Source organism: Gymnodraco acuticeps, unplaced genomic scaffold (assembly GCF_902827175.1).
Source record: "Gymnodraco acuticeps unplaced genomic scaffold, fGymAcu1.1, whole genome shotgun sequence".
Classification (NCBI taxonomy): domain Eukaryota; kingdom Metazoa; phylum Chordata; class Actinopteri; order Perciformes; family Bathydraconidae; genus Gymnodraco; species Gymnodraco acuticeps.
Window position 1 is genome coordinate 1,930,606 of NW_022991286.1, and position 144,179 is coordinate 2,074,784.

General features: G+C 42.2%; 3 protein-coding genes across 5 annotated transcripts; 1 reads left to right on the forward strand and 2 right to left on the reverse strand.

Annotated features, from left to right (window-relative positions):
* Window positions 1-24,994: 24,994 nt before the first annotated feature.
* On the reverse strand, window positions 24,995-50,559 carry zbtb44 (zinc finger and BTB domain containing 44). Of its 3 annotated transcripts, none has more exons than XM_034239980.1 (6): window positions 50,265-50,559; window positions 47,039-48,142; window positions 41,714-41,798; window positions 33,982-34,133; window positions 32,743-33,043; window positions 24,995-28,753 (listed from the first exon to the last, which is right to left on the reverse strand). In XM_034239980.1, exons 2-6 carry the CDS (start codon window positions 48,102-48,104, stop codon window positions 28,354-28,356), a joined length of 2,004 nt encoding a protein of 667 aa, XP_034095871.1. In that variant the 5' UTR covers window positions 48,105-48,142; window positions 50,265-50,559; the 3' UTR covers window positions 24,995-28,353. The 3 variants fall into 3 exon arrangements, with proteins under 3 accessions (XP_034095871.1, XP_034095870.1, XP_034095872.1); XM_034239979.1 differs by having other exon boundaries at window positions 41,684-41,798; XM_034239981.1 differs by having other exon boundaries at window positions 28,555-28,753; window positions 32,960-33,043; window positions 41,684-41,798.
* Window positions 50,560-51,822: 1,263 nt separating this feature from the next.
* On the reverse strand, window positions 51,823-70,351 carry LOC117562157 (A disintegrin and metalloproteinase with thrombospondin motifs 8-like). Its single transcript, XM_034239978.1, has 9 exons — window positions 69,547-70,351; window positions 67,736-67,975; window positions 63,198-63,330; window positions 62,914-63,081; window positions 61,872-62,164; window positions 59,992-60,178; window positions 58,683-58,855; window positions 57,325-57,500; window positions 51,823-54,321 (listed from the first exon to the last, which is right to left on the reverse strand). The coding sequence occupies exons 1-9, from the start codon at window positions 70,243-70,245 to the stop codon at window positions 53,577-53,579; spliced, it is 2,814 nt and encodes a 937-aa protein (XP_034095869.1). The 5' UTR covers window positions 70,246-70,351; the 3' UTR covers window positions 51,823-53,576.
* Window positions 70,352-72,097: 1,746 nt separating this feature from the next.
* Window positions 72,098-95,624, forward strand: LOC117562155 (A disintegrin and metalloproteinase with thrombospondin motifs 15-like). Its single transcript, XM_034239975.1, has 8 exons — window positions 72,098-73,331; window positions 76,510-76,642; window positions 80,390-80,557; window positions 88,032-88,315; window positions 88,406-88,583; window positions 89,872-90,047; window positions 90,899-91,074; window positions 92,324-95,624. Exons 1-8 carry the CDS (start codon window positions 72,372-72,374, stop codon window positions 93,102-93,104), a joined length of 2,856 nt encoding a protein of 951 aa, XP_034095866.1. The 5' UTR covers window positions 72,098-72,371; the 3' UTR covers window positions 93,105-95,624.
* The last annotated feature ends 48,555 nt before the right edge of the window (window positions 95,625-144,179 follow it).

A 144,179-nucleotide genomic window follows, 5' to 3' on the forward strand; every position in this document is an offset into this window, starting at 1 on the left:
TTAACCTCACTGAGCTAATAACAACAGATCGCCACTGTGCTTTCAACTAAAGACACAGCCACGCAAACACTGCGGCATGTGTACGGCTCCTTATGGGTACTGCAATATTTGAAGAGCTGGAGTGGCGTTCCGGTGCTCTCCGTCAGCACTCCTTTCAGACATATACCCATATACAGTCTATGCCAGTGGTTCCCAACCTTTTTTCCCAAGAGCCCCCCCAAATGACTCCTGTTGGAAGTTGCGCCTCATCTAGTTTGTGACAGTAGTTGTAGCATTGTTGAGAGTTTTCACCTTTAATTACCGCTGTTGCGGCCCCCCCCCCCCCCCACACACACACACACACACACACACACACACACACACACACACACACACACACACACACACACACACACACACACACACACACACACACACACACACAAAGGGGTGTAAACTGAAACTGGAAACATTGGCAGCTATTTACAGTTCATAGCTTGGCAAGTCTGTACTGTTTACTGATGAGCAGAAACCAAAAAAAGGACAAAAAGACAAAAAAGGAAATGGAAAAACAAGTATGCATGGTATCCAGAAAAGGCTGTTGTTCAATCACAGGAGACAAAAGTAATCATCTAACGACACAAATATTCTGCTGGGACTCGTCACTGCAGGGTTAATGCTGAAGACTAACGGCCCGTCCACACAGCGGCGTGCGTTGACGCTTGCCGGCGGGCGTGTCTGACACTCGACCAACAACCAATCACATGAATCTCCCGCCCCTGACACCCAAGCAGCGGTTTGATTGGCTAGAGCTTGTACTGGCATATGATTCGATTGGCTGACGCTTCTGCCGAGGCGTCAAAAGTTGAACATTGCTCAACTTTTGAAGCGAGCAACGCCAGCGACGCTCCGCGTCGCTTCCCAAAATGCAGTTCGGCTAAAAGTGACGTCACCCCATTCAAAGTGAATGGGCAGAAGCGTTGGAAGCTTCAACGCACGCCGCTGTGTGGACGGGCCGTAATTGCTCCTGTCTGCCATTACTTTTGTCAAAACACTGAAACACATGGAACTATTTTCCTAAAAAAAACATTCAAACCCTGAAAGCCACAAAAAGACTTGCAGCCTGACCGTATGGGTCAATTACAACAACAGGTCCAGGCAGGGCAGCTTCAAAATGATTCTTTTAAAATACAAGTTCTATGTGTTGGACCTGCAGGCAGCTGCCACTGAATCACTCAGCAGGAGCTCTGCTTTGACAGCACTAGCTTCTATTGTACATGCGAGACAGTTCTCCTTTCAAATAAATCAAATGAGTCCAAGGGCAGGAAGCCACAGGATAAGCAAAAAAGGTTGATATTGGTATGTAACTGAATGGGATGGCTTGCTGATTTCGTTGAAAAAGATCCCTATGATGTAAGGAGCTGTTGTATAAAGTTTGAAAATTGCTTTCGCATTGACTGTTGCAAATGCAAATAGCCTTTCCTTGCATGAGGACGTTTTTTGGCATTGGCCTACACTACAGAAAGATTTGTTTTTGATAAACGGAGGAGAAACGGGTAGTTAGGGTAAACATTATTGATAGCTTACAGAGAGATACTGCTGCTTACAAGCGGCAACAAATCCCAGCAACCCTAACACCAAACACTTGGCCCAGTAAGGATGCTTACTGTGATTTTAATATCAGCATGCTACTGTGACGCACACAAAATGTTTGGTCAACTTTAAGGGTATATTTGATCAAATGTAAATATGTTTTTGAAGGGAATGTTACTTATGTGAGAGGAATACTGTCACATGAGCCACAGTGGTCAATTACTTGGATTGCCACCAGGAGGCAGTCTGGCAATTTGCTTTTTCTGTGAACTTTCTTTGCAAGGTTACTTGGTGTTTTCTCGTTCTACTGAGCAAAGATGCAATGAAAAAAAGCACCTTTCGCCTTTGATTTTTTTAATGTTTTTACAGGTTTGGGAAGTTTTTAACTTAAGTACAACATTATATTCACGTTGGGTTAGCATGTTAGCAGTCTAGCATTAGCTAATTATTGCTTATCACAAGGTCAAACTAAGGATGATGACTGAGAATGCCATGGTTTTAGCAGACTGAACACAGTTTTAATCTGATGATGGCTCATGTGCACATTTTAAAAGGGTAACTACTGTATTTTTCAACCTGGACCCTATTTTATGTTTCTGTGTCTAAAAGACAAATGGGGATGATTGTTTTATTTGACAAATAGGATTCAGGCCAAACAACTCTTTAAAGGGGACCTATCATGCAAAATGCACTTTGTGATGTCTTTTATACATAAATATGTGTCCCCGGTGCGTCGGGGCACTCACGCAGCGTCAGAAAATAAAACCCTCTCTCTTTTCCTCCGTACCCACATCTTTTAAAAACGGGTGTACAACGAGCGGATACAGATTCCATCCGAGCTGACGTCAACCCGGAATAATGGGCTAGTTGCACAAGATGGCGTCTATCAACTTCCGGCGGCTGGGTGTGCGGTTGTAAACTTCCGGTCTACAGTAGAGCGGTAGAGGGAAGAGCGGTAGAGGGAAGAGCGATAGATCGCGAGAGAGATAGCGTATAGATATTATATAGGCACTATTTTACACTCGATGTCTCCAAGACCTACCGAAGGTTAACATCAGTAATGTACATCGGCTGGTACAAGCGGCAGGCTCAGCCCCGAGGAGCAAAAGAGAAAAGGGGTTCAAGATGTAGCTACATATCCAGCTACGTCGACAATTATGAAGGTAAGTGACAAACAAAGCTGTAGTTACTGGCTAACTTTGACAAATTGACAGTCTTGATACAGTGTAAAGCGTTTTAATGATGTACTATTACGTTTTTTTGGATAACATGAATGATATCCAATTCCCCACAGTTTCAAACAAAGATCTACCTTCAGGGAGAGTGAGCATCAGGGCTAGCTGTTACAGGTCCATGAGAAAGCATGAAAAGCCTCACGATCTCAGAGTAGGGAGGAAAATTAAAAAGTGTTAATCGGTTCAAAGCCTCAATCAGGTTCATGTTCTGCAGGTTTTGATATGGCTAGAGTAGGTAACCTGTGATTTAGGATTAAAATAAGCCCAGCTAGCTGACGTGTTGCAACAGATTACATAGTGACAATACATTTGCTCACATCAACTGGTAGCTAGCTACACTGAACAAAAAAATAAACGCAACACTTTTGTTTTTGCTCCCATTTTTCATGAGATGAACTCAAAGATCTAAAACATTTTCTATATACACAAAATAACCATTTCTCTCAAATATTGTTCACAAATCTGAAAAAATCTGTGATAGTGAGCACTTCTCCTTTGCCGAGATAATCCATCCCACCTCACAGGTGTGGCATATCAAGATGCTGATTAGACAGCATGATTATTGCACAGGTGTGCCTTAGGCTGGCCACAATAAAAGGCCACTCTGAAACGTGCATTTTTGCTTTATTGGGGGGGTCTGGGGGGGTCCGAAAACCAGTCAGTATCTGGTGTGAGGGGTAGGGGTAGGGTTAGGGTAATGTTGTGAATCGAGTGGCCTGCGTTCGTTGTCCATAACATACGCCTGCCCATACCATAACCCCACCACCACCATGGGCCACTCGATTCACAACATTACCTTAACCCTAACAAGAACCATGGTAAGTACAGTATGTGTTCAAAACCAATCCACGGTTTAATGAGTATTTCCTTTGTGCCAAGAGCTGATTTAGTATGTTGCATCAACAACCTTTTCAATTAATTTGACAATTCTTTTGTGTAATTAATAGGGTGTGAAACCAGGCAGAGTGAGTGACATGGTGTTAATTTCCACTAAGCCAAAGCAGTTTACAGTTGCTGACGGTGTAAGGTAATATATATATTGTCCTAAGTAATTGTATGTAGCCTGCTACAACTTTGTGATTGTTGTCTGAGTGTAAAATTGTTCTTAAAGTCCTAATTATCATATAAACATGTTCAAAGGAGTACACGTTACAAGGCCGTGCGGGGGGAGCTGCCAGAACCAGATGTCCTCAAAGTCAGCGAGGCATACAAGGACTTCTCAGCAGACATCGCACCACGAAAAAAAAACATCCATAATCATATTGTGGATTTATTAAATTATGTATTTTCCTTTGTTATTTATGTGTGCGTTTGTTTTGAGGATATAATTCATTAGTACCTAAACATAGTATGGTATAACTGCTTTTTGTAATGAAATACACAATTGGTTTGAGTGCAAGAAATCTTTTAATCGTTGTTGCCCAGGCTTGCCGAAATGAATGAAAACTTATCTCCCGATTATAACATTGTGTAACTTGCTGCTGTTAAATACCGTCAAACTATGTGCAATATGTGCTTTATGTGCAATATATACTTTATATACACATGCCATCTTTAATAACTGTAATATATATACCGGGCTGCTAAATCCTAAGAACTGCTACAGGATTTGATTTGTAGATTTGATTTGTTTTTTATCTGTATTTTTGAAAATTATTTAACTTTTTATCTTTTTTTTTAGCATATTGTTTATTATATTATAACTTAGTACTTTTTAACGCATGTAAGATATTCAACACTAAGCTGTCTGTGGCTCTTTCCTGCTGTAACGCTGCAAATGTCCCCTCTGTGGGACTAATAAAGGTATTCTGATTCTGATAACGGGACGAATTTGTACAAAGGGGCACACAGCAATGTAGTGCCGACTTTCTTACACGCTGGAAGGCCAATCGCTTTTCTTTACCCCGAAATCCGCTCATTCTTGCTCTCGGTGTGACATAACAAACTGTCAAGCTGTCAAAACTCTGTACTCAAACCGGAAGTACTCAGCCGCACACCCAGCCGCCGGAAGTTGATAGACGCCATCTTGTGCACAGAGCCTATTGGTGGCGGACCATGGATGTATAATAAGAACTGGATAGAGCGTGGGAGGCGGGGCCTCATTCATTCCTATGAGAGTTGCTCATTAGCGCATGACAATTGTCACTACCCGATCTGCAGCTCTGCCCGATCTGCAGTGCACATGTGCGAGATGGTCCGCCATATTGGACAACTCCGGACGGCAACCCAAGTAGGACAACATTGACACAGTGGCTTTTGGCAAAGCTCAAAAAGGAAAACTCGAGAGAGATGAGTTATTGTTATTACAACGTGACTTCACTATTATTTAACAACTCTTTTTATTGGCTTCTTTTATTTGGGGTTAAGTACATTGTCAGAATAAGTGAGAAATGGATTTAACTTCTGTTAGACAGCTATCATACTGAATACATATTTACTGTGAATGTGTGCAAAAATGTATGGCATATGGCTGTCTAACAGAAGTTAAATCAATTTCTCACTTATTCTGACAATGTACTTAACCCCAAATAAAAGAACCCAATAAAAAGAGTTGTTAAATAATAGTGAAGTCACGTCGTAATAATGTTACGGTGTGCAGGAATCGGGACCCAAATGCAGATATAACGAAAATAACTCCTTTATTTCAAGGCTACAAATCTACAACAAACAGAGACAGAACGGAAGACTCACCGATGAACTGGTCATTACACAAGACAACCCGACAAAGAGAGACAGAAAACCCAGAACTTAAATACACCCAGGACTAATCACATAAACACGAGACAGGTGAGGAGGGAGGAGAAAACACAGAGGCACCAGGTGAACACAATCGGGTAATCAGGGAGGGAAACAGACAGAAAGCAAACAGGCAGGAAACGGGGGTGAACACTTTACAAAATAAAACAGGAAACCCAAAGATAGAAAAAGACAAGAAAAACACCAACACAGACAGATCCTAACAGTACCCCCCCCCTCAAGGGACGGATCCCAGACGTCCCAAAACAACAAAAAAAGTCCAAAACCTCAAGCAGGGTGGATGGAGGGGGTCCGGAGGAGGGACGCATCACTAAGCCACCAGGGTGGGGGGAGGGGGTCAGGAGGACGGGACTGAACTGACGGGGTCTCGGGCGGACGGCCCGGGGGCAAGGCAGAGTCCAAAAAGGGGGACTCGGGCGGACAGCCCGGGGGCAAGACAGAGTCCAAGGTGGGGACCATGGAGGGGCGAAGGCAGCGGCAGGAAGAGTCAGGGGGCCGGGCCCGAGGGCGAAGGCAACGGCAGGAAGAGTCAGGGGACCGGGCCCGAGGGCGAGGACCGCGGCACTCAGGGGGCCCGGCTCGAGGGCCAAGACCGGACAGCTCCGGAGGCCGGGTAGGAGCCGGTGTCGACCGGACAGGATCCGGAGCCGGTGGGACAGGTGTCGGCAAGATTCCCCACGGAAGAGGACCAGGAGTTGGCGGGACCCCCAACGGGACAGGACACAGGATTGGCAGGACCCCCGGCAGGAGCGCAGTCGGCGGAACCTCGGGCAGAGCTGCAGATCCGTCCCCCTGCCCGATCGGTACTGCGCATGTGCGAGATGGTCCGCCATATTGGACAACTCCGGACGGCAAACCAAGATGGACACTTGACACAGTGGCTTTTAGCAAAGCTCAAAAAGAAAACTCGAGAGAGATGAGTTATTGTTATTACAACGTGACTTCACTATTATTTAACAACTCTTTTTATTGGGTTCTTTTATTTGGGGTTAAGTACATTGTCAGAATAAGTGAGAAATGGATTTAACTTCTGTTAGACAGCTATCATACTGAATACATATTTACTGTGAATGTGTGCAAAAATGTATGGCATATGGCTGTCTAACAGAAGTTAAATTAATTCCTCACTTATTCTGACAATGTACTTAACCCCAAATAAAAGAACCCAGTAAAAAGAGTTGTTAAATAATAGTGAAGTCACGTTGTAATAACAATAACTCATCTCTCTCGAGTTTTCTTTTTGAGCTTTGCTAAAAGCCACTGTGTCAAGTGTCCATCTTGGGTTGCCGTCCGGAGTTGTCCAATATGGCGGACCATCTCGCACATGCGCAGTACCGATCGGGCAGGGGGACGGATCGGTTAGTGACAGTGACAATGATAAAATGGCCCAACTTTTGAGAGAGCGAAACGTCACAGATTACCCGGCATGCCTGAGAAGTACCCGTATGTGCGCTCATAGCGCATGTGCAACTTTAACCAAAATGCTCGTTCACACCAAGCACGTCAATTTGCGTACACGTAACAGCACCGCGCGTTCATGACAGCATGGTAATGATTTGTTATTATGATGGATTTGATATTAGCGAGGCGGCAGTTAGCAGCTACTGGCTAGCTAGTAATTATGCTAATGTACACATCAATCGTTATGTACTTATATTACGCTGTAACAGGATCTAGTGATATCCAAGCAACAGAGCTTCATTTAGCATGAAAGAATGATTGCACTGTATATATATATATATATATATATATATATATTAGGGCCGGGACTTTAACGCGTTAATTAAGATTAATTAATTACACAAAAATTAACGCGTTAAAAAAATTAACGCATTTTAATCGCACTTATTTTTGCACCGCGGAACGTTTCTCACTGGATGAGTTTCAGGCGTACCGATTATACTGGAGCACCAACGAACGTTCATGACTTCAGACAACAACAAACCACTGTGAACAACAGTGGGAAATGTTGTTTTAAAAAACGGACGGATGGAAGCGTCGATAAGAGCACGGTTGTGTGCAAATTATGCAAAAAGGAATTCGCATATCACCGCAGCACATCAAGCCTCAAGTATCACCTCAATGCAAAACATATAGCAGCTAACGTGGAAGCTAGCGTGGACGTTAGCCTCTTTTATCGCGTTCACACCAAAAAGAGCTGGTACTAAAATTAGTTCATGAGAACCTTTTTACCCCCACGAAAGTCCCTGCTAGAGAGCAGAGAGCTGCTAGAGAGCAGGGACTTTCGTACGGCTCTCTTGTGAGAAAAGAGCTATATGTCTGATTAGCTGGGCGGATTGCAAACCACGCCCCGTAAAACTCCCAAAAAGTTTTGTGAAGCCGCCATTTTATTATCCTCGCATTAGCATTATTAGCATTAGCCCAGCGCAGAAACGCAGAGAGACTAACTTATGGCGACACAAAATAAAACATGGGAGCGGTGGAGATGAGGAGGTGTCGGCGTTCTGGCGATTTACTCGGAAGGCTTCAGTAGAAGCTGCTGGGACTCCCAGCAGCTTCTACTGAAGCCAGTAGAGATGGGCGAGTCATGATTCATCCGGATCATTAACCCGGATCCTAGTAATGAGCCGGTCGTGACGAGTCTCCCTCTCGATTAACCCGAGTCCTTTGAGTCCTACACCTGATGTGACGTAACAATTAAAACTATAAATTGCGTCACTCTTTACTCTCTTTATAACGTGTACAATCACATTACAACGTTGTTGTATCCAGAGATCCAGCAGACTCGTCGCCATGCACGAATCAACAGCAAATTCAGCCCCTCCTCCGGCTCCCGCGAGAGTCCCGTGAGCCGTGAGTCGTTGGACTCGCGGGAGCCGTGAGTGAGCCGTGAGTGAGCCGTGAGCCGTGAGTCCGCAAATCTCTGAGTCTGCTGCGACTCGTCGAGGGAGCCGTGGGACTCGCGGGAGCCGTGGGACTCGCGGGAGCCGTGCGAGCCGGAGGAGGGGCTGAGTCTGCTGTAGATTCGTGCATGGGGACGAGTCTGCTGGATCTCTGGATCTGCTGCCTGCTATAAGTTACGGCTCTGAGTCCTCGTAGGCTACTGGTCTCTCTCGATCATTGACCTGGATTCACGGATCCCGCGATTTTTCCGGCTCTAAATTAAGTTTCAGTGTAGACTTCTAACAAAATGGTCATGTTGTGCAACAGTCTCCTGTAATAATATCTGCATTTCCAATAAGGATCTTACTTGGAAACTCGTTTATTTTGAACATGGCACACAAAAAGAAACAAATGATAGAAAATTGCAAAACAGTTAGAATATATAAAATGTAATTATACAATTATTATTATTATTATTATTATTATTATTATTATTAAATGAAAACACAATTGTGCAAAATTAGCTTAAGTACAGGAACATATTAAAATAACTATATACATATAATGCAAAACACTTATTTTTTAAAATGCACACACACACACATGTTTTATTAAAGCAAAAGACACTGTGTAGCGGAGGTTAATGTAACGTTAGTTTAATATGCTGGTTAAATGCAACAACTTTTCGGTTTCACCGGTAGGATTTCTACGGTCTTGGTCATGCTGACTCATATGACTCAAATGACTCGTATGATCCGGATCTCTTCAATGATTGACTCAGAAGACTCCGAGTCCATAAAATGATCCGGATTTGCCATCTCTAGAAGCCAGTCCCCAACTCCGGGGACTTCCGGCCGGGGACTTTGGGCGGCAGTATACGCCGTTTGCGGCCTGCCAGTAAACCCAAAGCAGAAGAAGAAGAAGTGACGTCAGCGGCTTCATTTGCCTAATCCACCCACAGGTTCAAAGAGTTCTCATGAACTAAGTTCTCATGAACCTTTGTGGGAAAAGTACTGCGGTGTGAATGCGCCTAATGGTATACTAAAATCCATGTGAAAAAAATTGCTTCTCACTGTTCTCAGGTCAAATATTTATATGTGATTAAAAATGCGATTAATTTTGATTAATTAATTACAAAGCTTCTAATTAATTAGATTAATTTTTTTAATCGAGTCCCGGCCCTAATATATATATATATATATATATATATATATATAATATATATACTTATAATAATAAGTAATATTAACTTTATTTAATACAACATTTACGGTACAAGATTCATACAGCCCATGTAGTATGATAATGAATTACAGCAAACATGTGCAATATATCCATTATTACAGCTCCGTGGGATGGCAGTAAGACGATATGGATCCGTTCTTATCCATGGGTAAAGATAAACGCAACTCACATTGGTTTCTCATACAACATCTCTGTAAACTACGTGTATTCACTGAATTTCACTCTCTGCCTTTAACGGCTCGTTGTAGCTCCAATAGCTGCAGCCGCCACCCTCCCTGTGAGCACAGTGTGCTCTGATTGGTCGGGACACGTAACATGAACGTGACGGGCGGCGCGGTCCTGTGGGTTAGATGCGCGTTCATAATGCAGAGGGAAATAACTCTCAGAATAACGTTATTAACACATTATTACAACTTGAGGAACGAATGTTTTTAATAAGGGCTATACAAGTGTTCATACTGGGTTGTTTATTTAGTTTTTAAAAAAATTATCCAACGACTTACAGACCACTCTTTCCCCATGTAAGTCAATGGGAAAAAGTGTTTCCGGGCCTGGCAACCAAACGGTGTAGTACCACCGTTTGGCCAGCATGAATATTTTCATCTGAGTCCGGCGCACTTCCTGGGGGCTTGTGGCGGACCCACAGAAAGTTGCCATCAGAAACAATGTCTGACGTGTTTTGGACGTAATCTCGTTTTTGTTTACATTAGCAAGCCTCGCTAACATTCAGAGCTAACCTGTACTGAAGAGCACATGTGTTTAAAAAGCAGGAAATAAAAAAAGAACTCAGCTTGTGATAAACCTGCAAGAGAAAAAGCATTTGAGCTCCATACTATTTCAGCAATAATCCTTGACGTGGTTTAAACAGGATGGCGTTTTATCACAACCGAATTTAACTTTATTTCCGGTACAATTCTGATCAGGCATTAGCTCCGCCTCCTCTTCTTCTTTTTTCAAGCTAAGGACCTAAAATCTTTCTTTCTCTAACAGGGCTTCAAAACAGGAGTTTGAGCAGAATGAGGGATGGCTACAATGGGTGATCTGTTTGGCTTCTTTTTTTTTTTTTAAAACTTCACAGACATGTTTTGTATAGGTATGGCCCTACAATATATTTGTCAAATATAGCATGATAGGTCCACTTTAAGGGAAAAGAAACAAGAAGTTATATAATTCAACCTAAGGGTGTCATGACCATTACTACCGAATGTCATGACAACTGATTCAATGTTTCGAACCATTTTACCCAAAGACTCATTATGTCTACTAGATGAGGGCTCATCAGAAACATAATAGGCTATCAAATAGGTCATTAAAATACACATGCTGGGAAACATTAGTCTGTTTGATATTGTGTGCCAATCAAAAGTAGACGCCATGATATGTTACTGCAGAAGTAACAACTTTGACGTTGATACACCACAGGACCACTTAAGTCAACAAGATTCATCATTTTTGTCAGTGTGAATATCTGTACCCAATTTGAAAGTAATCCTTACAGCAGCTGTCAAGACATTTCACTTGGAGCCAAAAATGACAGCAATCTGGTGTTGCTAGAGGTAAAAGTCAGGGCATCAACAAAATCAGCAAAACGACTTATAGGTGTATAACCATGACATCTTGCAGAGACACACAATGTCATGGCAATACATCCAAAAGTTATTTAATTCTGGACCAAACCAATCAAACACTCGTATCAGTTGGCATGGCTACGAAACCAAAGAGTAATTCTAAGTACGTCCAAGGACGCATAATCAAGACCTGAAAGTGTGCTTACTTTTCATCTTGGCACACTTGTACCTGTATTGTCAATGACGGTTAAACGTGAGTTGCAGACTTATTAAATAGGGTCATCATTCCTCTGTCTATTCTGCCACAAATAGGCATCACAGAACTGACACACTGCTTGATTGATGGGTATGCGGATATAAAAAACATTGGAGTAATGACCTAATTGCAAACACATTGGCAGTAAAACTGAATTATTTTAAATGGCATAGGGAAGAGTCTGGAACATCATGATCTGACAGATAACACAGATGAAGAGCAATACGAGGTGTTCTGCAGGGAAAGCCACTGAGAATAAATTGTTTGGCATTTTAATGTCCTTTTGACGTTTGAGGTACAGGCACTTTGGTTTGGCTGATCTAATGTTAATTTGGGCTAGGGGACAATTTAAAAAATCAAATAGCTCTCCTAACAGTGATCATATGGGCTTACAGTGCTGTTCTGTGCTTTTAACAGCATATTGTACAGACTCTGATGTAGGGAGACAAGCTCAGGGACATGCAGGTAATATTTGTATCCAGATGTTCTAACCAGCAGGCCACATATTTTTAAGACTAAGAATGAGCAAGCATGGGGAGCCTCCAGGGGACTGTACAATCTAACCTTATGAACATTAGCAACATGAAGGAACTGATTGTGGACTTACGTAAGACTGAACTTCCTCTGACCGCTGTATCTATCCAGGGTGTGGGCGCTGAGATGGTCCACTCCTATAAATATCTCAGAGTGTACTAGGTAGGTGTGTGCTGGACACAGGGGGCCCTCTACTAATAGGGCCAGACCCAACTCTTTATTTAATGCTGTTATGTGCTGGGGACTAAGCGTGAGATGCTAACAAGTTCAACAAATCAGTTAGATGATGGGTAGAGGAGTTGTAAGTAATTCTAGAACCCTGAAGGCAGGAGAGACTGAAAAGAGTCAAGGGAAGCTTATAAAAGTTAACAGCATTTAATTACACAAAAGATGCGGTGGTGTACAAAATGAAATTGCAAGCGGAGACCCTCTCCCCATCTCCCGTCAGCCCAGGTCAGCAGGTAGAAGGTCGATTCCTGGCTTGCCCTTCCTGTTGTCATCTGAGGTCTTCTCCTATTGGCCGGCGTCGTCGGGGGCGGGTCTAATGCAATTCTTGCCTTTTTCTGTTGCTAAATTACACCATTCTGGTGTCTGTGGTTATTTAAACATTCCCTGATAAACGTTATTCAGCTTCAATAAATGAGTGCTAATCCCAGTGTGTTCAGTGTACAACATCACATGTCATTTCACCTTCGATTCACGGTTTGAAAACCTAGCATTTTGCCACATGCTAATACTAACCAGAAGTAAAACACTTTCAGATTAAAAGTGTTAAATTAATAGTTAGTGTGAACTTCCGGTTTTTCAGAATAAAACTGATTTAAATTAAATAGTGTATTTAATTCAAATCACGCCATATCAACATTGATTTTAATTTCTAACAGAGTTCAGCTGGACTCCATAGAACAAAAGATGCTGTCCAATAGGTGGACATTCAGAACAACATCTCACCTCAAGGACATGTTCTGCCTTGTCCCGTAAAAATTGCAATCCAATTCAATGAAATCAGTTATGAATTAAATGTTGATTGAAACATATTTTCTCCTTTATTACGTTTGGTTTTGATATAAGACATTAAAGTTTTAAATGAAAGTCTGTGCACATCCACAAGTGGAGGAGGTCAGGTCACTCTAATCCTAAATCTAATTTACATCTGTGGTTTAATCAACATTACAAACATACTTAACCCTAACCCTAAACCAAGAAGATTTATTTTTGTTTCGTTCCCATGTACTTAGTTTAAAACTTCCATAATCCAGGAGGATATAGGCTCCCCCCAAAACATTATTGAAAATGCAGTTCAATTGTATGGGAACGTAATTTTGAGGGAGACAGGGCGGCACTCCATTATAATTACACACATTTTGCATACTTTTCTGCATTTTCACTTAAATGGGAAAAGCTTATAAGTTTTATGTTAGTAATTTAGTTTTTACAATTGTGTTTGTGCTAGTCCCTTTGCCTGTCTTCTGCCGTTGTGACGTATTACCCCTTGGATGAAGTGGCGTCAAAATAATTGGATGTTGAAAATGGCAAAGTGTGTGTTTATCAATCCTTACAAGCATTAAATGCAAGGTGGAGCAGCAGAGCAAGGTGATAGTTGTTGCCTAATTGCTGCAGGCGATCTGGAAAGCCTTCTCACATGTTGAACTCCTCTTCCTTCCTCCATCCACACACTATGAGACATCACGTGATTCAAAGGAATTTACACTGGAATGAAAGCTGAATGTTCCATGTCTGGCTAAAACGATTATTTTCCAAAACTAGAGAGCGGATTAAAATCTGAGCAGTAGTGGAAAGAATCAAACAGCGAAAGCAAAGTTCTGAAAAGCTCATTAAAATGAATGGAAATTGACATAATGCTGGAGCTGGACGAAGTGATTTTATTATGTTTCTATTAGCAGGTATTTGCTACTGGTGGACCGCCTTGAGCTGGGCTGTGGAAAATGGAGAAATCAGCATGGTCAGTACTTTCAGACATCTGTCATCGCTGTCCCTGATTTTTTGGAAAATAACAAAATAAATGTATTCACTTTTAACATAACTGCGTGACTTCAGCCTCATAACATTACCCCGGTCCTGGGGTCACTCAGTAGGCTACAGAGTTAAAATATCTAACTATTATTTTCTGTGAATACAAAACCCTAATGAATCTGGCATGGATTGGATTTGTGGAATATTCCATTGAGTCCAACCCCTCCATTGATTGGGAATGTATGACATGTGTATGAGTCATGCAGTGTGTTTTATTTTTCCTGGCAGCCACGCGCACCACAGCATTATCACTCTCCTCACAAACTGCTGTTTGTCTAAAATCCCCCTCCGGCCCGCACTTCCAACAGATAAGCCCGAAATGTAAACAAGTCATAAATGCATCAGCAAACACATTTTTGGCTCTGCAGTAAAGGTTTACAAGGAACAAAGTAAGAGGCCAGCGTCACGCAATGGGGTTGTAATGGAGGCGATGCATGTAGGGTGAATGATGCGTTCCATCACCCAATAATGCAGAACCTGTCCACTATCCACCTGTCTTTTCCCAACAGATAAACTGTGGCTTTGTTTAAGCCTTTATAATGAATGATAAGCCTGCAGCTGTTGAAAACATTCTGAAAACATTATTCTATCAACAATATGGACACGTAGAAGACTCTTCTTAATTACTTATAAGAAAAAAATACATTTGTTGTTGTGTGTGTTGTGTGCCAATGTTGAGCAATTGGCTTCATATTTGAAAACAAAAGTCGTGGTGGATAATTTTCTCTGATGGGTCTACATTCTAGAGGCCCAAATCATCAAAAGTTGGCTCTGTAAAATTGAATAAATCAGGTTCATCTTACCCATGGTCAATCCATAAACAGTCATCCACCAATTTCTCTCTTCTTTGGAGTAAATATGTCACGATCACAGGTACAGATCAGAACCCAATAGCACGACTCAGATACAACCAGTGTATAGCAATGTTCAGTTTATTCAGGTCAGGGACAGGCAGGGTCAAAACCAGTAAATCCGTCAGACAGGCAACCAAAACCAGACAGGGAGCAGGCAGGAACTCGAGATCCGTAAATAGGCAGGCAGGGATCAAAAACCGGGCAGGACAAAAATCTAGGCTAGAATACAACACTCACTGGAGAGCTTGGCGGAAACGACAAGACAATCTGGCAAAGGACAAGTGATAGTGAGGTGGTATAAATACTGTGCAGTGATGAGGGAATGAGTAACAGGTGAGGGGAAGGGCTGGGGAGACCAGGTGAGGGAAGTGAGCTGAGTACAAGGGCTTGGAGGAAGGCGGGATCTGAAATGACAGGAGAGTTTAGTGGAGCCACCAAACAAACAATAATAGAAGGTTCTAACTTGTGACAGAACCCCCCCCTCTATGGACGGCTCGTGACGTCCCACGTGGTTGATCGGGATGAGCCTGGTGAAAGTCAGTAATGAGAGATGGGTCAAAGATACTGCGAGCAGGCACCCATGAACGCTCTTCAGGGCCATAACCCTCCCAGTGTACCAGGTACTGCAACCCTCTACCACGTCGCCGGGACTTGATGAGGCGACGGACAGTGTAAACAGTCTCCCCGTCGATAGTCCGGGGTGGTGGTGGGGGTCTAGAGGGGGGCTGAAGAGGGCTCACATTAACTGGTTTGATCTTGGACACATGGAAGGTAGGATGAATCCTCATAGAAGGGGGCAAACTTAGGCGGACAGCTGCAGGATTGATGACCCTAGCTATGGGAAATGGGCCTACAAAACGGGGAGACAACTTCTTTGACTCAACTCTGAGAGGGAGATCCCGTGTGGAGAGCCAGACACGTTGCCCTGGGGAGTACTGTGGAGCTGGCTTGCGACGGCGATTGGCGGTCCGTTGATAACGGTCGGAAGAGCGCAGGAGCGCGGAGCGGGCCTTTAACCACATGCGTCGACATCGGCTTACAAACGCCTGTGCAGATGGGACGCTGGCCTCACGTTCCTGTGCCGGGAAAAGGGGTGGCTGGTATCCGCGGGAGCATTGGAATGGAGAAAGACCAGTAGCAGAACTAGGAAGGGTATTGTGGGCATACTCAACCCATAGAAGCTGCCTCGACCAGGAGGAGGGAGTGGAGGAGGCTAGACAGCGTAAGGCAGTCTCCATCTCCTGGTTCATTCGCTCTGCTTGACCATTGGACTGGGGATGAAATCCGGACGAGAGACTGACACTGGCTCCCAGCAGCCTGCAAAACTCGGACCAAAAACGAGAAGTAAATTGTGGTCCCCGATCAGAGACAACGTCACTGGGGAGACCATGCAGCCTGAACACATGTTGTAGTATGATTTCAGCCGTTTCCTTGGCAGTAGGTAATTTGGTTAATGGAATAAGCAGAGCAGACTTGGAAAACCGGTCTATGACTGTGAGTATGACTGTTACCGTCTGAGGGTGGTAGTCCAGTGACAAAATCCAAGGAGATGTGGGACCAGGGACGATGAGGGATAGGCAAGGGATGAAGAAGACCGGAGGGAGCTTGGCGTGAAGTCTTATTTTGGGAGCAGACTAGGCAAGCAGCAATGAATTCCTTGGTATCCTTCTCCATGGAAGACCACTAAAATCGCTGTCGAATCAGGGCTAGGGACCGTCTCACTCCTGAGTGACAAGCCAGGCGAGAGTTATGACCCCACTGGAGAACCTGGGTACGGAGAGTATCAGGAACAAACAGACGGTTAACAGGACAGGCACTTGGGGCTGGGTGTTCAGCATGAGAGCGCTTGACCTTATCCTCTACCTCCCAGGTCACCAGACCAATGACACATGTAGAAGCGATGATATTCTCAGTATGAGATGGAGAGCTCTCTGGCTGGAACTGGCGAGACAGGGCGTCAGGTTTGATGTTCTTAGAACCAGGTCTGTATGAAAGAGAAAAATCAAAGCGTGTGAAAAACAGAGCCCACCTGGCTTGACGAGAGTTCAGCCGCTTAGCTGAACGGATGTACTCCAAATTGTTGTGGTCAGTCCAGACCACAAAAGGCTGCTCTGCTCCCTCCAACCAGTGTCTCCATTCTTCCAGGCAGTTTCACTGCCAACAGTTCTCGATTTCCAATGTCATAATTCCTTTCCGCTGGGGACAGCTTTCGAGAGAAGAAGGCACACGGGTGCATCTTCTGATCCTCGGCCGACCGTTGAGAAAGAACTGCCCCAACTCCAGTGTCCGACGCATCTACCTCTACAGTAAACTGCCGAGTAGAATCTGGAAAAATCAAAATAGGAGCAGAGGTGAAGCGTGACTTTAACTCACCAAAAGCCCCTTCGGCCACCGAGGACCACCGGAAGGGAATGTTCTGAGAGGTGAGAGCTGTGAGAGGAGCGGCCACCAAACTGTAGTTTCGGATAAACCTCCGGTAGAAGTTGGCAAAACCCAGAAAGCGTTGGAGCTCCTTGCGTGTTGAAGGGCGTGGCTAGTCAGTCACTGCCTTGGTCTTTTCAGGATCCATCTTGATGTTTCCGGTGGAGACCACAAATCCCAGGAACGGGACTTCTGTGGTGTGGAACACACACTTCTCGGCCTTGACAAAGAGGTGGTTCTCCAAGAGCCTCTGGAGGACTAGGCGAACATGGACCACATGCTCCTGTTTTGACTTGGAAAAAATCAAAATGTCATCCAGGTATACAAAAACACAGATATTGAGAAGATCCCACAGAACATCATTCACCAACCCCTGGAAGACTGCAGGTGCATTGGTGAGTCCAAAAGGCATGACTAAATACTCATAATGTCCACTAGGAATGTTAAATCCCGTCTTCCACTCGTCCCCCTCCCTGATTCTCACCAAATGGTACGCGTTACGTAGGTCCAGCTTGGTAAAAATAGTAGCGCCTTGTAACAGTTCAAATGCAGAGGAAACAAGTGGAAGGGGGTACCTGTTCTTGACAGTGATGTTATTGAGTCCTCTGTAGTCAATGCATGGGCGCAGAGTCTTATCCTTCTTACCCACGAAGAAAAAACCTGCACCAGTAGGAGATGATGAAGGCCGGATAAGCCCTGCATCCAAAGAGTCATTGATATACTTCTCCATTGACTTAGTTTCAGGAGCCGATAAAGAAAAAAGTCGACCTCTGGGAGGAGAAGTACCAGGTAACAGGTCAATAGGACAGTCATTAGCACGATGAGGCGGGAGTGAGGTGGCCCAAACCTTGTTAAAGGCCTCTTTAAGGTCCCAGTAATCCTTGGGAACACCGGAAAGGTCTTGACACTCAGAGATAATCGGCTGACTGGAATCAATTGAGGAACTAGATCTTAAGCAGACAGCATGACAATGAGCACTCCACTCTCTAATAGTCCCTGAAGCCCAATCTATATGAGGATTATGCCTCCTTAACCAAGGAAACCCCAAAATGACAGGCTGATGTGGTGCATGGATAAGGTGAAAAGAGAGTGTTTCGCTGTGATTACCTGACATGCTCATTTGAACTGGAGTTGAACGGTGTGTCACTCTGCAGAGAAGACGACCATCTAGAGCTGTAGCATTGATGGGCTTCTCCAAAACCTCCCGACCAAGTCCCATCTGAAAGGCCAGTGTTATATCCAAAAGACTGGCATCAGCACCAGAGTCAATAAGAACAGCCACAGTGTGCATTTTCCCCAAGCAGCTCAGCTGAGCATGGGTTAGGGGTCGAGAGGGCATTTCTAAATTCATAATTCGGCTCACCAGCGCCCTCTGGATGACTGGTGAGCCCTGCCTTTTACAGGACAAGAGAAGGCAAGATGACCCTCCTGGCCGCAGTAAAGACAGCAGTTGTCCCGCAGGCGGCGCTGTCGTTCTGCCTCGGAGAGCCGGGTCCGCCCCAGCTGCATTGGTTCAGAAGAGTTAGAAAATCCTCCTCTCACCTGTTCAGTAGCATGCGCTAACGGGGGAGGCGGAGCCTGAGGGGCGACGGAGAAAACCCTCTCTTTCCTCCGCTCCCGCAGACGGCCGTCAATGTGGATGGAGAGAGCCACCAGCTCATCTAAATCAGCAGGAAGGTCCCGAGCTGCCAGTTCGTCTTTAAGGCGATCCGACAGACCGTTGTAGAAGGCATCGAGAAGTGAAGAAGCATTCCAGTTACTCTCGGCGGCTATGGTACGAAACTCGATGGAGTAATCAGACACAGATCTCCCTCCTTGCGCCAGGTTAAACAGTCCCCGAGCGACCTCTCTTCCGGGTGTAGCGTGATCAAAGACTTTACGCAGTTCATCGGAGAATACGCTTACAGATGAGCAGGCAGAGGATTGTCTCTCCCATTCGGCGGTACCCCAGTCTTTAGCTTTGCCCGTGAGAAGAGAGACAATATACGCCACCCGGGATCTTTCTGTTGGGAAGGCGGAAGGCTCGAAGGCGAGGGAACATTGGAACAGGAATGGTCTGCACGAACCTGGGGCTCCAGAGTAGCGTTCCGGAGGAGGCAGGCGTGCATCCGATGCCGGAGGACTCTGGATTCTAACAGCGGAAGCTGGAGTTAGTTCCGGACTTTGGACCGTAGCAGGAAGGTTCTGAAGATGATCACGGAGATTCACAAAGGTCCGTTCGTGACGAGCGGCCAACTCCTGCATTGCTTCCGCCATGAAGGTAAGCTGCTGCTCGTGGCGTTGTAACACGATATCGTGCGTAGGCGGTTCTGTCGCTGAGTCGGCTGGGTTCATGTTGGCCAGATTGTACTGTCATGATCACAGGTACAGATCAGAACTCAATAGCACGACTCAGATACAACCAGTGTATAGCAATGTTCAGTTTATTCAGGTCAGGGACACGCAGGGTCAAAACCAGTAAATCCGTCAGACAGGCAACCAAAACCAGACAGGGAGCAGGCAGGAACTCGAGATCCGTAAATAGGCAGGCAGGGATCAAAAACCGGGCAGGACAAAGATCTAGGCTAGAATACAACACTCACTGGAGAGCTTGGCGGAAACGACAAGACAATCTGGCAAAGGACAAGTGATAGTGAGGTGGTATAAATACTGTGGAGTGATGAGGGAATGAGTAACAGGTGAGGGGAAGGGCTGGGGAGACCAGGTGAGGGAAGTGAGCTGATTACAAGGGCTTGGAGGAAGGCGGGATCTGAAATGACAGGAGAGTTTAGTTGAGCCACCAAACAAACAATAATAGAAGTGTCTAACTTGTGACAAAATAAGAGAGTTGAAACAAAGATTTATATCAGATGATAAATTAAACTTTAAATATTTGTTTTAATGGTTCGGGACCCTAATTTTTTGCGGCGGACAGTTGAAGCAAAGTCTTTACATTTTCAGATATTTCTGATCCCTTTGGAGAGGAGTGCCAAAACATTTGACGTTGGTTTATCTTAAGAATTAGAACAATTAATTATCTGAAAGGATATTGTTCAAACCATCCAGGGGATTGACCAAAGACTTGACCACCATGACTTTTTGAACAGGTATACAAAGAAGTACACATTTAGCAATTTCAGGTTTTTGTTTCCGTCCAAAGTGAACATTAAAAAAATCGTTGCCTTCTACAGTATCTGCAAATGGAAACTATGCTTAGTGGTATAAGTGAATAAACTATAATTAAAGTGGTTACATTTTGAATTACACTTGGAAAAGATCATAAGGGCAATACAAAAACAAGATAATAGCAGGACAAGGTATGAATCCTCCTTTCCTGCATGACAGTCAGACATGATACACACCCATCCATCCTGTTCTCCAAACCCTTACTGAATGCCTTGCTATGAAAAAGCAGACTATCCCCTTTGTTGATAAAGTATGGTGCAGGAATGAGTACTAAGTCCCAGAAATGTTACCACTTCCGGTTCCTTCATCTCAAACATGTTTTTGGTTGATAGCCTGAAAAAAGGTCTGTGGTTAAAACAAGCTTAAGAAATGTTTGCCGTTTTGTTCTGCAACATGAAATACGTCAGAAAACACCCCATTCCGATGATAGGTTCTTTTAAAACAGCGGTTTCTTACAAATGACTAAATAAAAGTACTAAACATCAATACACTGACACAAGTCTTCCTTTAGTTAGCAGTGTTAACGTGCAGCCGCGTGAACGTCATATAATTTGTTTATAGTCTAATTCTGGCAATTGCATTTAGGTTTCAAATATCATAAAAGTGGAGGTGTAAATATGTAGAGATTATCCTTCTGAACAAAATGTGTATTGGCCAAAGAGCTCATTTCTGCAATGTAGGAAAATCCAATGAGGAATTTCCCATCGCCTTTTGTCAAGGGAGCCCTTGCAATGCTAACTTCACAACAATTGGTCACCACTGATGCATTCCAAAGATGTGAAGTGCATTAAACACGGATGCATAGAGATCCAACGTGAAAACAGACAAACAATGCGGCTTTGGAAAAGAACAAAAGAATGTTGTGTCATGTGACTTTTATAAACGTCTAGATAAGGGTTTTAGCTTTTACTTGATATCTTATTTAGTTTTTAACCACTTTAAACAATGCTTGTTCCGATAGGCCCATGACTTTCCCCCCACTTTCAAAGGTAGCCACTCTTTTCTTTTCAGATGTTGTGTACAATTAATTGTTCATACTCTTAAAACTGAGCCTTACATTTATACCATTCATATACCCACTTAAAATGCTTTAGTTTCTGTCCTTTTGTTACCTTTAGGTTTATCCCTGTTAACAGATCCTGCATATGAATGTTGAAAACATTCTGGTTTCTGGTGGTTAGTCCAAGTATTGGCCCATCATGTTTTTGCAGACTGGTTTGTGGGAAAATAATCCGTGTGGGGAGCAAAAGAGGTGAAACCCATTTGGTAAAATGCAATTTCTGAGCCACCTTCTAATCAAGCTTCTTGAGAAACAATCCGTTCGTAGACATTGTCTTTGTATTCCAACAAAAGTAAACAAAGAGCAGCGCATGGAAAATCAATTATTGTTCAATTAATTTAATCTACTTAAAAAATTAATTATGTAAAATCTATTTTTTACTTGTTACCACTGATTTTTAAATATTGATCCAATCTATGCAGCCAGTTCTTGCCAGTTATTTATTTTCTAAACAAATACTAAATGATAGCATATGTCTTCGTCAGGAAAACCTTAGCCACACAGGGAGTGACCCCTTCAATGTTTACGGAAACAATAACTGTGATATCTTTGGTTATAAAGGAAAGAAAAACACAGTAGCTGGCAGCAGCTCTGGCAGCAGCTCTCATCAAATCAGGCAAAGAAAGAACTCTAATTGCATCAACAAAAATGCAGCTTAAGAAGAAACAGATGAATACACTGTAGAAAATATTTGGTGCTGTCAATGTTTATATTTTCTTTACAGAAACATCCAACATTATAAGAATGATAATGACTAGCTCCGATGTTGCCTTCAGCGTCGTTAACGTGAATGATAATGACTGACCTGGCAGGAAAACACTCACAGGATCAGCAGAGACCACACAGGTGACAATTTGAGTGTGGAAGTTCATTCTTGGTCTATTTAAACAGCAGCTGTATTCAAATAATCTAACCTGAAAGGTCCTCCAGCTTTTGCATAGCTAAAATTATAACAGTGTAGTCTGTGTCTGTTGTGGATGGAACTGCTAATGTTTTAACATATTATTTTCTTTGTAGATTAGTATTAATTAATTAATTAATTAACTAAAGGGTGTTATATCACTATCAATGTAATGCTATTTAATTATTTGCACTTAGCTGTTAAAATTATGGTAACCTAACAAGTTAGCCGGCTAATAAGTTATTTTGTCTCATTTGGAGATCATTTAGCAATTGTTATGGTTGTTGTGTCAGCAACTCATGTGTTGCACATCAGAAACACTTATTCCAACACAAAGCATGACAATTGTGTGGTGGTACTTTAAGAATTAAGTGAATTAAAATGGCATTATCTCAGTAAATAGCGAATATATTTGAAATAGATTTTCTTCAATTTAATGCCAAACTTGCTTGCTCAAAATGTAGATATTGACATGGTCCAACAGACGAAACCATCCACACAACCCAAGCAATGTTTCTGAGACTAAGGGTTCAAAACTAACAGGCCAAACATTTTTAGGCTGTTATACACATGGCCAAGATTGTTGTTTCCGTATAGCGCCACCATCTGGACATGGGGGATGTCGGTCAGAAGAACGGTTGTCGAGAAATTCGACAGACAGACAGATAGAGATAACTTTCTTTATAGTTGAAATCTTGCCAAAGTGTTTTGCCTTCATTAAAAGTACTACTAACCATGTCTTCAGTATGAGTTTACCCATTCATACATTCAACCGGTGTTCAAAATGATGATGTATGAGTGTTGACCTGAGCTTTTGCAACAACTCTGCAATGAATGAAGCCTAAGTGCACTTCAGACTGCTTATCGCGTGTGTGGGGCTTGAAAAGAAAGACAACCCTCTCTGAGCCAGAACATTAGTGTTGGAATCCAAAACTACAAACACTTCAAGATGAGAAATAATGATGAGGAGATATCAGACGTGGCTCCTTTCTCCACTCTGCACTCTGAGTAACTTCATGTTAGGCGGCTGCCAGCAGGGAGTGCAGAACTTTAAAACATTTTAAACTTTGAATGCTCATAAGCATAACAATTTTGTTCGACCAACTTTTTATATAGAAAACATTTCCGCACTGAAGTTAGGATTTGGCCTTGGGGCCGTTGAAAGCTTCAGGATTATTGTGTCAACTGGTTCTGCTAGTTTGTCAAACGTTTGGGACTGTCTGTTGCTTTTGCTTTTGTGTATGAACCCAGGCCCTGTCTTTAGAATGGTCTTTAAAATCGAGTTTATAGGATTTTAATTAAACTTTAAAAACCAAATATGTCATTTTCTGCCACTAGAGGTCTAAAACAGTAACTAAAAACAGAGTTTTGTGTGGGGGAAACTTCTGTGTAGCAATGCAGGAGGAGTCACCGACTCAAAGGAGACACGAGGAGAGCTGGAGCTTTGATGTCAAACACTGATGGGTTTATTTGGAGCAAGTCAAAGAGTCAGAGGTTCTGACTTCACGGTTGAGATACCACATCAATTCTGAAGAACCCTCCTGTAGCTCCAGGTTTTAACTAGTTCAGAGTGTAATAATCAACCTTCTTCAATAGATAGACTAAACAGCTGAGGACACTGAATCACAGTTGTTGTCGCGGCTCGGGGTCATCTACACCCCGAGAAGGATGTGTTCCAGGTGTCCCACAACAATAACTATCTCTGACCGAGAGTTGCCCGGTCATAAACTGGTAACAACAACAACAATATGCTAGGGCAGCCCTTCCTTATGGGAGATAACGGCTGCTCAAGGCTGGGCATCTGCGTCAGAGGGCGAAGGAGGACATGCAGGGCAAATTATTCCCCAACACATTGGATTATAGGAGTTGTTGACTTCCCCAAAATGGCTCTCAGCTTCTGTTGGTTAAGATTTCTTCATTCATCATTCATTCGATTTTTACCGGGAGCAGAATTATCCACGGGCTGGACTCATTTCCCGGAGGGGGTGCAAGGCAGCTTGTCTCTAAAGTCTTATCATGCAAATTGCACTTTTTGATGTCTTTTATACATAAATATGTGTCCCCGGTGTGCAGGGAACTCACAAAGTGTCAGAAAATTAAAACCTCTCTCTTTTCCTCCGTAGGCCTACCCAAATCTCTTAAAAAGGGGGTACAACGGAGCTGATCCAGATTTGCGTCCGATATGACGTTTTATCAGAAATGTGGACCCACAGCACTATCAGAAACGTTGCTATCAGAAACAATGCGCGACGTGTTTTGGACGTAATCTGGTGTTTGTTTACATTAGCAAGCATCGCTAACACTCAGAGCTAAACTGTACCGGAGAGAGTATGTGTAATAAAGCAGGAAATTAAAAAAAGGAACTCACCTTGTGGTAAACCCGCAAGAGAGAACGCGTTTGAGCTCCATACTGTTTCAGGAATAATCCTTGGAGTGGTTTGGAACATGAGATGGCGTTTAATCTGTGATTTTTGATGATGTAGTGTTTGTAAAGTAACGTAATAACGAAGATAATAAACAAAAGAAAGAGCCAAAAAACATCTTCAGACAAGTTTTAAACATAGTTTTTTTAATTTACATGTTATACTTTTACAAAAACAACTCTTTAATAACAGGACTGCAAAGCCAGAACGCTAGCAAAGATTAAGAACACCATCAACTCTAAAATACAGAGTGGTCTTGTCAGATTTGAACAGCCAACTGTGGAATATGATCCAGTTAAAACACTCAACACCACGAACGTTGCTTCTCCCTAAACAATGTGCACGTTGCATTATATCCGGGATGTTTTTGTACAGTTTAAATACAGTATCAAAGACACAAAATACAACATCTGTCTCAAAGCAGGTTGTAATCAAGTAGCCTAACAGTATAAAGAATATGCAACATAGTATGAGTGTATATACTGTATATGTATTTATATACACACTGCAGACGGTCACAAAGTGAAGAAGGCCCCCTGTACTGCCAAACTAAGCTGTTCTATTCACATTTAACAAGATTATCTAAAGATGCCATGAAACAGCAACCATAATACAAAAGTCACCAAAAATATATGCCATTATGAAGAGCTACCATCTTTTTTTTCTTATATTTTCCTACTTTTAAATAAGGACTGGAAAACGTATACAACATCAAGTGTACATTGACAAGGCATGTCCTGTATATAATCGAGATATCTTAAAACATTGCACATGAAAAGGGATCAAAAGAAGAGGGCATGCTGAACAATATATCAAAGCTACGCTGGATGAAGAGTCATCTTGAAATAAGGCCTTGACAGAACTGAAAACATGCTCTCCACTTCACAGAACGATATGAACATGCAACTTTAAAAACAAACAGAAAGGAGCTGTTTGATGTCAAAGCTTTGTTCCAAGTTTCACAGATCAAAAGGGGTCTTCGCCTATTTGATACTCCTTCAGTCACATTTGATTTGAAACAAAATACATTCTTTTTTATCTATATATATCTATATATATATATCTTTTAAAACGACACCTGTCCATTTATTGCACACCATCGGTTCACGAAAATATTTTGGGCACTTTTGCGTTTCAACACACAGCAGCATTTCATTATAAAAAAGTCGTTTGAATACAGACACTTTGAACACAACAGATGAAAAGCATGATGTACAAATGGAGAATAGAAAACGTTTTTTCTTTTTAAATGTTGATATTGTGCAACTAGAGTTAATAGGTCCATTTACTAAGGCTAGCCTCTTAAATGCACAACATCATACAGTGTTTTAAGGGGCAACACAGCAGGACCCCTTTTTGCTAATAGCATGGACCACTTACAATGATTATCTCTCTTTTAATATGTGCAATTACTGATTGCCATGGCAAATCCCCAATGAGATCGAGAACATTTGGTCCTGTAGGAAAGAAACGTGATTTGTACCCAGATAAAAAGGGCAAATGGCACAACGTTTTGACTGATAGGGTGGCGCAAGCTCTTATTAAGACAGCTCTCAGCGACTTGAATGATCAGGACAGAGTTATATTGATTCCATCATCACAGCAATAATCATCTTTACATTTTACAATCACCCCTGTGTTAGGAGGTCTTACATCCTGCTGTGATCATTCTCAATGTCGGCTGCTTGTACTACTTTCAGGGGGCGACGGAAAAGAAACGACCCAGTCACAGTCAGTAGCATTCAACTCGTGGATTATAACCACGGGTATCATTATCTCCTCAAAATACAGAAACAACAATGTCCAAGTACACAATTACAACCATGTTGGCACGACACAGATAACAGGAGTTTGAAGTTTGACCAAACAAAAATAAAAAAAAAGTTGAAATTAGTAAAGTCAACTGCCAAACTGTGCTATCAGTTTAAGGTGAAGGATACATAATATATTTATCATTTAGAATGATACAACTCACAGTATTTGCATTCAATCACTTGCATTGCTTTTAAAGCAATATGATCACAAACCAACAACTTGTAATCTGTTCTGACTGTAAACTGGCCATCACAGATAGCATCACTTCCTGCTCCCTGGCTGCACACAGAGCTTTTATTTTTAGTCAGGGAATTTCTTTAATTTAGTTTTTCCCTTTGTGGCAACCTAGGTAAACAAAACAACAGAATGCTGGTGGTTATTCTAATAAAACAAAAGTCACACAATGATTCAAAAGGAAAAGAAACATGTTGTACCTAAGTGAAACATCATAACATATCTGCAGTGTACCTGTTGGTATATCGACCAGATTTTAAAAGCCATGTGAGATATCAATATTTAGAACAAAAACGGGCTTGAAACTGAAAAGAAAAATTGCATTTGACAAGCAGGCCTAAGTTCAAATAAGATAACATGCTACATTAAGCCTTTTGGGGAATAGAACATTGTTATTGTGAAACCTTGTGACTCCAAATGTTAGTCTTCTATTGATTTATTTGGTTAGATTTATATTAAAAAATACTTTTAGCTTTTTTTTGTTTTTGGAGATGCAAGGTTTGATTAAACAACAGTATTCAATAATAATAATAACAAAAAATAACTTATGATAGGTCAGAAATGATATACTGCACATGTGTTAAGGGAATACTCTGTCAATATAATCTTAGATAAAACAAAGAAAAGAAAAGTATTGTGTTCTTATAGATAAAAGTAAATGCACACACACACACCTGACATATCATATTTCACGACACCCAACATTCAAACACAGCATTCAAATAGTAAACTACAGTACAAGCTATTGCAATATACATAATATTCAGCTTAAACAGTTTGCCTATAGCGACGGCACTGAAGGAATAACACAGTCTCTGCCCATACAAACTAGGGTTGTCACTAAAATGAATTACAATGTTTTTTATTGTATTTAGCTCAGTTTGCAAAGACTTGATTTGACCTCTCCTTCTTCCTCTACACGTTGCTTTGTTCAAATGGATCTCTCAGGCACTTTCCAAAAAGGCTTGGATTCAACAGACCTCGAATTGGCTAAGACAGAAACGACTTTAGCTAGTGCTGCATTCACGTCATATGGGAAATAAAACCCTACTACAAAATGACTACAAAAAATACTGCTTCGACTCAAAAAATACTTGAGATTTGGTGATGGGCCAATTTTTTTATCCAAAGATATCTCATGTCACCAAAGAGGAAATTGCTGCATTCAAGCTCGGGGGAAATAATTAAAACAAAGAAAATAATCATTTAATTTGCTGGATTTGGTGTAAAACATAAAGTCAAATAAGTGCATCTGTGGAAAAAAACATCATCAAGGCAACTGAAGTCTCCGGAAAACTTCCATCGGGGGGACCTGAAGGCCTCACATGATGAGGTTTCAACATGTCCGAGTTCTCCCTTTGAGCCGCCGTGGCACAGATATTCCCATATGACATGACTGCAGAGTAAGACATGGTGGGCAAGCAGGAGGCTAGAATCACTCGATGGTAATGGAAGCCAGCTCCTTGGCCTGGGCATGCTGCTCTCCTTCAAACACCTCAGGGGAACTGCCTCCTCCACTGCTGTCCATCTTGGTCTCCTCTGTCGTGGCGCCCGTCTCATCGGCGTCCATCTTCAGGGAGGATGGGGCTTCCAGGGGGTCCAGGGGCTCGGGTGAAAAGAAGCCGGAGGAACTCTCGCAATTCTGGGTAGAGGAGGAGACCTGGGAGATGACGGGCATCTGCACTGAGGAGGAGGAGGAGGAGGAGGGGGCTGCGATGGAGGAGGTGCTTCCCGGGTACACGGGCTGATGGTCCGACTCCTCTAGCTCATAATGGACTCCCAGAGCCTCCTCTTCCTCCTGGACCTGGCTCAGGTAGTCGGGCACGAGGAAATCACTGCAGACACCAAAAGAATGAGAGGAGTTCAATGGCTTTTCATTTGCTATATTTATAAAAACAATATATTTGTTAAATCTGTACATTTTGACAATTTAAATGATGGTACATTAGCTAGCATTTCACAAAGATATGTGCCTTAAGCTGCATTCACATGATATGCCATTTGCTCTTCCCTCAACGCAAAGTTGGGCACAGAGCCTTCCAGTGAAAAGAGCCAATTATGTTTCATTTCTATGGTAACCTCCCCTGCTAGCTTGCTACAGCTGTCATCTGATTGGTTGCGTGTCGAAACGTCAGCCATAAACAAGGTCGAATTGGAAATAATTTAAACTTTTGAAGTCAATAATGACGGAGCAAATAGTCCATGTATTAATAAGTCAAGACTTTTTCTTTTTTTAAATGTGACAATTTGCTGAAATAATACATCGTTGGGATTTGGACTATAGAGGCCTGTACTACGAAGCAGGATTTTCGCTTAGCGGGCTAACTTCAGGGAAAACTCTGGGTTTCCGGTCCTACGAAGCTGGTTCTCTTTTTAGCGGGCTAGATCTCCATGGTAACTTATGCTGAGCGGCTAACCAGGGGCCTATACTACGAATCAGGATTTTCGTTTAGCAAGCTAACTTCAGGGATTTCCGGTCCTACGAAGCTGGTTCACTTTTTAGCGGGCTAGATAACTTATGCTGAGCGACTAGCCTGCTCCGGAGCAGGATAGGTTCCAGGATAAGAGATCAACTCAGTGAAAGCACCGCCTCCTGACCAATCAGAGCTCAGTGTGCGGAGGAAATACAGTTTAAAGTGCCGTAGCAGGAAAGACGGCCGGCCAAAATCACCGACTGTGTGAACGTGAAAATGAATAGAACATCACCTCCCATCTTCAGAGCAATCTATTATTATACTATTATGTTAAGAAAGCTTAATGAAATATCTGCCACAACATAAGTAACCGGATCAAAGTAACATTATGTAGCCTACAGTCCGCGGTACTGTGAGTGCAGACGTCGATGTGTCCCATTATCATTCATATCACTTCATAATGTATCATATATCTCCTTATCTGAGTCAGCTGAGCCGTATCTGGCCGTGCAACACTCACAGTGTCACATACTGTATGTAGAAGTATTATTTTAAGCAACACATTAAGTTGACGAAACACTCGAGTCCAATGTAATTAAAGTCAGATCGTGTCTTAGTGATATCATAAACCTGTTAATGTACGCATTCAAACACTTTCTGTTACCAGCTGTATTCACCTTGCAGGTGCAGCTATGTGGCTTTGATCCTGGATAAAGTGTTTAAGTCATGGATGTTTAAAATGTAACGTCTTCATATATGTCTAATATTATAGTTGACTTTTCATTCAGGAAGTATGACGCTGCGCTGTCAGTACACTTCTCCATGTTTGTGATTGGTCGAATGCTCCAGATACAACCCCTTTCATGTGAACGCGCACCTAACTAGATAGGGCACGGCTGGCTTGAGCGATCCACTTGATAACCTGCGTCGTAGGACCGTTTAGCGAGAGCGCATATGTTTTGGATTAGGCCAACCGGCTAACTCAAACATATCCAGGTTAGGTTGAACCAGCTTCGTAGTATAGGCCCCAGGTCACAAAAACCAAGAAATGTAAGGAGGAAATGTGGGCTTGAATAAATAAGTGATGGGCATGTGTTAATGTACAAGTTGCACTTCTGCTTTTGTGTCAGTTTAGTGAAGAAGTACTGTTTTTGTTTTTATTTCATTCGGTTTAATTTACTCCTATCTCAGTAAGTGATTTAGTACATTTCCCAGAATGCCTTTCAACAGCCACCCAAAAATGTAGTTGTCTTTACTCAAGGATGTATGCATGAAGGAACGGAAATATAGAAAGTTAGCTTAAGACAAGAGTCAATGATTCAAACTGAAGAACACAAAGTGTCTTGTGGGTGCAATATATTCTGGTCTGTGGAGGCTACTGCTGTAACCAATACCCATACATTGTATCTGCTGGATTTTTCCCTTTACAACTCGATTTTAGGGCAAACATTTCAACTAAATTACTGTCATTTTACACAGCTGATTTATGGCGGCTAAGAAACTAATCCTGTAGTCAGATAGGAAACTGGTTTAAAAAAAAAAAAAAGGTTTTCCCTGCTATCTCAATTGTTGTGTTTTCTGACGCGGAAATGATTTCATCACATCCATTGGAGTTCCTAACATATACGGCTTCCATCAAGAACAGTAGGAATCAGAGCTCAGTATCCAGTATTAATAGTTAAGGTGGAGTCGAACTGTCCTCACAAAGCGACAGCTGAATCTGACAAACTGCTCTTCAAACCAGAGTAGTTAATATATCTTTTTATGTGCAGACTGAGGATGGGAGTTAGGAGTCTGACTGTAATGCCAGATAATTTTCCACACTGTTATGATCTCAGCGAGGACCTTCTACAATAAAACTCTTGAGGAGTCAATGGCCCGTTTGAGTCCTGCCGACCTGTGAGGGCTTGAGTTGATTAAGAAGTGGAAAAGTCTGGGAAATAAAAACACTCTTCCACTTTATGAAGACACTGTGTTCTGACTTTCATGAGGCAGGCTGAGCTGCTGATAAAAACAAACAACCCACTCTATTTCATTAAAGCCCTGGTAAAAAAATAAACATGTGTTTTAGGTTTGTCACACTGCTGAAAATAATGTTATTAAACCACCCAGGCACATTATAATGATACAGAAATGACCAAGTGTAAAATTAGGTTGCAAAACTGTGAAAAAATAAGCAGTATTTTATACTGACAGCCCTAAAATAAATGCACAATCGCGGGTCAGGGTTGATTACAAATTAACACAATATTAACGACATTTCCTTATAACCACTTTTTTAGATGGTCCATTGGCCAACTAATACGGTGGCCCACGGCGATTTCTCACAGTATGACAGATGTACATCACTGCTAGCTAGCAAACGTTAGACTGCTTTAAGTGAGTGCAACTCATGATTGAGCGGTGGAACCACTGATGCAATAAATACTGCTCTTTATATAGTCCTAGGGGAGGGCTATGTTATAAGTGATGACCCCAGGATTTCTGGGCCACCCAGAGATTCCTAAAACAAAACTGTCCAACTCTACAATTCAGTACAAAAGTCTTCTCACCTGATCCGTATTAAGAAACAAATCTTAGACTTGACTTTAATTTATGACTGAAGAGTATGACTTTAAAATAAGGGATGAGTTATGTGAGGTTTTTAAGATCACTGCGCAGTTGGGTTCTTATATTGGCCGTTGATCAATGTATTACAAAAAGTAATTTTCTTATTATTGTCTACTTGTCAGTAAACAGAGCCAAGTGTAACTTCAGGTGTTTGCCATCTCTGTATAAAATCAAAGGAATAGTTCAATATTTTGGGAAATGGCCTTATTCACTTTCTATTTGAGAGTTAAAAAAGGAGACTGATAGCACTCTCATGTATGTAGCTTAGCCTAAAGCGTACGGACTGGAAATGGGAAAAAGGCTTTCTTGGCAGAGGTCACAATATCCATTTTTTTTTTACCTTTAAAGCTCACTTCTTAACATTGTTTACCTCGTTTGTTTAATCTGCAAAGACGTTTTCTGGGTTTATAACAGCTTCCTGGTCAGGTTCAATCACTTTTTGTAGTCTCCAAAGGTCACCTGACATTTATTCCCAAATGGCAAATGCTCTAACAGCTCATTGAAATGCAGTTTGTCTCCAACATCCAATGTTTGGGATAAAAATGTATAATCTTCCCGAAATGTAAATCTATTTCTCAAAATAAGTTACATTTTCAATGAATACCATCAAGTATTTCAGGTACTCTTGATCTGAGCATCAAGATCAAGTGCAATCATGTCGGAAACAATTCTACACAACAAAAGTCATAGAGGGAAAACGATCAAATGGACCTAAGGTATGAGAGTCTAAACTTGAGTAACTTTTTGATCCAGGTGAGATCTGAGTAAATGATGAGGGTCAGCGCCCCCGGACTCCTCACCTGCTCTGGAAGTAGTTTGCTAGTTCAGATGCCTCATGGTTCAGACTCCTCAGGTGTACAATTAAATTGCCAGAGTTGGTGAACATGGCCCCACACGTTTTGCACTCGTAAATCCGCGGCTTGCGGATTATGTGTCGGGAGACCCTCATGTGGTGCTTATATTCACCGAAGGACGTGAATGTGGCGCTACATATCTGGCACCGGAAACAGCGTTTACCTTCGTGCTTCAGCCGATGCATCTTTAGGGAGTAGGCCCGTGTGAACTTTTTCCCACAGCGGTCACACTGGAAAGGCTTAATGCCTGGGGGGGAGAAGAAAACAACAGAGTTCAGCTGTTCTGTGCATAAGCGTCACATGTCTTGGTATCTGTGTGTGGGTGAGGGTAAGACGAGGGTGAATGACATGGTACCACAAAGTCCGCCTTAACTGTTTTCCGAATAAAAACCACCCCCAGAGTAACTGGGAAGAATGAGTACTTCAGTGATATTTTATCCCTCCACCGTAGAACTCTTACACTACATCTTGAAAAGTTTGCAGATACATACAGTAGATCCTTTTTTTGTTTTGGTTTCCCTTTCACACAATAATTTCAAATCAATAGTCCACAAATCAATGTCTTTTACTTTGATATAGTTAACAAATGTTTAAATGCTGTTAATGTGAAGGGATGGATTCCAACTGATTTCAGATTCAGGTCTGCGTCTTCTTTATACCATGTGTTATTCACAACATGTTTTTATTTAAATGATGACATGCTTTGTGATTCATAATTGAATTATTATTTTCCCCTAAAAAACCCTCATATGAAGACGTTTGAACTCAAAATCAGTACATTATCGAGCACATGGCACAATCATCACATAAACATATCAACAGAAAGCATTACATTATTTTAAATAAATGTATTTGGAAATAAATCAATCGTTTATTTTCTATTCAACTTCATCTAGCGATTTTAGGATCTGTTGAAAGCTGACAAAGGGTTATTTAGCCATTTAGTTTTTTTTTTTTCGACAAACATTCATTTGCAGTGTCATTGGTACATCAAATAATGACCAAAACATAAAATGATTGCTGGGGTTGCTGTTTTTATAATCAATTTATCGAAATAACGTGTATTTTCCCTAGAGATTACATGTCAAACAGTGTTACACACAATTACATGTGAAATCGGTGGATAAATACTAAATTGCCCAAGATCAATACTCATGAAGTTTTCTTTTACCCCATCTCACATACCTGAGTGTATGAGCATATGCTGCTTCAGGTTTTGGATGCGTGTGAATCTGACGCCGCAGGTGGGACATTGGAAGGGCCTGTCGGGGCCGTTGGTGCCTGACCTGGCAGAGGGGCTGATGTAAAGGTGGTACGGATACTGAATACCCTCTAACCTGAAACACAAGGAGAGGAAACATCAAAGTGCTATTCAGTAGGGATGCTCCGATCAGGAATTTGTGGGGGCGATTGCCGGAATCAGTATCATACCAATCGCCGATCTGATCGGGTGGGTGCGGGCTATGGGGATCTTCCCTTTAAAGTGATGTTTAAAACTCAGTTAATGGGGCTCATTCACTGGCGCTTCCACAAACATCAACCAACATAATTATTACATTCAAAGGAAGTACATTATTCAAGTTTACATTAACTTTGGATAATAACACGGGAGAACGGGAGCCTCTCTTTTCCTCTCTCTCCGTCCCCTGACAGCCTGTCAGTATCGTCTCATGCAGCTCACTGATCCAGTAATGAGTGACCCGACAGTGAAGAATACATATATTTATAACTAGTTTAGCTTGTTCCAGAGGTAGATAAAATAGCTAAGTGTGTTAGGTCTAACTCTTAGTGTGTGTTTTGCTCCGCTCACCGGTCCGTCACAGCGGGCGGAGCTGCAGGATTTCTGCTTCACACACGTTGCTTACCGCTATTGTATTGTCATTTTCGGATTCACCTTAAAATACTGCCAGACCGGTGAAGCCATTTTGGCGAGCTTGTTTTGCCGCACACAGAGAAAAGTGTCATTTATTTTACGTCATGTGATCGGCCTTTATAGAGAGCATCGATCGATCGGAGCATCCCTACTAGGGCTGAACGATATATCGTGTCATGGCGATAACCGCGATATGCGCATGCATATGATATTCACATGCATATCATATGCATGATATTCACATCGCAGGGACTAAGATCCATTTTATAAAAAAAATGTATTCATTTTTTTAATAATCTTTTTTTTTAGGACGTACGATATTAAATAGGTAAATGAACTGAAACACGTCATGTTACAATTATTTTGCTGCTTGCTACAAAAGGAAAACTTGCGCGGCTCTCATGCATGTCAGGGGTACTTGAGTGAGTGACATGCAGGCTCTGCATGCACAGCAAACCACCAATCACAATCATTCTTGATCAGATCACAGCAGGCGCTGCCACGCTAGTTTGCAGACCATCAAAACACCGGTAAAAAATGGGCGAGACACAGGAGGACAATACCGGCGAGAATGAAGATTTACTTCCAAAAAGAAAAGCAACATCTGCCATCTGGAACTATTTTGGATCCAAAAAGGTTCTTCTCTTCTTCATTCACAGATGAACCCCCTTATTTGAGGGTAAGCAACATGCATTATCATGACATGTTAGATCATGACTTAAGGTATGATGAGTCAACCAGTTAAGATCCAGACGTCCGTGACTAAAATCCTTCATCCGGTTAAATATAGTTAAAAAAAACGCAATATATATCGCAGGGGGAAAAAATATCGCAATGTCAGTTTTTTTCAATATCGTGCAGCCCTAATCCCTACTATTCAGTAGAACATTTCTACTTTCTTAAGTAGAAGTAGCAGTACAACAGTGTATAACTACTCAAGTTACAAGTATAAATACTGCATTTAAAGTGTTACTTAAAGGGGACATATTATGAAAACTCACTTTTTTAGTATTTGTAAAGATACATTTGGGTTTCTAGGATTCCTACCAACCCACCAACTGTGAAATAAGACATCCCAGTCAGAGTTTTGTTGAATGCTTTGGTCCAAAAACATGGGTTTCTTCTTATAATAATAATAATAATAATAATAATAATCCTTATATTTATTATAGTGCTTTTCAATGACTCTCAAAGCGCTCCTTACAAATACACATTACACATACATATCATACATGTAATGGTCATGTGCTGTGGACAATACCCACAGGAGCAAATTCAGGTGAAGTGTCTTGCCCAAGGAAACAACGGCTTTACAGACGCAGCGGCGGCGGGTTTCGCCCCCTTTGATCTGATAATCAATGCACAGCGCACTGCGCCACACCGCCCATCTGCACACCTCGAAGTCATCAAGGCGCTTTACAAGTACACATTGATATCATACATGTACTGTGGACAATACCCACAGGAGCAAATTCGGGTGAAGTGTCTTGCCCAAGGACACAACGGGTTTCAAACTGGAGTTCCCCAACGCCCCCTTGATCTGATGATCAAACGCACAACCCACTGTGTCACCCCGCCCGATGTCACATAAAGGCCCTGACACACCAAGCCGATTTCGGCCATCGATAGATATCTGGCCGTCGATGAGCGTCGTGTCTCCTTACTCAGATTGGTGTGTCCCGCACCGTCGTGTCTTTTTGGCCGTGCCGACACCTTCCGTGGCCGATTCACCATGTTGAATCGGCCACGGTGGCTGTTGGCAAAATAAATCACTGATTGGCTGTTCAGCTTAGCAAATCAGTGCATGAGAAGAGAAACGGAAGTGAGGTACGCAAACAAACGATTAGGCACACACAGACGGCTATTATTTTTTATTTTCATCTCACCTGGATGCAAGAATTTATTTTACATCATGGCGATCTGGAATGAGGAAATCGAAGACCAACTCAGTTGCCACGTAATTTGCTGCCACACTTCCTTCAAGTATTTAACGGACAGGACCCTGGACGATGTGGCTAAAAACATTTTTTATTGTATTACTTACTATTTTTATCTTATTGTATTTTAGTCGATTGTTTACATTATGCAGTTCTACATTTGATAATAAACCACTTGTTACCGCTACTGCAAAATACAAAACTTTATTTCGTACCTTCATACTACAGCCATTAGATAACACAACATTAGAATGAGGATAAAATTAGCTATACTACAATAAAAGTCAGAAGATACAGATGTACATGATGATACATAATTTGCCTGTCAGTGTTATGATGTTGTATATTAATATAATCTTGGATTATAATTACTGATGCATTGAATGTGGTAGCAGCAGTACTTTAAGGTTGCCAGCCACAATGCTTAAATAGTTTCTTTCTGCTTCAGAGAGCTGAAGTTTGTATATATCACGCAGTCTGTCTTCCGGTTGTTGCCTCTTTTGAATGACAAATACACACTACCGCCGCCTGCTGGCAAGGAGAGTTATTGCCACTCATGCATGCACAGTGCGTACGTGCTACTTGGCCGTCGGCTGAAGTCTTTGCGGTGTGTTCCAGTGCGACCTTTTGGCCAAGAAGCAGGAGACGTGAGGCGATACAATCGGGTCGTGTTCTTTGGTGTCAGTTTGGTGTGTCAGGGCCTTAAGTCCCTGAAAAGAGTCTCTTCACCCAGGGTTTGAGATCTAGCAAAGGTGCCTAATTTCTCACAAGCCAATCAGATCAGACTTGTTTTCATCAGGAGGTGGTCTTAAAGAGACAGGCACCAAAATGTAGCGTTTTGGACAAAGGGTGAATACAGCTATATTCAGGAGGACAGTATGAGAAAAAAACATTTTCTTTTTCCATCATTAAAGTTTTTAAACATGTCCAAGTAGAAACCCAAAATATAATCATAAAACTTAAAATGAGTATGATATGTCCCCTTTAAAGATGGGGTAGGTAATTCACTTCAGAAAAACCCTTTTTGTTATTTTCCATGGAATGCTCTTAACATCCCAAAAGCATTGAATATCTTAAGTGCTTTGGCAACAAATACATAAAAAAATGTCATCTGTGGAAGCCGTGGCGCTGTAAAAAGCAAACCAATCATTTTAGCCGGCCCGGCTAAAATAACTGGATGGCCTACCTGCCTGTCAGCCTTCCATCTGTGCACAAACTTATCTCGTGCCCTCATTGGTCATGTGCGCGTTCGTGTGTGTTGGAGGAGGGGCTCTGTAAGGAAGTCTGAAGGAAGAGGCAGATTTTTTTCGGCTGCGTACTTTCAAATTCTAGCGCACTCGAGCTGGTTTCTCCATTCTTACCTACCCTACCTTTAAGTAAGTGTACACAAGTATACAAATCTATATATACTTAAAGTAGATAAAGATGCTTATTCAGATTTGTTTCTGACAGTTGATCAATGGGGACTGTCCACGACACTATAAACCAATAAACTTAACTAAACTGATAGCTGTTAACTAGGGGTGTAACGGTTCACAGAAGTCACGGTTCGGTTCGTACCTCGGTTTGGGGGTCACGGTTCGGTACGGGTTCGGTACAACAAGAAAAAGCAAAAAAAAGTCCCAAATGCATAATTCCAGGTTTGTTGTTATTTATTTTTTGAACAGTAGTGCAATTCAGTTTAAAAATAAGGAACTCTGACATTTTGAATAATTAACTGTATTAAACAGTTAAAAACAAACCACAAACAGTACCATACACACTCAGATGGCCATATTATCTATAATCATGGCTGATGTCAAACAAAAAGGTTTCATCAAGCTGTAAAACTAAAAAGAATGTCTTTAAAATATTACATCATCAATAATAAGAAAGTGTTTCAAGAGCGCATAGTCGTTGACAGTGACGAGCCGTCAGGGCCCTCTAGGCCCTCTGTGAGGGCCTAAGATATTCTACAAAATAATATTTAAAAACATTACAAAAAAAAAAAATTATATATTTTTTTAGTTATATTTTTCATTAGTTTTACCAAAATAACTTGATTTAATTGTATTTAAAATAACATTTCCAAAGAATTAAATCCTTTGAATCTGCCTATTCAGTTTCTGTTGGAATGTGAAGGGTTAAATGAAAGAAGCTCGTCTCTGCGAGTCTGTGAAGAGAGGAGCTGTTGGACGTCCAGGCGGTCCAGCTATGAATTCACAGAGGGCCCCGCTATAGTAACTGAACGAGAGAGTAATGTCAAATGACAGTACAATTGACCAATCATATCTTTCCTCTAAATGGGTGGGTGTTATTATCGCGGACTTTATGACAAGTTCCACCCGCTGTGAAACTTTTCTTGTTTCCATAGCAACAACAACTTCCTGTCAACAGCGTTAACTCGCCTTCAAAATAAAAGCATGTCAAATTACACATAAGACATACAACTGCAACAAAAGTAACAAACACAATGCAATATCCTTTTCAATTTCAAAGAACACAAATAGGGTTATTTACAGGTGTTGTTTTGTGTGGTAGAGGGTCGCTTTCATTGATGCGTTTTGCACCCCGGGCCGTTGTTTTGATATTCCGCTGAAGTATACGCTGTGACGTAATAACTCGAGGGAAGGGGTGGGGGTCAGAGTAAGCCCCCAGGAAGTGCGCCGGAGTCTGTTGAGAATATTCGTGCTGGCCAAACGGCGGTACTACACTTCCTTTGGGTTGCTGGGCCCGGAAACACTTTTTCCTATTGACTTACATGGGGAAAGAGTGGTCTGTAGCTCGTTGGATAATTTTTTTTAAACTAAATAAACAACCCAGTATGAACACTTGTATAGCCCTTATTAAAAAAATTGGTACCTCAAGTTGTAAAAATGTGCTAATAATGTTATTCTGAGAGTTATTTCCCTCTGCATTATGAACGCGCATCTAACTCACGGGACCGCGCCGCCCGGCACGTTCAAGTTACGTGTTCAGCACATGGTTCAGCACTACATGAGTTTCTCTTTACCCATGGATGCACAATAAGAACGGACCCATATCGCCTTACTGCCATCCCACGGAGCTGTAATAATGGATATATTGCACGTGTTTGCTGTAATTCATCATTTGTAAAATATTATACTACATGGGCTGTATGATGTAAATCTTGTACCGTAAATGTTGTATTAAATAAAGTTAATATTACCGACGTAGATTAACGTCCCTGTAGCTTATTATTGCACTAAGAAGCTTATTGCACTGTATATATATATATATATATATGCACAGTGCAATAATTATTTCATGCTAAATGAAGCTCTGTTGCTTGGATGTCACTAGATCCTGTTACAGTGTAATATAAGTACATAACGATTTATGAGAACATTAGCATAATTACTAGCTAGCCGCTAGCTGCTAACTGCCGCCTTGTTAATATCAAATCCATCATAATAACATCCATTACCATGCTGTAATGAACGCACGGTGCTGTTACGTGTACGCAAATTGACGTGCTTGATGTGAACGAGCATTTTGGTTAAAGTTGCGCATGCTCTATGAGTGCACATACGGGTACTTCTCAGGCATGCCGGGTAATCTGTGACGTTTCACTCTCTCAAAAGTTGGGCCATTTTATCATCATGCGCTAATGAGCAACTCTCATAGGAATGAATGAGGCCCTGCCTCCCACGCTGTATCCAGTTCTTATTATACATCCATGGGTCAGAGGGCCTAGGTATAAAAGTCACGGCTCGCCACTGGTCGTTGAAAAACATATGCCAAAAGCTTCCATTATTTATTTTTGGTCTCACGGCTTTCATGTCTATTGGTTTATTAAAAACAGCGGGGATAAGCTGTTGAACTGCTGCTGTCTTTTGCCGGGCTCCGGTGATTGGCAAATCTGGGTGATGCCTTCTGATATGATTTAGCATGTTTGGCGTGTGTTTCCATTAGCATACTGCACTGCTATCGAACAACGCCGACACACCGTCCTCGTCCGATCCACCACTCGCACACTTCATCGTTATTTAGTCCGCAGGGAACCCGAAATGTTCCCACACAGCTGATTTAAAAGAAGCAGGTGGGTTCTAGCTTCTGTGTGTTATCTGAAATCGCCATACTAACTTTTCTTCTTCTTGTATTTTGTTCGTTTTGTTCGTTTTGTTGTTGTGTTTCTTCTTGTTCTTCATTTGTTGTTTAAGGGCGGCTGACAAACAGCTTTTAGGCGCAATACCGCCCCCTGGATTATAAGTAGTGTAGTGGATACTGCCCTGAATGACAGACTTTTTTCCCACTCGAAAAAGTGACTGCATGTGCCGAACCGTGACGTCCGAACCGTGAGGGTACGGGACAAATACGGATACCGTTACACCCCTACTGTTAACACATTATTAATCCACACTAATAGAGTGGTGAAGGATTAAGACTTAAAACCCAGACATGAGTTAGCATTTTACCACTTCCTGTCCCCTTGCCGCATCACAGACTGAGTGGTGTTAATATGTGAGGATTATCCTGCTGAACAAAATGTGTCTTTGCCACAGATTTTATAATCCAAAATCTAATGAAAAAATACCAATGTTTGTTTTCGAGGGAACCCTTTTGATGCTAACTTCTGGGTCGGCCTATAAAAAGATGTCATCACTGCACCACTCTATTAGTGTTGCTGTGGTGTAAATGCCTAACAAGCCGCCCAGCTGCAATGATAACCAGATGTACTAACAGATTATATCCATAAAATATGGCCAGCTGCAGTATACCAGGCAACTGCGTCCCTAGTGCACCTGTCGGGGAGAACAATCAGCCCCACAATGTTGCGTGTATTGTTGTGGCTTTCGGGAGTGTCAGACCACCATAGTTAAGGTAGTATAATGCGTCAGCTTTGTTTGACGTTCAAAGATTTCCAGTTAGATGCCACGTTAGCTTTCACATTAAATGCATCACCCATGTTTGTGGCTCGAGGCTTTTACAATATGCAGCCAGCATTCTTTATATTAAACTACATCACGTCTTTGACATTTTAACATGCCACTTAAATTTATTATCCAAACAGGTGTGTCTCAGACTTCCAGTTGTGAGTTCTACGTCTATATATGCTTTACTGCTTATGACTTGCCTGGCTGCAAGTTGGAACAAATCACGATACCTTTCATCGTCTTCTGCGTGTCCTCCAGGGTTAGAGGTGCCCTGCATCAACGGCAAGCCTTCAGACACTCCCTCATCCATCGACCCTGGAGAGAGGAAGAAAGGAGTGAGTCATATGGCAGCAGCTCTACTGACTACAGGATAAGGTCTAGACTAGAGCATGTTGGATGGGGTTAGTGCAGTTTCCAATTAACTGTGCTATTCAACAGATTAGGAAAAACATGCAAGTCTTTCAAGTTCCTTTTTTATTTATGGTAGGGCAAAACAGTTTTATCAAACAGCATTTGGGCCACCGGGCAATAAAGCTTTCCCCTGAGATAAATACAAATAAAACACACTAGTTGATGAGGCATGCTCAGGACAGGGAGATAAAGCAACAGCATTGTTCTTGGTTTGCAGGTAGGAACTTGTGATCCTCTGTATAATTTATAAAAATATAATTAATGTTATTTATTTCTAACATAATCCTTGGATGGTTTGGATGCTTGCTATATAACAGCATACTTGGACAAGCAACATTGTTTACACAGATTTTCATATTTCTAACAAACCTGTTGTTCACTATACATTTTAAAGAAGACATATTCTGCACTTTTTCAGGTTTATTTTTGTATTTTGTGACTCTACTCTACTGTGACATGTTTCTATGCTTTAATGTTCAAAAAAGGTCTTTATTTTCCTCATACTGCCTGTGCTGCAGCACCTCTTTTCACCCTCTGTCTGAAGCCAGAGCCCAGTCTGCTCTGATTGGTTAGCTGGCTCTGTTGTGATTGGTCAACCGCTTAGAGATGTCCCTTCTCTTAGCCTATCACATACAATGTGTTGGAGCACTAATAGATGCATGAGTGTTACTTAGTGATGTCACTTTGTTACGAAAGTAAACAAAAGATTCCAATAGAAGTGTTTCAGGCAAGGGGGGGGAGAGTGTATGAGAGAAACTCTAGCTTTGGCAGATCATTTACATGGACCAAAACCTATATAAACACACTAAAGGAAAGGAACAAAATCCAACAACATCATAGGGCCTCTTTAATATAAAGGCTGTCAATCATGAATGGGGATTTTTCCTGTTGCCCCACAAAATGAGATAATAACACCCCTTTGGAGGGTTGGTAGGTCCCATGTCATGCTTTTCCGGTTATTACCCGTCCCCTTGTGTGTTTTGAAGGTTTGTATGCATGTAAACGGTCTGCAGAGTCAAAACCCTCAAAGTACACCCTGTAGCGAGTAAACGTCTAACACAGAAAATACCTCCCCAAAACGCCTCGTTGGAGATACGTCATTGTCCATTGTTTACTTCCTGGGTATCGTGACGTTGGAATGGCCAGTAGCTGCGCCCAGAGCTATGACGCGATACGGTCATGTGGTACCCGGAACCAAATGGACCAATCCGTGGAGCCGTTACATCCGCGGAGCCGTTACGTTAAGCCCCCGCTGATTGGTCCAAATTGACCAATCCACGGACTTCCTCACACACACACTCAGTGCAGGCAGCTCTGCTGATTTCTCCTCCCTGGCTGCAGGCTGATAACAGACAGTTGGGATCGCGGCAAAATTCTCTCTGCAGACCCATTCTCACTGCGTTTATCAACCTTTTTCTTACTCAATATCAAGCCACACTTATTGTTTTTACTTCGGCTGTGACTTTGTGTGTGCTCAGGATGAGTTTCGCTGTGTATCGCTAAACAAGGAAACCACACCTCCACGGAGCTCAGCGCGATTCCCAACGTGCCGACCAATCAGAGCACACTGTGCTCACAGGGAGCGAAGTCACGCCCATCTACTTCCGGTCCATGGGACCTTATTTTGGAAAAATAATGTATTGAAGTCAATGGAGAGAGAAAACGTATCTTTCGATCCCGTTTGAATTGTGCCATGAATTACACATATGATGTTTGTCAATCTTAAAAAATCATTTCTGTGTCAAAAAAGTCACAGTTTGTCGTAAAACTGTTTAAATATAAGACTATGAAAAATACGCAACTAGAAAGACTACAAATCCCAGAGTGATGTCATAGCTGTTTTCCTCCACTAAGAGATAGATTATATCTATATGGCGCTGATCTTAGCTATCTATATGGTGCTGGCTAAGATAAGATAATGTAGTGGCAATTTCTTATGTTACCTTATATGGTAAAACCAAATGCTTCTAAAAGCATTGTCTAACACTACTTTACCATTTCCTGATATGTGCTGTTTTCTGTGCATACTCTAATGAGGGTTATTATTCTCAATTGCTTCAAGGCCACAGAGCTGATTTGGCAGACTATGTTGAAACTACTCCTCTTCACACAAAGTTTGAACTTCCATATTCTGATAACCGTTATACTTTCTACAGCTCAAGAACACAGGTGTCTAATAACAATATGAGACATCCGTGTGAAAGCAGATTTCTGAGGCGTTCCGCCTAGCTACACAAAACTCTGTCTGCCCGCCCTATCTTGTATATAAGCTTTGCTATTCTGTGACTATTGCGCACACTCCTGCAGACTATCCTATACTCTGTGAGACCTGTGCCTTCGAGGCGCCTCGAAAGAACCAGAAAGACAACTCTGTTTGTTTCACCAGTTTATTGATTGATCATTCTAATTGTATATCTCCACAGTATTGACTAGGTAAAAGATTTCCATAACAGATTGCCGTTGTCGGCAGGATCTCTGCAAGTTCGATTGGGGACACCTACGGATTGCTGGTGGTCGCTCCGGGATCCTCGGATTCTCCTCTACCTCGACACAAAACGTACGGGACAAGAGGACCAGCGCCGGGGTGAAACCGATTGACTTCACGAGATCCAACGAACTCAAAAGGCCTTCAATGCTCGGTGAGATGTACAATTTCTAATTGTTTAAAAGTAAAACATAATTAACCTCCATGACATTTATTAGGTGGGCTGCTCAAAAGTAGGATATTTGGTATATCCGTAGGATATTTGGTATATCCGTCGTAAAAGGTTTTACGATCAGTTTTTGTGTGATTTGTACTGAGGAACAAATATCACATCACCGACGGGTGAAAAATAGTGTTTTGGTAACATGGGGTGTTTTGGTAACACTTAAAGACTTTCTCCATGGGGACAAAGCAGAGTAGGGGGGCAGGCCAACCTCCTGAGGGCCCAATTGTAGATGTCATGCGAGCAAAATATGGTGAAGACAGCTTATCAGAGTTGGAAATATGGACGGAAATGTTCGGATTTCCAAAGGGAGGCTCTTTGAGTAACTTAAAAATCAAAGACCTAAAGGATAAATTATAAGAGTGTGAAGATGGAATGAAAAAGAAGAGTAAAATTAAAGTAAAGGACTTAGAAAAGCTGGACACTCACAGAAAGTGTTTAAAATAGTGGGAGGATGAAGCAGAATGCCGTGAAAGGAGGCAGTTGGCCTCGGCAATAAAGAAAATATTAACTTTTTCTTCTGGACGTGTTTCATTGTGGTGATAGTGAGGTAGTCAATCGTTTTGTTGACAAGACAGTAGTGACGGCCATCTTGGTGAGGTGTGTTGTAATGCGAGACCGGAGATGTAGTTCATTAAGCGTTTCACACAAACAAATGTGTTACTTCACAGTTTTACGACACTTTATTTTTATTTATTTGCAAAATTATCTTTTAAATTGACAAACATCATATGTGTAATTCGTGGCACAATTCAAACGGGATCGAAAGATAATCTTTCTCTCTCTATTGACTTCAATACATACTTTTTCCGAAATAAGGTCCCATGGAGCTCCCCCCGGAAGGGGAGGGACTTCGTCTCTCTATAGAGTGGCGAAGTCACGCCCATCTACTTCCGGTCCATGTGACCTTGGTTGCGGTCGGATAGTTTAAAAATGAGCTCCTAAATTCTAACCCTATCTCCTATTCCTTGACATCCGAGTGAAACGTCACGGGGTTAAGGGATAGTGGATAGGAGAATTCAAAAGGACTTAGGAGAAGAGACCGCGGTACTTTAGAGAATCCGAATGCACTTTCACTATCCGACGTGTTTATGATGCGCCAGCGGACGTCATGAATGTGCGTCTGCTGCTGTGGGGAAACTATGGAAACTACAGTTTTCTATACAGCGGACTACAACATGGATGTTTAAAAAGAACGAGGGACTACTGTAAACTCATCTAGAGACTCTGCACCGTGCTCTGATGCTGTTGCTTTATGCTTTATGAACGGGGACAACAGAGAAACATATTCTTCAGGACCAAAGTTGGAATTGAAATAAAAAATGAAAGTGAAACTTATGCTCGTCACCCTCTCCCTCCGGTCCACATTAATACAAATGATCCCAATACGTATGATTGTATGAAAATATCTTAAAATCAATACAAATGTATTTATTATAAACGTTAGTCCTTAACATCTATCACTGTGTACATCACCATTCAAACATCTTTTAAAAGTTGAACAACCCCACACAGCTCAGTGAAATGTTGACTTTATTTGATCATTTCAGTAAAAACTAACGTTCATATTTATTTCTCTTTTTGATTATAATACTGATGAACGTTCAGAAAAAAGCACTTTGGCAACTTACCACATACGTTTTAAAAAGCTTAATAAGCACCGTAACTTTCATGATATAATTTCTCCGTCATAATCGTTTGTTTCCGTGAACGGCCGACTGTTGTGTGACGGCAAATGCTGCGGCTGCAAGGCATTGTGGGGCAGCATTTTCTCCTCTCCTTTCGGTTAGGGAGGTCCAGTGGTTCCTAAGCTAAAGGAGGTTATAAAGGAAGTTTGAAACCTCCTTTCCTTTCATTTGGAGAATTGGAACGGCACTTATCATGGCTGCCACTGAGGGACTTCCGGGTAATTTCACTCCGTTAGGAAGGTTCCTAAGCTAAATGGACTCTTCGACTTCAGCCCTTATTTAGGAAAAAAGTCCCATGGACCGGAGGTAGATGGGCGTGACTTCGCCACTCTATTGGAGCTACAACGAGCCGTTAAAGGCAGAGAGTGAAATTCAGTGAATACACGTAGTTTACAGAGATGCTGTTTGAGAAACCAATGTGAGTTTGGAAAATTGCACAATATAAATATATTCTAGTAGACCTCAACAATGGAATTATGATCAGTGGAAATGGCCATGACATGGGACCTTTAGTCGGACATGCTAAAAATTACAGCTCATAAATATAGACAAACAGTGCTGAAATTACAAAATGTCTGTCTTGGTTTTGGAGAGGCCTAAACATACACTTCCCTACAAACTCCTAATATTTAAAAAGGAGAACAAGACAAATCCAAAGTGTGTTTAATTCTGCTAAGACAAATCCGCCAATTAGGGAGGTCAATTAAAGAAATGCTGTGGATATTTCAGGTAAGGAGGACAGCCCTACCTATAGAAGAAGACTGTGGACTGATGAGGAGCTCCTCCTGGACCTGTTCACTCCCTGGCACCGTCTGCTGGTCACTCAGCGAGCTCTGGGAGGCGCTGACCGCCTGCGAAGACGCTTCTTGGACCTCTTCATCACTGAGTCGCTCCACTTTCACCCTCACATTTACATCCTCTGCCGGCATTGGTGACGACACCACCTTGGAGCTTTCACACGTGAGGAAGTCGCTGAGCCGCCGGCCAACCACCACCCCTGACGTCTCCGCGGTGCCCTGATCCAAACAACGAGGGCTCTCGGGGAGCTTTGATTTGTCCGAGTGGAACCTGCGGTCGATACCGAAGGGGAAAGTCCATGGGAAGGCCAGAGAGGACTCCACAGGCTGCGCAGTGCTGTCTGAGAATGACAGGGAAGGGTTGGGTATCTGAGGGGAGGTGTTGACCATCTGCGTAGTGCATTTGAGCGGACTCTCAGGCGATGCCATTGTCACAAAGCTTTTACGTTTCCGTCGCGATTCGCGGCATATAGGAACGTTTCTCTCCATCACGCTGCAGTCGGACGAAACAGGCGACACGCTGCCGTCCAGTGGCGTGAGCGCACAGTTCGATGAGGCGCTCTCCGGTGCCGATTCGTGCGGTTTATCTGCCATAATGTTGTTATTATTACTGTTGTTACTCGCCGTCCACAGAATGCTAGACTTCATGAACTCTGAACATGTGCTTGCAACGGCGAACATCTGCATGTAACTCGCAGCTGCCAAGACGTCGATGATATTCTCTGTGCTAATAGAGAGCGTAGACGTGTATGCATATTCCAACAGAGGAGCGAAGCCACTGACGGTCACGTGATGAAGATCCAAAACAAACTTGTCCTCCTCCTCGGGCCGGCCCACCAGTTTTGAGCGGAAGAATTCACTGCAGCAGACGAGGACCACTTTGTGGGCCAGGAAGAGCTTGTCTTGGACCCGAATGGTGACATCACATAAGTGACCTTGGTTGCGTAGAGCATTGAGCTTCTCAAGCATCTCCTGGCTGTGGGAGGTGGAGCTGTGGGTGAAAGTTTTCACCCCCATGTCAGAGTCAGTTTATGACCGTGTACAGGAAATACGTCCTGCAGAGAGATGGGAAAAGAAACAAAAGAACATTTAAAATAAGACAAAACCATATGAGCTGTACCTCAGGAGAACTATTCTTGTAGGAAAACAAAACATTTGGCTGTTTGGACAAAAACTTTTTTTATTAAGCTTTGTGTAGTATTTTACATGATTACTGTTTTTACATAGTAATAGCATGTATTGTGAATACCTAACTAAACAAATTAAAACTCTTGTGGTTTAAGAACCAAGTGTCAAATGACAGATATCACAGGGGACTCTCACTAAACTCCACCATTAGAAATCAATAAAGACTAAATGAATTGTTAAATCCCACACTACAAAACACCAGCACCATGGTAAAGATGGGATTAATTAAAGCCCACCACATTGTGGAAGGCAGTGGGTATCAGTAGAGAAAAATACTAAGGTTCCCTCTGAGGGAAAGGGGGGGTGAAAGCAGGGTAGGGAGCACGGAGGAAAAAATGCAAAGTTATGTAACAACAATCAAAGCAGATGCGCAGAGATGTGAGCCAGACCCATGTGGAGGCCAGTGCACTACAGGATGCTCAGCAGCTGTCTGTGAGACATGTGGATTCTCTGAGGCATGAGATTTTCCATCAAACAAAAGCTCAAGTGAAGGGGCTCTCGCAGGGAGAGCGCACTCCTCTTTATACACACACACACACACACACACTCTTGGGCTATGTTGGCCCAGTAAAGGCAAAGTGAATTATAGACCAGGGCTGCGGAGGTGCAACAGGACCACGAAACTGGGCTTGGAGAAAAAAAACTTAATTTCCACTATGGGGGTTTCTAAAGGATAACATATCTCCTCTAGGAGGATTATTTAGCTCCATGATCTCTATTAAGTTATTCCTGACCAGAAATAATGTGGAGTATTTGAGCAATGATTCATACAAATACAACATGATATGAATTACAACTTGAAAAGAGGATACATAACAGTATTCTACTAAAGGGAATAAAACTGTGCAGTGTACAAGAAAACAATTATAATGTTGCTTTATCTTTTACAAAAAAAATAGTGGTTATACTTTGGTCTTATGCCTAGTAACTTAAAGACAATTCAAAATGTTAAAAGGAAATGCTGTGGCTGACATATATAACCTTATAGCAACAAATCAATATTGATTATTTCGATATTGAGTTTCTTTAGGAAAATAAGAACCATCTTTTAGCTTCTCAAATAAGGATCTGTTGATTGTTTTGGTTTAACTTGAGTACTCACTTACATTGAACAAATGTACCTTGTTTTGTTTTCTTATTTAAAAAAACTAAAAATCTATTTTAAGGCATGACTGGAAATGAATGGCATTAGTTGTAAAAATGTTACATACGTATATATCAACAAACAACATAATTAAGAGACAGCAACAACAACAGTTAAAAAACTACTCTAATTTCATACACAAATAATCATGATGGTGAAATAGCAGAGGAGGCGTATCCTTCAACCTGGTACTTTTACTCTGTTTACATCAAGTACGCAAGCAAGTGACACCAAGCGCTAGGTTGAGACAAACTGCCGAGGGCTGCACACAAACGGCACAAAGATTGTTTAATGTATTTATGTTAGGCATGGGGCTAAGTGACTAGTAATGCTGTACAAACACGTTTGCAACAACAATCACAGTTTAGCAAACACTAGCTAAGTGTCAAGCTGTTACGTCAAGTCGGCCAGGAGACGAAAAGTGCATCCGGCTGTAACTATCAAAATAAAAGACAGGTGCCCACGCCAATTATTTTAGCTTAAAAATTATGTACTTAATATAATAAATACTACTGTTTATTTTCAATGAATTGATAAATCGATATAACCCTTACTATAGATACAACAGTGACGTTTTATAAAGGCGGAATAAATAAGAAGTCCATCAAACAACCTTTTATTTTTAAGGCGAATTAGCTACATTTCCGGTTTGACCGTGAATAACCATCGACGCAGACTCTCCACATTAGCTAACTACTCTTAGCTACGAAGCTATCCTAGCCGATACACACAGTATTATTATTTACCAACTTGGACATTATTAATGTGTACACAACAAAGTATCCGTATTAAAGTACACACCGCAGGGTTACAGTTATCTGACAGACAGCACGAAGGGGGTTTACCTTCTGGGATGAGGCCCTTGGTATCTGCTGGGCCTCGGGATGCAAAAGCTCAGCTGACAAAAAGCAGCGATGGTGGGAGACAGCGGTGCGCCCTGCCGCTTCGCTCCGGCCACTCACATTCCCTGCGCTTCTCAGGCAGTTGTCAGCCTGCCAGCCGCCAAACTTACATCTGAATTAACGCTCACAAGAATTAACATGACAACAGGCTAAAGTTAAAAGTTGTTGAGGTGCTGTTATCATTCCTTTGTGCTCCCCTGTCTTTTCTGCGCTCTATTTGTATCCCCACAATGCAACGCGCATCTCTCACGGTACTGTACAGTAACAGGAAGTCTCACATTAAGCAACATGTACAACTTAACTCAGGCACTGCTCAGACATTTGATAAAAATCACATTTATTCACACTTCTATGTACCTGGTAATCTCATCATAACATGCTCATATCATACACACTAACATATATTTCATTTTTAATTATATGTTTAAATGTATTGTAAAACATGGATGTATTGATGTTGTTTTCACTTTTCCATACAACCATTCTCTTCAGTAAGGTGAATTATATTAATTTGTAGGTGTCTATGACACTGTTACTGTGTAGCTATATGCTTCCTGGGGGAAACAAGTGATGATTGGATGATGTTAATTCCTCTTATTGTAATGTTTTAATGCCAGACATTAAGAATATTACTATTATTATGAATGCATTTCTCCATATTGATGAATCTCTGTGAAAACCCCAGGGACATTGATGGATATACATTTCTATTCCTGATAGATTTTGATATGTTATATTTAATATATTTGTTGGACTGTTGTCTGTAACCTCAATCATTTTGTATTTGAAAATGATTAAGGTTACAGACAACAGTCCAACAAATATATTAATTTGTAACTCATTTGGTCTTTAAATCTAATATGCTCCGCTAGCTGTGAAAGAATAAGACTGATATTAAATAGGATATTGTTACACATGAACCTGTTTCTGATTCTGATCTGATATATGTTACAGTATGTCACTGTTCATTCATGTTAAATGAAGGTTTCTCTCATTCCTCTGCTGCTGAGTATGCTTTTATGGCTGTCTTTATTTAAGATGCCTGAGCAGAGAAGTGATTCCCATGTCTGAGGATTTTACAGAAGATCTTAAGGTGTTTTAGTTGTAAAACCTGCAATTAAATACCTCGCCCAACTTTTATAAGCTGTTGACCCAACTCAAAGGATTCCAATAATCTGGCTTTCATTGGTGTGTTTAAGTGGCCAACAATGGGTTTAAAGAGTTCTCTGGAAAACATGGAAAACTTGAATATTTGTTTGCATGTAAAGGGTTATTTTGAAGTATGGCTCCTCCCAATATTAGCACATGTTTGTTGATATGTAACCACCAATCTGGAATCCCTGGAATCTTCAAGTAATCAAGTTTTTTTTGCACAAAAGAGAAAACAAAAAGTATCATAGAGAATACGCATCAGAAAAAGAGAATCACGTATTGACATAAATGTGTTTATTTGACCATTTTTATAGACAACAATCTCAAAGACAGTAGCATCTGCCCAAATTATATGTCCAAGGTAATAAAAAATACAAAAATAAATAGCTTAAAAAGGAAGCTGTAATAATAAAATAGTATGGTCCTTCACTGAAGGGATACAGTATAAGCCTAATACTCATTCTGTTTTGTTTTATAACATTATGTAAATTAACATCAGAATAAAAAATCTAATATACATACAAGAGTCTGAAAACATCTGTGAGTGTTTGCATATGATGCATTAACAAAAAAAAGTCTGGAAACGAATCAAAGATACTTTTCACATACACGATAGATAGTATGCTTACGACTTGGTAACTACACCTCCAAACAAACATTTGTAGCATGGCAAATTGTCTGTACCACTCAACACAATTGTAATCCTTGGAATAAAATTAAACTACAGGGCAGAGGGAATTTCTCTGTCATGGGTTTCTCATTATCAAGGCTAATTCACTTTACACAATGTGTAAAATCAAATTCTAACAATTGTAATACATTCTATACCTCTAGTTGGCATTGAAAAAATCTGTAGTCCTTAGTAGCACATTTTAAAGTCCAAAATAATCCTGTTTGAGTGTCACTGATTAGTATTCCTACAGTTCAACACACACAAAAACGCATTTCACAGAGGCTTAATACTCCAATGTATCAATCGTATACGTACCGGCCTCAATACAAGACAAACCCATCTCTTCAAAAGAGCCTTTGCCTAGACCTTTTTATCACCCTTTTATTTATTTTTGTATTGCTTTTTATTAATTCTACCGTGTTGTGTAATGTTTATTTATACTGTTCATGCTCACTACTTGTAGCACTTCGGGATTTGAAATCAAATATGAAGTGCTTTATAAATGGAACCCATTATTATTATTATTATTAAATGGCTCCTTTGAGCTTTGAAGGACTTTGAGTTCTGTGGAGGACAGTTGGAGATATATTTACACTTTGCTGGTGTTGGACAGCAGGTTTCATGCCATTGCTTTAGCCCCACAATAAATGAAAGCAAACTTAGAAAGACATATTGCAGATTATACCAGACTTCATCCAAAAAAGTTAGTTTTTTGTTTCTCTTTCTGGAGAAACTCACACACAGCACCTTCGTCTAACAACTATACATAGCATCACATGTACATCCTGAGGTAGATTTCCATTGTGTCTCAATAGTGGTGTCTAATGTCAACAAAACATGACAAAACAATATTCAGGTAAATTCCCATGATCTGACTAGATGCTACCAGTTAGTAATATGGACGGATTACAAGCACGGGACCCCCGGGCACAGACATGTATGGCTCTTTTGGTGGTCACTTTGTGTCAACTTGTGTCTCTTTGAAGTGGTTTCGGGTCTCTTTGTGTTTTTGATATGTCTCTTTGTGGCAATTTTGAGTGTCTGTAGTTGTTTTTGTCAGTTAGTGTTTGGTATATGTCTCCTTGTGGTTCTTTTGTGTCTTCTGGTTTATGTTATGTTTATCTTTGTGCTCATTTTGCTTCTGTTTGTGGTCACTTTGGTTTAATTGGTGGTATTTTTGTGTCAATATGCGGTCGTTTTTTGTCTCTGTGGTTGTTTGTGTCTCTTGGTATTTGTTTTGTGTTTCTTCTTCATCATTTTGCATCCCTTTGTGATATGTTTTGGGTGGTTTTAAGCCTACGGTTGTTTTGTGTTGTCATTGTGTGCCTTTTTGGTTGTTTGTCTGTGCCTGGAGAGCCCATCCAGTATTCCATCCATGGTTGGTAAATGCAGTCGGACCAATCAGGGAAAGTTCAGTATACTCATGTTCTTCATAAGCATTCTTGGTTGAGACAGTCCCCGGAGACTGGATCTGGGATTTTGTTCAGATCACACTTCTCTGACTCAACAATCTTCCCAGTGTAGTCTATGCACACAACGCTGCGGCGGCGCTCCCCCTGGCCACAAGTTCGTGAGCAGACGGACCAAGGCCCCATTTGCCAAATGGGGCATGGCACATCCCCACAGGGCCTGATGTCTACAGGCTTAAGGTCTCTGTCACAATGGCTGGAAAGGAAGCCTGCGTTGTCTCTGCATTCAACGTTCCTCCGGGACCATCCGGAGCCACAGCTCTTGGAGCACTCAGACCACTCCCCTAGCATCCAGTCAGGTACGCCAAACGGATGGATCATATGCAAAGACGGTGCAAAGGCCTTCCTCTCCTTTGATTTGTTGAAGCTCACATCTCTAGGGATGAAAAAGGTATATTTGACCTTGGGAGGGTTGTCGTCCCCTGCAGTGGCTAGGAGTTGGATGGTGATGGCCTCCTTCAGCTGCCTGAAGCTCTGTATCCTCTCCAGCGTGGTGGAGGAGCCGCTGTACTTCAGCACAGCGCCCAGCACAGGAATGTCCTGCTCCACCCTGGATACAGAGAAGTTACCGTTGAGGATGTAACCGCCACCCTCTCTCTTTACAGCCAGGTAATTCCCATCATGTTTGATTCCTCTGTGGCTCCGCTGTTTGATGTCAATGTTCGTAACGCCAACAGGAATTGTGACAATGTCGCTGTATCCATAGCTGGTGGAGAAAAGACAGAACTGGATTTAGATAGTTTACCCTCTTTTTTATCCTCCCTTAAATGAATAGTTCATTACTTGGGTCTGATAGCTATCTTCCCTAGACTCTTTGAAATGCTCAAAAATACGGCAACACCCATAAATCTAACTACTTTATGGAATTCCTTTTAGATTTTAGCAAATATTTTAACAAAGAGAGCTAGGCTAGCTGACCCCCATTTTTCAGTTTTGCGCTATGATAGCTAACCAACTGCTGGCTGTAGACTTTCATTTACCCAGAATGACCCTGATCAAAAGCCACAAACTGAAACCTGTTGGTCAAACAATAAAGTAATTCTGTATACTACTACTACGTGTTGCTGTAGCCTAACCTTTTGAGACTTTCCCCCTGCTCCATGCACCTTGGAAGTAGTTAAAGCAGTGCCAGAGATCCCTACTAAGCTATTAAAGTGGTAAGAATATTTTCTAATACTCAGGTCGTCAAAGCATTCAAGCTAAATAAATGTTAATAAATGCTTATTAGCAATCCTAGAAAGTGATTAGTATTGGTCCTCTGATGTATCTCTCAGAAATACGGAAAGTGTTTTTTCGATTTCATTATCAGGTGACTTTTGTATTGCTCTGTTTGTTTTGTATCCTAGCTTGCATCTATAAATATATACACTGAACAAAAATATAAATGCAACACTTTTGTTTTTGCTCCCATTTTTCATGAGATGAACTCAAAGATCTAAAACATTTTCTATTTACACAAAATAACCATTTCTCTCAAATATTGTTCACAAATCTGAAAAGATCTGTGATAGTGAGCACTTCTCCTTTGCCGAGATAATCCATCCCACCTCACAGGTGTGGCATATCAAGATGCTGATTAGACAGCATGATTATTGCACAGGTGTGCCTTAGGCTGGCCACAATAAAAGGCCACTCTGAAATGTTCAGTTGTATCACACAGCACAATGCCACAGATGTCGCAAGTTTTGAGGGAGCGTGCAATTGGCATGCTGACAGCAGGAATGTCCACCAGAGCTGTTGCCCTGTGAATTGAATGTTCATTTCTCTACCATAAGCCGTCTCCAAAGGCGTTTCAGAGAATTTGGCAGTACATCCAACCGGCCTCACAACCGCAGACCACGTGTAACCACACCAGCCCAGGACCTCCACATCCAGCATGTTCACCTCCAAGATCGTCTGAGACCAGCCACTCGGACAGCTGCTGCAACAATCGGTTTGCATAACCAAAGAATTTCTGCACAAACTGTCAGAAACCGTCTCATGGAAGCAAATCTGCATGCTCGTCGTCGTCATCGGGGTCTCGACCTGACTCCGGTTCGTCTTCGTAACCGACTTGAGTGGGCAAATGCTCACATTCGATGACGTCTGGCACGTTGGAGAGGTGTTCTCTTCACGGATGAATCCCGGTTTTCACTGTTCAGGGCAGATGGCAGACAGCGTGTGCGGCGTCGTGTGGGTGAGCGGTTTTCTGATGTCAATGTTGTGAATCGAGTGGCCCATGGTGGTGGTGGGGTTATGGTATGGGCAGGCGTATGTTATGGACGACGAACACAGGTGCATTTTATTGATGGCATTGTGAATGCACAGAGATACCGTGACGAGATCCTGAGGCCCATTGTTGTGCCATTCATCCACGACCATCACCTCATGTTGCAGCATGATAATGCTCGGCCCCATGTTGCAAGGATCTGTACACAATTCCTGGAGACTGAAAACATCCCAGTTCTTGCATGGCCAGCATACTCACCGGACATGTCACCCATTGAGCATGTTTGGGATGCTCTGGATCGGCGTATTCGACAGCGTGTTCCAGTTCCTGCCAATATCCAGCAACTTTGCACAGCCATTGAAGAGGAGTGGACCAACATTCCACAGGCCACAATCAACAACCTGATCAACTCTATGCGAAGGAGATGTGATGCACTGCGTGAGGCAAATGCTGGTCACACCAGATACTGACTGGTTTTCGGACCCCCCCAGACCCCCCCCAATAAAGCAAAACTGCACGTTTCAGAGTGGCCTTTTATTGTGGCCAGCCTGAGGCACACCTGTGCAATAATCATGCTGTCTAATCAGCATCTTGATATGCCACACCTGTGAGGTGGGATGGATTATCTCGGCAAAGGAGAAGTGCTCACTATCACAGATTTTTTCAGATTTGTGAACAATATTTGAGAGAAATGTTTATTTTGTGTATATAGAAAATGTTTTAGATCTTTGAGTTCATCTCATGAAAAATGGGAGCAAAAACAAAAGTGTTGCATTTATATTTTTGTTCAGTGTAGGTAGAGAAACTATTTGTTTTATTGGCCACTGGTTGTTGGCAGTGTAGGAATTTACGGTGTCTTCTCCATGTCCCCTAGGGGGCTCCGTAGGAATTTGATTGTTCTTCCTGGAAACCGGAGAATATAAAGAGAAAAATCATTTCCAGATTACATAAAGTAGACCATGTTTTTGAATCGGTTTGTTTGTTTGTTTTTCTGTCTGTCTATGCAGGGTTATGGAAAACTGCTGGCCTGCTTTCATAAATCATGGTGGAGGAGTGTATCATTTGCCAGGGAATAAATCAATAATTAATAATTAAGCAGATTCGGATCATTGTGTGCAAACAAGCAATATTTTTCTATCATTCTAACAGCCATTCTTTTTTTCCATGTATTTGTCCCTTTAAAATAACTGCTCTCATTGCTGCAAAACCTTTCCATCAAGATAAGCAAGAGGAAGCAGCGTTTTCGATGCTACAATCTTTCATCAGATTAGAGAATGTCAAAACTATAAACAGTCAAATATAGCATTGATTTTATTTAATTAAATCTGAATTATTTTGGTAGCTAGCTTTTTGTTCTGCTAGTGTGTTGCCCTTGTTTTTTCACTACAAAATGATAGGCAAAACCTTCTAAAAGCCTTTTTCACTCAAAAATGAAATCAATCTACACTGCATTTGTTATTACTTTCATTTTCATATACCAAGGATTTTCAGAGCACTTACGTTGCTTTGTTGTAGGAGCCTGTGATCTTTCGACAAGTGAGCCCACTCCCTCCACACACTCCACACTTATCCAATCTCTTGTTGGACCCAATCACTTGGTCGCAGCCGGCCTTCACACACTGGCCTTGGACACACACCGATGTGGTGTCAGGGCCACAGGTCGTCCCATCAATGACCTGCAGGAACGCAGCAAGTAGTGGTTGTTAATTATTTTAACAAAAGTCAAGCGTGTTCTAAATAGAAGTAAAAATGCATATGTTTGGGAAGTAGTGAGAATAGGACGACAAACATGAGACTTGGGATATACTGCACAGCAGGTTGTGTGACAGGTTGTTCTGATGTAGTTTTGATGTTGTTAGGCCACCCCTTGTTTACTTTAATTCATCAAAAAATAGGATGATGAATTGATAGGTCTGTTGAAAAGCTTTTAACAATGACTCTAACAGGTCCACAAAAAGAGAGATGTGGACTTGGGGTTATTGGTCAAACTCCTTTTCATAGGTCAAGATAATCTTGACTGAAAGAATAATTGTGTTCAAATAAGTCTTTGAATGGGGTTTTCGCTTGAGCTTCCACACAAATAATGCAAATGTCATAGTTATATTAACTCAGGAAAGGCCAGGTTTCCATGTGTCATGTGAAATAATTTGTCAGTGCAAAACAGATAATAACATTTCAGGTGATATCATATTATATCTGCATATATTTCTTTACTTTAGCAGAAATTAGTTGGCCACAGCATTTTGAAAACAATACAGTCGATCGGGACTGCGCGTCTCAGAAATCAGCCTTACTTTAGAGCTTTATTCAGTACACTTCTAGAGAAGCTTTACGGAGACCTTTGACAGCAATGGATTCCTTAGATTTGACAGTGTATTATTACATTGCTTAGTTGAATACTCAATTCTGGTGGGTGACATTTGGACATTCCAGGGGTTTGTTTAATATTCAGACCTCCACTAAGGAGGACGCTCTGACTAATGTGCAGTCATATCAATCCGCAGAAAGTATGGTCAATTTTACGTCAGTTGTGAACACTAAACATTAGTTTTCCTCCATCAGTGAATACCATGGAATACATTGTATTAATAGTATATTTGTGGAGAGCACAAAATGGAAAGAGGTTAGAGACCATCAACCTGTTGGTGTTCTTTTATTTATTTTCACTATAGCTTAAAAATGAGTTTGCTCCTGCTCTGATACTCACGATTATGTCCTTTAAGGATGGTTGTGTTCTCAATCAATTACAATACAAGCTTTTATGTCAGACTGAGTTCTAAGATATATATTTCACCATCGAATGTGAATATGTGAAAAGTATAATGGTTGCGTTTGAGCTGTGAGTGCATCTGCTGTACCTTGGGTTCAAACACCTTAAATTCACTGCTGCCCCTGGCCCTGCAGAACAGCTTGCATCTGTCTCTGGGAGAAACGCCGGCGTACTTTGGGATCCACTGTTTCATATTCCCATTGTAGTCCAGGTAGTTAGGGCTGTTGTACATATCACACTGCTCCTCTCTGAAACTCTTTCCTAAGGTAAAGGGGTAAAGATTAGTGGACAATACACTGAGGTCTACTATGGAAATGAAATCATTCAGATTCATAAAAAAACCTAATGTGCATTTAAGACAATTATACAAGATCATTTCAGTAAAAATAAGAATCACAAGAAGAAATATAAAGCATATCGTTTAAAAGGTAAAATGTAAATGTCACTATTAAAATGCTAAAAAATACTAAAAGTGTCAAAAGAAATGAATCAGTAACCTATTTATAATGAATTGATCCATGAGACGACATCTCTACAGAAAGGACGTGAATTGATTCTACACAAGAATGCATGATCTTTATCATTTCATTATTATTGCATGTTTCCATGGTTTTATTGTATTTGTCTACCTTGTCAAAAAGGTCTGGTTAAACCATTAAATATTTGTCAAGACATATTTGTTTACCTCCTTCAAGAAGGTTATGTTTTCAGCTTTGTTTGTTTCTCTCTCTGTCAGCAAGATTATAGAAAAAAACTAGTGGAGGACAATTCATGAAATCTGTTGGGAGGATATAGCCTGTTAAATTATACAGTGGATCTGAGTATTTTTCACTTTCATTAACATTGCAAAATAGGAAATAGGTCTGCACACTACATTTGCCCTTGTAGTTATTATATTGAATATATGATATGTATATGTAAAACCCATCCATTTTGATTGTAACTTGCCAAAACAAAAAGGGGAAAAAATGCACCAAAAAAGTTACATTACATGTCACTTGTTAGACGCTTTCATCCAAAGCGACTAACATACTCAATCCCCACAGGAGCAATTTGGGCTGAAGTGTCTCAGGGACACACCGACATGCTGACTGCAGTGGGGTTTGAACCTGTGCTCCCCTGATCTGAACACCAACGCACTAATCTACTGCGCCACACACCTCCCGATGGAAAACTTTAGGCCTTGAAACTAATTCACCAGCATTTAAAACGGTATGACTTCCTTGAAGTGAATATCTGCACGTTCCTTGTTGTTTGGAGTTTGAATCTTTATGGTTTTTACACTTTGTAAGTCACTTGTAAGTCGCTTTGGATCAAATGTAATGTAATGGAGTGTATAGAATCATTCAGCATGCTTGAAGCTTTATTTTAAAAACCTGCCTATTGCTTATTCTCACCTTCGTCTTCGTCACAGGGCTGCGTGTTGCAGGACTGGTACCGAACCCTCTGTCCCTCACAGTACTTCCCTCCGTTCTGCGGGACAGGTTCAGTGCACTCCCTGTGGGAGAACTCCACCCCCCCTCCACACGTCCTGGAGCACTGCTGCCACGGTCCCCACAAACTCCAGCCGCCGTCCACAGCCACCTGCGGTACAACACAGCGAGGGAAGAGGAGGGAAAAGAGCAGTCAGAGTAGGTGGTTAGAGCTCAGTGCCAAAGGCAATCTCAGCTGTGTAGCCTTAACCACAGTCTGGGCTTCTGGGTTTGAGGCCGCACAGTGTGCTGGCGTGCCGCGACTCCAGGCTAAATCTGTGTTGAAGTTCGGCACGCGCATGCTGTCTGCCTCTGCCCGCATTCCTGCCACATGTGTCACTCACCACTAGTGGAACCTGCCATGCTGCAGCTTTGGAAGGCATCATTGAAAGTGTGTGTGCATATGTGTATGTGTTTGAAGAGTTAGTGTCCTTTTCCAGCAGTTTATGAGTTTTGACCAGCTAACATCCCAACTGCCAGCACGTCTGGGTTGATAAACAGATGTATGATCATAACACAAGGAGCAGATATCAAGGTGAGCAAGGTAAAATGAAACACTGAGACTTATACATGTTCTTTTAGGAAATAAAAACAGACATTATGAAGCAACTTGGTTTAAACGTACTGAATTCCAAGTAAGTATATTCATAAACAGTCACTTGTGCTTTTCATTTCAGTCACTTGTGCTTTTCATTTATGTAAAACTACTTAAAACTGCTACTTCTGTGTCTTTGAATTGCGACAGCCAGGCTAACTAGGATGTTTTTTCCCCCTAAAACAACCGATTTCCAATATAAATGTTGTTTTGCGTTGGTGAATAACAATCCTTTCATGGTTGGTTTGGTGCTTTACATTGCATTAAGTTTTAGATGTAAAATGTTTCCTTAGCACAAAAAGGACATCTTCTTATCATTCACTACATCATGTAGGTTGCAAGTTCATTTAGACTATTTCCAGGATTTCTGTTGCAGAACAGAGGGTCAAACCTATTACATTTGTCAAAAATAATTCTGTATCAAAAACCCAATGTGAAAACTTAAAACATTGAAAACCTGTATTTGTTGTCTAAAAAGACTGTCTAAAAATAATCCAACAGGTTTTTGCCAACAAATTTGGTAACTTTTTTGTAAAATACAGTGCACTTCAAAGGAAATTACTCATCTAAAAAAAAAAAGGACAATATTTTGGTATTAGAAGCGTTCTGGTTTCCCTTAGAATTCCATGTAGGCCTATAGGCCTATTGACCAATCACGGTTAAGCAGATTGAATACAGGTTTACAGTCTTCTCAAGAGGAATTAGCTTTGTATTAGCTTAGCTAATCGGTTGTAGACTTTGCCCATTGACAACTCAAACTTTATTCTAGCATCTTAAATTGATTATCTGACCTTAATCAATGACTGACACAGTCTTGGCTTGAATATCCTTTAAACAGACACCAGAACCTCCAAAATATTGGCTGTAGTTCCCTGAGTCATATCATTATCAGACTAAAAATAGCAGATGGTTTTAAAGTTGGTAGCCTACGTAACTAAAACACCGATTTGTACATTGTATTGAATGGCTATTACTGTATCTACAATTTAAGTCTAGAGGAAAATGATGAGGGCTAAAAGTTGGGATAACAGCACAAGAAGGAAGAAATTCAGAAGTCAGCTAACTTCTAAGTTTGCGAACATTAGCTAACAGCCACCATACCAGACCAACTAAAGCTGTAGCACCGAACCCCAGAGTGTGTTGAATTAAGCAAGGGAGAGTTTTATCGTTAATGACTTCAAAATGTGGAAGAACACAGAAGCAGACTTACCAAAGGCTGCATCACGTCCTGAGTGGGCATGCACTCTCCGTGGAGGCAGGACCCGTTGAGGCTGCAGGGGGTCCCGTCCGCCCAGGGCAAGCTGCCGTTCTTGGTGGAGCACTGCTGCGTCCCATCCTCCTGACACCACAGCTGGCTACAAATATCACTATCTGAGGAGTTGGGGCATTGGACAAACTCCTCTCCAAACATGTGCTGGCACTGCTGGTCCAGGCTGTACTTGAAGCCCGGCAGCTCGCTCGGTAACGGCATGGTACTCTTTGTTACATCCAGCAGGCAGTCCCCTATGGTCACAACACAAAGAAAAGAAACACTGCATGAGATTATAGTGTGGTTTATGGGGATTAAGGACTTTGGGTGGCATGACAACATTGGGAAATGATTCAGGGCCAAAATGGATAACGTCACTTTTATAGGCTTCCTAGGGTTTTGAATCTTGACATTTGGTAGCTATTTCAAATCAGAAAGCTTTCATTGTCCTCACATGATTCTCTGTTACATTCAATAAACTTTTGTTTCTTGAGTGTTCAATGACGTCCGCAGTTTGGAATGAACACTCTTAGCCACACACTTTTTTTATTCAAACTGATAAAGAACATATTTTGCTGACACCAGCTGTTGCTTTTGGCCGAGGAGGTGAAGAACAGGAAGAAGTCCGTTGCATGACTCATAGGGAAAGAAGGTTCACTGATAGGTCTAGCAAGGATACAAACAAATGTAACATACACAACCAGGGATGGAGAGAGGGAAGCTACATTAAGAAACAGAAAGGGAGTTAGGAGAAGGGGATGTGGAAATCGAGGGCACGATAAACTATCCCTACAACCCATCATTTGAGGGGAGCGACATGTTTGCACAAGAAAGCCATAGTTATAGCAGAAGAGGAATAACATTATGTTTTATTCCTCTCGGAATCAGCCCTATTAAGAGAGTCAGTATTGTGAAAGAGACGTCCATACTGGCTGCTTAGCTTCTGATGTAATCAGTGTGTAATTTCTAGTATGCTGGGGAAAAAAACTCAAATATTTCTTACCATGTCCATTGTCAAAGAACTCTGTGATGTAGAGAGCGCTGCAGGGAGACCAAGGCGCGGTCTTGTTGAGGCTGACAAACAGAGGAGCCATCAGGTGATGACCTCCCAGATCTCCAAACAGCCTCTCACAGGTCTTGGAGTCATCATGAGGCATACTCAACACATGACCTGCAATGGTGATAATGGGAGACACAGTTTCACAGATGCACAGAAAAGTGGTTCTGAATGACTGTAAAATACTTTAAGGCCATATACCTAGCCTTAAATAATAAATGTAAGCTTACCGAGCTCGTGAGCAGCTGTGAAGGCAGCTTGCAGGCCGTTATCCTCGATAACTGAGCAGCTTCTCTTGGGATCGCACATCGTCCCAACATCGGCCACACCCAACGTGTCGCAGCTCTTCTGTCCGCAGATGTCCTTCAACACAAATAACACAGAAAAAACATTGAAACTGGAGCAAGAAAGGTCATATAGAAGAAACAAGATATATATATAATATATATATATATATATATATATATATATATATATATATACTAGGGCTGTCAAACGATTACAATTTGTAATCAGATTAATCACAGTTTAAAAATTAATTAATAATGATTAATCACCATTCAAACTATGTCCAAAATATGCCATTTATTTATGTATATTGTTGTGGAATGGAAAGATAAATGAAAGAAGGCGGATATATCCATTTAACATACAGTATCTATGTTTATTATAACATTTTTCTGCGTGTCAAACTGAAAGACAACCCACACACACCTATCAATCATCAAACCGTGGGGTTTTAATTCATTACGTGTTGATTTCTATCAACGGGGGAGTACTTCAGGAAAGTCGACAGAGGGGGGGGGGCGGCGGCGGCTAGTGGAGTACTTCGTGACCACAGAGTGTGAACGTTGTGATCAGCTGTTTTAGCGCAGTTCTCCAGTGAAGGGGGGGGGGGGGGAGTCTCCCTCCGCAGCCGGTTGGCGTAGTTTTGGCACAATTCCGTTGTACAGACCGACGTTAACAGCAGCCCTGTCTGTGCACACGGAGACCGACTCTGTCGTCCGGTGATCTAACCGCCTTCTGGAAAAGCTTCACAAGTACGCAAATGCGCTTTGTGACACAAGTGACGGTACGCATTTCAGATTACGCACATAACCTGCGTACCAGTTATGTGCACCCCTGTACTACAGCAAAAGTATTCTCCGTCGGGACTTCCTGCAACAACACCACGCCGTTATCAAAGATGTTCTATTGAGAAGACGATCACTACGTGACAAAAGTGTTCAAAACCGTGGCTACTGAAATCAATCTTACTAACTGCTGTCTGTGCAATTTACTCCGCGTGAGTTGGCAGACTTTATTTTGCTTACTTTAACATCATTTTTCATGGTGGGGCTAAGCCATTTCTTGGTATGGCTGTAGCCTACCCCAGCCATACGCTGGCGCTGCCACTGGTGGCACGTATGGGGCGGGCCATTCTGCACATGCGTTAAATGCGTTAAATATTTTAACGCAATTAATTCAAAAAATTAATTACCGCCGTTAACGCGATAATTTTGACAGCACTAATATATACATACTGTTCTTATTCATTGTTCATACTTATACCTATAAATATACATAGCCTACAACAAACAGAAAAACATATGGCTTAATATTATGAAGAATGAAGAAATAAAAATATTGCTGTCATTCTGCATAAAAATGATGACTTCTGTTTGTTGCAGGGAGAGAGTGACTTTCTGGGCGATGGGCCTTTGGAACGATGGGCATTGTTTTCAGAAAACAAGGGGATTTTGGAAAAATTTGACTATTAGGACATTTTCCAGACAATTGTGGTTTCGTAATATTGGGCCTTTGGAACAATGGGCAGTCCGCAGAAAGCCAGGATATATTAGGCAACCTTTAACAAATTCAGCCTGAGAGGATAGGTGTGTTATTGTTATCGTATTGCTATAAGTAACTCAGTAAGATGTCATAGACTACTCCACTGTTTGAGGTTACGTTGCAAAAACAGATTTGTATGCTTGACATTTCTTAAAACTGAAAATGTTTCTTTACCCATATTGTATTATGTCTTTTCAAGGTTACTGTCTAGAACAAATGTGTTTGCCAGAACGCTACTATAGGGCTTTTGCTATACATTGGCTATGTACACTTAGCACAGCAGTGGTTAGGATTAGGGTTGGACAATAATCTCCAGTGGCATACAGTATGTCAATTACAAACAGTATGTACTGTGAATGGTATCTGCCTGTGTACCATGAGTAACATACCATTTCTAAGTACCATCAGCCAGTAGAACCACAGCGGCATTGCAAAAATGAACAGTGACAAACATATCACTTAATGTAGAATAGACTTATGCTAATAGAACAAACATATCATGAGAGATGATGAGACACTTCTGTATTGGAACCAATTCAACAATGTAATTCATATCAGTGTAGGCCAGGGCATTTTCATGGTCAACCAGTGTAGCATTCACAAATATTGGCTCTAACCACTGTTCTAACCCTGAATAAGGACTATCTCCCTTAAAAGGAGTGCCCATTTGCTTAGAAACAGCTGGCAAAGTGAACTATCAAAGAGTAAAGACATTATTCTGTCAAATGTTAAATATATTAAGAGTATGGGCAGCCCTTTCATTGTTATTTTAAATATTCGGATGGCCGACCCTCATTGCTTATTTGTGTCCAGTTGTTTTTTCTGTCACTCTTTAAGAGACAAATCAAAAACATGATTGCTCAGTGTTTCCGTCATAAAAAAGCAAATAAATAAACTCAGCATGCAGCTATGACCTTAACTGTGGTTTATCAAAAATCCTTCCTTGCTCCATAAGACGCCTGGCTGTGTAGGACGAAGACGGACACGTCCATGGCCTTTGCCTCAGCCCAAAACCCACAAGGCACAACCCTCTGTGATTCAAAACACATCTGGACTTGGAGCTGCGTTTTGAACACTGCTCAGCGTCTGTTCGTACACCTTGTTCCACAATAGCATCGGTCACTCACAGACACAAAGTAAGATGTAGGGTCGAAGCACAAGCATTTACATTTGTATAGCTTTAGCAGACATATGTACATTTGCCGAATGCAGCATAAGACCACAAAAATGCACAATAATAACTGTTTCCACTGAATGCAACAGAGTGTGCAGTTTCACAACAGCCAGTATTAGCAGCAGCATTCTTACAGTGGGATATATATATATACTAAAGTTAGCTCATCCACAAGGGCCTTCCGTCCTCCACATTTCAAAGCACATCTCCGCTGAAATGGGAAAACCAACACAAACAGGGTTCATGTAAATGATGGCAACAAATCCAGCACAAGACTGCAGAAGCCCATATGTTCTATTCATCATTTGCTCGATCCCGGGTCAGATCTAATGTCTTTCAACCTGTCATCGAATCAAGCTGCATCCAGGGCTATAGAAATGTACTTAGCTGATGTGTTGTGTGCTAACACCTTGTCCACATGCACTTACCGGGTGGAAAAAAGCAGCCAAATACAGTCATAACAAGCCAATCACAAGTCCAACCCGTAGGACTGCTGAACTTATTTCCTGTTGAAGCATCCATAAAGCACACTGTTTACTCTCTGCTGACATTTCCCCAGCTTGGAAAAGTGTTCAACTATTCCATCTTGACGATCCCTTTTCAGCATCCTTAGTTCACCCAAAGAGCCAGAAAGGTTTTCCTTAACCACACCTTGTTTTCTTTTTTGGGTAGCTTAAAGAAAATATGTTTATAATTGTCCCAAAGCAGAGAATCTGGCGCAACTTGCCCTAAAATGCACCTGCGTTACTGTAAAATACTTTGGCTTCAAGTCATTGTTGTGTGGTTTAGTTTGCTGTTCAGAAACCACACTATGTACCACAGCTGGCCTGGGACTGAATCCAGCAGGGATTTATTTGTGACTCATTCTTGCTTCCTTGGGCTATTTCCTTCTGAATGGAGAACTAAATATTCCAGACTATCATGGGTGAGTGCTTTATCCATCTTATAGTACACTGTAAAGCACTCACAACATTGTTTGTGTTGTTTCATACAGTCCGGCGTATGCTCTGAAGAAAGAGTCAACAATCATATCAGATCTTTTTTACTCATACCGATTAGTTTTAGAGCTGTATTTATCAAGCGTGGATGATATATTGTTGGCCTTCTTATGGCTCTGGTTTTTTCCCATCGAAAGAATGTGATTCCAATACTCACTTTATTTTGTTTTTGTCTCTGCCAACTCCCGAGGGAAATATCTGCTCTTTATTTGCTAAATGTTACACAATATTTACCACTAACTTTGTCCGCCTGCTGTTTATTGCTGAGCAGGTACAGTCTATCAATTTAGTTTTTTTAAACTGCGTCCTTTTAATGTTTGCTATGGATGTAGTCATTTGGAAGGGTTAACAAGGAAGTCCAGGACGTACACTGAAAACTGAAATGCTGACTTGAGTCAAATGTATTATGTCAACAAATCAGGTCAGTTAAAAGCAATAGAATTCAAGTTTAACCTAATTTATGTTTTTGATTTAACTAAATAGTATGGCTTTCAACTAACATAATACATTTAATTAAAGTGAAGACTGATAAAGTCTGTGTCCTGTGTGAACCCAAATGCAACAATGTAATTAATGTGACAAATTAATCTGCTGAAGAAGATAGTGCAATCTTTGACGTTAAGTAGACCTTCAGTCAAACTACCTCTCATAGGTGAATAATCAACTCTCAAACTCACCACAATGTCTCTCCTCAAATGATTGTGACATTACCAACCATTCTACTGCTTTGAGAAGAAGCTAAAGCAGCTTTGTCATTGGCCCTCACCTCTCTGGTGAAGAGCATGGCAGTGTCATAGTGCTCTGGATGCCTCTGGCTCGGCGGGTTGAAGAGCTGCTGCCAGGAGCAGAAGTTCCTCAGAGCAACCCCCCCGTTGCTGGAGACCTCCGGGCCGACCTCCTCTTCCTCCACCACCAACATCTTAACCACCACTATGTTGACCGAGTTCTTTATGCTGGGGTGCTTGTAAAGCTGGGCAGCCATTGACATCAGGGTTAGAATGTAGTGCTGCGAGAGGGGAGAGACAGGACACAACATTTAAAGAGTTTAACTTCCATGAACATGAACTTCATTGCTCAAGGCTTTTAAACAGTGTTCACATCCATGTTTGATTAAAGAACCAAACGGATGACGGTCAAGACCTGCTTCTATCAATGTTGCATAATATTATGTCTGTATCTCTGCTTGAACAGACTAAAGCAATTAGCAAACAATTTAAAGTTTTCTGTCATTTTGTTGTCTCATTTTTTACTTTAAGACAAAACAATAAATGCAAATAAACAATCTCCATGTATATGATTTTTTTTTCACTATGACTCATGATATGTATGTGTATATATACCGTACAGTATACTGCTCCTACTCTGACACATGCATTTATCCTGCTAACTTCACAAGTATTGCATTTAAGCTTTAAAATGGCCAGACATGTTTAGACACACTCGAGTCTTGTCACTTAGCCTTGCAACAGTTTGAGGAAAACAGATGCAAGATTTAGGCCAACTTGTCTTTTTCTGTAAAGAATTCAGTAACGTAACTTTTTGGCTGTATTATCTGTAAGCTCTGCCTCCACATTTTTTGTGCACTTCACTATGATTGGGTCTTGGGCCGTCCTGACGGGCTGGGTTTTCCACAGAGCTGTCAGAGTTGTTTTAGTGGAGAGCTGGTAAATCACAATGTGGGAGACTGTGCCATGATGTATCGCAACGTCTTCCATCAGCCTAGCTGCACTCACACTTCTCTTCCTAGGGTATGATGACGTTCCCGCATGAACAGTTTTTCCACATGTGCACATGATGTTGATTTTTGCTAAAACACCCCTGTTCAAACAAAAACAAAAGGTAATGACATTTGAGCGAGTCTGTTTTGTAATTTGTAAAAAGCTAATTGAAAGTCAACTTGTCCGTCTAACCTTTGTCCACCTGAACCTGTTTTCTAGCCTTTAGATACTCACTTAGATAACTGACTTTGGGATGAGGCAGAGGGTCTGGCAGCTGAGGAGTTTGCTAAGTGCAAACAGACTCCAGACTGTGGCAGGATCACAGATTGTTCTACTTTTGTTCAAATAAATCTAGAGTTAAGCTCTGGATTGAAAGAGGACTGATATTATGGATGGAGGATCATTTCAGGATTGTTTTTGTATTCTATCACTATCCATCATATGTATTTGTTCAATTTAAATATTGGATGATTTGGATCAATTAAACAAAGTCATGAATAGGAGTTCATCCAAATTCTAGATATTGTAAGCCTTGTGAATATTCACTTCATGACGCTGAGGCTCTGCTGCCAAATCGTGACCAAGTTCTCAGGAATGTGCTTCAGCATTGTTTGCATTTTTGTTGCCTGACCTCTTTCTCAGCCTGTTGAAATCAGGGAGCCCATCGATTTCCTCCCAAGCCCCCTTAATGCCAACATGTGTTTCATAAAGAGGCACATACAATCCGATTCCTGCACTGTGTGTTGGCTTTGAATACTTGCAAGGAGGATGATGGAACGTTTGGTTATGTGACAGATCTAACGATTGTTTGGGTTCCTATCAACAATGTGTGCCGGGAAAAAAGTTGATCGTGTCTGACCTTTATTTCATCTCCGAAGAATTGGGTCATAGTTGAGTCTGCCACAACCAGGGTCTCTATGAACCGTGGTGCGGAAACAAAGCGTCGCCGGCGAGGTTCCCTCCTTTCCCCGTTGTGCTCCGCCGCCGCCGTCGCGTGATCAAACAGGAGGGGAACACCGTGGCTGTTTGTGAATGTCCTCCTCTTGATGACATGCAGATGCTCGGCAGCGTCTGGCCCCAGGCCGCCGCGGAGTTTGGGCTCAATTAAATACTCTTTCCCCTCCGTTATAAAGGAGCCAAAGATGCCGGCGCACAAACTGACAGCCACCACCGAGCTCTCATCGTGGTCTACATTCCCCGAGTAAAAACAGCTCCTAAGATGTCCTTCACTCTCCTCTGTCTGGTTCATGTATTTGTGGAGATCTGCGACAGGCTGGGCACCTGAAGCGCTGCGTAAAGCGCCAACATCTCTGGCTTTGATGCGCTGTATGGTGAACGAAGGCGCGATAAAGCTGGTATCTGGAATAAGATTAAGTGTCAAATCCTTGCCAAATGCACTGAGGATAAACCTCGGCTGCTCCTCACTCCTTTTCCAAAAGCGACCACTGATTCTTCCATTTATCCGGACAGGTACAATATCCTCTGATTCAAAAGGAGTTGAAAGTGCAGCGTTCATTACGCCCAGGAGTAAAAACATCAAACACACAGTGGAACACATCTTCTGCAATGGAAATTACACTGACGAGTGGTAAAAAATAAATACTTTATTAAAATGAATGTCCTTGATCTCTGGTAAGTGGCGCGTCTTCTCCAATCGATATCTCCTCAGGTCGGGAATCTTTTCAAAATAAAATAGATTGTCCAGCGCTGCAAGCCAATCTTGGTCAAACTATTTAATTTCAGTCTGTCTGAGTTGTCGTTTCTAATTCACCAAGCAAGCTAAGTCTTGTTGTGCCACTCACCAGCACCGCTGCAGTCTGGACACATCGGGGGTATTTATACTTTCTGCTCTTCCCTGGACATGAGGGGGTTTATTTTTGATATCCTCGGTTGCTGGAAATTCTCCTCCCACTCGCACTTCATGAGATACTCGCGGATAAAACGGATCCAATGAGAATAGGCCGACACTCCCCCCTTCTGAAATAGCTTGACAACCATGCTCCTATTATTAACCCAGCGTGCTATATGGCAGCGGCAGGACATCTATACTACGCATAGCTGGAAGTCCGCTGCTTGGGTTATTTCGGAGCCTTGTGTGAGTGGCAGGACCCGACAGAGCCCGGAGCCCCCCAAGGCCGGTCTGCTTTATCCCTGCACAAAGGAGCACCGCTGGACAGAGAAAGGCACTGAGTTTGCATGGAACTGACCGCCACCTTGAACCCTGGGAAATGTACACATCCATACACATTGGTAAAGCTAAAGGAATTATGATGTTATTATTCTTTCATTAACCATAACCCCCCAAAAAAGCACATATGTTTGAAATATAATAATAACAATAATAATAATAATAATAATAATATAAACCTTATTATAAAAATACAGTTACAAAGAATATTATTATTTAGTTATGTTTTCATATACCATAACCCATAGAAAAAGTTAAATGATAATAATAATCACAGTAATTATAATTAAAATAAAAACAATTATATATCACTTTTCAAAACAACAGTGTTTTACGATTTACACAATTTAATCACGAGGACAATTAAAGGAACTAAAAGCCAACCAAAACCAAAAGAAAAACATAGAGTTATTCAAACATACAAAAAAATCATAGACAAGCAATTCTTAAAAGTATATAGGTGCAAGAACACGGAGCAATTCTGAAACAAAATCGATTTAAGTGAAATTATATTTGATTTATTACTGCAGATTTTCCTTTTTTTCTTCATGATGCTAACTAAGGTTTTTCTAAAGGGCTACTGCTGTATCACGATAATAAAAATGTGTTCTTCCTGGAACCATGTAAATCACTAAATTGATACTGTGTGTAAGGAGAGTGCCATCTCTTTAAACAATAGCAATGGTTCTGGAGGTGCATTTTCGCACATTAACCACCAGGTGGGGCCAGAGTACAACACACCTGTTCAGGCGCTCAGAGGAACTGAAGCTGCAGTGAACATTAGGTGCTGCAGACAGGTGTCGCTCTTTGCCTGCACTCCACTTTGCATGTGCCTTTAAACGTTGTTCTGATGCATAAGGATATGCAGAACAAAATGTATGTGTTTCTGTGCATGTGAGTGGATACTCCTTTTATGTTTTTATTTTTTATTTGACCAATTCAAATATTTACGTCTAAAAATACATTTTCTGGAAAGAAAAAAAACAAATGGAAAGTACATTTTATGATTTATTTTTAGATTGTGTAAAGTTATGATGCAGGTGGATTAGTTTGAAATGCACGTTTAAAAACTTAAACTCTTGTATTTTGGGTTTTGTTCCTTGTGTGTTTGCTCACTGTCTGTCTTCCTCACAGTGAGTCAGGCGGTGGGAGGGGAATGATGCTCTATAGCTCCTGTCACACATGCGGTACAGCAACAATAATATTTGGAGGGTTACAAGTGGCTGCGGTCTGCAGCTCAAACCGAGACGCATGACCAATGAGCTCTCTCTCTCTCTTGCGCACGAACCCAGATTTATTTTGACAGACATCATCGGTGTTATACTGTATGAGCGAATTTAAAGATCAGCCGTGCAGACAAGTTGGTGGCCAGAGTGGAAACGGTGCAAGATGGGAGAGAAGCTGGAAGTCAGTGCAGACGCAAGCTGCGCTCCGTGCCATTACGCATAACTTTTTGCTGCACCGAAGCTGAAATAGAGTGGACTTTCTTGAGCAAGATGGCTATACTCATCAGTTCATTGATTATATTAACAAAGTTCCTGCTTTATTTGAACCCAGCATATTGCATGGAGGTAGATTTTTGCATCCCTGTGCGTGTGGATCATCAAAGGCACGAGAAACAGCTGCACCGGCGCGCGGAGGAGATTGAGGAAAGACAGATTGTTTTCAGACTAAGTGCATTCAAACAGGAATTTTACCTCCAACTCACGCCGGACTCTAGTTTCCTCGCACCGGGCAGCTTGCCACTTGATAGCAGCTCCTCAGCATCCAACGAAACCTCTGACCTACGGGAATGCTTCTACTCCGGGAATGTCAACGCGGAACCGAACTCATTCGCCGCGCTCAGCCTGTGTAAAGGTCTCCATGGGGGGTTTTCTTATAACGGTATGGAGTATTTCATCAGCCTGACTGGCAGTGAAGACGCTGCGTCAGGATTTGGAAACTCTTTCGACAGGACGCACATCATCCGCCGCCGGAGACGCCCTGCGCACTCGGGTACTAACTTCACCAGCAGGTGTGGAGTTACACCTGACTCCAACTTTAACATTTCCCTGGAGAAATACAAGCACTTGGGCCAACTGGAGTTTGATGGCTTAACCGAAACTGTGTTGAAAACCTTGGGGAGGTCCAAGAGATTTGCCTCCATCCCAAGGTTTGTGGAGGTGCTGGTGGTGGCGGACGAATCTATGGCAACATTTCACGGGGATGACCTAAAGCATTACCTCCTGACCCTGATGTCAGTGGCAGCCAGGCTTTACAAGCACCCCAGCATCCTCAACTCCATAAACATAGTGGTGGTGGGATTCATGGTGATAAGTGACGCTGACAAGGGACCAAAGGTTTCCAGTAATGCAGCCCTGACTCTGCGCAACTTTTGTTCCTGGCAGAAGAAATTGAATAAACACAATGACAAGCAGCCAGAGTACTGGGACACTGCCATACTGTTCACCAAACAGGTAAGCAGGGGAGGAGGGAGCTTAGTCAAACACAGATGTGATGCATCAGCAGGGAAATAAATAATTAGAAATGATACACTCATAGGTGGATTATAAAACAATGGGCCACAGGTCACACATATTTAAGGGCCCCTGTCTCTTCTACAAATGAGAAAGAAACCCAGACTGTAGATTCATTTATTGTCATGCACAGTAGCTGTAGTTACGGCAATGAAAATCTTACCACCCTCCAACAATGAAACATAAATATATATAAGACATGAAACAATAAAGCAAATACAAAAAACGATACAAATAGTGCAAGAAGAAACATAGTACAAATAAAATAGTGCAAGAGAATGTTGCAAGACTAATATGCAAGTAATAGGAGACAAGATGACTACTCTTCCAGTCATATTCTGCAGATGAACCAAACTAACACTCAGGGCCTGAGTGTTAGTGTTAGTGTTAACATGCCTCACGACACAGGCATGTTTGCAGTCATTTGATTGACTTGCAATAATTTCATACAGGTCTGTGCCCTGTAGGGTTATGCATCCTTTATGTGATGATGCAGCCCTGCTAGTCCTCTTCTGTATTCCAATTAGTCACTGTAAAGGAGCAACAGAGCCAGTTGTTTCCATAAAAAGTCTCCACCTCTGTCTGCAGCTGCAGAATAAGAACTGGGTCATTATCTGCATATAGGAACCTTCAATATGAATCATAAGAATCCAAACTCCTTCTTTATCCATTCAAGGTGGTGGTAACTGACACTATCTACGACATTCAGTGTGGTCACAGCTGTCAGATAATCCCATGTGGCCACTAGAGCTGTAACCATTGTTCAGTACATCCTACACCAACTTCACTGATGCCTGTTTCATGGTGCCTGCTTTCCATTAGGGTCCAGTTTGGCCATCTGATACACGGCCTCTCTCCTTCACTGCAAAGCAACATACAAAAACATTTCAAGGTCAAAACGACTTAAAAAATCACAGTGTACTCGGGAAAGATCCCTTTATTTACACTAAGGGTAATTATATGTAGGAAAGTCCGGCGGTGTTGTCCTTGTAGGGCACAATGAGTGCAGCTGCAGAGATGGAAACAATCTTGTAATAGGTTATAGAGAGCTGGTGGTGTGGAATACACATGGCTGGCAGAGGGGGCTTCTGCCATCGCTGGGCCTCATCGAAACACTGGGTTAACAAGTTTATCGTCCACTTTGGACCGATAGTGAGTCATTTCAATACTAACAAAACATATATTAAAGGTCCCATGTCATGGCCATTTCTACTGATATTTCCATTGTTGAAGTCTACTAGAATAGATTTAAATTGTGTAATTTTCAAAACTCACATTGGTTTCTCAAACAGCATCTCTGTATAGTAGGCCTATGTGTATTCACTCTCTGTCTTAAACGGCTTGTTGGAGCTCCTGCCCCCCCCCCCCCTCCCTGTGAGCGCAGTGTGCTCTGATTGGTCGGGACGTTGCAAGGCTTGTTGCGAGGCTCGTTGCGAGGCTCGTTGCGAGGCTCGTTGCGAGGCTCGTTGCGAGGCTCGTTGCGAGGCTCGTTGCGAGGCTCGTTGCTGCTCGCCGCTGCTGCGAGGAGCGGACAGGTTTCCGGGTCGGCGATACAGCTAACAAGCGAAACTCATCCTGAGCACACACAAACACTCACAGCCTAAGTAAAAACAATAAGCGTGGCTTGATATTGAGTAAGAAAAAGGTTTATAACGCTGTGAGAATGGGTCTACGGAGAGCATTTCTCCGCGATCCCAACTCGTCTATTACCAGCGTTCAGGGAGCTCTATGCAAGTCAATGGGACTCCCTGTTAGTTAGCCAAGGGATCCTGGTGTGTGAGGTGCTCCGCGGATTGGTCCATTTGGGCCAATCCGGTCATTTGTTGTTGATTTGGGTGTTCACACGTCACAGAATCCAGGAAGCAAACAATGGAAAAAGAGAAATCTCCAACGAGGCGTTCTGGGGCAGCATAGACAGGTCTTTTCTTGTAGAGTTTTACTCGCTACAGGGTGTACTTTGAGGGTTTGTGACTTTGCAGACCGTTTACATGCAGAAAAACCTTCACAACACACAAGGGGATGGGTAATAACCAGAAAGGCATGACATGGGACCTTTAAAGAGTCTCTATTATGCTTTTTGGGGTTTCCCCTTTCCTATAGTGTGTTATGTAGGTTTTTGTGCATGTAAATGGTCTGCAAAGGCTAAAATCCCAGTGTTCCCTCCAGAGGGAGTGTCTCTCTCACACACTGCCTTGCTTAAATCACCTCCATTGTACTCCTTTGTTTACATCTGTCACATAATGATATCATTGTGTGACACTCGCGCCTCTATTGGCTAGCGCTCCAACAGATTGAACGTGATAGGCTAAGGGGCGGGACATCTCTAATACATCTCTAAACAGACTAATCACAACAGAGCCGGCCAGCTAACCAATCAGGTTTTAGACAGAGGTGCTGCAGCACAGGCAGTATGAGAACAAAAATAACTTGTTTAACATTAAAGACAGTAAAAACACAAAATACAAATATTAACCTGAAACAAATTAGCATAATATGTCCTTTAACATCATTGTAGTGCCAAAATAAAAGTTGGGGGATCAACAACATATTTGAGATTCATCCTCTTGTGATCATGAATGTCTGTATGCATTTTCCGAGATACAGTATGTTTCAAAGCTGTTTAAATATTTCCTTCCAGCCCTATAAGTTATGGTCTTACTACCTGACAATGTTATATATTCAAAAAGAATCCAATGAGCAGAACGGAATGGGGGACAATTGTGTTGTTGACTTACCCAGCTAAGTACAGCCAAGTACAAATGGAGGTACAGTAAATAGATAAGTCATGATACTGAGAGAATTGCAGATAAACACATAATGACCGTGTTGATATGGTTCTTGTACTTCCCCTGGGCTGTGTACCGCAGGTGGGACCTATCTCGTGCTCCCAAACTCTCTTTACCTAAACACTGACCTTTTGCTTCAATATATTTGAAGAACAGAGCAACAATAAACAAACCACAGTCCCATGTGCTTTGTATTAGTGCTCTTCATGGTCTGTTCAATCTGTAGCTCAAGGCATAGCCTCACCAAGAAGAACAGTGTCCTAGTCCAACATTTTTATGAAAATGAAATGAAAGGCGTGTCCCAATGAACATTTATGTGTCTGTGTCACCAGGATCTCTGCGGGGCCACAACCTGTGATACATTGGGGATGGCTGATGTTGGGACCATGTGTGACCCGAAGAGAAGCTGCTCTGTCATCGAAGATGATGGCTTGCCCTCCGCCTTCACAACCGCCCATGAACTTGGTAAGAATTGTGTGGTTTGGGAAATGTGTTGAACATCTAACGATGACTAACTCTCACATTATGCATTTTGGATTCATGCTAATGCACACTTGGCCTCAGAGACAGATGCTCAAGGCAAGAGCTGCATACAACCTTAGCTTAAGTTGTCAGAGGAATTCAAGTTTGACAGACTTTTATGCGCACAATCAGTTTGCAAACTGGCCTGGCCGGAGGGCTTTGCTACTTTCATGAAAATCTGTGTGATGTTGGTTCTTCATCCTGGTCCCAGCACGATGCTGGGTCTCAAACCTACCAGCTATTAAATTGCATGTTCTTGTTGAAAATCCGTCCCTGGCTAGATGGGCAAAATCAAAACCAGCAGGTCTCTGGGCGAGGTTGAGATTGTTTCATGTTTGGTATTACAGTTGCACGACATAACTTTGCTCACTGGCAGCTGCAAATGGTACAGTTCAGGCATCATCAATTATTTCACACGATAAAATGATACTGACAAATGTACTATTAGCTTCAACATTCCAGCTAGGCTTTTTTTTGTGAGAAAGAAAGTGTTAGCAAGGAAAAAGGGTTGAACTATAGGCAACATAACACATGTACAGTTTTCTCTGAGTCCTAACTGTCTCTTTAAGAGACTATATACACAACCCAGTCTCAAGGCATTTCGTGTAATAGTCACGAAATACATTTAATTGATTCGTGTTCACCAACACGATTTTCCCATTTTTTTCGTGTCACACAGAACGATTTTAAAAGCAATGTATTTATATTGGTAGTATGTTTCGTGCCTGCACCACGTCTTTTTGTCTGGTCGGGTCTTGGAAGACCAGAAGCTGTATGGTTCATAAAAACATGTTCTTACTCAATATCAAGCCACGATTATTGTTTTTATTTTAAATTGTATAATGTCGGACTTTTTTTGCCGTCTGTGAGGAAAAGAAATGGGGCTCAGAGCCTCAGAATACTGAAATCTGTATTTTTCAAATCTTTTTTTCCTTCTAATTTGTTATTCTTTTCTAAATAACACACTGTTATTTACTCAACAATAACACACAATTATCCTTGTTTTCATCTCTCTGGCTTTTTTGGCATCCGTCAGGAACTGAATTTCAAAATAAAATAACCGGAAACATAGGTAGGCCTACAGTATATGGGACATTTCGAGCATCATTGCGATACACACCCACTGAACTGATTACCCAAGATACTCAGAATACTGAAATCTGTATTTTTTAAATCTTGTTTTCCTTCTAATTTTATTTACATTGCTTTTAAAATCGTTCTGTGTGACATGTAAAAAAGGGGGAAATCGTGTTGGTGAACACGAATCAATAGATTCATTTCGTGACTATAACACGAAATGCCGTGAGACTGGGTTGTAAGTACAGGAGTCAGTGCATGGTTAGCCTAGCTTAGCATTAAGGACGAGCACAGAGGAAAGGCAGAAGATCTGCTTAGATAAAAAATGTGTTGAAAATTAGCGCTAAGCTAGGCTAACCACATACTAGCTCCAACAAATTGATATCAATTCTCTCTTTTCACTTTAAGGGAGCTATCCAAGTTGAGTACTTTTTTAAACTATTCATTATTATGTTAAATGACAAATTACAGTCTATTATATCCTTGCCAAATAGCTAGGTAAGACCAAAATATTGATTGGCATTACATCAGTCATCATAGTAAGTGATCATGCTCTTGTTTCCCAGATTTCTGACTTTAAACTGGAGGTGGAAGTTGGATGTATTACTCCATGCGTGTGTTGTCTGTGTGGAACATTTGGACAAATTGGGACAAATCCACAGGGACGCATTCGTTCTCTTTTCATCTGGAATTTAGGCTGATTTAACTTGTTAAGCCCCGAGCCTGTTTTTCCAGGTCTTAGGCTCGAAAATGACATTCCCAGAACAAATACAACAAATATCTTTCCTTCTAAAAGGGTTAAATTAATAATCTTTTTTCTCAAAGCAAGGTTACACCTGTGAGTTGGATGTAGAAGTGTCAGAATCAATATAGATGTTTTTATTTTAAAGTAAATTCAGATTGAACACAGTTAAAAAATGTAAATGATCGTGTCCGTCCAAAAAAAAAGAAAACTTAGTGAAAACCACCCTTGAATGATGGGATGGTAGACTAAAAGCTTTAGGAATCCAAACTACGACATATAATAAGTACCCTGTATAAAGATTGATGCAAAACAAGTGAAATGTGACCTTTTTAGAGAGATTTAGCAAAAAAAAAACACTTCTGGGGTCATTTGGGTGGATTTTCCATATCTCTGGCCCCCCTTGCTCGATTTTGATGATTGACATCTCTTTCTAACCGTCAGAGCCAATGGAATCGAGGGGAACTCCCACATACTCCTTATTTGGTAATGTGTGTGTGTGAGAGTGACGCATAGCCAAAACCGGAAGCTGCAATAACTCTGGTGGCTACCATTAGCAGCTAACTTTTACTCTCCGATTTTTACATAAAAATGGAATTATGGATTATAAATAATTTTTTTAAATCCACAGAAACATTATCAACCTATGGATTAACCGATTCAGCCGTGTTTTGTCTCGTTTTAATGCCATTGAACACGTCTTTTGATCAGATTGACAGCTACGGTAAAAGCTCCGTAAAGGTAGGTGTTGTGATGTCTGTGTTTGCTTCCCCTGTCGCGAGTTCGGATCACTCAGTGATGATACTATACCTAAATAATCTGTGGAACCTCAGCTTTAATCGGATATCTTGTATGTGCAGCTACGATAAGTATTAAGGGTATCTTTTATCTTGAGTTCTGTGCCAAAGTGCGTTAGCATTTTTCGCTCAGGGGTCATTTAGATGCTTCTTATGAGACTTGTGTTTTGTTTTGGTAAATATGGTTTGTATCGTCAGTTAGCTGAGATTATTCCCGTTAATCTGGTACAACACATTAATAGGTTCTTAAATGTTAAGATGCCCTGAGACACAGTGTCGTGAAAAACAAAAAAAAGCCCCCGCCGAGGGGGGCTTTGGATGTGGTTTTATTCCCCCCCCCCCAAAAAATAATAATTGCAGATTTAAGTTACATAAATGGAGGTGAAGTTGAACACTGCTAATCACGCTTTCCAATGAAATCTAATGTGTAGTGCTTAACTTTATGCACTGTAGTTTGACACACTAACACTGTCTAGTTAAAGCTGATTCTATTAATAATACATGTGACTTTTTTCATATTTTAAATATCAGTGTTTTAGGCTGTAAAATAAGTAAGACTCTTGCCTGAAACCAGATGCACAAGTCACTCTTGAGCCCCCAAGAGAGGCATTGGTTTACACTGCCCTTATGTTAAGTAATCACACAATTTCCTACCAACATGGTCCTGTCTCATGATTGAATACCCCGAAACACAGTTTATGTATTTTATTTTCATTTTTGGAAAGTAATACATGTTCGTATTTAGGGAGTGAAATTATTTCCTTGGGAACTAAATTCTCCTGTCAGGCCTAGTCTAGAACATGGACGAACGCCATGCTGTATATTCCCATGCATAACTGCATTCCTCTGTGCGATCAGCTTCAAATCAGTCCAAGTTGAGCTTGCTTAGTCATATAAACATGTGTGTTGTGATGTCTGGTAAAAAGTTTCTCTTTGGGTAAATCCCCTCAGAAGTATCTGCCCAGTGACTTTTCCTTAAGGCTAACTTTGTTTCAAATCATGGGACAACTAACAGTAGAGGTTCCTGACTCTAACAAAGAGGTAATCTTCTGTCTTTCTTCTCTCATCCCTCAGGCCACGTCTTCAACATGCCCCACGACAATGTGAAGGCATGTGAGGAGGTATTTGGGAAACTAAAGGACAACCACATGATGTCTCCCACACTGATTCAGATCGACAGGAGCAGGCCCTGGTCTGTGTGCAGCGCAGCCATCATTACTGAGTTCCTGGACAGAGGTCATGGTTAGTAAACACTTCCTGTGTATGTCTCTGGACTCAGATGGACCACTAATTCTGTCCAGGCTTCATGTGCTCAGCTGGTTCTAATCTAATTGTACTCACAAAAACAGACCTTGGCTTTGGTTTCTCATGGTTACATTTTTTATTTCAGTTTGTGATCACATACAACTATTTTATGTTTAACCCTGATACTTTTGTTAATATACAGTATATTCCTGGCTGTATTAGATGTTTCTTGGACGAGGTGAAGGTTTATTCTTGAGTTACTTTTTTATCCTTATCCTTCAAAAATGGGGTCTTGGAATAGAAAAGTCAATTACTCAGCCTGGGGTCAACCTACTGTACTTCAACACTTTTAAAAACAAACTTCACAATAAATAACACACATAAATCCAATATCAAGAGAATAAAACTGCATACGTTTAGTATTACAAAGTCTAACTTTGTATCTATGTTGATAAGGGAGTCCATCAAATAACTTAACTAAAGACGACATTTAATGCTAATTTTCAAGAGGGAACTTTAAGATTTTAGCCTTTGCAAACCATTTACATGCACACAAACCTACTATATAACACACTACAGGAAAGGGAAAACCTCAAAAGCATAAAAAGGCCCATGTAATTAAAAAAGCAGATTTCTTAAAGTTGTTCTTATATACATATTTTAAACAACAATTTGTCAAATCACTATGTGAAATAGTATTGGCATACAAAGGATCAGAATTCTCTAAACTTGACTATTTTGTTTTAACAACAAACTCGAAGTGATGCAGCACCCAGTCCTGAAGTGCAAACTGACAAACAGCGTATGTTATATGCTGATCGGAGCCTATACATTTATATAAAGCTTTTTAAGAGAAAAACGAAAAATCCTGGAACATATCAGATTCCACAAGAAATGCAGAAATGTAAAATGTAAAAGAAGTGCAATATAAATCACTTAAGAACATCTAAGAAAGTATTTTCCTTGCGATGTTATTTTATGATGACAGTATCCACTTCCAGTATCCAAATTAAATATAACATTCATAAGTGAATGCATATATCATTCTGGTTTCTTTCTCCGCAGTAGCCCTTATGTGCCAAGTCTTTTTCTGTCCGTGTGTAAACTCCCGTAAGTGACTGTGAGTGGATTCTGTGGAATAGCCACCACATTATTACTTCCCCTCAACCAGCCTACTTACTGTAACAAGCAATGTGTATTTACTAAATTAAACACTACATTGCTAACAGTCCTTTTCTACATGATTAATTTGCTTTATCTAAATATAATATGGTGCCTGTGCTGTCTCAAAGACGGCTAAGAGTCTGCTTTTGAAAGACTGAAGACAAATATATTGTAGCAACTATTTTCATTATTTTAATGTTATATCTAGTTTAATAGTCCTATTATTATTATTTGTTTTCTTTGGTATTTCCTTACATTAACTTAGATCAACCAAACAATCCAAACAATTCATTTTAGGTAATTGTTACTTCCCTAACAAAGAGAGTATAACTGCAAGACATTTTGGTTAGCTAAGAATTTAGCAAAAACAAATGCTGTTAAAGAAAGGATTTAGGTTTTTAATTTTGTCCTTAAAGCTATAGTTATTGATTTATTGGCCATATGGGTGCTGTGTAACAAGCTGTAAACAAAGTATGAGCATATAACCACATTATCTTGACTACCCAATGTTTTTGGTCTCCATGAACTCCTGAAGGAAGTATAAGGACTTTCCCATCAGCTGGTCAATAACTGTGTCGGTGTGTTGTTTGGTGCCGGACAGGTAGAATTACATGGGTTTATTGCACTGAAAACAGCTGCCTGCTGCTTTTGGAAACATTGTTGTTTGAGTTCTGAGACTGAAAGACAGGAATAGAGGGGGGGGGTGTCAAGGAGAGACTCTGAGGCATGAAATCAATTGCACGACTCAGATAGTGTTCTCAAAAAATAAAGACTTTACTGGAATTTAGCACAGTAATCAAAACAAGGAAAACAAATATACTCTTTCGAGGAAAACTAGCAAGTGATCAATGAGGTAGATCCGTGGGAAGTCCGTGAGGTAATCAGGAACGTGGGTCATAGTAAGACAACGAACTGACAATGAACAGGAGGAAGCTACCACAATATATACACAGGTAAAGGGGACACAGGTGGAAACAATCAGGGCGGGGAAAACAATCAAGGACGCAGGAGACAGAAGGGGGCGGGGAGCGTGGAGGCCTGAAATGAGAGGGATGATTAATTAAGGGAATAAACATAAAGCACAGGGCAAAGGGACATGACAAAACTAACATAAAGAATACACTTTCACTATTAGTTTCCTAGACATGACAGTACCCCCCCTTCTAGGGACGGCTCCTGACGGCCCAGGCTCCTCTGAGTTGAGGCGGTCAAAATCCTCAATGAGGCTTTTATCTATGACGAAGCGGGAAGGAATCCATATCCGCTCCTCAGGACCATAACCCTTCCAGTCAACCAGTAGCTGTCGCCCTCTACCCCTTTTCCGACTAGCCAATATCTTCTTGACGGTGTAAACCGGACCTCCATCAATCATCCGGGGGGGCGGGGGGGGGTTTGGCGGTGGGAACCATAGCGCTCTCCTTCAAGGGTTTTAGTTTCCCTACATGGAAGGTGGGATGTACCTTCATGGACCTGGGAAGCCGTAGTCTCACTGAAACCGGGTTGATGACCTTGGTGACGGGAAAAGGACCCACAAACCGGGGAGCCAATTTACGGGAGAGTACGTGGAGGGGAAGGTCTCGTGTAGAAAGCCAGACTTTTTGGCCTGGCTGGTATACAGGAGCTGGTCGGCGTTTTCGGTCTGCTGCTCTTTTCACCAGTTGTGAATTCCTGCAGAGGATCTTCCTAGCCGCAGCCCACACGCGCCGACAACGCCTGACCAGCGCGTGGGCAGACGGGACCGTGACCTCCCTCTCCGTGGCTGGGAACAGTGGCGGCTGGTAGCCATAAACACAGTGAAAAGGGGACAGGCCCGTGGCAGAAGTAGGGAGGATGTTGTGCGCATACTCAACCCAGGTGAGGTGCTCGCTCCAGGAGGATGGATTCTGGGACACCAAGCAGCGCAAACAGGTCTCCAGTTCTTGATTTAGGCGCTCTGTCTGGCCGTTAGACTCCGGATGGTATCCTGACGAGAGACTGACCGTGGCACCGATGAGGCGGCAGAACTCCTTCCAGAAGCGTGACACAAACTGGGGGCCCCGGTCGGAGACAATATCCTTTGGGAAACCATGAAGCCGAAACACATTATGCATCATGACCTCAGCCGTTTCCTTCGCTGAGGGCATCTTGGGCAAAGCAATGAAATGTGTCATTTTAGAAAAACGGTCCACTACCGTAAGAACTGTGGTTTTACCTCTAGAGAGGGGCAGGCCAGTGACGAAGTCCATGGAGATCTCTGACCAGGGTATGTTGGGAATAGGGAGTGGTTGTAATAGTCCTATTCGCGCCCTGGAAGAGGTCTTGTTTCGAGCGCAGACAGGGCACACCTCCACATACTCCTTCACCTCCTTCTCCATGGATGTCCACCAGAAACGTTGTTTTATGATGAACATAGTTCTCTTGACTCCAGGGTGACAGGTGAGCAGCGAAGTGTGAGCCCAGTGGATCACCTGTGGTCGCTCGGCCTCCTGAACGAAAAGCCGGTTAAGCGGGCAACCCCTTGGTGCAGGAGCTCCAGCATTGGCTCGTATTACCTCCTTCTCTACTGACCAAGTCAGCGCTCCTACCACCCGGTTTAATGGGATGATGGGTTCCGGCTCCTTGACTGCAGGCACAGGGTCAAACAGACGGGACAGAGCGTCAGGCTTGACATTCTGAGACCCCGGCCTGAAGGAAAGAACAAAGTCAAAACGGTTGAAAAACAAGGTCCACCTAGCCTGGCGGGAGTTCAGGTCTTTTGGCCTTTCTTATATATTCCAAGTTTTTGTGATCGGTCCAAACCACGAAAGGATGCTCGGCTCCCTCCAACCAATGCCTCCACTCTTCCAGTGCCAGCTTCACGGCCAGCAACTCACGGTTTCCCACGTCGTAATTTCTCTCTGCTGGGGAGAGCTTCCTGGACAGGAAAGCGCAGGGGTGAAGTTTGTTGTCCTTCTGTAGTCGCTGGGAGAGGACCGCTCCCACCCCTTCGTTGGAGGCATCCACTTCTACCACAAACTGACGAGTGGTGTCCGGCAAGGTGAGTATGGGAGCAGAGGTGAACATTCCTTTAAGCCGAGAAAAAGCCTCCTCAGCCTGAGGAGACCACAAAAAAGGCACTTGAGGGGACGTGAGGACATGAAGAGGGGCTGCAATAGCACTGAACCTCCGCACAAAACGTCTGTAAAAATTTGCAAAGCCTAAAAACTGCTGCACTTTCTTACGAGAGTCAGGGGTAGGCCAACAAGCTACTGCGCTAACCTTCTCTGGGTCCATCCTGACCTGGCGAAATGATGAAGCCCAAGAAAGTGACTGTCTCTGCATGGAATTCGCATTTTTCTGCTTTGACAAACAACCTATTCTTGAGCAGCTCTTGTAGAACCTGGCGGACATGTTGTTTATGGGTGTCAAGGTCAGGGGAGTAGATCAGAATGTCGTCCAGATATACAAAAACGAAACGGTTCAGAAACTCCATCAACACGTCGTTGATCATAGCCTGGAACACAGCAGGAGCGTTTGATAATCCAAATGGCATTACACGGTATTCATAGTGGCCTGAAGGGGTGTTGAAACCCGTCTTCCATTCATCACCCTCCCTGATCCTGACTAAATGATAAGCATTACGCAGGTCTAACTTGGTGAAAACCTTGGCTCCCTGAAGCTGCTCGAAGGCTGACGAGATGAGAGGAAGGGGGTACCGGTTTTTAACCGTAATGTCATTGAGATGCGAGTAGTCAATACAGGGCCTAAGAGACCCATCCTTTTTCCCAACAAAAAAAAACCCCGCTCCTGCTGGTGATGAGGAAGGGCGAATAAGGCCTGTTTTGAGGGAGGCATCAATATAGTCCTTCATGGCCTCTTTCTCAGGTCCTGAAATAGCATATAGTCGACCCTTAGGAATTGTAGACCCAGCAATCAGGTCGATAGCACAGTCATAGGGGCGGTGAGGCGGAAGAGTCAGAGCCTTGGATTTACTGAATACTTCACTTAAATCGTGGTAGCAGGAAGGGACTGAAAGAACATCAGGAAAATATATTTCTGGGATAGTTCCCTGCCTAACCCTCCCAGTGTTACCTCTTCTGTCAATCTCCGCTACCTGCTTAACACAGTGATCTCTGCAATTCTTTCCCCACCCCTCCACCCTCCCAGATTGCCAATCAATGTGAGGGTTATGAAGTTTCAACCAGGGAAACCCCAAAATGAGTGGATGTTGGGCTGAATTAAAACAGTGAAATGACATTGTCTCGTGATGGTTATCATCACATCTTATTTCTAAAGGCTCCGTTTGGTGAGTCACTTTAAACAACAGCCGCCCATCGAGAGCACTCGCTTCAAGAGGCTGGGGTAGAGGTTTAGTTTTTATGTCCAATTTTTTAACTAAACCCCAATCCATCAGACTTTCGTCTGCCCCTGAGTCAATGAGTGCACCATGAGTAACCACATTGTCTCTGATTTTTACCTGGATGCGGGTCAGGGTGCGAGGAGGAAAGTCAGAGGAAGAGATCCGGCTCACCAACGTACTCCTTTATTGGTGAGCCCCCTCTTTTACCGGACAAGCCACTTGTGGATGTCTGCGCTGCCCGCAGTAGAAGCACAGACCCTCCTTTAATCGACGCTGACGTTCTGCCATCGAAAGCTTGGCGCGGCTCAACTGCATTGGCTCCTCCACCGAGCCAGGGGGCGCTGTTGTCCGGAACGCCGGTGAGGGGTGACGGGGCCTCCAAGAAGAAGTAGTATCCAGCGGCGAGCGTCTCCTCTGGGGAGGCGGATCAACCGCATCCTTGGATTTATTCCTTCTCCTCTCCGTTAAACGATTGTCTATCCGTATTGCCATGGATATGACATAGTCCAAGTCAGCGGGCAGATCGAGAGGCGCCAGCTGGTCTTGTAGGGAATCCGAGAGACCGCTGACGAAAGCGTCAAACAATGCAGCGGAGTTCCAGCCGCTATCGGCTGCCATAGTCCGGAACTCGATGGCGTAGTCAGCCACACTCCGCTGATGTTGTTTCAGTTTAATCAGAGCCCGAGCTGCTTCCCTGCCCGGCGTGGTTTGATTGAAGATCTTTCTCATACTGTCTATGAAGTTTTCCAGCGACCCGCAGATGGGGGAGCCTCGGGACCACTCTGCCGTAGCCCACGCTGCTGCTCGGCCGGAGAGATGGGAGATCATGAAAGCCACTTTGGAATTGTCCGTGGGAAAAGCAGCCGGTTGGTGGTGATAGTGTAACTCACACTGCACAATGAACGTCCGGCAGCCCTCCGAGTCTCCGGAGTATTTTTCGGGTGGAGCCAGACGCATGGAAGTACTGTGCGGCTCAGTAGACCGGTTGGGATCGGAACCGGTCGCCGCCGGAACCGGGGGAGTCGTGGGAGGAGAAGCAGCCTGCAGGTGAGTGAGCACACGCTGGACCTCAGCTGCCAGCAGATTCACCTGGGTTGTCACCGATGATTGTAGTTCCCCGTGGCTGTTGGATAGGTGCTGCACTCCGTGCTGTATGGCGGCCATCTGCTCCTCTTGTTGCCCAAGACGTTGGCCCTGAGAGCGGATGGCGTTCTTTAGCTGGTCTGAGTCGGCTGAGTTCATTTTAATGGTCAGTTCGTACTGTCAAGGAGAGACTCTGAGGCATGAAATCAATTGCACGACTCAGATAGTGTTCTCAAAAAATAAAGACTTTACTGGAATTTAGCACAGTAATCAAAACAAGGAAAACAAATATACTCTTTCGAGGAAAACTAGCAAGTGATCAATGAGGTAGATCCGTGGGAAGTCCGTGAGGTAATCAGGAACGTGGGTCATAGTAAGACAACGAACTGACAATGAACAGGAGGAAGCTACCACAATATATACACAGGTAAAGGGGACACAGGTGGAAACAATCAGGGCGGGGAAAACAATCAAGGACGCAGGAGACAGAAGGGGGCGGGGAGCGTGGAGGCCTGAAATGAGAGGGATGATTAATTAAGGGAATAAACATAAAGCACAGGGCAAAGGGACATGACAAAACTAACATAAAGAATACACTTTCACTATTAGTTTCCTAGACATGACAGGGGGAAAGCATTTTAAGATACACAAACGTTCCGGAGAGTTGGTGACAATTCTTTCTGGGTTCCAAAAGCAACACCTCTCATATTACCCCTTCATTTCATTTCAAACCTTTATTTAGACAGATAAATCCCATTGAGATCATTGATCACTTTTTCAAGGGAGACCTGCTCAAGTAGTTCCACATGAAACATAAAAACAAGTACCCATGTCCCTTATAGTAAATATTACCATATCAATAAGTGCAACTTGTGAGTAATTGCAATGTTGTTGGTCTTTCTGCAGGAGACTGTCTGCTGGAACAGCCTCAGAGGCAGCTGTCTCTTACCGACAACCTGCCTGGGTCCAGCTACAGCCTGCATCGTCAATGTGAGCTTGCCTTCGGCTCTGGCTCCAAGCCCTGCCCATACATGCAACCCTGCTCCAAGCTGTGGTGCACCGGAAGGGCCCACGGCCAGCTGGTCTGCCAAACCCGACACTTCCCCTGGGCGGACGGCACCAGCTGTGGTAACGGTAAAATATGCTTCAGAGGAACCTGCACTGATAAGAACATCACCATGCACATCAAGGTGAGAGAATGCAGAAAGACAGCACTGTCAAACTTCCTTTTTTTCAGTAAAGATTGATGTACCATCGTGTCTGTTTTTCCTTTGTCTCAGGTGGATGGTCGGTGGGGGAAGTGGGGACTATTTGGGGACTGTTCTCGAAGTTGTGGTGGAGGAGTTCAGCTGGCCAAGAGAGCGTGTGACAACCCCATTCCTGAGAATGGAGGCAAATACTGCTATGGCCTTCGCATCAAATATCGCTCATGTAACCTCAACCCTTGCCCTGAAACAGGTACGTTAGTCGCTGTTCCAGTATGTTCACAAACAAAGACACACAATAATGGCTGTTATTGACCATTCACTTAACATGTTCCAAAAACTGTCCAGTTACTTTACAGTTACAGTTACTTTAGCTTATGTAACTACCAGAAGTTGCGCTAGACTTGACGGACAGGATCGTAACATTTCCGTCAAAATCCACTATTACCTGTCGACCTTTACACAACTCTGACGAGGGGGGGGGGGAGAGAGCACGCTCGTGAACTGTCAACCGGGGGGGGGGGGGGGCGCACGCTCGTGAACTGTTAGCGTAAAGCAAAAACTCCCAGACATTTCAATGATTTCTACGGCAAAGTTTGGTTTGGAAACGGTATTCTTTCCTTTTTGGCGGGCATGCATAACACCGGAGCCTCGCTGCGGGGAAGCTTTGGCGCTGTTCCGAGTTTGTTCTACTCTGTCAAAATGATGTAATGCTTTCAGATTTTTCCATCATTGTTAAAAAATATATTCGATTAACGCAACCTCTGGTAATTACACACACCAGGCCTGTACAAGTTCAGCTTTCTCTGAATGCTGAAACAGTTGAAGCAACCCAAAGCAACTGAGCAAAATTGGAAGGAATGGATCGAACAGTGTTTTAATTTGGTGTAGCTAATTAGCTTCCCAATATGGTAGAAACATAACCAAGCATTAATTTAAGCCCAATAGTAAGATGTAGGAGTTACAGTGAAGAAAAGCCTAATTTCATTACTGGCACATCCACTGTGTAGCCTCCCCACCATGTTGGAGAGTAGCATATTAGTAGCTGTTTCCTGCTCTTTACTGGTTTGGGAAAATCAACATTCCAAAAACCCCAGCTAAAGTTATTTGACATATAAGACATTTGATAGTTTTCATCCTTGTGAGGTTAAAAGTTAAACATACTCTTTTAAAATGTATGCAAGTATGTACGCTAAGGAGACAGCAAGTGTGTATTTAAGCTCCCTTGAAGTTAACGTTAGCTTAATTAGCCTGCTAGCTACAGCTAGATACAAACTGTCAGGAAAGTAGAAGTTTCTGTTGTCTATCACTGTCTAAAAGAATCATGGACCCATAGTTTTGAAAACTTCCGTTGAAGCCGGAAATCTGCCACCATTATCATAAGTGAAATGCATGTGCTGTGCAAAAACGCACATCATTTATATGAGTAGCAACTATGCCGCTCTTGGTGAATGTTCAATTTCAAAACTCCAGCCACAGTCTGTAAGGTCAACAATTTTGGAGTAGATCTCTATTCAACCTGACGTTGTTTCTATCTCTAGGTAAGAGTTTCCGTGAGGAGCAGTGTGAGGCATTCAATGGAATAAACCTGAACACCAACAGACTGGGTCCGTCTGCGGTTTGGGTTCCTAAATATTCAGGCATCTCTCCTAAGGACAAATGCAAACTTATCTGCCGCGCCAATGGTACTGGGTACTTCTATGTCCTTGCTCCAAAGGTATGTAACTTACAAACACCTGTTTAAATGAACTGTTCACTTTTCTAGTCATTAAACAAATGAAATGTATTACAAAAACATGAACAACCAGGATTACAATAACATGACAACCAATCATGTTACAACCCAGTGGGTATGCCGTGTTAATAAAGTAGAGAAACAAATTATAGCCAAATGAAATCTTGACTACTTTGACAGAATGCTGATCGGAGAATGTTAATTGCAAGATTCAAGCTGTTGTAGCCACTAGATGGTATATATCTGTCTAAAAGCTTGGACTTGACTGTAGTACATTGTTTCAATATTCTGATCTAAATGAGAATCAACTACTTTACTTGCTGATGCAATCTGTACTCCTTGTATTTGAAATATTTAGCTGCCTGCCTGTCTGTTCACAATGGTTTGGCATGTAATTTCCCTGTATCTTTTGGCCCTTATTTGGAATGAAAGAAGTGACTGCTAGTTCTTTCCACAGCAAAGCAATGACAGGTCATTTGTTGGTGGCAGTAGAGAGAGTGGCTGCTGCTGCTGGATGGATGGTGTGGTGGGAAAGGAAACATGCAGGGACAGTATCACTTCACAGCTGGGGCTTGTCAGCTACTATTTACTCAGCCAAAAGGAAACAAGCTTGTAGCAGTAATACAAGCCAACATCTCTTTTCCACTTAAGAATACTGTGCACTTCCTCTGGTTCTACATCTGACCTTTATCAAGCTTTTCAGTTCATTATGTTTGTTTACTCAGAACATTTAACAATGTAAATATGGAAGACCACATGTGGAAACAAACTCTTGCCTTTCATTTTATTATGCATCTTAAGATTGTCATAATAAAATGTCTTCATCCTTGCAGGTTGTGGATGGGACCCCCTGCTCTCCTGACACCTCAGCTGTATGTGTTCAAGGAAAATGCATCAAGGCAGGCTGCGATAGCAAGCTGGACTCCAACAGGAAGTTTGACATGTGCGGGGTGTGTGGCGGCGACAACCAGGGCTGCAAGAAGGTCTCAGGAATGTTCACCAAACCTATGTAAGTCGCACGTCAGCAGATACTGTATTACCTCTAAGTGTTGAAGTGACGGGACAGGTCGAGGTCAACATTGATGTCAACTTTGCTAAATCGGATCTACAGAAGGGAGGTGATAACTGAGATATTTTAGCCTGCCTAACCGTTTAGTTCATTCAAATGATCCTCGACGTATTTTACACATTTACAAATACAAAACATTGTGGTTGAACAAGTTACCTTGAACATTTGAATACCTCAAAGGAAAAGGTGGCTGTCATGTTCCTTTTTGACTCTTGGTAAAAGGGCAAGTATATTTTTTTAAGTGGAGACTATCATATAGAAAATGTTTCAGCTTATATGTTGTTTCCAACAACCACCTGCAATTCAGCCGTGAATGTTTTTCGATTGCGTTAAGCTGCCTTTCACATGATACACAATTTGCTCTCTGCTCACAGCGGGTGCAGTGCTAAGTGCTAGTTAAGTTTTGATTCTATCGTTACCTCCCCTGCTAGCTTGCGCCGCTTTATAAAGCTGACAGCTCATTGGTTGAAAGTCAAAAGGTCAGCCGTATACAAGGTCAAAGTTTAAATCATTTGAGCTTTAGTTGAGTGCTTTTCAACAATTTTGAGCAATGTGCAACGCAGAGGGAAGGGTAGAAGGTATCGCTCTTTCCAAAGGAGAGAACAACAACATCAGCGCAGAGCCGTTTCACCGCTGGTCATGTGAAGGCAACTTAACTAGACTAAGTGATACTGTTTAAGCACAAAGTTATTAACATATTTAACAATTCTGTTGGAGTAATGCTGGTGCAGTGGTTGCGTTAACCGAATTTATTCCGTCTATGACGGATTTCTTTTAACAATGACGGAAAAATCTGAAAGCAGTCCGTCATCTTGACAGATTAGAACAAACTCAGAACAGCGGCAAAGTTTCCCCGCAGCGAGGCTCCGGTGTTATGCATGCCCTCCAAAAAGGAAATGATACCGTTTCCAAACCTAACTTTGCCGTAAAAATCATTGAAATGTCTGTGAGTATTTGCTTTACGCTGTGTGCGCTCCCGCGAGGTGCAGTGGGCATGCATAATAACACGGCATAACACCGGCGATAACAGTTCACTTGACCATAGTATCATGGTTAATGGTAATTATACAAATTTAAAAGAAAAACACAATCAGATAGCAATGTATGCTAACACACTGTTATCTACTCTGTCTCTATCTACTGATGTTTAAGAATACATGAAAAACTGTTACATTTACATCTATTTCAGACATGGCTACAACTTTGTGCTGATGCTGCCCATTGGAGCTTCAAACATTGACATCCGTCAGCGTGGCTACAGAGGAATGGTCAGCGACGAAAACTACTTAGCGGTGAAGAATCGGCACGGCAAGTACCTGCTGAACGGCAACTACGTGGTCTCAGCCGTTGAGCGAGACTTGCTGGTGAAGGGCAGCTTACTGCGCTACAGCGGCACCTCCACCTCTGTAGAGATCCTTCAGGCCACCAGACCCCTGCAGGAGCCTCTGACTGTGGAGGTTCTCTCTGTAGGGAAGATGACTCCTCCCAGGGTGCGCTACTCCTTCTACATCTCCAAGGAGAGCAAGGAGGAGAAGACTCTGCGGAAAGAGGACAAAAGCCACAAAGCGCATAATAGTGTCTTGGCAGACAGTAATCGGGTAGAGGCTAAGAAGCTGATGATGGGAAAGAGGCCCGTCAGTCATTGGGTAACAGGAAGTTGGGATTCGTGCACAGTGACTTGTGGGAATGGGCTGCAGAAGAGGCTTGTGGAGTGTCAGAGCATAGAGGGGCGTCCAGCAGTGGACTGTGACAGTGCTGACAGACCTGTAGCATTGAGATCATGTGGGGATCCATGTCCCATGTGGGATGTAGGGGTCTGGTCTCACTGCTCCAAATCCTGTGGAAGGGGCTTTAAAAGGCGGCCGGTGCGCTGTATGACTGAGAAGAACGGTTTGAATCTGCCAAGAGACCACTGCTCTGGAAGGAGGAAGCCTCAGGAACTGGACCTCTGCAATCTGAAGCCATGTTAAAGCAGAACAGGCACAGCCCAACGACCTATTTGCTTCAGTAAAAGTGACAATTTGACATGAACCTGAGACCAAATCAGCATTTTAATGACCCTATTACTGGGTTGGGTGGAAGTACTATCAGATGCAGCCTGACAGTGTTTCAAGTGGTGTCTGTTAGAGCAAAGAAACACAATGAAGAAAGAGAGGATCTCCATTCATTGTTTGAAAAGACAGACATCTAGAGAACAGAAAAGAAGGAAAGTCTTCTTTTGAACCGTCAAAACCATCCGCATCAGGTTTGACCTGTGGTTAGTCTACCTCGACTAGGAACAATGACACAATGCCTGAGCATATACTGACAGAAACAAATGAGAAAGATGCAGAGACAGTGATCACACACATCTGCCCATAAACATACTTTCTTGGTAAAGCTACCCGCATGGGATGAAATTGAAAAAAGGGCAAAAAAAAGTCCAGGACAAACAGATAAAGTGAGATATAACCTCAGCACTCACACTGTGCATTTATCAAAAGCAGATATCTCACCTGGGAGTTTTCTAATTTCACTGAAAAACTAATGAAAATGTGAAACGCGGTGCTGTATGATTCACGCAACATTCAAGAACTGTATTCCATGCAGTTATTTCTTGATTCAGTACTATTGACTGTTTGACTGTCCGATGTGAATAATCAAAGTCAGTAGCCAATCACTGCCTGTTTGAGTCAGACCATAGCTTTACAAACCTTACAAAATGAAAACAGTCGATAATATACCCTACGTACTTGATACAATCTTTATAGTTTTAATCAATATCAAAGCATTCCTGGACTGTACTTGTTACCAAAACATTTAGAATATTTTTTTAAAGACGAAAATGTGTTATTATTGAATGTACGCTGTTAGAGTGTCTGTGACAATTTGTGCAAAACCAAACTGACTAGAGCACAGCTGTTTTGATTCTGTTTGGCCAAAGAGTTACTTGTAACGTAACAATCAAATAAGGCAGCATATTAAACAGCATGTAAACTTACCTGTAAATGATACTGTTAATGGACCAGACCAATGCTAGTGTGCTCTTTACTCTTCAATAGCATTGAACACCCACTGTCTGCCCATTACATAAAGGATACAGTGCAATATTATTTAACATTTGATATGGACCAAACCATGGTGGTTTGCAGTTTGCCCCTTCTAAAAAATAGGTTGTTGTCAGTTTTGAAGATAGTAAAGATCAATATAGATTATTAAAACTTCTGTAGAATTGATCACTTCTCTACTGAATATCTATATATTCAGAAGGTATATTCCTTACAATAATAATAATAATACTAATATAGAATAAGGGTTAATTCGTAAATTACATTTTGACTAAAAAAGGTTACCCTCCTCAAAGCTCTATGTTGTTTTTTCATTTTAGAAGACTTTATATTTTGCAAAAAGTTCAATATATGTTGTGATGGATACGTGTTTTGTTATTTCTTCGACCTCTATAGGCTTCAGCCCTTCGGGTACATACAGTAGCTGCTTTATCACCTTCAGCCCTTAATGAACAGACATATTGCATCATGCCAGACTATCAATATAAAGCCCTTTTTTCAGAAAAAGGTTGATAATACATATCTATGGTCAAATTAAATGGACCACCCACCCTTATATTCAATCAAACACCCATTGGTGTCATTTCATTTTGTTGTTTTATCAAAGGATTACATTTGAAAACTAATATACACAGCAAAAGAAATATGGGGTTACACGCGAAAAATTGTCTTAAAAGTAAGACTTAAAGTGCAAGGGCATCTGTCTGGACTTTTACATGTTTACAAAGTTTAATAATGAAACTAAATTGTATCATCTGTAATAATGGAAAATTCAGCACTTCCTGTTTCAAAATCCTTAAAATATAACATCCCAGAAAAATAGATAACTATTTGTTTTTTAAGATGGTACTTTAAACTGATGGACACACGACGTCCTTCAACAGAAATGCAATTGAATTCCTAATTTCCAGTGTTATTTGTTTTAAAGGAGACCTATCATGCTATATTTGAATAATATATTGTAGGGCCATACCTATAAGGTATATTTATATGTTTTCTTTTTCAAAATACCAAACAGATCATGCATTTTAGCCATGCCTCATTTCGCTCTATTTTCCTCTCCTCCACCCTGTCTTTGCATGCGCTGCAGCTGACCACGCCCCCCTGCAAAGGAGGGGGCCGAGTTACGAGTCATGTTACCATGCTGTTACCATGCTGTTACCATGCCAGGGCAACCTCTCATGCCAGGGAGCTCCTCGTCACTGACGTCAGACTATTTTCAAATCTGTATCAGTCTGTATCAGATCCGTTGCAGCCCCGTTTATAGAGATTTGGGTATGGAGGAAAAGAGAGAGGGTTGTGTTCCCTGACACACCGGGGACACATATTCATGTATACAAGACGTACAAAGGTGCATTTTGCATGATAGGTCCCCTTTAAAGGACCAATTATAACATCTGAAAGGTGCCATTGTACAATTGCTGTTTTTTTTTTTCATGTACAGATAATGCTATCAGTTGTCTTTTGTATTGTATACTATGTATACATTCATCTAGCTGTATAAAATAAAGTATATATATAAGAATACAAGCATATGCTGAGTCATGATTGATGTTTTCTCTGATTAGTCAGGTTTTCAAATATTGCACATATAATCATGCAAATAGTACATCTGTCATTCCAGATGCTCAATGTCAGAAATATTTCCGTTAGGAGCTTTAATCTTTGAATAGGAGGCAGAAATGATACTTTTGAATGCAAAGTCAATGAGAAAGTCTCTGCCTCACTGATCACCAATCATCGCCATGGTAACTTTGGAAGCTGCAGAACACACATGATAGTCGCTAAACACAGTATTGTTCTGATACTTTAAGTAATACTAACCTACTGTAAATCAGACATATTTGAATGATGGACTGTATGGATATCTGTTGTGTCTTGAACGTCTTCCTTTGCATCAGCAGTTTCTGTTACAGCAGATTTCTGCTGTGCCACGCAGTCTTCTATCACATGAGATGAGTCAGTCTTGATATCTCAGCTCTTCTCCAACTGAAGCATGACCCCAGATGAAATTGTTTTCATTCATCCACTTTGGTATTCGGTTGATTCAAGCTCTGTTATCCCAGCTGGACTGTAATAACACACCCAGCCTGGCCATTGCCTGCCCAGTGAGCCCGATGCTCTGTTGGACAGATGGCTCTCAAACGTGCACACCGTCAGTCACTCCAAGGATTTGACCCATATTGAGACCCAACTAATGAAATCAACATATTTGGATAAAAGATATAGGTTTAAAAGGGGTGAGTAAAATTATCTAGAATTAATTTTCTTGGATTTAAAAGGTCAGGTAATATCCCTAAGCCTTTATGGGGTTGTATTATATAGCGTGCTGATGGTGCCTTACTAATGGTGACAACAATTGTTTTAATCCAGTATTGAGCAAGAGCTTTGTAGCCACTTAACTTGCTGCCATTTGAACCTTCGGGCAATTCTGCAACGTCATTTCTCTAAAAGTGGACTCCTAGTAAACTCCTTTCCATACTGTTGTCAGAAGCAATAACAATCTTAGCCTATCAGTGGCAAAAACTATCTCTTAAAGTAAACGTTCAGTGACTGCAATGAAATAGCTTCGGGCTATTACTCACAGTCTCTTCAGCTGTTACTGTCAACACCAAACTCACGTAATACTGAACCATTTTGAATAACTGTTGTACACATTAGTTACAGTACATGGATACAAGAAAATGGAAAAGAATCGTCCAAGTGGAAAAATGTTGATGTTACTGTTGGTGGAATGGGTAGCGAGGGGAGGCAGGCTACCAAAAGGCTGGATAATTAATTGAAAGTTCTCTCCTACACTCAATGTATCAACATTAGCCATTCCTCATTGAACACACCTGCCAAGGGATATTACTTTATCTTCTCAGACTTGACAGACTTGACAGAGCCACAGAAAGGCCCAACTGTTTTCACAGGGAGAGCCCCTTAAACTTTATTATCGCCAAAGAGGGATGTGATTTGGAGTGAAATATTGAACTTGTATTGTGCATTTGTCTTACACTGCACTGCTATCCCAAGATTCAAATTGAAGAAGAAGCCAGCTATTTGCTAAAAACACAATGTCCTAGTCATTCAAAGGCCTTTCCCTAAAGCTGAACTGGGGTTTTCATCCAAATCTCCACACTTGTCAGCCTGAATCAAAAAAAACAAAACCAAACAAATAAACTACTCTCCAGCAATTCACATGTGTAAAACTGCATAAATTACATTTCAGTTTGAGTTTGTATGAATTTCCATTCACATTAAGTTACGTTTTTTTTAACTCATTGGATTCCAATATCTAAAAGTGTTTATGACAAATGGGTGCAGAAGATGTTATGGAGTTTTATACAATTTAGAGTGTTTTGGCTGGATCAGATATTGAGCTGGATTAGTTTTTTGACAGAACACATGCCCTAAGAAGTGCAGCTGCATTAGCCAAGCAAGAGCATTGTTGGAATAAGTACTTAGATACTTTACTTAAGTCAAATACAAATATGTGTGTCTTAAAATACTCCATAACAAGTACAAGTCCTGATGTTCCTTAGGTAAACGTACAAACATATTAGCATCAAAATATACTGTACAAAAGGTAGTTTTCATTCTGCACAACAATATATTACATATTACTTTAAAAAAAGAGTAATATATTACACTATATTACTCTCTACATAAAGTAACTCGTTACTTTACTTGCAGGGCCGGCCCGCCCCTCCCTGCAGGCAGATCACGCAGACTGCTAAAGTTTCAAATGTTCTCTTTAGTTCAGTTTCCTTTGTCGCATACAACTGATCCAGATAGCTCCTGAATGTTTTCCTATCTGACCATGGCTGTCCTCTGTCTCCTGCTATCTGTATTTTGCGCAGTATATCTCTGAACGATGGTGATTCCACTGTGCAAATGGGCAACATTTCCTCTACTATGAAGGATGCTACAAGCCTGTCCATCTCTGCTTTGGTTACCGGTCCTCCAAATTCTAAATGTTGCTGCTTCGGAGTCGGCGGCGGTGCACTCACAACATCCTCACTCTGGGTTCGGGGGTCCTTAGCTATTAGCTTCACCTTAGCATGTGTTCTTTGCAGGTGTTTGTTGAGGTTTGACGTGGTGTTTACAGCAGTGGATAACAGCTTCTGGCCTGGACACAATTTGCACCTCACCGTCACATTCCTGTCTATTCTTCGACCACGGTGTGCTTTTCTTTGACATTGTCATTTTTGTAGCTCCTCCGTTTACAAAAATGCTGTGTATAAAAATGCTGCAAGCTTGCTTCTAGATATATATGCGACGCTAGAGATGATCTTGCGCGCGATCTTGTGACGATTCTCTCTGACCAATCAGCAGTCGAGAGTGTTTACGTCACTAGTTCAGCCCTGGCCTGATAGAACCACAATTTTATGGGGCCGGAAAAAGAGGGAAAAAGTACCCGCTAGCCGGGGCTACGCTATATGGAAAGGCCACCAAAAACTGGCCTGGCCGCTTGAGGCCGCTTGAGGCCGCTTGAGGCCGCTTGAGGCCGCTTGAGGCCGCTTGAGGCCGCTTGAGGACGATTAAGGACGCTTAAACGGGGCTACCCGCTGCAGTGGAAATGCGCCATAGTAACTGTAGTGAGATTACTGAATTATAAAAGTAGCGCGTTACACTACTCCGTTACCGACTAAAGTAATATTATTACAGTAACGCGTTACAAAGTAACTCTGGTCAGCATAGCGCGTTTTTACTCTGCATTCAATTTGTACTGGGAAGTGGGATTATCCGAGTTCCTATGTCAGATATTTCAACTCGAACACCCCCTGAGGTCAGACTTCCAACTTGGAAACTCAGAGATACCTCGCCATACCCGAGATCATCATTCAAAATAGAGCCAACGCATATAAATATTAAGAGAAAACTTATAATATATAATTTTGCACTTCTGTATTAATCGTATCACATTGGATCAACTGTACATATGGTACTGCTCATCTGCTATCTGTTGATATGTTGCTAGGATGGTTGTATTCAGAAAATACAAAATAAAGGGTAGTTGTCAACCGGTATTGCTCACAATGACTAACCCGATGTGTCTGTAAACAGCTGTATGGCAAACTACTGATGGCATCCATCTTTCCCCGACTCTTTGCTACTGGAAGGCAGTCAACTCGGATGTTACGTCCAACCTCCGACTTCCAATGTAAATGGGTTGCAGCATACTATACAAAGTTACGAGTAACTGTGAGTGTTAAATAAATGTAGTGGAGCAAAAAGTATGATATATGCCTCTGAAATGTAGTGGATTAGAAGAAAAATAAGTAGCATCAAATGGAAATACTCAAGTTAAGTACAAAATGACAAAAAAGTATTAAGTCCAATACTTGAGTAAATGTACTAAGGTACTTTCCCATCACTGAGCCAGAGGATAGAATCATCTGGGACCTTAGGCATCAGAAGCTTGTGAGCAATGCATCCTGGCATGTACTCTTGTTTTTTCAACCCAGTTTGCAGGAACTGGTCTGACTCGTGAATTATAGTCAATTTTTTTACCTTGACCTCATGTCCATTACTGGATAAAACTACAACATGTGATGGGTGTGGCAGGCTGGAATAGGTTCATGGAACCATGATTAACACAAGGGTGAAGTAAGACTGTGATCTGAAATATTAAGGTATGAGGGATGCTTTCTTGACACTACATGAAAAATATGATTTTAATGTGTTTGGAATTTAGAACAACCTTCTTAAGTCAGCAATACTATTTTTTTTCATTGGTTATACACAGCTTCTCCCCCCATTTAATCTTCTCACCCATCTTTAAAAATAGAAAGTAAAGAAGCATAGACCTGTTTCATCGCTGTTTGAATCTTTAGACCCTTTAATTGACCTGGACTGTCCCTGTCGCTTCCTGAATGGATCAAGCTCTATTGAAAGTGAGATTTGGTCCAATGTATTAACAAAATCACCCTCTTGGAGTTCATCTTAAAGAGTTTTTCTTCACAGTGGGCCGTGGCTGTAGGGAGGTGTGAAGGGAACTCTTGTCCGGAAATCACATTATCTGCTTTGCACAACAACACAGCAGTTGACAAGGCCTCTGCCAAGAGCTGAGTGGATTTTGATTTACTCTCCCCCCTCCTCTTCTGCACCCTGAGGACTGTCAACCTATTCAGACACCACTCACGTGGCTAATGAGTATAAAGGGTTAATTTTCCCCAGTCCATGGGAACCGCTGAGGCTTTAAGTTGGCCTTTCTTTACATTGACTGAACTGCAAAGTCAAAATGACCAGCGTTGCGGAATTAAATGCATTTGGAGGGCTGTAAACAACTGGCTATGAAGTTCATTTGCTAAGCCAAGGGGTCGGGAAATACATCAAGGTCACCACTTGTTAAACAAAGGGTCTTTGTGGGGAAAATACACAGCATTTAGGCAATATCTAAAATAATTCCATGCAATCGATTTATTTATGCATTATGTTGCTTTTAAATAAGGCAATAACTATCACAGGCAAAGATTGATTAGTTGACCTAATGACAAACGCTCTCCATCTTGCAGGGGTATTTAATTGCATTTCAAAGAGGTCCAGTAAGAGAAAATGTCATTAAATGCTCTGTTTTCGCTGTCTCCCTTTCTCTTTTTTGAGCACGCCATTTGAAATTACTCCGACTTTTTCTCTCTTCTTGTCTCGTCTCTGTGTGTGTGTGTTTGAATCTATCGTGCTGACTCACTGACTGCACCAATTTGATTGGCTGAGTAGCCAATCAACCTCCTTAGAACATCAAAAAAATTAACTTTTAAAAATAAAGGGAAACGGCCCGCTGAACGGACCTGTCAGCTCAGCTTAAATTATGCCGTTTAAAAACATAACAAATAAAGGGCGCTGCCGGCCGTCAGCGAACCGAGCCGCTGACACACAGAACACAGATGGCCAGTCCGCCCCTGGGTGGAGGTGAAGGAAATGAGCACTTTTACAGCCTTTTTGGCGAGGTGGGGGAACTCAGTCTCCACAGACAGCCACAAGTGTGCAAGTGACACTTTACTCATCTTTTTCTTGTTATTTTTTTCTCACGCATGCCTCCCCTGAAGCTCTCTGGCGCCCCGCCCCCCCAGGGAGGCGCACCTCACACTTTGAAAACCACTGATCTAAACGATAGCTTTTCCCAAACACCATTTCAGTCTGATGAGATCCAAGAGGATCCCAAGGGTGACAAATGAATTTGTGCTTTCATAAGACCTACAACTCCTTGGTTAGCACCTCCCCTAGACTTGAAGTTCTTCCATTACAGGCAGTGAGGGACAGATTTTTCCATTCTGGGAAAAGGAATTGTTTGACGTTTGTTGCTTTTAGTGGGTCGTCCTTTCATGATAATGTGTTTTTTCTGACTAATGGAGTTATGTTGAGACGTTTTTACATGTTCAGTTACAGAGAATATCCTTGTACCTGCTCAGACTCAGGTTCGTTCCAAGAAACAGATATCCTTTTGATGTGATGAGTAAAGTAAATACTGTCAATGTTAATGCTATGTAATGGATGAACCCGTTAGGGTTAGAAGAAACCGAAACGAGAACACCAGATCAAGGCCCAAAAATGTAAAGAAACATACATAAAATACAATATTAGTTATATTACAAGTTAAAATTCAGATATATTAAGATACAACTAAAAGTGTTCTGCTTATATGAACCACTACAAGTCTGATTTCATCCATCTTGGTTTTCCCTTTCTATAATATGTCATGTCCTATAACTAAAGCATTGTGGTTTAAAGTGAGGGTCACTTTATAACACGCCTAACCCTAACCCTAACCATAACCATAACCCTAAACCTATTCTCAGGGTCTTCCTGAACAACACAGTATCCAGGTATCCTCTACTGCAGGGGTGGCCAACCCGCGGCTCTCGAGCCGCATGCGGCTCTTTGCCTAGTTTCATGCGGCTCTTCAGTTCATATCGAATTTGATATGTGTGAGTTTGGGGGAGAGACACTGACTCCTGACTAGTGTTGCACGGTGTACCGATACTTGAAAGGTATACCGCGATACCCTGCCGTTAAAAACGTTACGATTCCTCCGTTTCATTAGTATCGGTACTTTAAGAATGACGGGGGAAAGTACTCCGGTGAGAAAGCGCCGTTTTAATAAGAGCCGTGTGTGTTCCGCGCTCTGCTTCCACTCCCTGCACTGCAGCCGTGCCTGCAGTCCCTCCCTCTCAAGCACGCTCTAAGTCCCTCCCCTCTCTCGTGCACGCGCTAGCTGCCAGAGCATGTGAGAAAACTATAGGTTACTTACGTAACCCCAGTTCTCAGAGTAACATGAAGTGAGATGTCTCACTATGGGATGCGCCTCATCGCGGAGCAAACAGAAGCATCAATCTCATTACGCCAATCCTGATTGGCTGGTGATCTTGACGTCAGCGTCAGGGAATTCACCCCCTATAAGTAGCTTGCGCCACGACGCATGCGTCATTCAAAATAAGCACCTCTTCTCGCTTCACCATAGCAAGGAGGGCCGTCTGGAGAGACATCTCACTTCATGTTACTCTGAGAACTGGGGTTACGTAAGTAACCTATAGTTCTCATTCATAACACTCCGTTCGATGTCTCACTATGGGAAATTGTAGCTCCCGTACAGGTAGAGCTCTGACTCAACCAGGTGCCCAGCACTGCTTGAGTCACACTGGGAGCAGAACGTCCAGCCTGTTAAGAGGCGGACAAAAGTGAGCGGCGAGGACCAGCTCGCCGCTGCACCAATGTCTTGGATGGGAGACATCCTGGACAGAGCCCAGGATGCAGCCAGACCCTGAGTCGAAAGAGCTCGCGGACCCGAGGGTGCCTGCGAACTCTGACTCGTATGGGCCCTAAAGCAATTGCTTCCACAAACCAGTGGGATAGCCGTTGCTTAGTAACAGGCTTGCCCTTATAAGGGTTAGCCCAGGACACAAGGGGTTGGTCATTATGACGAAGCACCCTTGATCTGTCCCTGTACGTGCGTAAAGCACGGGCTGGACACGGCAAATCCGGCCGCTGTTCCCCGGAGGAATGCAGTGGCGGGGAGGATGCCTCAATGTCAAATGTGGTACCTGAACCAACCGCCTTAAGATAAAGGCAGGGTTGGGCTTCAACCACACTCTGTTTGCCCTGGGGCGAACTGAGTGCATGAAGACTGTACAGATAGCGCATGAGTGCCACTGGCTCGCTTGGCAGCTGCCAGGGTCAGCTTCATGTCACACTGTATTCAGATTGTACCACTCACGGGCCAGGCCCATAGCGCCAAGCGCTCTGGGTGTGGGTGAAAGATCGCCCCCCCCCGCTTGGGACAGTATGTCCCTGCGTAGTGGGAGCTGCCATTGCTGCCCGCACAGCAGCGCTGATATATCTCCGCTAGCCAGTACATAGCTGGCCAGTGCGGAGCTATCAGGATAAGTTTGTGGCGTTGCTCTCTCACTCTGGCCAGAGTTGGGGGTATCAGAGCCAGGGGTGGGAACGCGTACAGAATGCCCGGGGGCCAATCGTGCGCGAGTGCATCCACGCCTAACGGTGCATTTAGATCGCGCATCGAAAAGAACAGCTGACACTGAGCGTTGTCTTTCGATGCGAACAGATCCACCGCGGCTCTGCCGTAACGCACCCACAGCTGGCTCACAATCCTTGGATGTAGAGTCCAGTCTGCATAAAGTGGTATACCTCTGGACAGTAGATCTGCCCCGAGGTTCATCACTCCCGGTACATGCGTCGCTCTCAGAGAGAGGAGACGTCTACCGCTCCATAGGATCAGTTTGCGCGCCAGTGTGTGTAACTGGAGAGAACGCAAACCCCCTTGGCGGTTAATATACGATATTGTGGTCGTATTGTCTGTCCTCACGAGGACGTGATGTCCCCTGAGGAAAGGCAGAAAGCGTTTTAGGGTGAAAAACACCGCTAAAAGCTCCAGGTAATTTATGTGCGCCCGCTGGAGGTCTCTGCTCCAGAGACCCCTCACAGGGCGACCTTCATAAATACCTCCCCAACCTGTCAGACATGCGTCCGTGGTGACCACTTTCCGTGAAAGGACAGCACCCATAGGCACACCTCGTACTAGAAAAGTCGGGTGCAGCCAGTGGCGCAGTGCCATTACGCATTTCACAGTAACCATCACTCTCATGATGGCGCGCGGGGTTTAGTTTTAGGGCGGCCACCCAGCGCTGAAACTCCCTCATGTGTAAGCGTCCCAGTCGTACGACCAGGATGGCTGACGCCATGAGCCCCAGCAATCGCAGGCATGATCTGAAGAGAACATGTTTGTGCAGCTGGAAAAGAGCGAGACAAGCTCTGAAAGCTTTCACTCTTTCCGCTGACAAGCGAGCTGAAAAGGGCACCGAGTTCAGGCGTAAACCCAGGAAGAGTATAGTCTGCGCAGGGCACAACATGCTCTTCTCTGTGTTTATTATGAAACCCAGGTTGAGCAGGTGCTTTACAAGGACATTCGTCTGCGTAACAGCCTCCTGCTCCGACTGTGCGAGAAGCAGCCAGTCGTCCAGGTAGGTCGCCAGGCGAATACCCTGTTGTCTTAACGGGGTTATCGCGGCTTCCGTACATCGTACAAACACCCTTGGACTGAGAGACAGACCGAAGGGGAGTACTCTGTATTCATAACAGATCCCCTGAAATGCGAATCTCAGATATTTCCTGTGTGGGTAATATACTGGGATGTGAAAATACGCATCTTTCAGGTCGACTGATGTAAACCAGTCGTCTTGTCGCACGAGCCGCAGCAGAGATGAATGAGTGAGCATTCTGAACTTATATCTTTTTAGATATTTGTTCAGAGCCCTCAAATCAAGTATTGGCCGAATTCCGTTCCCTCCCCGGAACGAGGAAGTACTTGGAATAGAAGCCGCCCTGACTCTGCTCGGCGGGTACAATAGATATAGCCCTCTTTTCTAGGAGTGAGAGAATCTCTCTCTCCAGAATATGGGCTGACTCTCCTCGGGCCTGCGAATGCAGAATAACTGAGAAGCGAGGGGGGGGTGACGGTGACTTGGAGTCTGTAGCTCCGTGTAACTGTCTTGAGAAACCCAAGCAGATGTCGTGAGCATCTCCCGCTGTATGCTCCTTAGAGCCAGCTGAGATGTCACGTCTCTTCCCCTCTGAGTCTCTATTTGTTGTGTTATGGGGCCCTCCAGTGTCTGAGCACTGTGGTGCCCCATTTCGACAATCCCCACCGACACAGCGCATGCGTGTGGCGGTGGTGCCCTTACAGCTCCAGCCGGCACTGCGCATGCGCGTGACGGTGGTGCCTTCACAACCCCAGCCGGCACTCCGCATGCGCGTGACGGTGGTGCCTTTACAGCTCCAGCCGGCACTGCGCATGTGCGTGACGGTGGTGCCTTCACGACCCCAGCCGGCACTGCGCATGCGCGTGACGGTGGTGCCTTTACAGCCCCAGCCGGCACTGCGCATGCGCGTGACGGTGGTGCCTTTACAGCCCCAGCCGGCACTGCGCATGCGCGTGACGGTGGTGCCTTCACAGACCCGTCAATTGTCCGCCCTTTGAGAGAGGCCGTAGCTGCTCTCAGAAGGGGAACAGTTGACGGACTGTTTATTGTTTTTATTGTTTTTCTTTTCATTTTTTCAAGCTGCGCCCTTGGCTCGAAGCCTGGATGCGTCAGCGGAAAATGTTTTATGACAGAAAAATCAATAAGTGTGTGTTTATGCGGACTTGAGGATGGTGTTGAGGCATCTCTCGAGGCGGCGGGAACACATTTAGAGCTGGGGAACCGTAGACTTCCAGCTCTGTCACAGAGTGGAGAAGGAGGGGCTGTCACGCCGCTCGTTTCTTCTTCCTCGACTGATGGCCGAAATTCTGGGTTGGCTGCGCCTGGCCTGCAGCCGGAACCGGAGATGTTCTAGGCCAGCTCGCCCTCGTCCCCTGCCTGGGCTGGGGACTCGGGGCGGACTGCGACCTCTGCGTTTTCGGTATTTTGAACCGAGCAGGGTTCGGGGCAGCTTGGACGAAGGGCTGCCGCTGCGAAGGCAGCGGCTGGGCCCTTCGAGGGAGGCAGAGGTGGAGTGCCTCGTTCTCCTTCTTTTTCGACTCGCATCTCCTCTGCATGGAGGCAAGAGCGGAGCCGAAAATCCCCTCGGGAACGATGGGCATGTCAAGCACATCCTCCTTTTCCCGGTCTGGGAGGTTGGTGAGGTTGATCCATCTAGATCTTTCCTGCACCACCATGATCCCCATTGTTTTGCCCGTGGCCTGGACGGCGCAGCGTTGGACACGGAGACAAATGTCTGTGACCGCGGCCAACTCGTCCAGAACGGCCGGTCCAGGATTACTCGACATATCCTCACAGAGCTCCGCTTGGTATGCGGTTAGCAGTGAGGAAACGTTCAGAGCCCTGGCGGACAACGCTGCGGCTCTGTAGGACCGTTCAGTCATGGTCGACTGGAAACGGTCCACCTTCGCTGGCAGCGTGGGGTTCCTGCTTGGTGACGGGCCCATCCTCGGTAGGAGGTGGGCTGCCACCAGCAGTTCCATCGGCGGAATGTGGAGTAGGGTGAGCCTCTCCATACCGTCGCAGTCTAGGGAGGAGGCACCCTGGATTGGGGCCTTGTTGCCAAAGGGTCGGTCCCTCCACGAGACCGACACCTCATCCAACATCTCCGGGAAGACCGGGAGGAGTTGCCTCCTTGTCCTCGTTGCTTGGGGAGAATGTTTCCCCTCGTAACGGGACCTGGCGGTCTCCTTGGCCATTTCGGGCCACGGGATGTCTAGCCTGGACGCAGTGCGCTGACACGCGGCCTGCAGGTCCATGCTCAGACAGGGCGAAGCTGGTGTGCTATCGCCCGGGAGAGCAGCTATCGCTCCCGGCTTTGCCGTTTGAGCCGATGACATGAAGATATCTTCTTCTTGCTCATCCGAATCAGACAGGAGGAACTCAGAGGTGTCCTCTTCGTCCTCCATGTAGTCTAATTCCAGGACATCCTCCGCGGGCGAGACCATGGTGAGGTCTCGCCGGGAGCTCCCGCCTGGTGAGGCGTGGGGCTCCGTTCCCGCGACTCTTGCCGCCACCGGGTCCCGGCGTGGGATCCCGGTTCAGCAGCTGCCGCTGTTAGTGAGCCCCAGACCGACACAGTGAGGGGCTCAGTCTCTGCGGCGGACGCCCCTGTGTCTTGATTGCCAAACGGCGAATCAGTGGACATGAGGGAATCCTGTTCCAACAAGCTAGCTTGGTGTGCTAGCCGTCGGTGGAGACTCTTTCGGATGAAACGGGCACAATGCCCGCACGAGCCGGGGTTGTCGATAGCCTCCTGGGCGTGTTCCAGCCCGAGGCAGGACGAGCAGACCTGGTGTGAGTCTGTGCCTGCTATCTTCAACCCGCAGCCGCATGACCAAGCCTCCGAGTCCCTGACTCCTCTGGTGTGAGGGGGAGAGGCGTCCATCTTGTTCGCCTCGTGGCGTGGAGAGGACCCGCTCGTAACAGGTACGTCGTTGAGAGAAAAAGTGTTACCAACCCGTCCTTAATCCGGAGAAAAAGGGACGGTGTGGGTCCTTTGTTCTCAAAGAATATTGACTGGTGTGTCAATATACTTCTAATCCTTTTCTCCTCCGTGAGAGAGAAAAAGAAAAGCGTCCTCGCTACCGTGGTGTCGGTAGTAAGGGGAAGCTAGCTAGCAACAGGTGCGTAGCTAGCTTGAGAAAAATCAAAACCTTACCTTACTTTCCGGGGAAAGAAACGGCGAGGTCGATTTTAATACTAACTGGCGTTAGTATTACCGTCTTCTTGCGAAGCAGAAGGAGTAGCCGGCGAGCGCCCGTCGACTGAAATGGTTATATTTGGGTTCAGTCTGTGGACCGTTAAGCTTGTCCGGCTACTATAGAGATGTGCTCTGAAGCGAGAAGAGGTGTTTGAATGACGCATGCGTCGTGGCGCAAGCTACTTATAGGGGGTGAATTCCCTGACGCTGACGTCAAGATCACCAGCCAATCAGGATTGGCGTAATGAGATTGATGCTTCTGTTTGCTCCGCAATGAGGCGCATCCCATAGTGAGACATCGAACGGAGTGTTATGAATGAGAAGAACGAGAGGCATGGCTGCAAGTGGGAGTGCAACTGCCGCTGCGCCTCGGCTTGTTGACAAAAAAGACGCCAGAAGCGAAATTTTGATGTATTTTAGCTATATCTCTGACAGTGAGGGCAAGCCTACGGACACCATGAGGCCTGTCTGTAAGAAATGTATTAATTTTATTTAATACGAATTCTTGTCATTTATTTTATTTATTGTTCTCATTGTTTAAAAGTTTGTGTTATGGTTATGGTTCTGGTGTGAACAGGAGTAAACAGCTGACAGCCGCACAATAATTACATTTAAGACTGTTTCCCTTTTTTTAAGAAAAATAATCGAAATTGCAATTCTTGACTTGGTATCGAAACCAAAATGTTGGTATCGTGACAACGCTACTCCTGACAGTTAAACCTGATATTTAGTAAGTCTGTTAAGTATTGAATGCTGATAATTCTGACGTAATTTGGCCGGTCAAAGTTGTTTGGGCTCGGATAAAATTGCTCCGTTACTTTGGTCCTGTGTTACTTTGGTCCCGTGTTACTCTGTCCCGTGTTACTCTGTCCCGTGTTACTTTCGTCCCGGCTCTCCCTACGTGTGTATGTGTGGTGTCAGGTGTCAGTATGAGAGGATGACAGCGCGTCTACTTTTGATGTGGCCCAAGAGCCAATCACAATAATACCTGCAATGCAGTGAACCAATCACCTTTGAGGGGGAGAAAACCTATCGTTGATTAAACCCTATCCAGTGTTTCCCCTGGAGGGGCGCTGCGGCCCGCCAACGGAGCCCCGCGCCCCCCCCCTGAAATTCAAGGTGTTATATATATATATATCATTTTTTTTTTTTAAATATATATATAGCACCAAATTGCAAATAATCTATAACTAGTGTCACTTTTCACATTGAACATGTGCTCTTTTATTAAATAAACTAAACGCTTTCATCTTAAGTTGTGGGTTTAGTGTTTTTGACCCTAAGAAACACTGATGCATTAATCAATAACAATAATACACAGCTCCTCTCTCTGCTCCAGAGGATTTAAAAAATATATCCCAATGCCACAAAAATGCATCAGTGACGTGGTTGAAATCTTGTCTCCAGAAAACAAAAAACTGAAACAAGCGGTATCAGTGACTGTGTGTTTGATGTGGCTCTTTGCAGTAACATAGAAAAAATGTGGCTCTTAACCTCTGACTGGTTGGCCACCCCTGCTCTACTGTGACTCTTAAATACTTGCCTTAAGGCTCTTGGAAAAACATCACAAACAACTATAAATCATTGGTAGCATGACAGTCAAGCATGTTATATGACTGCATTGGAAAAGCGTATATTTATGTGACGGTGATCACCAATTGAGATATTTTCTGGACGTGCCTGTAATAGAGAAGATGCAATTCATGGTGGTGGAATGATGACAAGAACTGAAAACATTTGTTAGGGTACCCCCCCCCCCCCCACACAGACACTTCAACACATCAAACCTTTCACAAAATCTTACAAAAGCCCGACTCTGATCTACCTTCATGTTAACCTAAAGTCTCTCTAGTCTGTATCCTTTTTTTTCTCTCACTTCTTCCTCCGCCATACTCCCCTCAATAAAAAAAACTAATGGAGACCAACTTGAGGTAGTTTCCAGCGCCTATATAGATTTAAGTTGCCATGGAGACCTTGCAAAATAAGGGTTGGGCTTAGTTAACTGCTCTCCTAATGTTTCAGCAATCATCTTGGCTGTAATGAAAAGCAGCAAAAAACAGCTCTTTACAATCCGGTCCTCTTAGTTTTACAGCTTTACTGCATTAACAAATGTGTTTGGACACATGTTGTAAATACTGCATGTATACAAAAAAATATCTTGATACATTGAAATGTGTTATCCAAAAAGTCTAACTTTTGCACAGATGGAGTAAAAGTTGGTTAGCAAAAAGGTTGAGTTGCTGCTAAAGGGAGAGCAGCACCAGGAGATCCAGCCTGTCAATGAGTGATTCACTTGCCCCTCAGAGACCACACATTTTAAACGCTAGCCAGCTCTCCCACAACAAAAACGCCTTTTGTAATTTGAAGGAGATGCAACCGATGGATGGCAGAAATCCGCTTGAAGATGCCAATAGGCTTTGATCCCACAAAGCGGCCTCTGCTATACTCTGGCCAACAGCCATGTTCAAACTGTGAACTGAACGTATAGTTGAATGAGAGAAAAGGAGGGAATTGCGGGTTAGGAGGCAAGTGAGAAAAGAGGAAGGAATAGAGTGAGAGCTATTCCTCAGCTGTAATAACGCTGACTGTTGTTAAAGGCATGGAGTGAGACAGCGTGGTTTTCATCACAACACGCTGTGTTTGCTTAACAGGTTTACACTAGAGCGGTTTGCCTCGCCCCGCGCTGATGAGCCTCTCTGAAGGGAGGCAGGCAGCACTTCAGATGGTGGTCTCTAAGAGAGTCGCTCAGACGGAGGAGAAGCAATCTGGAGGACATCTAACACACACAGAGGGAAAAACACTGACAGAAATAAAGTAAAGCACACTTAATGTCTGATGGTTCACTAAGTCCTGGCCCACATACTTGCCTATCAAGTTCTCTCTTCCTCACACTACTTCAAATTCTGGATTTAGACAGAGGTAGACACAAGCAGGCTTCTCACTTCCAGCCAGTAACCCCCATATCTTACCTATAGTGGGAGAATTGTGTCATGAAAGCATGGCTCATAAAAACCCATTTCAACTTTAATGCTGTCATTATTCTACAGCCACTGCACTGTGATCAAGTTTACTTCACAATTACAAGTAAAAGCAAAACACTTAACAAAGTGATGTCTACTTCCATAATATAACAAGCCTGAGGCTAGAGTAGCATTTTCCATCCTCACAAAGTGATGGTCAATAAAAAGACAAATATAAGTCAGCATTGCTATTGCATTTTAGAGCTAGTTAGTGGGAGTATTATCATAATTAGCAAAAACGGTATGATAGACTACCATACTTACTCGCTAACATACTTGCATACCTTTAACAGTAGGCCTAGGTTTTCTTAAGATGGGGACTTACCTCTGTGTTCCACATAACATTGTCAAAGTTAGCTTTTGCTAAATGCCCTGATACACTAAACCAACACAGAAAGAACTAGTTTCGAAGGAGCAGAGTGTTGCGTTGCCTCCTGTTACCTGCAGCTAGCCCAAAAAACTTGAACACAGTGCAAAGATCATAACCTAAGGCAAACTTCCAAGTACGTTCTGCACTTGATGACAGGAAAAAACGTTCAACGACAGCAGGCAGCGGTAGTGTGTACTACTAATAAAAATTGGAAAACATAGGAATATCGATATTAATGCAATTTTTATGATTCAATACTAAATCAAAGGACTGTTTTCCGACCATTTTCACATCATTCTCAATTACCTTAATTTAAGACTGCCATGTTGTAAAAATATCTGTTTATTACATGATCAAATGAGACGTAGATGGAAAATGAAAAGAGACTGTGTGTGTCATCTTCTTAATGCAATGTTTTCTTGTTTCCTTCGCATCTGTTTCTCTTCTTGCGCACTCATTTACATAAACTGAATAGCCAATCAGACTGATATATTTTGACGCAGCCCCGGCGAAGGCTGTTGGAAGGAAGAAGAAAGGGCTGTGGGACACAAATAAAAAACATGGCCGAAAGAGGCTCAACAATGTCTCCGACTCCAGCTACGTCTTCATAATTGGCTTGGTTTCTCAGGGCCTGAACATTACACACTGTGGGGAAATTGATGCCAGACCTGACTGTGACCTGAAGGATAAATTGGACTTTACAGTTTTGCTCCACTCTCAACTCTGTTTTCAAAATGGCATAGGCTCTTAACATTCCATTCATACAAAGTATTACGTAGAATTTAGGTTTCCTGGATGTACACAACCACCCGAAAATGCATGGTGGCTCTTTATACTGTCCAATGACGTAATGTGAGTCAGAGAGTTTAAACAATTTATCCTTTGAATAAAATAATCAAGAATGATAGCTGGTGATGCTGAGATACATTTAGAGGTAATTGGAATATAGAAAACATTTTTTTATAATAAAATATATCAGCATTTATTTGCATTGTTTGCCTTCAAATAACACTGAAAAGTATTGAAAAGCAACTTTCATTTAACTGTACTGCACTTTGGAGAGGTCACATTGTAATCGACAGTCATGTGTTACATACTTTATTTTAATAGAGCTATTTTTTTTGTATGAATCAGTGGTTTTGATCACTCAGCAGAGAACATCTATCTAAATAACAGTGTTGAATTGTATTATATGATGCTTTCATTTTTTTCATAAGGAAATATGCTTACGGCATATAACTATGCTCATACTATAAAAATGCTGTGTGTGTCATAGCATTTTAACAACACAATGGGGCAAGGAAAACATGCGGTCAAGCCTGCATACGCAATAGCAGTAAAATGGCTCTTTTTATGACTGGTGTTCTCATGCTATGTCCATAGAGTCTGTTTTCAATGTGACAGCATTGGATCAAAGACCACCATACTGAAACATATGAAACACTAGACCCTGATGCCAGGGACATGATCTTTTTGGTTTGACAAGATATCAGGTGTCATATTGGCGAGAAAGACAGGAACAGAGAGTGATGTAATCAGCACATCAGAAGACTTTAACACAGACCATTAATCACTGACTTGTTCAAAGCTGTGTCATGCCAAACGCTGGACCGCATGGTTTAACTGGGATTGGACCTGACGTGATACAAAGTATAAACATACACTAACTCTGTCCGTAGTTTTATTTGTTGTTATATATCTGTACAATTCTGTCCTTTGGTACCCTTCTTGTTGTGAATGCAATTTAGGAACACCTTGAAGGATTTTTATTTTCTACAAACATCCAAATGAAATCATGGATGAACTGATTAGAATTTGGCAGTCAAGGGTGAGCTGTGACCATTTTTTTTACAGGATTTCTCAGTAATGCCACAGGGAATCTTTTCAAATCTGGAATAAACATCCAATAAGACATTAGGGTAAACTGATTGAAAATTGGCAGAGCAAAAAAAATTACCCCATGGTGTCGCTGTTAGATGAATCTAACATGAAATGAAAATGAAACTTGAAAATTCTTTCATTTGGTATTTTTTTTTGCATCTTTTCTAAATCTACATGACAACTTTAGAATGCACCTATTTAAAATGTGCATAAAAGCAGATCGATTGATAAAAACACTTATCCTTAAAGACCCCGTGAAGTGTGCATGATCTGTTATGCTAATACGTATAGTAATGACCAAAATTGTCCATTGGAACCATATCAAAAGATGTTGGAATAGCAACGAATTTGACGAGTTTTGAATTTGCCACCGGGAAATCCGCAGTTGACCTCCGCCTTCGTGGGCGTGGCTTGCGATCTACTGCGTGACGTCACGAGATGGTCGCCGCCGAAGTGTTTACATTCATCACAGTTTATTGTTTCTCTGTTTCAAAGTCGAATTTATCAAAGTTTTTGAGCGAGTATTTTACTGGAAAGTGTGTCGGAGTCGACTGGAAGTGATTGCCAATCGAGAAAACCTGACAATGGAGGCGACAGTGAAGAAAAAGGGAGGAAAAACACACGGGAAGCGATGCATTGCCGCTGGCTGTATTAATGTCAAGTCTGCCGAAGTGGCGATGTTTCTGTTCCCAAAAGATGAAGGTGAGCCTGGCTGGTGTCATTGTTTCGTAGATTCGTTGATTGTTCATGACAAATAAAGGCCACTGGTCGATTCGAGAGAGAGAGAGAGACTGAGAGAGTTACAGGGTTGTTGTTAGCATCTGGTGCTAGCTCGGAGCTAACGGAGATTAGCTGTTTCAACAATAAGGAGAGGGAGAGTCCTCTCCTGTGGGACTGAGAGAGATAAGGTCAGCTCAGGGAGGTAAAGGACTCTGAGTGATTCGATTGTAAACTGTAGCCTAAGTTATCTCAGTGGGTTTAATAATTTAATAATACTCTAGCACATGACATGTACATAAGCTAATTATTTCCCAGAGGCTGAGCCCAAGCAGAGATTTTAAACAAGGCAAAGGACCCTTCAGTCTTCACGCCCCCCCCCCCTATTTTCCAATCGACAGTGACAGCACAGTCACTGCTATCCTGCTAACCATTCAGTGTTCTGTAGCCGGTCAATGTCTTCCCCATCGTCCATGTCGTCGCCATCATCCTCCCCACTTGACGTCCCTGACGGCTCAAATCTGTAGGGTTCAATGATGTCCTGCGCTTCCTCATCGTCACTTCCATCTTCTGTGCCACTTTCCTCATCTATCCTGTCAAAATCAATCATTTCTCTCGCACTTGTATCACTTTCCAAAGTCTCCGCCATGTTTACAATCACAACAGGGCCCATCTTGTGACGTCACAGCCGCTATCGTCTGCAACTTCCGGTAGGCTTAGACGGCCGATATTATTAAAATTAATAATTAATTAATTAATAATTAAAAAATATTTTAGCCATGAACAGGCACAATGATATGTAAAGAATAAAACTGCCATTTCATTTTGGCGCAAAAACATGCACTTCACGGGCACTTTAAACTATGTCATCTAGCCATTTAAAGGTCACCTATTATGCAAAATCCACTTTTATATGTATTTTATACATGAACATGTGTCCCCTCTTTGTAAAGAGATTCTGAACGTTTCAGGAAAAAAGATTAGCTTACTTTTTGTCCTGATCCATTTATATAAAAACCTGTCTGAAAATTAGCTGATCAAATTTTGGCCACTTTATGATGTCATAATAATAATAATCCTTATATTTATTATAGCGCTTTTATCAAAGACTCTCAAAGCGCTTTACAAATACACATTACACATACAGATCATACATGTAATGGTCATCTACTGTGGACAATACCCACAGGAGCAAATTCGGGTGAAGTGTCTTGCCCAAGGACACAACGGCCTGACGCAGTGGGGCGGGAGCGGGTTTTGAACTGGAGTTCCCCAACGCCCCCTTGATCTGATGATCAAACGCACAGACCACTGCGCCACCCGTCATAACGTTGACATCATAAAGTGATTATGACCTTATCACCTGAATCTCCTCCTAAAGCACCAGTGTTCTTTTTAACCACATATCTCTCAGAGGGGCGTGGGGAGTGGCACGTTATTTTCATCTAAAGTAACAGACAGAGAATCAGCACTTTTGAAACAGAGCTGAAACAGAGGGGATTATGGGATGCTACAATGCATGATCTGTTGGGTATTTCGAGCCAAACACTTCAGAGACATGTTTGTATATGTCTGAGACCTATAATATATTGATGAAAAATAGTAAAATAGGAGACCTTTAGGATTGAGTTTAAGCCCCCTGAACTCAGTGCAATGCAAAGGGAGGTTTTGGAGGTATGAGCTTATGACCTTGCAATGCATTGTAGCAGGTTCGGCTATGCAAAACAAGGTAGGGGTCAAAAGTTGAAAATGTTTAACACTAGAACCGCCAACGGGTACATTTTACCCGCAGCTGTTTTTTTATTGTATGTAACTTTTTTTCAATAAAATATTCAAGTCTCCCAGTCTGTGACTTTTCCTGAAAGTGTGTTATGTAGCACCCTTTGTTGTCAATATGAAGTCAGATTGAAAAAAAGGCAAACAAAATCAGCGCCAGCGGGTAATATTTACCTTATTATGATTGATCTTGCGCGTAAACATAAACATGACATGTTGATATAGCAACGCCTGTTGTCTACTGCAGTTCCTTATATATATATATATATATATATATATATATATATAATGTCATATGAAAGCTGAGAGTCCACAGATGCTATTGGTATAAGGGTCACCACTCGGTAATCAAAACTCACTGTTAACCCTGTGTTCTAGTATGATAAATAAAAGAACATTGTACCTACCTTGAAAAAGGTATTCTAATAGCGATTACATTTTACCCGTTGGCGGTTAGGTATACAGCGACCCCTGGCGGTTCTAGTGTTAAAGAAGTATGAGTGATATGCTGCAGGTTCTGAAAGAATAGTCTTGACTAGCTGTGGAAACATTTATCTCAAGTAGAAAAATTGTCATTGTACATCTTTTGTGTTTTATTTAACCTGTTAAGCCCGAGAGCCCCCGATATCAGAGGCTGCAGGTTTTTTGTTTTTCACAAAACTGTGTCTCAGGGCTTCTTAACATTTATGAAACTATTAATGTTCCATACTCACTTAACGGGAAGAAACTCAGCTAACAGACGATATGAACCATTTTTACCGAAACAAAACACAAGTCTCACAAGAAGCGTCTAAATGAGTCCTGAGCGAAAAAATGCAAACACACTTAGCACAGAACTCACGTTAAAATACCCTTATTACTTATCGTATCTGCACATACAAGATATCGATTAGCAAGCTGGGATTCCACAGATTATACAGGTATTAGTATCATCACTGAGTGATCAGAACTGGCGGTGAAATGACAACAAACAACAACAAAATTAGCTTTACAGGACCAAATTGGAAAATAAGTCTTACCGTTGCTGTGTTCTGACAACCCAGTCTCACGGCATTTCGTGTTATAGTCACGACATTTAATCTATTGATTCGTGTTCACCAACACGATTTTCCCCTTTTTTTCGTGTCACACAGAACGATTTTAAAAGCAATGTATTTCTATTGGTAGTATGTTTCGTGCCTGCACCACGTCTTTTTGTCCGGTCGGGTCTTGGAAGACCGGAAGCTGTGTGATTCATAAAAACATGTTCTTAATTAATATCAAGCCACGATTATTGTTTTATTTTAAATCGTATAATGTCAGACCTTTTTTGCCATCCGCGAGGAAAAGAAATGGGGCTCAGAGCCTCAGAATACTGAAACCTGTATTTTTCAAATCTTTTTTTCCTTCTAATTTGTTATTCTTTTCTAAATAACACACTGTTATTTACTCAACAATAACACACAATTATCCTTGTTTTCATTTATTTGTTTAATTCTATAATCCCTGGCTTTTTTGGCGTCCGTCAGGAACTGAATTTCAAAATAAAATAACCGGAAACAGACGTAGGCCTATATGGGACATTTCGAGCATCATTGCGATACACACCCACTGAACTGATTACCCAAGATCCTCAGCTATGGTTTAAGCTCGGTGATTGGATGTGTTAGCCGCAATGCACATTGGGATATGGTGTTAATGCGATATGAAATCCGAAAAACATTTCGGAGTTGAGGATGGCCATTTCGGAGTTTAGGATGGCCGAAGACACTACACTACCCATAATCCTCAGCTATCGTTTGGGACTACAGTCCCTTTGCTTGAAAAATCCTGTGATTAATCTTCAAGCTCTGGGATTGGATGTTGGAGTGGCAGTGCGCCAAGGTTACTCCGAGCGTCAAACAGCTCTTTGAAATGGAACGAAACCACGGCAGACTATCCAAAACTGGACTCGAACAGGACCAGGACAATTTTTACTCCACTACATTTATTTGAGTTACTTTGCAGATTCTGATGATGTGAAGTATAAACAACCCTTAAATCAAACTTTAGTTACACCTGAGTAAAATTCAGGGAAGGTGATTGTCAAGTGCCAACAATCAGGAGAGATATTTGATAGTTTGTGCTTGAGAAGACTAAACATTTATCTGCAGATCTCTATAAAGTATATTCATTACTCGTTATTCTCTACTAATAGTTCATTAAAGACTGTATATTATGGCTATTTTGCACATCCCTTTCAAGATTTCAAGATTTTCAAAGGTGTATTGACATATCATATACACAACTATGTTGAAGTTATGCAATGAATGACAAACTTGGGTCGCAGGTTCCTCAACAGTGTATTACAAGACATCTATCAATATGTGTGTATACCTCCACTATTAAACTGTCAAATTCCGCACATTTCTTATACTATCTACATACATAAGAGTATAATTAATATGTATAATATCAGTTAAAATAAGTGCTTCAACAAAGTTAACATTGCAGGAAATCAATATATTAGATGTTAAGTACTTTGTCTGGCTTAATATGTATGTGTAGATTACATTACATTACATTACATTGCATTTAGCTGACGCTTTTGTCCAAAGCGACTTACAATAAGTACATTCGACCAGGAAGACACAACCTTGAAGAAAACAGAATCATATAAGTATATCAGGTTTCATAGAGCCAAACATTTCAAGTGCTACTCAACTGGCTTTAGGTAATCCAGTCCTTTATTGGTATAAAAGTGCTTCGTTAATCGTTCTAACGCTCGAAGTGGAGTCGAAAGAGATGAGTTTTCAGTTTGCGCCGGAAGATGTGCAAGCTATCTGCCGTCCTGATGTCAATGGGGAGCTCATTCCACCATCTTGGAGCCAGGATAGCAAACCCACGTGTTTTCGCCGATGGGAACTTGGGTCCCCCTCGCAGCGAGGGCGCAACGAGTCGTTTGGCTGATGCAGAGCGTAGTGCACGCGCTGGGGTGTACGGTTTAACCATGTCCTGGATGTAGGAAGGGCCAGATCCATTCGCAGCACGGTAAGCAAGTACCAGTGTCTTGAAGTGGATTCTAGCAGTTACCGGAAGCCAGTGAAGGGAGCGGAGGAGCGGAGTGGTGTGGGAGAATTTAGGAAGGTTGAAAACCAGACGAGCCGCTGCATTCTGGATGAGCTGCAGAGGTCGGATGGCACATGCAGGTAGACCAGCCAGGAGGGAGTTGCAGTAGTCTAGGCGTGAGATGACGAGAGCCTGGACCAGAACCTGCGTCGCTTTCTGTGTCAGCTGGGGACGTATCTTCCTGATGTTGTAAAGCGTGTATCTGCAGCAGCGGGTTGTAGCAGCGATGTTTGCAGTGAAGGACAGGTTGTTATCTAGGGTCACACCCAGATTCCTTGCAGTCTGAGTCGGGGAAACAACTGAGGTGCCGATGTTGATTGTCAGGTCAAGAGTTGGACAATCTTTTCCCGGGAGGAAGAGCAGCTCAGTCTTGTCAAGGTTGAGCTTGAGGTGGTGAGCAGACATCCACTGAGAGATGTCAGCTAGACAAGCAGAGATGCGTGCGACGACCTGGGTCTCTGAGCGGGGAAAGGACAGAATTAATTGGGTGTCGTCAGCGTAGCAGTGGTAAGAAAAACCATGCGGGCTAATGACTGATCCGAGCGAGTTTGTGTACAAGGAGAAGAGGAGGGGACCAAGAACAGAGCCCTGAGGGACCCCCGTAGTTAATTGACAAGGGTCGGACTCAGACCCTCTCCAAGTCACCCTGTAGGTACGGTCTTTGAGGTATGAGGTGAGGAGGGAAAGTGCAGAGCCAGAAACTCCAAGTTTTTGGAGAGTGCGAAGGAGGATCTGATGATTCACCGTGTCGAATGCAGCAGACAGGTCCAACAGGATGATGACAGAGGAGAGGGATGCAGTTTTGGCAGTGTGCAGTTCCTCCGTGACAGCAATGAGAGCAGTTTCTGTGGAGTGACCTGCCTTGAAACCAGACTGGTGCGGATCCAGAAGGTTGTTCTGATTGAGATAACAGGAGAGTTGTTTAAAGACAGCGCGTTCAAGTGATTTAGACAGGAACGGGAGGAGAGAGACAGGCCTGTAGTTTATAACATCAGACGGGTTGAGAGTGGGTTTCTTTAGGAGAGGGTTTACTCTTGCCTCCTTGAGACTGTTTGGAAAGTGACCAGAAGTTAGAGAAGTGTTGATGAAATGGGTGAGAAACGGTAGAATATCAGGAGCGATAGTCTGAAGGATGTTTGAAGGGATAGGGTCCAGAGGACAGGTGGTAGGGCGGGCAGAGGTAATGAGGGTAAGAACCTCACTTGGAGAGAGAGGGGAAAAGGAGGTTAGTGTGTTGGTGGAAGGAAGGTCTGGTGACCCAGCGGTGAGTAAAGGTGAGTCAGAAAAAGAAGAGCGAATATCATTAACCTTTTTTTCAAAGTGGGTAACAAAGTCGCTTGACAGAAGTGAGGAGGGGGGAGGAGCTTTTGGAGGGTCCAAGAGGGTGGAGAAGATGGAAAATAGTTTTTTAGGATTGGAATAGGAAGATTGGATCTTATCTTGAAAGAAAGTGCTTTTTGCCTGAGAGATCGAAGCAGAGAAAGAGGAGAGGAGAGCTTGATAGGTTAGGAGGTCGTCACGGTGTTTGGATTTCCACCATTTCCGCTCTGCTGCCCTAAGGACGGTTCTATTAGCACGCAGTGCATCATTTAGCCAGGGAGCCGGAGGGGACTGACGAGCCTGCCGAGATGTCAGAGGACAGAGCGAGTCCAGAGTGGATGAGAGAGTAGAGAGGAGAGTTTCTGCAGCAGAGTTTGGAGGCAGTAGTTGGAACGAATCAGAGGAAGGGAGGGCTGAGAGCACCGACGAGGCAAAGGTAGAGGGAGAGAGGGAGCGAAGGTTACGGCGGACAAGTGTAGGATGGGAAGAGATTAGTTTGTTATGTTTGGAAAGGGATAGAGAGAATGAAATGAAGAAGTGATCGGATGTGTGGAGCGGGTTTACAGAGAGGTTAGAAGTAGCGCAGTTCCTTGAGAATATGAGATCAAGGACATTGCCAGCTTTATGAGTCGGTGGGGACGGAGAGAGTGAGAAAGCAAAGGCGGTTAACAGAGATGTTAGTTCGTCTATCTTCCCCATCTGGAGGTTGAAGTCTCCGAGAAGTACAGCGGGAGGGCCAGTTTCAGGGATGTGTGAGAGGAGATGATCTAATTCCTCCAAGAAGTCCCCCAAGGCGCCTGGTGGACGGTAGAGAACAACAATGGTTAACTGTATAGGATGGGTTACTGTGACGGCATGGAACTCAAAGGTGGAAGGAGTAAAGTTAGGTAGCTTGAAGAGGGAAAAGCTCCATTTGGGAGAGAGCAGGAGACCAGTGCCACCTCCTCTGCCAGTGGGTCTGGGTGTATGGGAGAAGGAATATGCAGTGGAGAGAGCTGCTGGGGTGGATGTGTTGGATGGAGTAATCCAGGTCTCAGTGAGAGCAAGGAAATCCAGAGACTGCAGGGAGGTGTAGCCAGAGATGAAGTCAGCCTTAGGAACAGCTGACTGGCAGTTCCACAGGCCACCTGAAACTAGATGATGGATCTCAGTGGAGCACGTGGGATAGACGAGAGCAGGCCGGTTATATCGATTAGGAGATACACGCGGCCAGTGATAATTGCGAGAAGACACATGAACAGGAATGGAGAAAATACACATGATTATAGCATGAGGGGCTAAACAACAAAAGTAAAAATTAAAAACGCCAACGATACTTAGCTCAATCAAAGTAGGATTTGCCTCCTCTTCTCCTCCCTCGTGACTCCCGTAGGACTCTAATGTCTTTGTCAGTCTTAGCCTGTCTGCCGCTGAAGCTGCCGCTCCAGGAAAGTGCTACCCGAAATGGACGCCTGATTGCTCAGTTCTCACAGCTGAAGTTAATTAGTTAACTATCTACAGCTGATGGGCGACAATAGACTGGCCCTGCCTATGTTAATAATGCAGGCTTGAGTGCTGAGAGCTGTAAAGCAGGTTTCGCCTGAGCAGATCTGAGATTTAAAATCTCTCAAAAGCGATTTAGCCGTTTTAGCTACAGTAACAATTATACAGAGTCGAATAAATGAAACCGAGAAGTCTAATTAAACAAGAATATAACTTACAGTGGTTGCTGCGTCAATAGGTAATGTTGTCACCGGGTCCAGATGCACACTGAGTTCATCAGTTTCTAAATGCGGTATTTAAATGCTTTTTGAGCTAAAGGATGACTGAGTCACGCAGTTCTACTTCACGCAATCAATAGACTGGCCCTGCCTATGTTAATAATGCAGGCTTGAGTGCTGAGAGCTGTAAAGCAGGTTTCGCCTGAGCAGATCTGAGATTTAAAATCTCTCAAAAGCGATTTAGCCGTTTTAGCTACAGTAACAATTATACAGAGTCGAATAAATGAAACCGAGAAGTCTAATTAAACAAGAATATAACTTACAGTGGTTGCTGCGTCAATAGGTAATGTTGTCACCGGGTCCAGATGCACACTGAGTTCATCAGTTTCTAAATGCGGTATTTAAATGCTTTTTGAGCTAAAGGATGACTGAGTCACGCAGTTCTACTTCACGCAATCAATAGACTGGCCCTGCCTATGTTAATAATGCAGGCTTGAGTGCTGAGAGCTGTAAAGCAGGTTTCGCCTGAGCAGATCTGAGATTTAAAATCTCTCAAAAGCGATTTAGCCGTTTTAGCTACAGTAACAATTATACAGAGTCGAATAAATGAAACCGAGAAGTCTAATTAAACAAGAATATAACTTACAGTGGTTGCTGCGTCAATAGGTAATGTTGTCACCGGGTCCAGATGCACACTGAGTTCATCAGTTTCTAAATGCGGTATTTAAATGCTTTTTGAGCTAAAGGATGACTGAGTCACGCAGTTCTACTTCACGCAATCAATAGACTGGCCCTGCCTATGTTAATAATGCAGGCTTGAGTGCTGAGAGCTGTAAAGCAGGTTTCGCCTGAGCAGATCTGAGATTTAAAATCTCTCAAAAGCGATTTAGCCGTTTTAGCTACAGTAACAATTATACAGAGTCGAATAAATGAAACCGAGAAGTCTAATTAAACAAGAATATAACTTACAGTGGTTGCTGCGTCAATAGGTAATGTTGTCACCGGGTCCAGATGCACACTGAGTTCATCAGTTTCTAAATGCGGTATTTAAATGCTTTTTGAGCTAAAGGATGACTGAGTCACGCAGTTCTACTTCACGCAATCAATAGACTGGCCCTGCCTATGTTAATAATGCAGGCTTGAGTGCTGAGAGCTGTAAAGCAGGTTTCGCCTGAGCAGATCTGAGATTTAAAATCTCTCAAAAGCGATTTAGCCGTTTTAGCTACAGTAACAATTATACAGAGTCGAATAAATGAAACCGAGAAGTCTAATTAAACAAGAATATAACTTACAGTGGTTGCTGCGTCAATAGGTAATGTTGTCACCGGGTCCAGATGCACACTGAGTTCATCAGTTTCTAAATGCGGTATTTAAATGCTTTTTGAGCTAAAGGATGACTGAGTCACGCAGTTCTACTTCACGCAATCAATAGACTGGCCCTGCCTATGTTAATAATGCAGGCTTGAGTGCTGAGAGCTGTAAAGCAGGTTTCGCCTGAGCAGATCTGAGATTTAAAATCTCTCAAAAGCGATTTAGCCGTTTTAGCTACAGTAACAATTATACAGAGTCGAATAAATGAAACCGAGAAGTCTAATTAAACAAGAATATAACTTACAGTGGTTGCTGCGTCAATAGGTAATGTTGTCACCGGGTCCAGATGCACACTGAGTTCATCAGTTTCTAAATGCGGTATTTAAATGCTTTTTGAGCTAAAGGATGACTGAGTCACGCAGTTCTACTTCACGCAATCAATAGACTGGCCCTGCCTATGTTAATAATGCAGGCTTGAGTGCTGAGAGCTGTAAAGCAGGTTTCGCCTGAGCAGATCTGAGATTTAAAATCTCTCAAAAGCGATTTAGCCGTTTTAGCTACAGTAACAATTATACAGAGTCGAATAAATGAAACCGAGAAGTCTAATTAAACAAGAATATAACTTACAGTGGTTGCTGCGTCAATAGGTAATGTTGTCACCGGGTCCAGATGCACACTGAGTTCATCAGTTTCTAAATGCGGTATTTAAATGCTTTTTGAGCTAAAGGATGACTGAGTCACGCAGTTCTACTTCACGCAATCAATAGACTGGCCCTGCCTATGTTAATAATGCAGGCTTGAGTGCTGAGAGCTGTAAAGCAGGTTTCGCCTGAGCAGATCTGAGATTTAAAATCTCTCAAAAGCGATTTAGCCGTTTTAGCTACAGTAACAATTATACAGAGTCGAATAAATGAAACCGAGAAGTCTAATTAAACAAGAATATAACTTACAGTGGTTGCTGCGTCAATAGGTAATGTTGTCACCGGGTCCAGATGCACACTGAGTTCATCAGTTTCTAAATGCGGTATTTAAATGCTTTTTGAGCTAAAGGATGACTGAGTCACGCAGTTCTACTTCACGCAATCAATAGACTGGCCCTGCCTATGTTAATAATGCAGGCTTGAGTGCTGAGAGCTGTAAAGCAGGTTTCGCCTGAGCAGATCTGAGATTTAAAATCTCTCAAAAGCGATTTAGCCGTTTTAGCTACAGTAACAATTATACAGAGTCGAATAAATGAAACCGAGAAGTCTAATTAAACAAGAATATAACTTACAGTGGTTGCTGCGTCAATAGGTAATGTTGTCACCGGGTCCAGATGCACACTGAGTTCATCAGTTTCTAAATGCGGTATTTAAATGCTTTTTGAGCTAAAGGATGACTGAGTCACGCAGTTCTACTTCACGCAATCAATAGACTGGCCCTGCCTATGTTAATAATGCAGGCTTGAGTGCTGAGAGCTGTAAAGCAGGTTTCGCCTGAGCAGATCTGAGATTTAAAATCTCTCAAAAGCGATTTAGCCGTTTTAGCTACAGTAACAATTATACAGAGTCGAATAAATGAAACCGAGAAGTCTAATTAAACAAGAATATAACTTACAGTGGTTGCTGCGTCAATAGGTAATGTTGTCACCGGGTCCAGATGCACACTGAGTTCATCAGTTTCTAAATGCGGTATTTAAATGCTTTTTGAGCTAAAGGATGACTGAGTCACGCAGTTCTACTTCACGCAATCAATAGACTGGCCCTGCCTATGTTAATAATGCAGGCTTGAGTGCTGAGAGCTGTAAAGCAGGTTTCGCCTGAGCAGATCTGAGATTTAAAATCTCTCAAAAGCGATTTAGCCGTTTTAGCTACAGTAACAATTATACAGAGTCGAATAAATGAAACCGAGAAGTCTAATTAAACAAGAATATAACTTACAGTGGTTGCTGCGTCAATAGGTAATGTTGTCACCGGGTCCAGATGCACACTGAGTTCATCAGTTTCTAAATGCGGTATTTAAATGCTTTTTGAGCTAAAGGATGACTGAGTCACGCAGTTCTACTTCACGCAATCAATAGACTGGCCCTGCCTATGTTAATAATGCAGGCTTGAGTGCTGAGAGCTGTAAAGCAGGTTTCGCCTGAGCAGATCTGAGATTTAAAATCTCTCAAAAGCGATTTAGCCGTTTTAGCTACAGTAACAATTATACAGAGTCGAATAAATGAAACCGAGAAGTCTAATTAAACAAGAATATAACTTACAGTGGTTGCTGCGTCAATAGGTAATGTTGTCACCGGGTCCAGATGCACACTGCATTTAGATACCCCCAAATCTTTGTTCTTATTTGAAAGTAGACCTTAACCTATAAACTATTCTTAAATGTTTAAATAAAGGTTGATTCGTTTTTCTGTTTTGCACATCCTCCTATTAATATCTTTGTACATCCGGCACTAAACTGTTTTATTGTAGAGATCCCTTACAGTAACTTCTTGATTTTTTATATTTCTATCATTGACCTTCTACTTTCCCCCTATTTTGTATGTATTCTTAATATTTTTTTTATCGCATATAACATATTAAAAAAATAATTCAATAAGGTGCTTTAACCACTAGGCGGTGCACACAAGGTACACACAGCATACAATGCCATAATAACTTGGTATTATTAGTGTAGGACACTTATGTATGTATAACATCTGAAGATGTATAGTTTTATTCATGTTTTCACATAATTGTACAGGATATTGCTACATTATTTGACATGTTTTACTTTTACACATTAATATCTGATTTGTAAAACATCACAGACAGAAAGGTATATCCGTCATTTAAGGGTAAGCTATTGAAATTCTGAATCCATAGGTGTGTCTCCCATCACCCAAAACCGCTGACTATTCTCTCAACTATTATTTACATTCTTATATTCAAAGAAAAGCAAGCACACTCGGATTAAAGTATTATTTTCTTTTTTTTTTAAAATGTTTTACGGATTTCATATCGCATTAACACCATATCCCAACGTGCATTGCGGCTAAACAATCCAATCACCGAGCTTAAACCATAGCTGAGGATCTTGGGTAATCAGTTCAGTGGGTGTGTATCTGTTTCCGGTTATTTTATTTTGAAATTCAGTTTCTGACGGATGCCAAAAAAGCCAGAGATTATAGAATCAAACAAATAAATAAAAACAAGGATAATTGTGAGTAAATAACAGTGTTATTTAGAAAATAATAACAAATTAGAAGGAAAAAAAGATTTAAAAAAATACAGATTTCAGTATTCTGAGGCTCTGAGCTCCATTTATTTTCCTCACGGATGGCAAAAAAGGTCCGACATTATACGATTTAAAATAAAAACAATAATCGTGGCTTGATATTGAGTAAGAATATGTTTTTATGAACCACACAGCTTCCGGTCTTCCAAGACCCAACCGAACAAAAATACGTGGTGCAGGCACGAAACATACAACCAATAGAAATACATTCCTTTTAAAATCATTCTGTGTGACACGAAAAAAAGGGGAAAATCGTGTTGGTGAGAGAAGAGATGTCAATCATCAAAATTGAACGAGGGGGGCCAGAGATATGGAAAATGCCCCCAGAAGTGGGTATTTATTTTCTAAATCTCTCTAAAAAGGTCAAATTTCACTTGTTTTGCATCAATCTTGATACAGGGTACTTATTATATGTTACAGTTTGGACTCCTAAAGCTTTAGTCTATTATCCCATAATTCAAGGGTGGTTTTCACTATAAGTAATGTTTGTTTTTTGGACGGAAACTATAATTTACATTTACATCTTTTACTATGTTCAATCTGAATTTACTTTAAAATAACAAAAATCTATATTGTTCTGACTCTTCTACATCCAACTCACAGGTTTATCATTGCTTTGAGAAAAAAGATTATTATTTTACCCCTTTTAAAAAGGGAAGATATAGTAATTTGTTCTGGGAATGTAATTTTCGAGCCTGAGACCTGAAAAACAGGCTCAGGGCTTAACAGGTTAACCAGGCAAGTCATTAAACACAAGTTCTGATCTATAATGTTCGCCTTGAAAAATGGCTGTCGAACAAATGAGAAATAGCAGAGATGGTATCTCCCAATGTATCTTCTTCTTACCCAACAATGATTAAGTGTAAAGAAAGAGCTTCAGCGCGTTGTCCAGTTTACATCATCAATGTTTATAGCAACATCACTGTGGACCTTATTCTATTGTGTACAACTTTTAAAGGTTGGAAGTGTTTGAAATTTGAAACCCTCTATATATATCATTTGAACTAAGCATATGAAAATATCTTCAGACATTTGTGAGACATTCTGTGTAAAGAGAGCTAACACTTTAGGAACATGAAGACTTGGTTGAACCTTGCATGGCCCAGAGGCGCTGGAACCAATAACAGGGTTTTCTTTTATGTTGGGTTCCCTTGTTTAAAAGTTCTCAGCTCTTGGGAATCTATACAGTATTTCCCTCGGCACCATACATGTGAACTCTGCCAAACTGCATCAAAAGAAAGAGATTGAACAAGCATCTGGATCCACTCCAGAACTATCAACAAATTGCTGATCAAAGCTAAATGATCAAACAGTCACTATTAAGTCACATATAAGAACATGTTACTTGCTTGGTTTGCTTCATACTTAGGCACATGGAGGCAAAGCTCAATGGCAAATGTGTTTCAAAGAGATGTGACATATTGCAGTTACATTCAATACTAATTTTCTCAAAGACTCAGGGATTTTTGGTCAGAGATTATGGCAAGCCACAAAGAAAAGCTCTGAAGAATCAGTGATCACACAAGCAAATGGTTTTGGTCCTTAAGAAAGAGGGGATCAAGATCATCAAGACCAATCGTGATTCTACAACAGAACTCCAATTTCAAATGATGGCTTAGATGCAGCAGCAGAAGCACTTGGAATTATTGTCTTAGACTGGGTATAGTTTAATTCCAATTTCTACTGTTTGAGTAAATCATCTGTAACCGACAACCTTAGTTCAGCTTAAATAGATAATACATGACCCACTGGCTCTTGGGGGACCTCTTTGCCATTGAGAATGAATGTATAATATACTATGTATTACATGACATTACATTGCATTTAGCTGACGCTTTTATCCAAAGCGACTTACAATAAGTACATTCGACCAGGAAGACACAACCTTGAAGAAAACAGAATCATATAAGTACATCAGGTTTCATAGAGCCAAACATTTCAAGTGCTACTCAACTGGCTTTAGATAAGCCAGTCCTATTAATATGTAATATTCAATAACGATTTGTTTGCAAGCTCCAGGGAGTGTAGAAGTTTGGGGGAGTTGTCCATTATACCTTCTACCCCCTGAACAGTGCACATCAAACAAAGCCAGACATAGGGAAATTTGGTCCAACTTTGAAATTGGTCATGTGACTCTAAGGTTGGGTCAGAAGTGTCAGGTGGGGGAGAATAGGACCCAAGTGCAGTTCAAAAATTCAAAAAGGTTTGATAGCAAAAAGCGAGCTTTATTAAAAAAAGCTGAAGACATGAAAAAACAAGAAACTAATTAACAAAAACAAAACCGGGAAGCACGACAGACAGGAACAGACTTACAGACGGGAACAGGCAGGAGATATGGACAAGCATAGACGAGCATAGGCGAGGCAGGGAACATGGACACGAAGAGACGACAGGTAGCATGGACATGAAACGACGACGAACAGACATGGAGCTCAGGGGAAGACAAGACTAAATACACAGAAGGGTAATCACAGGACAAGACACAGCTGGGCAGGGGAGGCAGAAACACAAGGGCAATAGGTGAACACAATCAGACAATCAGACACACCAGGGAAACTAACGACAGGAAGGCAAACACAGGAAGTAGGATCAGACAAGACACAAGGAGGAAAACATTTCAAAATAAAAGATGGAAAATGAAAACATAAATCCAAAACCATGACAAGAAGAAGGCTCAAATGTCCCACTTCAGATGTTACAGTTAAGAAATGCTGATTGGGCTGCTTCAAGCCTGTGAAAGTAAGTACAATTGAGTATCTCTGTTTAAAACAAGAACAGTCAGACATCCGTTTATACGTTTTAATGCTCTGATACTAGACATATGCAAACCATGAATGTATAAATAATAGAACTGGATACTTTCATTTCTATCAAAGTTCCTCATGAAGCCAACATGTTATGGCTTTGGATTACAATATATACCGGATCTTCCAGGGATCTGGGCCCATACTGTAGGTGCATGCCCATCAGCATCAAGGCCAGTCTCTGAAAACTGAAATGAGCTTTTAACGCATTTTTCAACCTTAACTACCTAATAAGGATCTTTAACTAGGAGATAGCTATTCAAGTGTTTGTACTGGGCAGTTCACTACCTAAAAAAAATGGTGACGCTGATTTACCGGCATCTCTTTCCTAATGCAGGTCAATTTGGACCCAATGATGACTGACAGGATATGTCATGCCAATGTTTGACAAATATATAAACCTATTCTTATCTAGTTACAGTATAACCACTGCCTACAATCATCTATCTCCACGACCAATCATTCACAGAAGGGGGTTTCTTTCAAAACATCTGGCACTCACTGGGCCAACCATTCTCAGGAAGAAATGGGAGGACAGGATGTAAAATATGATATTGGTGTTTAAGGGCCATTCAGTCTGCATACGACGCTGAGATATGCTTCCTCCCTGCTTCACTGCTTTCCTAAATGTAACCACCCCCATATAAGGGTTTGATTTATGTTTTTTAAATGTTTTTTTTAACTAGGTACGCATGTCCAATAAAAGTTGTTTGGTTATTCCAGAGCTACACCCAACACCTAAATGGGTATAGTGACATTTAATGGTTAAATACCAACCCTGATTGAACCACATTGAGTGCTACAACATAAAGAAAAGTCAAATAAGCATTAATTGTTGCTAAGACCTAAGAAGTCCAAGAAAGGGGAACTTATATGGACTTAACTTAAACCATTATTCCACCATGTTCTACCGTCTTTCTGCAAATGTTATCAATTACCTCAAGCACAGAAACCTTATATAGACTTTCGTTCCATTCTTTTGGACCATGGGTGAATTTTCTCGAAAAGATGTTTCACACTAGCTGGAGATGTAGACTGGGCAGCACTAAAGGATGAGGTCATGCCTGTCAACATAAAACGCCCCTCACTCCCTCCAGCCCGGCATACAAACCTCCGCACACAGCTGTCTGTTCTCAGAACTGAAGTTGCTCTAATTGACAATGAGGGGAGGTCACACCAGCTTCACTTTTTCACAGACTCTGTCAGGTTGTCAATATGCCTGTTGTCCAATATTAATGTTTAACTTTAACTGTGACAAACCCAAAGAGACCTGGCATGTATGATTACCCAATCTTTGTGCTATTCGGTAGTCGGTTTGTAAGTGAGTGTATGTTTGTGCAAGATCAGTGCACATGAATGTATGTCTGTCTTCATGTGTGTGGGAAATCTCAGGTTACCCCTCATCATCCCACCACTTTCTGCAATACATCACTGTCACTGCAAATGTAGCCCCCTTCCAAATAGTTCAGACTGACAGGACCCACTTGAACACATAGCATGGTCCTACTTACAGCAGCTCACAGATAATCATGCATAAAGCTGACTCGAAATAGATGGAGGACAAGAGTCATGAGGTTCTACATATAAAACATTGTCCATATTAAACTAATACAGGGAGCCACTTTAGCCAAGATTGACAACGCTACTTCAGATACGCAGCTGCTGAACATTGTCATAACTAAACAAACTTGTATAGAGAATGTTGGTACTAAAAGGCTTTTTTAGTAGGTTTCCCCTGTCTTCAATAATGTCTCTCCAAGGATCCAACTCAGGACATGTTGTCCAGGAAAATAATCTTGGTCTTGTAACCAGCTATTCCTGTTACAATCCATCTCTGGGGGCCTTGTCATATTGTTGTGGGAATCAGCACAACTCAACGCTGAGGCAGACTTGGACTATCTTAAGGTTGAAACACAAAAGAGCTCATTTAGAAAAAGAAACGTAAGTTAGCCCTACATCTGACAGCCAAAGTCATTAATGTGTTATGGAAACAAATCTTTCTTTGGAATGGTTGTGCAATACAAGAACATTCTTCACTAATGAAGATGTAATTGAAGCCTGGCAGTGATTCCATAACTTCTCTGGGGGCTTCATCATTGGGTTATGGAAGTCAACAATCATCCTTGACCTTTAAAGATCAGCTATTACCTATTAGGCAAAAAAACTGCACTTTTCATGGCTTTTCAACATAAATATGTGTCCCGGGTTTGTCAAGAGACAACATAATGTCAGAAATGACACCCTTCCTCTTTTTTCCCAACGCCATCTATCAGAAAACATGTGAAATAACCAGTGAGTCCAATTTTCTGCTACATAAGATGTTCTAGGGCAGTGGTTCCCAGCCTGGGGGTGCGCCCCCCCTTGGGGATGATTTGAGGCCAAATATCATATTAAGACTTTTTTGTACATATAATTGTAACGCAATACATGATTGTCACTAAAAGCCTTGTCTCAACATTACAATAAAATATAAAAAATAATTGATTAATACATTTTAATAAAAATTCAAGTTAGTAGCTATTATAGGCATAAAAAGACAGAAATATATAATTCTTTCTTTAATAGAAATGTTTCTTCTGTCCGTAAGGGGGTCCAAACCAGGCTTTTCTGGATATGCGCATTTTTAAAACATAGTCATTGTCCATGCCGGTTTCAGTTGGATTATTTGTCACAGTTGCTCCGATCAGATCGGTCTCCTCCATTTTGTAGATTATTTACGACTTTTGAATCCACATAAACACATCGGCAAAATCCGGCTTACTTTGAGCATGTGTTCCTGTTAAGCCCCAAAGACCCCCTCGGCGGGTCTTTTTTTTTTTTCACGACACTGTGTCTCAGGGCATCTTAATATTGAAGAACCTATTAATGTGTTATACCATATCAACTGGAAGAATCTCAGCTAACTGACGATACAAACAATTTTTACCAAAACAAAACACAAGTCTCATAAGAAGCATCTAAATGACCCCTGAGCGAAAAATGCTAAAGCACTTTGGCACAGAACTCAAGATAAAGATACCCTTATTACTTATCGTAGCTGCACATACAATATATCTGATTAAAGCTGAGGTTCCACAGATTATATAGGTATAGTATCATCACTGAGCGATCCGAACTCGCGACAGGGGAAGCAAACACAGACATCAAAACACGTACCTTTACGGAGCTTTTACGGGTGATCGTCTCACCGTAGCTGTCAATCTGATCAACAGACGTGTTCAATGGCATTAAAACGAGACAAAACGTGGCTGAATCGGTTAATCCATAGGTTGATAATGTGTCTGTTGCTTTGAAAAAATTATTTATAATCCATAATTAAATTGTTATGTAAAAATCGGAGATTAAAAGTTAGCTGCTAATGGTAGACACCAGAGTTATCGCAGCTTCTGGTTTTGGCTATGCGTCACTCTCACACACACACATTACCAAATAAGGAGTATGTGGGAGTTCCCCTCGATTACATTGGCTCTGACGGTTAGAAAGAGATGTCAATCATCAAAATCGACCAAGGGGGGCCAGAGATATGGAAAATCCACCCAAATGACCCCAGAAGTGTTTTTTTTTTGCTAAATCTCTCTAAAAAGGTAAAATTTCACTTGTTTTGCATCAATCTTGATACAGGGTATTATATGTTGTAGTTTGGATTCCTAAAGCTTTTAGTCTACCATCCCATCATTCAAGGGTGGTTTTCACTATAAGTAATACTTTTTTTGGACGGACACAATAATTTAATTTTGTTTACTGTGTTCAATCTGAATTTACTTTAAAATAAAAACATCTATATTGATTCTGACACTTCTACATCCAACTCACAGATGTAACCTTGCTTTAAGAAAAAATATTATTAATTTAACCCTTTTAGAAGGGAAGATATGGTCATTTGTGTTGGGAATGTCATTTTCGAGCCTGAGACCTGAAAAACAGGCTCGGGGCTTAACAGGATACAGTTTAATCCCTTTGTGAATTGTTTCCAATTGCGCCATTGTTTAATTTCTTCATATAGCGGGAATCCAAATTAATTAATTAATTAATAATTAATCTGAGTCCAATAACCATCAAAGTCACTCCAATAGTGCTCCTTAATTACGCTTTCATCCTCCTTTAACAACATACTTCACATTCATCCAGTTTGTGACAGTAGTTGTAGCATTTTTGAGACTTTTAAACTTTAATTACCGCTGTTACCCCCTTGCGTGTGTGGGGTGGGGGGGGGGGGCGCAACTTCCAACAGGAGTCATTCGGGAACCCCTGTTCTAGGGCAACCCAGTCTCACAGCATTTCGTGTTATAGTCACAGCATTTAATCTATTGATTCGTGTTCACCGATTTTCACCTTTTTTTTCGTGTCACACAGAATGATTTTAAAAGCAATGTATTTCTATTGGTAGTATGTTTCGTGCCTGCACCACGTCTTTTTGTCCGGTCGGGTCTGGGAAGACCAAAAGCTGTGTGGTTCATAAAAACATGTTCTTACTCAATATCAAGCCACGATTATTGTTTTTATTTTAAATCGTATAATGTCGGACTTTTATTGCCGTCCGCGAGGAAAATTAATGGGGCTCAGAGCCTCAGAATACTGAAATCTGTATTTTTTAAATCTTTTTTTACTTCTAATTTGTTATTATTTTCTAAATAACTCACTGTTATTTACTCAACAATAACACACAATTATCCTTGTTTTTATTTATTTGTTTGATTCTATAATCTCAGGCTTTTTGGCCGTCCGTCAGGAACTGAATTTCTAAATAAAGTCACCGGAAACAGACGTAGGCCTATAAGGGACATTTCGAGCATCATTGCGATACACACCCACTGAACTGATTACCCAAGATCCTCAGCTAGGGTTGAAGCTCGGTGATTGGATGTTTTAGCCGCAATGCACGTTGGGATATGGTGTTAATGCGATATGAAATCCCAAAAACATTTTGGAGTTTAGGATGGCCGAAGACACTACACTATCCATAATCCTAAACTATCGTTTGGGACTACAGTTCCGTTGACAAACCCCGTGATTAATCTTCAAGCTCAGGGATTGGATGTTGGAGTGGCAGTGTGATTGATTGATTGATTGATTGAAAAGTTTATTAACAGCTTGTATATTGGGTACAGTACAGTTCAGCTCAAAACATACAATTGTTAAGGGGATGCAGACCAGAGAAAGACTTTCGTCTTGTTTACATCAGGGTCCCCGATTTCCAATTCATCATGTCATTTAAGACATATAAGACATATTTGACATACAGATGGCTTATTTACAATTTACATACAGGTGGTTTTTTTACATACAGATTGCTTGTTTACAATTTTCATTTTAGATTTCGTTCTAATACATCCTAACCGGACATTTAAGACATACCAAGTCTACAGATATACAGTTAGTAACAGAGTCTAAAATGCGAGTATATACATAGATGGGGGGGGGGGGGGAAGCTGTCCATTGAACGACAGGTTGAGATTTATACCATTACCGGGGCCAGTTTTGCAATGCTCTCCCCCGAAGGTGCTCTTTAAGAGAGGTTTTGAAGGTAAGTATAGTTTTACTTTCCTTTACAGTTGTGGGAAGAGCGTTCCACCTTGATGTGGCATAATTGCGAAACGTGTATTCCCCCTTTTTTGTGCCAAATCTGGGTTTCACATGATTTGTGGAGCTCCCTCTGGTGTTATGATCATGGTATTCCTTGACCTTTGGGAAGAATTTTGACATGTACATGGGTACCATAGAGGTGTAGTGGATCTTGTAGACCAGGCCCATTGCAAGTAGCTGTACTCTGTCGTCTACTCTAAGCCATCCTAGGTTGTCAAAGTGGGCAGAGGTGAGGTGGGTTCTAGATGAAAGGTCAAGCAGTAGTCTGACCAGTTTATTTTGCGATGTTTGAAGTTTTATTTTTAGCGCCTTGGAGGTGCTATGGTACCATGACGTGCAAGCATAGTCATAGTACCCTTGAATGAGTGCTCCTGCCAGAGTTTTCAGAGTGTTTTTGTTTACCAAAAAGGAGATCCGGTATAGGAATCTAGTTCTTTGATTGACTTTTTTTATTACATTGGATGCCATTTTGTCACAGGAGAGGTTTGCCTCAAGAATAGATCCTAGGTATGTAATTTCCTTCTTACTTGTGACAATAATGTCGCCCACTGCAACTGAGAAGTCGTCGGATTTGCTGAGATTATGTTTCGAACCGAAGAGAATGGACTCTGTTTTACCCAGGTGTAATGATAATTTATTATCGGCGAGCCAGGTGCAGATTCTGCCGAGCTCGGAGCTGAGGGTTTTTTCAACCTGCAACCTGTTCCTGTCAGAGACCAGCAGGGCTGAGTCGTCCGCGAACAGGAACAAGTTGCAGTCACATGCTGATGACATTCATTTACATAAATTAGGAACAGTAACGGACCTAATATGCTTCCTTGTGGAACACCACAGCTCACTGGGAGGGGGGGGGACAGAGTACCGTTTACCTCCACCATCTGTTCTCTCCCCTCTAGGTAGGATTGCATCCAGCTCACCGATAGTTTATCAAAACCAATTGCTTTTAGCTTGTCAATCAGAATGGGGTGATTGACAGTGTCGAAAGCCTTTTGTAGGTCCAGCATCACCATGCCGCAGTACTTGCCCTCGTCCACCTCTTGTTTGATGTGGTCGCTCAAATAAAGAAGGCATGTGTCAGTGGAGTGGGATGTTCTAAAGCCAGATTGAAATTCATAGATTAGTTTCTTTTCCGCGAGGTACTTTTCGACCTGTTCATATACTATTTTTTCCATGACTTTCGAGATGGAGGTAAGTATAGAAACAGGGCGGTAGTTGCCTGGGTCCAATTTGCTGCCCTTTTTGTGCAGGGGGGTTACTCTTGCAATTTTGAAGTCTTTGGGTACTTTTCCCTGTTTTATGGAGAGGTTAATTATGTGAGCTATGACTGGTGAGATGGCGGTTGCTGTGTCTCTGAGGAATTTGGAGGGGATATTGTCGTGGCCAGTGGCCTTGTTAGGTTGGAGGGCGCTCAGTTTAATGAGTACCTCTGCTGTTGTTACCCTTGCTAGACTGAAATCATCTTTGCGTACCCCTAGGTTTTTGTAGTAGGTCATGATGTGATCTACTCCAAAAAGCCCTGAGTGGGAGGGTAATTTATTTACAAGAGTTGTGGCTATGTTTGTGAAAAAAATGTACAAGTACTTGGCCACATCCAGTTTGTCTGTGATGAGCCTGTTATCTGTCTTTATGTTTAAGTTAGAAAATCTCGTTTTGAGTTTTTTACTGCAGCCAAGCTGGTTATTGAGTAATTTCCAAAGTTCACGGGGTTTATTTTTGTTTTCCTCAGTTTTGACATTGATGAAATTCTTTTTGGCAGTTTTGATCATGGAGCTTACGTCATTTCTTAGTCTGTTTCTTTCAATTTTGAGTTCAGTCACGTGGGCCTGGAGTTCACTGCTCGTGCTTTTGGAAAGCATTGCCTGACTTTTATGAAACTCAGAGCATTTTTTGTCTCTGGTTTTCATGGCGGTCAGTATGCCGGAGTGCATCCACGGCTCAGCGCGATTTTTTACCCTGGTTGTTCTTAGGGGGGCCAAATCATTGAGTATTGCAGTGAATTTGTTTTTGAAACCAAGCCATGTTTCTTCAACTTGTGTACCACTGAGCTCATCTGACCAGTCCAGGCTCTCCAGTTCTAGGTTAAAGGCCTCGCTAGAGTAGTTTTTGAGGTCTCTAGATATGACTGTTTTGTGACAGCCGGCCCTTTGTTTTAGCTTTTTGCGGGTACAGAATATCATATAATGATCACTTAACCCGTATGCTATAACCCAGTGCTTCTCAAAGTGTGGTCCGCGGACCACTGGTGGTCCGTGAGCGCCCACTAGTGGTCCGCAGGTATATTGGTAACATTTCACATTTGAAATAAATAAATAAATGTAAGTTTTCCGCACTCTCGCGGGAATATCTCAGCAATGGAGTGGGGTTAAGTTTCACTTTCGATTGCATGATATAGCCCAGCGCAACACCTTCATCAAACATGTTGCCACTTGTTTGTACAATTTTCAGGCGATTTGTAATCTGTTCTAGAAAAACGATGTGATTTTGGATATTTGTGGAGTTAGGTGGTCCGCGAGTGTTTTTTTATTGGTTAAGTGGTCCTTGGTATGAAAAAGTTTGAGAAACACTGCTATAACCCCTTTACTGGAGATCCTGGACTTGTCAGAGGTCAGAATGAGATCAATGGTAGTTTGTGTTGTTTCACATACCTGGGTGGGTTGGGTGATTAGCTGGCTGAAGCCGTGCAGATCACAAATCCTACTGAAGGACTTGAAGACGGACGTGTCTTTACGTTGCATATCCGTGTTCCAGTCTCCAATAATAATTGTCTCTACATCCCCCACATCAGCCAAACACCCATCTAATGTATCATAAAAGTCACTCTGTTCCGGTGGTCTATAGATTGTCCCGACTATTACAGATTTAGCATTGTCAAAAATAATTTCAACCCACACAGATTCAATATTTTCATGATGCAGGTCAGTACGGTTTTTGAAATTGGTGTCTTTATGTATGTACATGCAGACACCACCTCCATTCACGTTCCTGTCCCTTCTCACTACAAGATAATCTTCAATTTCAATCTCTGAATCTGTAATGGAATTGTCCAATTTGGTCTCAGAAAAGCATAATATGCTTGCCTTACCGTTCATGAATAGCTGCCTGAGTTCAGCCAGTGTGCCAAGGTTACGCCGAGCGTCAAACAGCTCTTTGAAATGGAATGAAACCCACGGCAGACTATCCAAAACTGGACTCGAACGGGTCCAGCCCCCCCCCCCCCCCCCAGAACTACACATGCTGGCTATTGTGTTTCGCAACATGTTCTATTGCACGTCTCTACTAGGAATTGTAGTTTTAAAATACGTTTTTCCCACAATTAGAAGTTGCCAGTATTAAACTGTGTACATCCCTAGAGGTTTAGGGGATAGGAAACACATTGGTGTTATCAAATGTAAAACATATATATAATAAATGGGTGAAAATTGCTTGTGTCCATAATGCGCAGCATTAATATACCCATATGACAGCTCATTGTTTCTTTGTAATTCTACTGCACTACAATTCAGAGGTTAACCTGGTATTTTTACTCCACTACATTTATTTTAGTTACTTTGCTGATTCTGATGATGTGAAATATAAACAACCCTTAAAGCAGACTTTAGTTACACCTGAGTAAAATTCAGGGTAGGTGATTGTCAAGTGCCAATAATCAGGAGAGATATTTGATAGTTGGTGCTTGAGAAGACTAAACATTTATCTGCAGATCCCTATAAAGTATATTCATTACTCGTTATTCTCTACTAATAGTTAATTAAAGACTGTATATAATGGCTATTTTGCACATCCCTTTCAAGATTTTCAAAGGTTTATTGACATATCATACACACAACTATGGTGTTATGCAATGAATGACAAACTTGGGTCACAGGTTCCTCAGCATTACAAGACATCTATCAATATGTGTGTATACCTCCACCATTAAACTGTCATATTCTGGACATTTCTTATTCTATCTACATACATAAGAGTGTAATTAATGTGTATAATATTAGTTAAATTAAGTGCTTCAATATAGTTAACATTGCAGAAAAGCAATATATTAGACGTTAACTACTTTGTCAGGCTTAATATTTATCTTTTGATACCCCCAAAGCTTTTTTCTTATTTAAAAGAAGACTTTAACCTAAAGTATTCTCTAATGTTTAAATAAAGGTTAATTAGTTTTTCTGTTTTGCACATCCTCCTATTAATATCATTGTACATCCGGCACTAAACTGTTTTATTGTAGAGATCACTTACAGTATCTTCTAGGGATGCTCCGATCGATCAGTCACCGATCGAGATCGGCCGATACTCACTCTCTACCGATCGATCGGTGCTCTCTAAACATGCCGATTTAAAGTGATGTTTTAATCTTCCATTTAGGCCCCGCCCACTCGATCGGATCGGCGATCGGTATCGGCCGATACTGATTCCGGCGATCGGCCCCAAAATTGACGGTCGGAGCATCCCTATCTTCTTGATATTACACTGAACAAAAATATAAATACAACACTTTTGTTTTTGCTCCCATTTTTCATGAGATGAACTCAAAGATCTAAAACATTTTCTATATACACAAAATAACCATTTATCTCAAATATTGTTCACAAAACTGAAAAAATCTGTGATAGTGAGCACTTCTCCTTTGCCGAGATAATCCATCCCACCTCACAGGTGTGGCACGAGGTCAGTGAGAGCCACATTCCACAAACTTGGTTGGTGCACAAGCACGAACAGCTAACATCTGTACAGTCGATCCATATTTGGTAAAAATTCAGAATTGTTTTTAATAATAAATGTTACCATGTGGACATTAATTTCTGCATTTTATGCAATTAAAATGAAGAATCATTCACTAATGAAGAAATTGAAGCTTGGCAGTGATTGAAGAGCGATGACCTGATTGTTAAAAATAACAGCAATCTCTGATACACACCACATTTTGGGATGGGCTCTCATCCACATTCTAAAGAATTTCCTTGGTAAAGGCTAGGGAATGCATAGATTACCTTATACAAACAAGTTAATGAGTTACAGCTGATGTTAGACTTTTTAAAATCACATCCAAACTTCTTTTCTATGCTTTTACCCAAATATTTCTGGGAAATGTGTTCGACTACATATTGTTTGGATATTAATGCAATGATGTTACTTTTGAAGGATGTTTTCCTTGATGAAGAAGGACTGACGCAAGGCAAAACATGAAATGATAAATATCGAAAGTCAAACTATGAAATACTGTTGTCAACAATAATTTGACTGTTATGAGTTTTCATTATTCTGTCACTGAAGCTAAAAATGGATGACATTTAGTATTACATTTGAATATGGTTAATTCAAAATGATGGCATTCTATAACTCTCCCTATTCTTATAAACAGTGTTTTTGTATTAAGGAATAATGCAAGCAATAGTTTTTTACTTTGTACAAATATAATCGTATTCAATGTTTTCTCGAGATGAGAAGATCAACACCACTACCATTTTTGGGATGAAAAAACAAAAGTCTTGAGGTGACTATATGTCAAAAATGGTATTTACCTAATAACTTTTCCAATACCTCCATAAAGAATATCATGATGTCAGTGAAAGATGTAAAGCAGAATTCATAAGGACATCGAAAAAATACATTTAGGTTGCCAGAAAAAAAGAATATGGAAGCTATAGTTACAAACTCAATCATGTACAATTCAAACAACAGTTGTTCAGCCAAAATAGGACCATACTTCACAAGAAGAATGTTTTAATGTATGTATAGGGAAAATGTAAACATGACAACTGCAAAAAGGTACTTTGGGCTGGCATTATTAACTTGTAGTTTCTCATCATTTTACTTACGATGAAAGTACCATGAACCAGTCCGGTGTTAAGTAATGACTGTATATTTTGTTTTAGGGAAATGCATGTTAATACAATGCACAGTTTAACTTTCTTCATCTGCCTTTCTCATGGTTTTACATCACTTCCACATCGATATACAGTCAGTTAGGCTTCATCCATCACTCTCCACTGTTAAAATAACTGTGGGATGTCAGTTCAAACCGGAGAGACGTGATGTAAGAATTACATATTTATTGTTTACACGTCATATGAATGAAATGATTGCCACGATAATACAACAGGAGAATGTAATGGTGTTTGGCGATTAGGCCCCGGTTTGCAGGATAATCATTCAGGAGGGAAAGAACCGCTCCGATGAAATCCCCGGGGTCTAGACACTGGTGGTGGTGATGAGTAGGTGAGACCGGTCTGAAGGAAGAAGGTTTAGCTTTGTCCTGAAGGAGATGAGAGGCGAGAGGGGTGGAGGCGGGTTGCATGTGATCATCTGCAATGACAACTGACAGGGAGGAAGAGCAGGCATTTAAGGAATTTAGCATGTGCAGCGATTGGCTGCTGAGGGGTGACGCCCTCGTATTTAATGAGGGGGGAAGGGAGTCATAGAGTGACGTGTAAGTGACTCGTGTTAGGTCTTCCTTATTGAACTTGCGCTAAAGCTTTCATTTCAAACCGGAGAGACGTGATGTAAAAATTACATATTTATTGTTTACACGTCATATGAATGAAATGATTGCCACGATAATACAACAGGAGAATGTAATGGTGTTTGGCGATTAGGCCCCAGTTTGCAGGATAATCATTCAGGAGGGAAAGAACCGCTCCGATGAAATCCCCAGAACCAGTGAAGTATGAAATACTGAGATTAACTGAGTTGCTTACCTTGTGGGGTGACTGTGGTGATCTGGGAATGAAAGATAATAGATTAACATATGTAAGCGGCATTGGGCCGGAATCACTGCCGGAGCTTACGGGTCATGCTGAGACTCTGACTGCCGAAATCAGTGCCGGTCTTATCTGAAAACGACCTGCGGGTCGCCTGCCTGGCTAGCAGGGCTTGACTATGCCGCCCGAAGGTCGAACGGTTTTGTTTTGTAACTGACACCGAAGTGTACGGTGGCCCAACGTCCACGACACCGAAGTGTACGGTAGCCCGAAGCTACGACACCGAAGTGTACGGTGGCCCTCAGCCACGCCTGACTTCGCAGGATATATATATTTTTTTCTTTTTCTTCTTTACTCTTGTTCTCTTTCTTTATTCTTTGTTTTGTAACTGACACCGAAGTGTACGGTGGCCCGAAGCCACGACACCGAAGTGTACGGTGGCCCGAGTCCACGCCTGACTTCGCAGGATATATATTTTTCTTTTCCTTCTTTACTCTTTTCCTCTTTCTTTATTTCCTTTGTTTTGTAACTGACACCGAAGTGTACGGTGGCCCAACGTCCACGACACCAAAGTATACGGTGGCCCGAAGCCACGACACCGAAGTGTACGGTGGCCCGAAGCCACGACACCGAAGTGTACGGTGGCCCGAGTCCACGCCTGACTTCGCAGGATATACATTTTACACTGACACATTTGAGCAAGGGCCTGGGATTTGGATACCTGCGTGCAGGAGATGAAGCCCGTTACAGGTAGGTGCAGCGTGAGACGAGACATTGTTCCCTGTGGGCGGGGGCCCACGGACTAGGACAGGAATGCAGTTTGAAATCCGATACCATGATGAGACATGTATACGTGTTATGAACCACCACCAGTTATATGCATAGATACCATAGTTAGGGTCTGAGAGATCTTTGGGAAGCCCGTACGGCGCTGATGTCCGGACGAATGAAGGTTGTGAAGGCGGAGGAGGACCACTGTCCTAGTTGTTGTAGGGATGAGGTAGAGAGACCTTGATTAGCAGCAGAGGTGGCTGCACCTATCCTGAAGGAATGCCCCGGGTATGATATGGGTGATAGGCCGGATTTAATGAGAACTTACTTGAGGTAGAAATTGACGGGGCCATGACCCTGTGAACCACTCTCCCTGGAAGAAACCCCCAAAACCCATGGATGGGCGGCATCCGTGAAGAACCTCATTGAGTCAGAGGAACGCACGAGGCCATCGTAAAAGAAAGTAACTCCGTTCCAGTGGGCGAGCATGAGGGACCATAACCGAAGGTCTGAGCGGCAGCCTTCGTCTAAGAAAACGCAGTCATGGAGGTTGTCGACCGCTGATGCTGCGTCCAGGAGGCGGGAGATGAACGAGCGCCCCTGGGGGATGATGTGCATGGCGAAGTTGAGGTGTCCGAGAAGGGAGAGCAACTGTTGTTTTGTGATAACTTGTTGCTCGCAGTATGACTTGGTGATGTCCCGGATGCGCTGCAATTTGTCGGAGGGGAGAGACGCCTTCATGTCTATGGAGTCGAGGATGATGCCTAAGAACTCTAAGCGTGTGTCGGGACCTAACGTTTTCTCTTTGGAGAGAGGGACACCTCACTCCTGAAGCAGTGTTTAAGCTTGGCCAGTGAGATCCCTGAGCTGTCCTGTGGCGGGTCTATGGGGAGGAAGTCGTCCGGTAGGTGAAGGACGGAGGGGATTCTGACGATGTTCAGCAGGATCCAATAGAGCGCTTCCGAGAAGGAATTGAAGATGCGGGGGCTGCTTCTGCACCCGAAGGTCAGGCGAACGGCGAAGATAGAGTTTGGACTCCCACTTAATACCGAACAAGTTCCACTGAGACGGATGAATGGGGATGATTTGAAAGCATCGGTAATGTCCGCTTTGGAGAGCCGAGCTCCGTGCCCTGTGAACTTGATCATCTTTATTGCATTATCCACTGAGGCATGGTGAAGGGAGAACTGATCTGGAGGGATGATGCTATTGACGCTGCAGAATGGGCTGGAGCAGGGAGCGGACAGATCGAAAATCAGCCTTTTATTTACGTGTGGCTATTCCGATGGGATTTGAACGGAACACTGAGAAGGGGGAGGAGCTACAAGGACCGATTATATATCCTTTGAGAAGTTCTTTGTCGATGAGCTGAGAAACTATGTTGGGTTCTTTAGCGGCTGATTGTAAGTTTCTTGCTACGAAAGTCACTGTGGGAGATGGGAGGACCCCTACCCTGAAGCCTTGGGAGAGCCCTGACAGGAGATAGTCAACGAACACGGAATCTGGGTGAGTAGATAGCGCAGCTGCTAGCTGAGGGATGTTAATGAGAGTGGAGGGGTGATATTCCAGAATGTTTTTAGTTATTTATTTATTTATTTTTTGATGTTTCTGGCGCAGAGCCACTGTGACGGCCCGTCCACACGGAGGCGTGCGTTACAGCTTCCAAACGCTTCTGCCCATTCACTTTGAATGGGGTGTCGTCACTTTTAGCAGAACTGTATTTTGGGAAGCGACGTGGAGCGTTTGCTGGCGTTGCTCGCTTCAAAAAGTTGAGCAATGTTCAACTTTTGGCGCCTCGGCAGAAGCGTCAGCCAATGAAATCCCGTTTATGCAAATCTGCCAGTACAAGCGCTAGCCAATCAGACCGCGTGTATGCTGGGAGAGACTACGCAGGTAATTCCTCATATTCCAAAAACTTGAGGGAAAATTCATTATAGCGGTAGTGAATCACCCGGTGCTGTATGATCAGTCTCTGTTCATCTACCGGGATACAAACCAGAGGAGCGAGGCATGGAGGGAGGT

Bases quoted from the DNA above. Each gene is read 5' to 3' on its own strand.
- LOC117562157 (XM_034239978.1), bottom strand. From the start codon at position 70,245: ATGTGTTCCACTGTGTGTTTGATGTTTTTACTCCTGGGCGTAATGAAC. The intron at 62,165-62,913 runs GTAAGAAATATT...TTGTGACCATAG, and splicing joins GTTCTTTGACAATGGACATG to GGGACTGCCTGCTGGATGTA. The intron at 54,322-57,324 runs GTAAGTGCTCTG...TTTCTCCACCAG, and splicing joins GGCTCCTACAACAAAGCAAC to CTATGGATACAGCGACATTG.
- zbtb44 (XM_034239979.1), bottom strand. From the start codon at position 48,104: ATGGGGGTGAAAACTTTCACCCACAGCTCCACCTCCCACAGCCAGGAG. The intron at 41,799-47,038 runs GTAGGGCTGTCC...TCCTCTCTCCAG, and splicing joins TCCACAGTCTTCTTCTATAG to GGTCGATGGATGAGGGAGTG. The intron at 33,044-33,981 runs GTATGTGAGATG...TCTCCCCCCCAG, and splicing joins GCATATGCTCATACACTCAG to GCATTAAGCCTTTCCAGTGT.
- LOC117562155 (XM_034239975.1), top strand. From the start codon at position 72,372: ATGGCTATACTCATCAGTTCATTGATTATATTAACAAAGTTCCTGCTT. The intron at 73,332-76,509 runs GTAAGCAGGGGA...CTGTGTCACCAG, and splicing joins CCATACTGTTCACCAAACAG to GATCTCTGCGGGGCCACAAC. The intron at 91,075-92,323 runs GTAAGTCGCACG...CATCTATTTCAG, and splicing joins GGAATGTTCACCAAACCTAT to ACATGGCTACAACTTTGTGC.